Source organism: Xenopus laevis, chromosome 4S (assembly GCF_017654675.1).
Source record: "Xenopus laevis strain J_2021 chromosome 4S, Xenopus_laevis_v10.1, whole genome shotgun sequence".
Classification (NCBI taxonomy): Eukaryota; Metazoa; Chordata; class Amphibia; order Anura; family Pipidae; genus Xenopus; species Xenopus laevis.
Window position 1 is genome coordinate 88,999,456 of NC_054378.1, and position 144,179 is coordinate 89,143,634.

General features: G+C 37.3%; 3 protein-coding genes across 4 annotated transcripts; all 3 read left to right on the plus strand.

The window, feature by feature from the left end:
* Positions 1-19,642: 19,642 nt before the first annotated feature.
* LOC108715693 (pancreatic alpha-amylase) lies at positions 19,643-31,656 on the plus strand. Its single transcript, XM_018261085.2, has 10 exons — positions 19,643-19,888; positions 21,902-22,048; positions 24,173-24,370; positions 25,869-26,099; positions 27,219-27,352; positions 27,434-27,556; positions 28,977-29,076; positions 30,276-30,397; positions 30,477-30,602; positions 31,400-31,656. Exons 1-10 carry the CDS (start codon positions 19,679-19,681, stop codon positions 31,587-31,589), a joined length of 1,581 nt encoding a protein of 526 aa, XP_018116574.1. The 5' UTR covers positions 19,643-19,678; the 3' UTR covers positions 31,590-31,656.
* A 5,569-nt stretch (positions 31,657-37,225) lies between these two features.
* On the plus strand, positions 37,226-54,417 carry amy2b.S (amylase, alpha 2B (pancreatic) S homeolog). 2 transcript variants are annotated; one of them, XM_041591163.1, is made up of 10 exons: positions 37,226-37,408; positions 37,725-37,871; positions 37,992-38,186; positions 38,914-39,144; positions 42,011-42,144; positions 42,317-42,439; positions 43,168-43,267; positions 43,427-43,548; positions 43,887-44,012; positions 54,161-54,417. In XM_041591163.1, the coding sequence occupies exons 1-10, from the start codon at positions 37,241-37,243 to the stop codon at positions 54,348-54,350; spliced, it is 1,536 nt and encodes a 511-aa protein (XP_041447097.1). In that variant the 5' UTR covers positions 37,226-37,240; the 3' UTR covers positions 54,351-54,417.
* Positions 54,418-60,418: 6,001 nt separating this feature from the next.
* On the plus strand, positions 60,419-67,777 carry LOC121393334 (pancreatic alpha-amylase-like). Its single transcript, XM_041561556.1, has 10 exons — positions 60,419-60,601; positions 60,920-61,066; positions 61,187-61,381; positions 62,078-62,308; positions 64,085-64,218; positions 64,394-64,516; positions 65,238-65,337; positions 65,496-65,617; positions 65,933-66,058; positions 67,434-67,777. The coding sequence occupies exons 1-10, from the start codon at positions 60,434-60,436 to the stop codon at positions 67,621-67,623; spliced, it is 1,536 nt and encodes a 511-aa protein (XP_041417490.1). The 5' UTR covers positions 60,419-60,433; the 3' UTR covers positions 67,624-67,777.
* The last annotated feature ends 76,402 nt before the right edge of the window (positions 67,778-144,179 follow it).

A 144,179-nucleotide genomic window follows, 5' to 3' on the forward strand; every position in this document is an offset into this window, starting at 1 on the left:
ATTACCCTTGTGTTCCTTAATACGAGTCTTAACTTCTCTTTTAGTTTGGCCTATATAGCATAAACCGCAGGGACATTTGAGTAAATAGATCACATGACTTGTATTGCAAGTAGCAAAGTGTTTAAGTCTGATTGGTGTTCCCTGTGTCGGATGCCTCAAGGTTTCACCTTTAATGATCGAGGAACAGCAGATACAGTTTAGGCAGGCATAGGTACCCACTTTTTGTTTCCCCAGGAATCTCTGATTATATTGGCCACAGTAAAGAAATCGAACGTATTATTTACAAATATTGGCCTTTATTGCAGCAGGATAAAACACTTAAGAATGTCCTGTTAAATCCACCTGTCTTTAGTTACAAAAAAGGTTCGTCCCTCCGTGATCTATTGTGCCCCTCAGAGGTCAATCCCCCGAAGGCTAAGGGCAATCAGAGATTCCTGGGGAAACAAAAAGTGGGTACCTATGCCTGCCTAAACTGTATCTGCTGTTCCTCGATCATTAAAGGTGAAACCTTGAGGCATCCGACACAGGGAACACCAATCAGACTTAAACACTTTGCTACTTGCAATACAAGTCATGTGATCTATTTACTCAAATGTCCCTGCGGTTTATGCTATATAGGCCAAACTAAAAGAGAAGTTAAGACTCGTATTAAGGAACACAAGGGTAATATTCGGAACTTCAAAAAAGGAGCCTCTTCTGATACAACGGTGTCTAGGCATTTTAATAGTGCAACCCACAACCAGTCACAGCTAAAATGGATGGTCTTGGAAGTAGTCAATCTTCCACAAAGAGGTGGCAACCTCAACCAGAAGCTGTTACAACGAGAAGCTTACTGGATTAAAAAATTGGATACAATGCAGCCAAAAGGCCTAAATGACAGTTGGAGTGTGAAATGTTTTCTCTAATACATATACAATGTTGCTATGTCCACAATTACTGATTCTCTATTTATTTCCTTTCAGATAAAGATTTGAGCCCAAGAATTATATTCTATATACTTACAATTGTACGGCTAATGGTAAAATACAACGGGCTTTCTTTTTCTTCAGCTTTACTTTGGATTATCAAGCTTTTGCTGGTAGGCTCCTATAGTGAGCAGTTCCATATTATGAGTGCTTACATTGGACTATGGTCGATAATAAATGTTCTCTGAACTTTTAATGTGCAACACTTGAATATTTTTCCTTGTACTATGTGATGTTTCATAACAGGAGAATTTATCGTTTCCACAATTGGACTTTATTTATATTGTAATGTTACCACTTATACCCAATTTTGGTTAATGGGTTAATGGGTTAATTGACACCCCTTTTGTGACCTCACATCCTGCCATACCATTTAAAGTTTGTTACCCACTTCTGTATGTTATTACACTTGATAAAGGGCGTACGCCCGAAACATGTCGTGAATAAATCACTTAGCAGTAAACCTGCCTCGAGTGCTTTCTCTCAGTGTCCACATATCTGCTTAAAAGTGTCTGGGTACTACAGATTCCCTAAAGGCAGGTTATAGTTGGGCGTGGGTATATATATATAGTATAGTTTATACCATATAGTTATAAGTATACTATATAGTTTATACTATATAGTTATAGTTATATGTATAGTTTTTTTTGCGACCCACACATCACATGACACACATACACAGACTTGTACAGTAGCAGTAAAGGAGTTAGTATTGGAGTCCTGGCCTTCTTTGAGGGCCTGGCATATTAGGCATATTAGAGGCATATTTATTGTGCTGTGTAAAAAATAAATACAGTGGGAATAATACACAACAAATTGTCAGGCTTCAAAACTGGCTTAAAAACAATCATACATTTTTTACACATCACCGTATGCAATGTAAAATAAGGCGGCAAATCATGGAGTTTGCATGGTGTAATTACACACACCTTCATAAATTGGATATTTATTTTACACAGCTTTTTATACAGTTTTTTCAGCAAATTTTGTTTTACGCAGCACAATAAATATGCCCCTGAATTTTTCCAGCGCATTTGTTATTGAAGTTAGTGGTGGTTTTTGTCTGACAGTATCCCTTTAAATTCCTTTATATTCCTTTATATAATACAAGGTCATTTCAGGCAACAGAGTTTGTTTTTTGATGGAGCTCTTACGTGTAAACAACAGTTATGCAGCTTGGAAAGTCAAGAGAATTATTAGTTATATGCACACCTGCTGGACACACTGAACTTTTAGTTGAGAACAGTCCAGCTGGTGTTTGTATATGTTACATATTCTTTTCACTGATACACTTTGTCCATTATGTATGTATGTATGTACATTCTTTTATCATCACATTTTGAGTCCATTTTTCATTAATGAGAATTTACCAGTAAATGTATGTTTCTGTTGGTTTCCCAAATTCTGCACTTGAGCTTGTGTACTGAAATATATGATGCTCTGCACAGACCCACGTGAAATGCAAATTCAATCAATTATAATCAGATGTAGGCACAGCAAAACCCTTAATCTTACTTTCCTGTAAAAACTATAGGGTACTGATGCCAATAAATTGCTTCAGGGCTAGAAGCAACAACATTACCAGAGTAGTTTTAGCTCACCACAGTTACAGATTCCATTATTTTGAACTAGCCAATAAAAAGTTTCACTGCTAATCAATCAAAATGTTTCTACATGCCTCAGAAAACTATCTTTTCAGTTGATGGAATGCACCATGGGTTGTTCCACACTCACTGCTAGTGCTTTTCAGTGCCATTGAACTTGCAAGGGCTAGTAACAGATGCCAGGTGACCCACTAGGCTTTAGATTTAACTGAATGTAAAGCGGGTAAGATGATGGTAGTAGCATTTAAATTTCTGACAATTTGCAGTGGGAAAAAAAACTGTATGTGTTCCTTGGCATTTAAGTTTGGCCATTTCATGTTTACATATTTATTGTGTATTTTAAGTGCCTTTTTGAGATATGTACTAGCTGGAGCCACGTCTCGTCTCACTGTGTATTTGAATACTGCTGAGATGACAATAAAGTTTACTTTGACTTTACTTTGACTTTTGACTGAAGTTCCTGCTGCATGTACTGAGTGTACTCTTTTTCTGTTTATTTTAGGCTTTTATTTCCAGTAAAGTCCAGTCTGAAGTATTTGTGCCCTCCGCCAACCAGCACTATTCTGGCAAATATTGCCAATGTTTTAGCAGGTGTTTTATGTCCAGGTAATGTGTTTTGTTTTTAATTCATTAAAATATTCATTTCATATATGCTGCTAAAATGACTTGAGGAGATCCTTCAGAAAAAAGGCATGTGCAAGAACCGTGTATATATATATATATATATATATATATGTATATATATGTATGTGTATATATATATATATATATATATATATATATATATATATATATATATATATATATATATATATATATATATATATATATATATATTACACAAAAGCCATGAATATCTTGTAAATTATATCCTTATAAACGGTGAGGTCTTATGTCATCAGTTATAAACGGTGAGTTCTGATGTCATTTCTGTCACATAACTCACTGAAATTTGTGTATTATAATAAATAAAGTACCCCCAGTTGTAAAATATGAGGATATTAGAAGTTACCTCGGAGTTCCACGACCTGTATAAAAACACTCGGCCTTCGGCCTCGTGTTTTTATATGGTCATGAAACTCCTCAGTAACTTATAATATCCTTATATTTTACAAGAGGGGGTACTTTATTCACTATATATATATATATATATATATATATATATAATCCAGCTGAAGTAGGAACGCACAACCAAAAGGGTAATCCAAATGCTGGGTGCCAGGCCGTAAAACTTTTACAAACATCTCCATTGTGGACAGCACTCCATAGTCAAATAAACTGAATAAAGCATTAGATCATTGAAAGGTTTATTGGTGGACCAACGTTTCAATTCCGCACAGGAATCTTCGTCAGGTCACCCTGACGAAGATTCCTGTGCGGAATTGAAACGTTGGTCCACCAATAAACCTTTCAATGATCTAATGCTTTATTCAGTTTATATATATATATATATATATATATATATATATATATATATATATATATATATATATATATATATATCACTTAAAGCATTGCATAAAGAATGGTAAATCATGATCGTTGGCTTTATAGGTGCTGCACTTAATGAATAAAATGAATTTGTCAGCTCCCTTTGGACCACTTACAGTTCAGCCTCTCATAGGGGTCCGTTTACTAAAGTGCGGTAAATCTGACTTTAAGGGGCAGATTCATTAAGGGTCGAATTTCGAAGTTAAAAATACTTCGAAATTCGACCCTCGAATTGAAATCCTTCGACTTCGAATATCGAAGTCGAAGGATTTAGCGCTAATCCTGCGATCGATCGATCAAAGGATTTTTCGTTCGATCGAACGATTAAATCCTTCGAATCGAACGATTCGAATGATTTTAATCCAACGATCGAAGGAAAATCCTTTGATCAAAAAAAGGTTAGCAAACCTATGGGGACCTTCCCCATAGGCTAACATTGACTTCGGTAGGTTTTATCTGCCGAAGTAGGGGGTCGAAGTTTTTTTTAAAGGGAAAGTACTTTGACTATCGAATGGTCGAATAGTCGAACGATTTTTACTTCGATTCGTTCGATTTCGTTCGAATTCGAACGAATTTAACCAATTCGATGGTCGAAGTACCCAAAAAATTCTTCGAAATTCGAATTTTTTTCATTCGAATCCTTCACTCGAAGTTAGTGAATCTGCCCCTAAGTTTCCGCATGTTATCGCTGAGAATATTTTCCCGCCAGAATATTCGCAGCGACTCAGTTTACTAAACAGCGATGCGCTCAGAAGTCATTGCGATCACTTGCGGTAACTACGTTAACGAACCAGCTTAAGTTAGCGGTAATTTTAGCGAGTTGCGAATTTTCTGGGGAAAAATTACGTTTTTGGGAATATTTATGCTATAAATATATATGTTTTATGGTGGTTATTATGCCAATTTTTACTGTGACATTTATGGCCAGAAATGTATCTTCAAAACTCATTAACTTTATTGACTGATGATTATCCCATCCAACAACATTACCAGAGTAACACCAATCAAACATGTATGCATCATATAAACCCTTCTGCCAATAAAATCATATGAACAAGAAATCACACTAGTCAATCTCTTTGCTTCATAGAAATGCACAGTTTAATGTAGCCAATCACAATGAAACCAAAAAAGCGTAGAGGCTGACGAATCCTTGGACTGTGATGCCGCTGCCAATAATACGCCTCTGAGCTGAAACTGCTGCTGTTGCAAAATATAGAAGCAGAAGCCAAAACATCCTACCAGCAATAGCTACAGATCTGTCTCCTGTCAGCAAAGAATGATGGGTAAAAAAAAAACAGTATTATGGGATATTTCCTGCTCCTTGAGAATTTTCTGGCGAAAAAAATACTTTTACGCCACTACATAGGTTAATTTTGTCTTTAGCACATTTCCCTGTTTAGTAAACCGTCCGTTAATGTGTATGTAGCGTTATTTTCAGCGAATGCGATAACCGGCGAACAATTATTCTTGCGCAAGAAAATTCGCAAATTTATATTTACCGCAGATTAGTAAACTGGCGATAACATATTTGGCAAAAATTCTGTCTATTTATTGTGCGAATATTTTTAACGCACTTTAGTAAACAGACCCCATAGTAAGTACACATATTACTATTTATTTTGTTTGGTTCCATGTTTTTACTTTGCTAGTTATATACCATATACTGTAGTTAGCTGCTGCAAGTCACTGCTTAGATACTGGCTAGCAAATAGCTTTAATATATTATTTTAAATGGCTAGTAACAACAGGGATTAAATGTATCCTAAATGAAATTATACCTTATGTTCATTCCATTCCATTCAGTGTCATATTTACAAAACAATACAATTTTCTTTGATGCTTTTTACACAGTTGTTGACATACTGAAGTTAAAAATACTGGTATATTGCCAAAATGTATTCTGGATAGCTGAATACTAATAAAAAATAAATTAAAAATTAAAACTGTTAACCAATTACTCATGCAGCAGATGGGAAATAAAAACAGGGCTGTTCTGGATACAGCTTTTAAGTCCGGGAATGTTAAAGTAACTGGCTTCTGTACTTTTAGGGGCAGATTCACTAAGGGTCGAATTTCGAAGTTAAAAATACTTCGAAATTCGACCCTCGAATTGAAATCCTTCGACTTCGAATATCGAAGTCGAAGGATTTAGCGCTAATCCTGCGATCGATCGATCGAAGGATTTTTCGTTCGATCGAACGATTAAATCGTTCGAATCGAACGATTCGCACGATTTTAATTCAACGATCGAAGGAAAATCCTTCGATCAAAAAAAGATTAGCAAACCTATGGGGACCTTCCCCATAGGCTAACATTGACTTCGGTAGGTTTTACCTGCCGAAGTAGGGGGTCGAAGTTTTTTTTAAAGGGCAAGTACTTCGACTATCGAATGGTCGAATAGTCGAACGATTTTTCGTTCGATTCGTTCGATTTCGTTCGAATTCGAACGAATTTAACCAATTCGATGGTCGAAGTACCAAAAAAATACTTCGAAATTCGAAGTATTTTTCATTCGAATCCTTCACTCGAGCTTAGTGAATCGGCCCCTTAGTGTTTGTACATTAAATCTAGTATATTATAGAAGTCTAATTTGTCTTAAAGCTTTAGTTGCCTTTTAATCTTTCCTAAAGCCTAAAGATCGACATCACTGGGTTCTTATTATAGTCTTTGTTCTTTGGTCATTTTGAATTATTGCCGTTACAGCTTCAGGTTGAAGGAATTTAAGTTCTTTGGGGGTTTTTTTGTACAGTTCCAAAACATTTTAAGATATTTCAGCAAATAAATACATTCTACTTCAAATCTATCATACTGTTATGTAATACAGTCGCCAGCTGGCTTTTCCCAAGGTCATTATATAAATACATGATGTGAAGGTTAGCGTTACGAAATAATTGTTTTGTGTGTAAGACTTCTTTTTAATCAGTTCTGTGCAATGTAGCAACCAATTGTATTTGAATCCTGCCCTTCTCCATTTCATCCCTATCCACTGCATAGTTATGGCCAGAAAATTCTGTTTTTAAATAGACTTTGCTGGGGGAGATAATTGGTGACCCATAAGGTGCCATATAAATTCTTTCTATATAATATAATAGAATGTTGATGCACTGATTTGACATTAGACATGTAAAAGTTGATTTCTGTAAAAATCTTCATATAATTAAAAGACAAAGAAACCCAAATAAAGTATGTCCATCAACAAAGCCACTAGAAATGTGGTCATTACAGCTTCTGGTACGCTATTCTCCTCTCCTGATGCAGAATGTGCTCATGGATCTCATGGATTAGGCTTCGGTAATGATGTCTGGCGCTGCCCACATGACCGACTCATCATTACTGAAGCTGAATTCACCACTGCTACTTGCAACACAGCAATCATCTAAAAAAAGTGAAGGGGTGCCTTATACAGTAAATACTGGACTCCTAAAATAGCAGTTAGGAAAAGGGTAACCCAACATAAAGATAAATAACCATAAAGCTTGACTACTCCTTTAATTGTCTTTATTGAAAAAAGATATACCGTATATACCCGAGTATAAGCCGAGTTTTTCAGCATCCAAAATGTGCTGAAAAAGTCTACCTCGGCTTATACTCGGGTCAGCGGTACCCGACCGGAGTAGCTTAGATTGCAGTCACTTTTAATCATTCCTATACTAACGGTTCACTTGGGGAGAGACTGCAATATCCCACAATGCCCTCTGTTGGTTATATGAAAGAATAACAGTGCGCCCTCTGTTGGTTATATGAAAGAATAACAGTGACTGCAAAATCACACAGCGCCATCTGTTGGTTGTATGAAAGAATAACACTGCGCCCTCTGTTGGTTATATGAAAGATTAACAGTGACTGCAATATCACACAGCGCCCTCTGTTGGTTATATTAAAGAATAACAGTGACTGCAATATCACACAGCACCTTCTGTTGGTTATATGAAAGAATAACAGTGACTGCAATATCACACAGCGCCCTCTGTTGGTTATATGAAAGAATAACAGTGACTGCAATATCACACAGTGCCCTCTGTTGGTTATATGAAAGATTAACAGTGACTGCAATATCACACAGCACCCTCTGCACATGGTGGTGGGACAGTGGGACAATGCACACAGTAATCCGTTTGGCAATTCTCTGTCACCATCAACTTTGCAAAGAAGTCCGGTTGATCGATGGGGGGGTCGCTTTGGCAGAATGTGCGCTGCTGGGAGACAGGGATGTAGTTGTGTCTAGGCTTATATTAGAGTCAATAAGTTTTCCCAGTTTTCATAGGTAAAATTAGGTACCTCGGCTTATACTCGGGTCGGCTTATACTCGAGAATATACAGTAAGATGTTTCCTTTGTTTCTTTTCTTACTTTTTCTTTCATCCATTTTCTCCACTACATTGACACTCCTTCACATGCTTAGTGCTTAGTTTCATTTGCAAGAAGAAAAAACTTGGGGTGGACAAAATGGGTCATTATTGTGTAGCTTTTTGTTTTGCAGTATGCAGACTATGTAGCACTACCTACACCATACCCACTTGTGCCACCAGACCTTTCTGAAAACCCACCTTTGCCAGAGCTTGATGAAGTGTCCAGCAGGAATAAGCCAGAATATGTGTGGGAATGTGTGTCAGCAAAACCTGCTGATTTTCAAATTGACCAATATCCATAGTACATGAATATTAACTGGGACATGTACCAATAAGCATACAAAAGCCTCTGCAATTATTGGTACATGTATGGTTATCTTAAGTGTTATTGGGAGGGCAAAAATATTTAGAAAACTGTGACAACATGTGGTACATCCACACAGGGCTTTATGTGACAATATTCTTGTTTTTGCAGAATGGATTAATAAGCAACTTATTACTTTTAAAGACTGACCTCTTAACAAAGAATTTATTTTTGTATGTGGTTTGATACATGAAAGAAGGCCGGATGAAGGGCCAAGCTTTCATAGGATTTCCCACGGAAAATGTAACAGCACAGGCTTTGTAACATGCACATGGATATCTACTTCATGACAAACCAATGGTGATTCTATCCTTTTATATATCGGCAAACAGAATCTTACTCTGTCATTAATATTTTGGAAAGAAAGTTCAAGAAGTGATTTTACCTAATAATATAACAATGTTAATACAGATACAGATTTGCTAGAGAGCATAATTTATGCAGGTATCCCAATTTCAAAAATTGTATAATTCACTAATACATTCAGGGATTAGGCTGCCAATACTAATACAGTGATGTCATACTAGACATTGCAACACATTTGAAAGCTCTATTAACTTTTAGTGACAAACCTGCACTTGTTCCTGGTCTCTTGTAAAAATCATATTTGTTTCCATAATTTTCTAAACCTAGAACAGATATATGCTTATTACATTAACCCGTGATGCAAATGGAATTGCCATTCCATGCCTTGTTGTAGAGTTTGATCTAAGCATTATAAAATTATTTGTACCTATCACTTTTGCACCTATTGTTTTCCTTAAATCTGCACAAGCAATTTAGTCAGTCTGCTCGTCAAAAACCTTGAAGCCTCTAAACCAGGGGACCCCAAACATTTTCCACCCGTGAGCAACATTCAGATGTAAAAAAGAGTTGGGGAGCAACACAAGCATGAAAAATGTTCCTGGGTGGTGCCAAATAAGGGATGCGATTGACTATTGGTAGCTCCTATGTGGACTGGTAGCCTACAGTTAAGTGCAGCTTACTCTTTCCTTGTGCAGCAGAGACAGACATCTATGGAGATATATGAGTGGTGGTAGGTGAGTATATATACCTTCCACTGAGTTCTAGCATCTTATATGCATATAAGATAGTTTTTGTCGGCAGATAACAGTGTCTGACATAATTTTTTGCCAGTAGTTGTAGCGACATAGGCACATGAATAATAGATGGAGATTATCTGTTTATAATTTCATAAGAGCTGTAATATTCTATTAATGGTATGATGCATCCACTTGGGTTCTATATGGTAAGTCCCACTGTTTATTACAGTACAGTACAAGAAGTGGTCTTCTATGATGCTGCCTTTATGTGACTCCCTTTTTAAACATCAATGTTATAAATTCAGCTATAACGTGTCTTTACTAATGGGACATGGTTTGTAAATGAGACTCAAATACTCCCAGTTAAATATCATTTAGATAAACAGTTACAGTACCTGGCTTTGTTTGCTGCTGTTTTGCAGTCAAAGCCTGATGCTTGCAATGCTGTCACTTTTGAATTAAACATGTCCAGCAAATGGCAGATTCTCTTATTTTAATTATATGCAAAATAACAAAATTAATTATTTATATTTTTATAGGATTTAAAGATTTATGTGAGTGACTTTATACACTAGTGTTTCTTTTCTCCATACTAGTGATTAATGTTTTCCTATTTTACTGCAAACAATAATGTTTTACATATACCTTAATCATTATGCTTGAAACTTAATTTATTCCAGGTTTTATTTGTTTTGTTAAGAGCGTAGGGATTTTACATTGTACTGAGCTACAAAATTGAATTCTGTCATTATGATCCTCTTCATAGAGGCAGCAAACAGATTAATCTCTAGAGGTGGAATTAAAGAAGGCAAACCCTTTAACCACTCTAACCAATTTAGTTGCACATAGTCTCTGCACTCTCTCCAGCTCATTTATATCCCTCTTAAGGACTGGAGTCCAAAACTGCACTGCATACTCCAGATGAGGCCTTACCAGGGACCTATAAAGAGGCATAATTATGTTTTCATCCCTTGAGTTAATGCCCTTTTTTATGCAAGACAAAACTTTATTTGCTTTAGTGGCCACAGAATGACACTGCCCAGAATTATTATCTACAAAATCCCCTAGATCTTTCTCATTTAAGGAAACTCCCAACACACTGCCATTTAGTGTATAACTTGCATTTATATTATTTTTGCAAAAGTGCATAACCTTGCATTTATCAACATTGAACCTGATTTTCCAGTTTACTGCTCAATTTCCCAACTTAAACAGATCACTCTGGAAAGTGGCAGCATCCTGCACGGAACCTATAGTTCTGCACAATTTAGTATCATCTGCAAAAATAGAAACAATACTTTCAATGCCCACCTCCAGGTCATTAATAAACAAGTTGAAAAGCAAGGGACCTAGTACAGAGCCCTGTGGTACTCCACTAACAACACTGGCCCAATTAGAAAATGTTCCATTTACCGCCACTCTTTGTAGTCTATCTTTTAGCCAGTTCTCTATCCATGTACAAATGCTATGTTCCAGGCCAACATTCCTTAAATTAACCAGTAACCTTTTGTGTGGCACTGGATCAAATGCTTTAGCAACGTCTAAGTAAATCACATCCACTGTCATCCCAGAATCGAGGTCCCTGCTTATCTTCTCATAAAAAGAAATTAAGTTAGTCTGGCAAGATCTATTACGCATAAAACCATGCTATAATGCTATTAAAGAGAAATTCTTTATTTTGCATTTGCTTTCCATCAATATAACTGAGAAGGGCATATGGTTTGTTAACAGAACACAGTTTCCCCAGGCCCAGATCATTAAAGGAGAAGGAAATCATGTAGAAAAAAAGGCCCGAAAGATGGATGCTGTGAAGTCTGCTGCCAGAATCTTTCCAAACTCTTTTTTACTGCAAACAATTATGTTTTACATATACTGTTGTGTTTTGGTAGCCGAGGATGAGTATAACAGTGCTTTATTAGCAGGTTCATGCAGCCATTATACATAAACAGTAGCTTCACTCTAACACCCCAATCTGTATAGAAAGTACTGTGCATGCACTGCACAACTCATGTGCACAGTGACAGCTACAGGCCATTTGTATAAACATCCCCCTATATTCCCCCTATAGTAGGAAAGCATTTGGGCAAATGTAATAAACAACAACAATCAGCATTGCTGACCAGCTAGCTATACGCATTCCAGCTTTTCCTAGTCCCTTTGTTGTAAGCAGTGTAGTTAAAGGGCTATGATCAGTGCATAAGGTAAATTCTCTACCCCATAGGTAGGTTCTCCATTTTTCTGTTGCCCAAACACATGCTAGAGTTCTTTTTCAAAAGTTGAATACTTATGATCTGTCTCTGTAAGTGTTCTGGATGCAAATGCAACAGCTTTCTCTGTATAATCAGCATGGATCTATGTGAGAATTGCACCAACACCATAGTCTGAAGCATCTGTAGTAACCATAGTGGGTAGTGCAGGATCAAATAAAGCTTGCGCTGGACTATTCACAATTAACTGTTTCACTATTTTGAAGCTATTTTGAGCAGTCTCTGACCAAACCGGGCTTAAAGTTCCATGTAGTAGTGCTCTAAGTGGCTCCACAACTGAAGCATAGTTGGGAATAAACTTAGAACATAAGACCTAAGAAAGCTTGTAAGGTCTGAAAATCAGATGTAGTACGTGCTTGTGTAACAACGTTTACATGGTCAGAGTCAGGCAGTAATCCATCTTGTGAGATTATATGACCCAGAAATGAAATCTGAATTTGTCTGAAGTGGCATTTAGAAAGGTTCAGTTTCAGTCTTTTTTTAGGTACTTGTCATGAAGATCCATAGTTGGAGCGTAGACAATTATATGATCCAAGTAACATTATACACCAGGTATGCCATGGAGTATAGAAGACATCAGTCTTTGAAAACAACTCGTGCTGAAGCCAGGCCATAAGGTATACGCTTGAACCGAAACAAACCATAATGGATGATAAATGCAGTGAGGTCTCTAGTTTCCTCATGCAGTAATACTTGATGATAAGCACTCTGAAGATCCAGAGTAGAAAATAATTTTGCTCCTCGGAGTTCTGAAAATATTTCGTCTATGTGTGGCAAAGGATGATTATCCATAACAACTGCTTTATTAGGTTCACGAAGATCAACACACAATTGAATACCTCCAGTTTTCTTCATTGTTACAACAATTGGTAAAACCCATTCGGAGGCTTTTGATTTTTCAATCACATCTTGCTCTACCAGTTTCTTTAGTTCCTGTGAGACAGTCTCCCTTATAGAGTAGGGCAATCACCTTAATTTTCTGGCGTACTGGTTTTACAACTTGTCTCAACTTAACTTTGTGTACAAAGTTCTTTGCACAACCCAGTGAAGTGTTGCTTTGTGGTGACATTTTAGACACAGGCTGTGTGGCAGGCACTGGTGCTGTAGTAATACAGGTGCTGTAGTTTAATGCAAAGAGATCCCTTCCAAGTATAGTAGCACCCTTATTCACAATGTAAAAGTCACATTTTGCAGTATTTGATTCAAATTGTACAGTCACTGGCAAGCGACCAAGCAGTAAGTAACTGTCCAGTCTCAGGGCAGGTGCAACAAGTGGATCTTTTGCAAAGTATTTCAAGAAAACATCCTTTGGTATTATTATTATTATTATTAACATGTATTTCTATAGCGCCAACATATTGCGTAGCACTGTAAAGTAAATGTGATTATACAACTAAATCACATGAATTATATACATAGAACATATGGAGTTACATACATCACAATCAATACAGGTACAAAAAGGTGAGGCATACACTCTAAAGGGAGGGGAGTAATACACAAGGTGTGGGAGTGGGTGAGAAATGTGGTACTGTATGTGGTGTTGCGTTTGGTAGTTAAGGAGAGTGAGGGTAGGCTTCTCGGAAGAAGTGCGTGTTAAGAGATTTCTTGAAAGCAGAAAGGTTGGGAGAAAGTCATACAGACTGTCCAGAGGAGGGGTGCAGCCCTTGCAAAGTCTTGAATGCGGCATATGAGGAGGTAATGAGAGAAGAGTTGAGTAGCAGGTCAGTAGAGGAGTGTAGTAAGCGGTTGGGTGAGTGTATAGAGATGAGTTCAGAGATGTAGGGTGGGGCAGAGTTATGAAGTGCTTTGAAAGTCAGTGTCATTAATTTGAATTTGATTCTGAAAGGTAACGGAAGCCAGTGCAGGGATTGACAAATGGCGAGGCAGAGGAGGAGCGGTTGCTGAGGTATATGAGCCTCGCAGCAGTGTTCATTATGGAGGGGAAGGCCAATTAAAAGAGAGTTACAGTAGACTAGACGTGATATGATGAGAGAGTGAATAAGAATTTTGGCAGCATCTTGGGTGTTAAATGATCGTATTTTGGATATGTTCCTTAGGTGGAAGTGACATGATTTAATAAGTGACTGGATATGAGGAGTGAATGACAGGGCAGAATCTAGGATAACCCCAAGGCACCGGGCCTGGGGAGAGTGGAATTGTTAACTATGATGGATACTTCCGGGATGTTACTGGTGTTAGTTGGAGGAAAGAGAACCATTTCAGTTTTAGAGTATAGAAACTATAGTATAGAAACTAAAGTATAGAATTAAGTTTTGGTAATATAGAAACAGCTGAACCTGTATCAAGCATTAGGTTAATGGAGTGTCCCTTGTCAGCAGAAGCAGTACTGACACTGACAGTGCATATAAACTTGTCTGGAATAAATGTATCAGCTTTATGCACACTTAATACTGTAAGATTTGTAGTAGTGACTTCATGAATATCTTTAGCAGAACTACGGCAGATCTTAGCAAAATATCCTACTTTGTGCATTTGCGGCACTGTACAGTTTTTGCAGGACACGTAGCATATTTTGCAGTGTGTTGTGTTGAACCACAGCGAAAGCAGTATTTTTATTTGTATTTGCTGTATGGTTTTGCAGTGAATCCCTTTCCTTAGCACTGTATTTTGCCTGTGACTGTGCATTATTAGGCCACAGTGTTGAATTCACAATCTGTACATTTCCAGCAGTTCCATGACTGAGAGTTTTAGCCTCTGCCACTGCTGTTTCAATTTGGCGAAAAAACTGTAATAGCCTTTGCAAGGGTTAAATCCTGCTCTAGGAGCAGTCTCTCTCTCTCTCTCTAATGCGTGATTAATTGGTTTTTCCACTATTCGGTCTCTTATCTGTTAGATTCCCAACCAGCTCTCTCAAAGCTGCTACAAATTGTTCTGTGGATTCGCCATTACGCCGTCCACGTTGGCGGAATTTATATCTTTCAGCAACCACATTTACTCTTGGCACGAAAAAGTTCTTTATAGCAGTAAGTGCAGATTCATAAGTCTCATCAGGTAATGGTAATATATAGAATATACGCTGTCCCTCTGCTCCCAGGCAGTGAATAAGTAAAGTACGCTTTCTAGCAGCAGAAATATCCCCTTGGTCAGCAGCAATAATGTAATTTTCAAACATACGGATCCAAGCAGTAAAAGGTATGGTAGGCTCACCAGGGTTTGGGATAAAAGGTGCAGGCTGCTGCAGAGGTAGACATCTCGTCACCAATTTGTTGTGTTTTGGTAGTCGAGAATGAGTAGAGTATAACAGTGCTTTATTAGCAGGTTTATGCAGCCATTACACATCACCTTAGCTTCACTCTAACACCCCAAGCTGTATAGAAAGTACTGTGCATGCACAACTCATGTGCACAGTGACACCTACAGGCAATTTGTATAAACACCATATATATATATACCTTAATCATTGTGCTTGAAACTTAATTTATTTCCAGGTTTTATTTGTTTTGTTAAGAGCTTAGGGATTCTAGCAGCTATATAGATTGTTCTGTTCATTGTACTGAGCTACAAAAATTAATTCTGTCATTCTGATCCTCTTCATACAGGCAGCACTTAGGACAATAAATGCATTAATCTCTTGAGGTGGAATTAAAGAAGGCAAACCCTTTAATCACTATTTTTGTTAATTCCCCTTGACCCCAGAAAAAATCGGACTTTAATAAATAACCCCCAAAGTGTATGGACATAGCATACATAGCATGCATCTAGTGAGCCAGTATTTGAATGTATTACTCCCTCGAGTTAACGCTCAGTCATTGAAAACAGATGTTTCTGGACTCAATTAACACACAGTAAACAAACCTTTCCTTGCTATCAGAAAGCAAATATAATGGTGTTGCAACTATTCTGCAGAAAATGTCCACTTTGTGCAAATGTAATATAAGGGATTTACTGCGCCATCAGCTCCTGCAGTAGACAAGGAATGTATGTGATTTCTGGCAAATCAGTATTTTGAAGGAGGCTTATGGTTTTGAAATGTTCATATTGATTATAATTTTGGCTGTTCTAATACCCCAATACAAACAATATGCTAAACCTGAAAAGACTTCTATATCATTGTTGTACCCATCATTTTATATGAGGCTTATCTTGAGATCACATGATTAGAATGATGGTGGTTTGACACAGTACAGGTTGCATACTTGACACTGCCACACACACAGCTTGCAGAGCAATAGTACATTTATATATTTATACTCTTTAACACTTTCATTTCTTTGGCATTACTGTTCCTTTAAATGAATTGCTCAGTATGAAAACTGGGTATTTTTTCTAAATTGTTAGTTCTTCTGCAAAAGTTGCAATGGAATTTAAGGCTTTCTGGATAAAAGTAGATTGACCATGGTTAGGGACATATATACAGTATTTACCAATGTAACCTTAAGATCAGATATTACATCCTTTACACATAGTAATCCCCCTTCTTTGTCTTCAAACCTATCTTTAAATTGGAATGGTAAATCTTTGTGTAGCATTCTCATCACTCCTAAACTTTTTTTGATAGGCTTATTGTTTGTGACTATATTAGGAAACTGTTTAATTTCTAGTTTGGGTGTTTTCCCTTCTTGGAAGTGAGTTTCCTGGTGTAAAATTATCTGAGCCCTGTTTCTCCTGCATTCAGAGAATATCTGGGCTCTCTTCACTGGTTCATTTAACCCGTTAACATTAGAGCACATAACCTTTCAATTAAGCTTCTCCATATTTAGACCAGTATTTGCATTTTTCATAAACAGTAACATAGCTTCATATATTAGGTTTGCATCCGTCCCATGTAAGACAGTGGGGTGAAGGGGGATAAAAATATTGGAGAATATAGCCGAAAAATAAAACATTGGGGGAGGGGGAAGATAATGGTTAGTGTAGAGAGTCGCTACAGACTTATTGGGCCTTAAGCCTTATTGCTGTATGCTTGTAAGCGACTAGTGAAATGGGGGGGGGGCTTAGGTGGTTGTCTAGCTGGATTTTTAGAAGAATACGTGTCTTTACAGCTCCCAAGATATCCCAGGCTTGAATATAACATTTGGGGAAACAATAGCATAAAGCTTTACTCTCGTGAGAGTACAACTTAATATAACCTTAGTTATAATCAAAACATGTAGAATCGACAATAATGTCTTTTATAAAACACTCTCAGTTCACAGGCAGACAGTTTTTCATACGCACTAGATGGAAGCAATTTTCGCAAACCTTTCTCATTGCACTAATTTAAAACAATTGGCTTGTCATCCAAGAAACTGAGTTTCGCTAAAATTTCTGATGACATTTTAAAAACTCAGTTTTGTATATTCTAAAAATCAACTAATCAGTATGGAAGTTCTGTAGTTCATATACAACTTGGAGATACCTGTTGTAGGGATTATCACAATCCCAAATTAGCTAGTGGTATTAAAAAAAGACATAGCGTGGGTGTAAGAAGAATATTAATAAGGTCAGGATTCTGCCATGTTCTGCTCTGCAGAGAAAGTTATATGGCTGTATTTTCTTTTGTCTCGTGGACTTAAGCACTGCGTATCTTGACAGCGCTATATAAATAAATGATGATGATGACTTTGCAACTGAAGTAAGTATAGGTATTTACATTTAATTACATGGGGGTGTTAACTACAGCCATTGTAGTGGGTATGGGATATTTTAGAGCATTTTACCAAAATTACATGTAGCATTTGCTTTGTGAAATTTACTACATAGACTGCGTTGCATAAAAAGGCTGAATATAAATAATAATAATTATTGGCTGTACTTGGGTGTAATTATTGTTTTTCTTACCCCAGCATTAGATATCAGTTACCATGCAATATTTATGGATGGAAGCTCAAAACTGCCCTATTTTGCATAAAACCATGCTGCTTTAAATTATAAATGCACTGTAAACATAATCAGTTACAGGTTAAGTAATGTATAGTACAACCCCCATTTTTCAGGGGACCAATGAGAAAATTATGTAAAAAGTGTAAAAATGTAATATTGTAATATTTGTTACAAGCACAGACGTCAGTTTTATTTTGAAATGCAACATGTACTGCTTTAATAGAAATAATTAAGCCGCATGTGCCTCTCTTAGGTAAAATTGCCATTTAGACAACCAAATACCTTAAAAGGTATTTTCCATTTCCAAGTAAGAGCAAATGCAAACAATAAATATGGTGTATTGCATTAAATCGTATTTAACAAACAAACAAAATGTTTTTATTTATTTATTAATTATAGAAATAGTCTAAGGAGCTGTGCGACTTTAAAGGACAAAATAATCCATCCATCACTGGACATTTCAATGTATATGTGGGTATAAACATTCATATTGCTTCCCCAGGTACTTTTCATTTTATATAATGTACCCCTGTAAAAGGGAACAGTTAAAGCTCAGAGGTATAAAAAGCCTTTAGATATTCAATCCATGCAGGTTTTATATGTGTTCAAATTGTTCTCCAAAGATCAGGGAAGACTTCATCTGAATGTGTCACTGTGGACTGGTCAAGCACTGAGGTGCAGCAAGGTGGAGAGTAGAATAAGCATGCTCAAGAAATCCAGACACTGTTTGTTAAACCAGGGGTCCCCAACTGCCGGGCCCGGACACTCCCGCACTGCACAAAAACGAGGCACGTCCAAATTTGCTGCCGACCCCGCTGACCCCCACCGACCCCTACCCTGCTGACCCCAGCCCCGCCCCTGCCTCCAGCCCTGACCCCCCCCCCCCCCGGTCCTCACAAAGAAAAAAAAAATTGGCACCGGTCCCCCGGTCCAAAAAAGGTTGGGGACCCCTGTGTTAAACTATAACAGCTCATTTCACCCTTGGTCACTTGGTTGTCTAGAGTTTTTGATGTCTTAGGAGCCCATTGTGCCCACGAGGGCAGGGAATGGTGCCAGTTGTATGTTACAAGGAACAAGTAGAGGCTGGAGTTAACAAACCAGATAATGCAGTGCAGTACAAGGTAAGAGAATATTAACAAGCCATTTCAAGGTCCAAAACATAAACCAGAACTGGTTTAGAAATAAGAATAACAGAACACCCTGGCATGGCAAGGTGCAGAACTGCTTGTTTTTATTGCTGAATTATGCAAATAGAAGAACCTAGAACATGAACAAATGGTTGAAGGCATCACTGTAGGAACCCAAAGATCTTGAAAACTTTCTAGACGAGAGCGATATGGAGATTCCATTTCTGTCTTTTCCAGTCATTGAAGCAGAGTTACATTTTTTGTATGTCTAAGGGAGTTATTTATGAAAGTCCGAATTTATCTCAATATTTTCTGCTACAAACACAAATCAAATCCACTCTGGGTTTTCACGCTTATTTATTATTACATTTTCCTGATAATTTGCTTTGCGGGAAAAAAATTAGATTTTCACTAATTTATCCAACTTTTTATCCGATTTTTTTGTAATTTTCACCCAAAAACTCGGGGTACCCGGAACCCAGCGCAAATCAAAAAATCATTGGGACTTCTACCATGAAACAAAAAGGCTGTAATGGTACATAAAAGTAGACTGTGAATGTCTGATTGCACTATCTACTGGTTATGATGTAGATTATAAGAGCAATGATCCAGGTGCCACTGTCTGCTCCTCCTTCAGTCCATGGAATATAAAGTGCAAACTGGGACAGAAAAGTATTGCAAAATGAAGCTGCTGTTTTTTCTGGTGGTTGTCAGACTTTGCTCTGGACAGTATGATCCGAATGTTAAGCCTGGCAAAACTTCTATTGTCCATCTGTTTGAATGGCGCTGGGAGGACATTGCTGAAGAATGTGAAAGATATTTGGGGCCCACTGGAGTTGGTGGTGTCCAGGTAAGGAAATTCTATGTAGATGGGGGGGGGGTGTTATAAAACATATAAAAGAAAATTAAATGGAATTTTTAATTATTAACTGTATGTCAATGTCTTACTGCAAAATGTGAAACCTGTATGTTAGATAAGAGTTACAAATCTGAATATTTAAAATGTGGTATTTATTATGAGTATTTAGACTCGTGGTACTGTAGCTTGTAGTTTGAAGCAATTCTGTATGTAGGTGGCTTTAGTCCTAGTACTATTGTTGAGTGGGAGTTAATGGCAGTAAAGTACAAACCCAAAATAATGTAGCTACAGGAGCCCGCTGATGCTTAAAATGATAAATAAACATTGGAAAGAAACAAAATACATACAATATATATATATATATATATATATAATATATATATATATATATATATATATATATATATATATATATATATATATATATATATATAAATAAATTAAATTTAAGATAATATCAAGCATATCATCCTGATATATGGAAAGCTATATGGTAGAATTCCTGTAAGGTGTTCATATTAAATTAAGAATATCATCTTCAGCAATAAAGATGCTATCATCATTACACCTTTTATTTCAAAAGTGTTTCACTGTTACTTTGTAGCCTGTATACCTTGGCTGACATGCTACAACACATTAACCTGGTACTTAACACCATGGGGCAGATTTATCAAGGGTCAAATTTCGAAGGAATGGGAGTTTTTTTGAACTTCCATAACTTCGAAATTCAAATTAAAAAAGACCAATCGAAACTTATCAAAAAATGTAAGGTTTTTTTTTTTTTGGGTGAATAGGTCCGATTTGAAGTAACTGTGCATTTGATCGAATTAGATTCCAAGTTTTTCCAAAGTCCACCATTTAACTCTAAATAGGTTCTAGGAGGTCCCCCATAGTCTAAAACAGCAATTTGGCAGGTTTTAGATGGCGATTGGTCGAAGTCGATACATTTCGATATTGGAATTCTAGAATTTTTTATCAAATTTGAATTGAATTTGGACTATTCCCTAGTCGAAGTACACAATAATTAGCTCGAAATTCGATTTTTTTCTTTAATTCAAATTTTTACTTCAACCTTCGATAAATCTGCCCCTATAAGTACATGTAGTAGCAGACACAAAATTCATTCATTGAAGGAGTGTTCACCGTTACTTTTAGTATGTTATAGAATGGCTAATTCTAATCAACTTTTCAATTGGTTGTCATTATTCATTTTTTGTAGTTTTTGAAATGCTTTCTAGCTTTCAAATGGGGTCACTGATCCTAGCAACCAGATTGCTGAAACTGCAAACTAGAGAACTACTGAATAAAAAGCGAAATAACTCTAAAACCACAAATAATAGAAAATGAAAAGCAATTGCAAATTGTCTCAGAATATCACTCTCTGCATCATACTAAAGGTTAACTCAAAGGTGGACAACGCCTTTAACGAGAATAGGCTCTCCCATTCTGTGGAATTGCCAGATCTTATAAACGTAATTTTTTACAAATGTTTTTTATCTATATTTTTAATGGAACTATCTAATTAGAGAAGTATGCCACATGCTTTAAGTTAACCTTTAGTATGTTATAGAATGGCCATTTCTAAGCAACTTTTTAATTGGTCTTTATTATTTATTTCTTATAGTTTTTTTTAATGATTTGCCTTTTTCTTTCTCTCCAGCTTTCAAATGGGGGTCACTGAAATCATCTAAGAAAGAAATGCTCTTTACAGCTACAAATGTATTGTTCTTGCAACTTTTTATTACTCATCTTTTTATTCAAGCCTTTCATATTCCAGTCTTTTATTCAAATCAGTGCATGGCTGCTAGGGCAATTTGAGCCCCAACAACTGCTGAAGTTGCTGAAGAGCTGTTGAATAAAAAGCTAAATAACTCAAAAACCACAAATAATAAAAGATGAAAACCATTAGTAAATTGTCTCACAATATAACATCCTACATCATACTAAATGTTAACTCAAAGGTGATCAACCCCTTTAAAAAACTGATTTAATAAATTTTTTTAGATCTCTCCACCAAATGAAAATCTGGTGATTACAAAACCCGGGAGACCATGGTATGAAAGATATCAGCCTATCAGCTATCAGCTTTGCACACGATCTGGCAATGAAGAGCAATTCATAGACATGGTGAACAGGTGCAATAATGTCGGGGTGTGTAAGTTTTGTTTTTAAAGGAGAACTAAACCCTAAAAATTAATAGGGCTAAAAATGCCATATTTTATATACTGAACTTATTGCATTGGCCTAAAGTTTCAGCTTGTCAATAGCAGCAATTATCCAGGACTTTAAACTTGTCACAGGAGGTCACCATCTTGGAAAGTGTCTGCGACACTCACATGCTTAGTGGGCTCTGAGCAGCTGTTAAAGTGGACCTGTCACCCAGACACAAAAATCTGTATAATAAAAGTCCTTTTCAAATTAAACATGAAATCCAATTTCTATTTTTTATTAAAGCATTCTTAGCTGTTGTAAGCTCATTTAAAAATCTCAGCTGTCAATCAAATATTGTCTGCCACTCCTCTATGCCAGTTTCACTTTCCATTCAGCACTTCCTACATGTCACTGCTCTCCACACATTCCCCCGTTCTCTTTACCGTTTAATTGTGTAGCAAGTACATGGGGATGGACATCAGGTCCCACATTCTGGTGCACAAACAAGATTCTGAGATGATACAAGGCTTGCCTTAATAACACTGTCCACAAAATGGCTGCTTTCTGCTTGTTATAATTATGAATCCCCAGACTGAAGGAAACAAGATTCAAATAATTTATATAGTGTAATTTAAGTTCATTTTGCTTGACTAATGTGATAAAATAGGATTTGGATCTTTTTTTTGGGTGACGGGTCCCCTTTAAGAAGCTAAGCCTAGGGGTTGTCTCAAATAATCAAGCAGAAAATGAGGTTTCTCTGTAATATAAGATGATGCTACAGGGCTGATTATTAAATTCTGATGCTAATAGCACTGGTTTCTGTGCTGCCATGTAGTAATTATCTGTATTATTTACTAATCAGCCTTATATTGTGACATTTATATTCTATGTGTACTGTATATTGTGAGTGGGTCCCTAAGCTCAGTAAGTGACAGCAAAAGAGAGGGAGCTACTGGGGCATCTTTGGAGGCACAGATCTTTACTGCTAAAGGGCTGTGGTTGCCTTAGGCTGGTACAGAAGCACAAAACATAATGTGCAACATTTCTAGCTACTAGTGATGGGTGAAACTCGCGAAACGGGCGAAAAATTTGCGTATTTTGCTGCTGGCGACAATTCACTGGCGTCAAAATGGGCGCCGGTGCCCATTAAAGTCAATAGGCGTCCGTTAATCGTCACTGCCGAATTTTCGCTGCAAATTCGGTAATTTATTCGTCGCCAGCGAAAATTTGTGCCTGCCGAATAAATTCACCCATCACTACTAGCTACTTCTTTAGTTTAACTTTCCTTGTCCTTTAATGTACAGTGTAACTATTTTGAGGCAGTCTTTGCCTGTGCTCTTTCCAAATGCACTTTTTAAAATTATTACAGGTAGATTTACAGATTTAATGGATGATACAGCTGTTTACAACAGAACAAAATGTCTTTTAATTCCCCTGATGATCCAGTTTTCAGTTCCTCTTTGGGTATATCAAAAAATACATCTTGAGACCCCTGTCACACATAGGGGCAGATTTATCAAGGATCAAAATGTATTAAAAAATCTGAATTTTTTAAATTCAGGTGAATAGGATCGACCTGCAAACTCGAATCAAATTCTAATTAGGTTCAAGTTTTTTCACCAAAATGTTTTTTTTTTTTTAAATGTTTTTGAAAAATTATGTTTTATTTTTTTTCTTCAAAAGTCCACCAAACGACTCCAAATTGATTGTAGGAGGTCCCCCATAGGCTAAAACACCAATTTGGCTGGTTTTAGATGGCAAATATTCAAATTCAAATTCTTAAAAGGACAGTACATGATAAATTTAGAATTTTTTTTTAAACTCGAATTGAATTTGGACTTTTCCCTAGTCGAATTACATTAAAATAAACTCGAATTTAAAAATTAGAATTTTCAATTCAACCCTTGATAAATATGCCCCATAGTGTTCCTCTGCTAGCAGAAAACATGCCCATTTCACCAGATAATGCTGCATTTGTGCAGTAACTGACTTAAATACAATCCCTTGTCACTGTACACACTGGCTAGATTTCTCCTTTAATAAAGTGATAAGCTACTAATATGGCAGAAACATACAATTCTTTGAAAAGCATATCCAAATATCCTGATCCTGATTTTGTTTTAGGTTCACATTTATGTGGATGCAGTTATAAACCACATGACAGGATATGGGGCTGGGTCTGGAAACAGTTCCACGTGTGGCAGCTACTTCAATTCAGGAGCAAGAGACTTTCCAGCTGTCCCATACTCATTCCTGGATTTTAATGACAACAAATGCAAATCTCACAATGGCAATATAGAAAATTACAATGACCCCTATGAGGTATGATCTCCATTAAAATGCTAAATTAATCATTATTTTTGAATTTTCAGGAATAGATTCCAGTCACTCATTGGCCAATCATTTTATTAAAGGGGAACTATTGTGAAGTTAATAATTGAAAGAAAAAAAAATAGAAAATAGAAATTTGGAAAGAGAGATCCATTGTTCTCAACCGGTGACCGCAAAAAATAACAGATAGGACCTCATAGATATGTTAATCTCTGTTGGCAGTATTCTGCAACGTAAGAATGTGGTATAACTTTGTGGAATCTTTTTAAAAGATTATTGCAGTTAACCAATAAATTCTCAAAAGTTCTATTTACAAACTTAAGAAAGTTAATAGATCTGTGGAGTATCATTTTGGTACATTTTGCATGGATTTTCTCTTCTCCAAATGAGAAATGTGAGTATTCTTTTCAAAAGAATATTAAACGTTAACAAAAAAGTGGAATAACCTTTTATTACTGTCTGCCTCATGAATGTCTTTCTATATCTAGTTAGATGATGGAATAATTGTGGACCTATGCACATTGTAAGCAAGTACTTCCCTACCGCATTGTTTAAAAATAGTGATGGGCAAATCTGACTCATCTCACTTTTTCAAAAATTTGCGAAACTGCAAAAAAAAATAATCGCCAAAAGCATTGACGTCAATGGTAGTTTTCTTCACACAACAATTTTTCAAAACGCAAATTTTTTTTTTATACTATCCATTATAGTCTATGGCCATTTTTTTTCTCCGCGAAACAAGGCAAAATATTTTGCTCATACCTTTTCACAAAGCCACTCAAGCTTCAGAGCAAAAACACAGATAATAATTGACATTGATCCATGTAATCCCAGTTAACCGCAAATTACACAGCTCATGAACTAATACATCAACTTTCACCTTTCCTTTGACTTCAATGCATTTCACCCAAACACCTAGTCAGGAGTCCATGTGTGAGTGCTGTAAGGAGCTGCATAATTATGTCAGCAGTACTGTATAACATATTCAATAGAGCATATAGGCATAAGTTATTGTAGAGAGGTACCAGTAAAATAGTGTGGGAAAACTGTAATTAAAGGACCTTTAACTGAATTAAAATTTTATAGCCACCCAAAGTTAAAGGAGCAAAATATAGTTATAATTACTGTATGTATCAACACAAGTGTTTCTTGGACAAAGTCTAATGCTTTCCAAAAACTAGAAATGGTTAGATCATGATATGATAAATAATAAAATTCATCTGAACCCTGTAATTAAGAACAAGCACACAATCAAGGTGTGGGGACTCAGTTGCCTCTTCCTTTTTTACCTTCCCAGTCGAGAAGTTTTTTAAATGTATAAACAATGTCAATAGATGAACTAGATTTATGGCTCCTGTTTTGCCCGTATTTGCATACAAACTTTTTCAAAAATGTATACAGTGCTGCAGATAACAGAGGACTCAGAATCCAGTAATTTAATACATCTGGGTGGCATAGACACCTCTTATATTTTTGCAATGCTTCCCAGGTCAGAGACTGTCAGCTCCTGGGCCTCCTGGATCTTGCTTTACAAAAGGATTATGTTCGTGGAAAGATCGCTGACTACATGAATTACCTGATCAATATTGGGGTGGCTGGATTTCGTCTTGATGCTTCTAAGCACATGTGGCCCGGAGATATCAAAGACATTCTCAACAGGCTTGACGACCTAAATACAACATGGTTTTCTAATGGCACTCGGCCTTTCATTTATCAAGAGGTGAGAAGCATATTTGGTTTGTTTCAGGATGAAATAACAAAAATACTTCATTTGTATACTTATGTAAGACTTCTGATTTCATAGAACGAAAACACTTGAATAATGTCAAGTTTTAGAGCAATTATCTGCACTGGTTAAGGATCAAAATCGTGACAAGAAACAAAATGATCTTGTGATCTCGAAAGGCAAATTTCTATAAGAGACTCCCAACAGGATGCAGTTGGGCACCCAAATAAAACATTTAAAAGTGTTCTTCTCTGACCATGTTCTACGAGTTATAAACCGTTGGGATAGAATTTAGAGTATTTTGCAATAAAAAATTGTAGATTTTCTAGTATCAATCCTAATCCATTGTAAGTAAATTGTGCCTTCAAATGAGCATCAGAAGCTCAATACATATGAACTACATAAAATTACATATTTACATCTTCTGTTGATTTGGCTTTATTGGTTTTTTTTTTATGAATTTCATTATCTTGAAGATGAAGGAAAGCTACTGAGGATGATTATTGGCAATAGATTAGCCACAATAGTGCAAGCTAGAACACTATATTTATTCTGTAGAATGCTTAAACAGCTCGAGAAGTTCTATCTGGTTGTTTAGGATATCAGCTGCCATATTAGCTTTGTGTGACATCACTTCCTGCCTAAATCTCTTCCTGCTCACTCATAGCTCTGGGTTCAGATTACAGCTGGGAGGGGAGGAGGGAGGGGGGAAAAGAGAGGGGGAGAGAGGAGCAAACTGAGCATGCTCATGCCGTGACCTGGAGGTTTATGCTGAAAACAGGAAGTCTGATACAGAAGCCCATGTGTACACAATAGAAGCAAAGAAATGTGGTGTTTATTTTGACAGAGGACTCAGAGCAGCATTAACTTGAGGCTTTACTGGTGTATTTATATAGACCTTTCTGAAAAAGTTTGCTTGGTTTTAACCTTTCCTTCTCTTTTAACAACAATAATGTGTTCTGGAAGTTAAATGTTAAAAAGTAGTGACTTCCTGTATGAGCTTTTGACAAAATATAAAGTTAGAATATATATCATTATACAGTAATATCTGGAACCATTGGACTATGAATAACTGCTTAACTGTAAATCATTGAATATTTTTCTTGCAATCAGGTGATTGACCTGGGAGGAGAAGGCATTTCAACAAGTGACTATTTTTGGAATGGTCGTGTTACAGAATTCAAATATGGAGTCAAACTTGGGACAGTCATTCGTAGATGGAATGGAGAAAAGATGGCCTACCTCAGGTTAAGTCAGCAAATATTTGGATACAAGATATATTTATGTAATTAAATGAATATACCATCCCAGCTCTTATGTTATTATAGGAACTGGGGAGAAGGTTGGGGGTTTATGCCCAATGACAAAGCCTTGGTATTTGTCGACAATCATGACAATCAGAGAGGACACGGTGCTGGGGGATCATCTATAATTACGTTTTTTGACTCTTGGTAAGTAGACTATACATATATAATACATATAACTTTGCATTCCCAGAACCTACAGTTCTTTGCCAGGACAGGTGCATTGCTGCCTACTTTCTGAATAAAACTAAGCACCAAAGTACCAAAATCTTAGCACCTTTATTACCTGATTTACATAAAGAAGGGTTATGAATATGCCCAGGTCTCCCATGCAGTCCATAGATGTTTCTCACTATCCAAGGAGTTATTGGGGTATTAAAAACATTGAAATCTTCTATAAGCAAAAGTCCTTGTGCTTGTTAGAAAGGAAATAACACTATGGGGCAGATTCAATAAGGGTGAAGTGGAAAACGCTAGTGACTTTTGACCCGCATTGCCACCTGCATAGACATTGCCAATTTACTAACAGGTGAAGGCACCAATTCACTAACGAACGGGACCGTCGCTAGCGTTCATTCAATCTCTATCGCCAGGTGACTTTTCGCTCTGGTGAATGATTGTTACCCTGCAAAGTACGGATTTTACTGAACGTTACCTCTTTCGCCAGAGTTGACTTTGACCAGGCAAAGTTGTAAAAAAAAGCTAGATCTTCCTCAATCTTCTGTCACTTACATCATATCCTGTTTGTCAAAAATGCATTAAAGTTCTAAAGACGCTGACGACTTTTCCTTTTTTTTTTTTTCCGGGATTGACTTTCTTTTTTGGGTAACCACACATTTTACAACATATGGAACATTATTTTACAGTGGGCTCATGTGTAGGGCATTATTTTAACTCTCTTGTCTTTATTAAAGTTCCTTGGACATGTGTAATAAAAAGTGGTAACTTCAAGCATTTTCACCAAAATTTATAATAAAGACCTCTATACAACTTTACAAATGCTAGCACACCTTCGCTATGAAATGCTCGCACAAAGTAAGGCTAGCAAAAAGTCACCAGCTTTCGGCGCCCAGGGCGCAACTTTGCAAATTAGTGAATTAGCGTAGTGGTAGCGAATTTGAACCTGGCTAATGGAGCGATGTGTGCAAAGCAGTTGCTGGCGACAATTCACCCTTTAGTAAATCTGCCCCTATGAAGTTCAGTGAATAGCCGCAAATTACTCCTTGAGAATTTCCCTTCTTAACTATACCAAATACACGTAGAAATGCCGACAGATCGCCCCAATGCATTTTAACTGGCCATAAAGCTATGGGACCCTGAAGTTCATGTAAACTAATATTTTGCTTTTAAGATCTGTCTGCATAGTTAGTTCAGCAAACAAAATACTATGAAGTACAGATATAATAATAAACTGATGGAATTGAGAGGTACATAATGAACTCTCTCTGCAAGTACAGTTTTGTCTGCGAACAGTTCAAGTCTCCCTTCTTACATCAATCCCAATCTCCAATAAAGTCGAATTTTCAGTAGAGTAGTTTGAACTTAAAATGTTTCCTTTTATTTCCAGTCTGTACAAAATGGCAATGGGCTTTATGCTAGCTCATCCTTATGGCTTTCCACGCGTCATGTCAAGTTATCACTGGCCTCGACATTTTGTAGATGGAAAGGTAAGATTAACACTTTGCACACTTTTGCACTTATTTCAGAAGGCCCAGTGGTGCTAAGCTTATAATCTAAAGGAGGTATGTTGACACAATGATGTTTTATTCAAAGAAGCCACCAAAGACTAGCCCATCAGCGGTGTATGGACTGCCTGCTCATCTAATTCATTTACTAGAATAGAACTACAGGGTACAGTGGGCCAAATTCACTAAGATTCGTAGTTGCGCCAGGCACAACTTCGACGCGATTCGCCACACTTCGCCAGGCATAGTTTCGCCAGCGCTCCGCAAATTCACTAAAATCCGAAGTTGCGCACAGGGGTAGCGTAAGGTTGCGAAGTTGTGCTAGCGTTGATTCGCTAAGCGAAGCGAAGTTACGCTAGCGATGGTTAATTTGCATACGGCGCCAAATTCAAATTTCAATGGAGGAATACGTAGAATCACTACAAATGCCTGGGAAACCTTCAAAACATCAAATAAAATGTTTATTTTGCCCTACACATGTGTCCACTGTATAGTTAAGTTGCCATGAGTTAGGAAATGTAGGGGGGAAGGAGGGGAGCCCCAAAAATTTTTTCGATCTTTTTCAGCCTATCACCCATAATATAGAAAAAACGCCAGCGTTTTTTGGGACTTAGAAAAAATTTGAACTTTTTTTGAAGCAATCCCTATCTACTCTATTGCGCTTCGCCTGGTCTGAGGTGGCGACGGAAGTCTAGCGTAAAAGGTAGCGTTCAGTGAATTTGCGTAGTTACGTCCGTAGCGAAAATTTGCCAGGCGTAAGGGTGCGAAGTAACACTAGCGAATTTACGCCAGCGTTCGTTAGTGAATTTGCGAAGTAACGAAAATGCCCAACGCTAGCGAATTGACGCTAGCGTTAGGCGCTTCGGCGCTTAGTGAATTTGCCCCTGTATGTTGAGGTGCTGATACAGCATTGTATAGTGGATGCAGTTTCATTTTGTTTTAGCTGTTGTATTTATGCACATATAGACCAGGGATAATTTCAGTTGGTTGCAAATGGTCAGATTCAATGCTGTCTGTTGTGTCCAAGTGTCAGCATAGTGGTCAGTGTACTGGTCTCTGGGCTTATTTGCAGTACACTACTGATGTGTGGGGCCAGTTTCCTTGCACCACATTACTGGCTATATGTATGCTATTTCTCTTTATATACATACATATAAAGTTTACATTTTTTATCCTTCCAGGATATAAACAATTGGATGGGGCCTCCTAGCAATCCTGATGGATCCACCCAACCTGTCACTATTAAAGTTGATACAACCTGCGGTAACAACTGGGTGTGTGAGCACAGATGGCGCCAGATAAAGTAAGGCCATTTTTTTTTTTTTTGAATGTGAAGCTTTAACATCCAATAAAATGTTACCTTAAAACTATTGACTTTTTAGGAACATGGTTATATTCCGGAATGTGGTTGATGGTCAGGCTTTCATTAACTGGTGGGACAATGGAAATAACCAGATTGCTTTTGGCCGTGGTGATAAAGGGTTTATAGTCTTCAATAACGATGACTGGTAAGTGGCCTATATGCACATGGATACATAAAGGAGATATCTGCCTTAGGTTGTAGTTTATGATTGTATCATAATTGATTTATCTATCAGTCTGGGGGAGATATTAGCAACTAACTAGGGCAGTATTTAAATATAGAACTCGAGGGCCCATGGCTTTTGAAACAGTTTTAGGGGGTAGTCCATTGGCTCATTACCTTTCTCCCACCTTTACAATATGCCTTTACTTCATCCCCATTCCCCATTGTAATGTTGCCACCTTTTCTGAGAAATTTATTGCCTTCCTTTCTATGTTATTTTTCATATTAATAACATTGGCATCCATACAGCCAGTGGACTGGAAAATACAGCCCAGGTGGCACATCTTCCTTATTTTGATGCTAGCTACTCCACCTCCTGACACTCACTAGCATATAATGGAAAATGTCACAGGTGAAAAGGCATGCCAGCAAATATTAAGGCCTCTAATATTTTAGCGTTAAATGGCTTCTTATCACATGAGTTTCAATAAACCTTTAAAACCCAGGTGGGCAAAGTGACTATACTAAAAAAATATGCTGTCTTGGTACATGTAATTTAGCTCAGTTACTGTTCTTTGTTTTCCTTTCTTTGTTTTTATGCTACATTTAGAAATTCAGATAACAGACCATACACTGCAAATCACTGCCCTTTTCAATAATCTGTAAAATAAACGTCAAGGAACTTGTACAGTATGCATTTTACAAACCATTCTGATTATTCTGTTACATGATTAAATCATTTCTATGAAATATATTCACTTACATTTTACCTGTCTATAGGAACATGGATGTCACACTGAATACTGGCCTACCTCCTGGAACCTACTGTGATGTAATTTCAGGGCAGAAAGAAGACACAATTTGCTCTGGCAAGGAGATCACTGTGAACAATGACAGAACTGCTCACTTCCAAATCAGTAACACTGCAGAAGATCCATTTGTTGCAATTCATGTGAATGCCAAGTTATGAGTTGTACATCATTCTAACGAACATTAAATATGCATTTAAATCTTTAAATAAAGTGATTAAACAGAAATGCATAAATGTTGGGTGTTTGGCCACCCCCTGGTGCCAAGGTGGTACATCACATAATTCTTACCGATGCAGGTCCTGAGTCCCCTTTGCTAAGTGAAAGGTACTGGGAAACTCCTCTCTGGCAGTGCCTCCACCTAATGGGATCCCGGAATACACCTGAGGATAGTCCCATTAGGAAACAAATCAATCACACACTTAATTATATAAAAATTTAAAATGTATACAAAGAAGTGCAATTTTAAGGTGAAGTAAACTGTAACATTATACACATAAATGCATGACCCACTACCCTAGGAACCTGTAGCAGTCCAGTCCTGGCAATTCCCTGCCAGGAAAAGTCCCTCACCTCCATTTTGGCAGCCCAAGAGTAAAAAAAAAAAGTCAGAATTTTTCGAAATCCCCGAAATCATCGGCTATCGCTACGGACAGCAGCGCAGGCACTGGGACCTTCCCCATTGACTTATACAGGACCCCGAGAGCTTTGAGGTGCTGGATTTTTGGATTTGAATTTTTCAGACCATTGGACTTTAATATATCCCGAAAAATCCAATTTGTTTGGATTTTGGATTTTTGGAACTTGATTAATAACCCCCTTTATGTACACATAATGTGAACACAGGGTTTAGAAGACCTGTTAGTTTGGGTACGATGTGAGGCAAGGTGTAGGGGTAGTCCATCATTAACGCACAAGTAAGTGGAAGTGGGGGGAAACCTCTTGGAAGGTGACCATTCAAGGAATCTTCCCTGTAAAGAAATTATACAATGGGTGAGGGCTGAAACTTAAAACTATAATGGAAGGTGTGATCTTGACCCTGACAACTTGAATGCAGGCAAGAAGGTGCCTTAAGTTGCTTCTATGCATGTTAGCCCATAGTAGTTGTCTATCTTTGTGATAGAAGACTCCTGCAATGTAAGTATATGAACCACCATGGGGAGGATACTGGAAAGAATGTAAACTCATCAACTTATCCTACAAGTAGTGTGATGTTTACCTGGAGCATTTGTTATTTCTTTCCCTATTTGAAGCACAATTCATCAGGGAATTATATTGACCCTCTAAGGCAGTTGTCCTGAAATTATGGTGGTGGCTAGTGACTGAATTCTTGTTTACAGTCATTCATATCACTGGAACTAAAGGAAAATATGACTATGTTTTCATAGATCTGTTACAAAGGCTTGGGAATGATTTAAAGGATGCCCCCTTTGCCACTTTATGTACTTACAGACCAATTGTTTCTTTTGAATATAGAAATACATGGGGCACATAATCTTGTGACATACTGTATAAGAATGACAGGAATGACTTTCAATGCTCTGAACAAGTATTGCTTGGGTGCATGAGTGGATGGCCCAAAAATGCATGCTATGAAAATGTGATTCCTTTACATATTATAGCAATACCTGTTCCTTAGTTGGATTTTCAACAAATGAAAGTGCAGCAGTCCGTATCTTTTCCACTTTAAACATGACCTCTGGCTTCAATGAATATTTGCTTGGTTAATGATTAAAATCGAATCTACCTGTGCTGTTTTCTGAACAGGAATGCACTACAATTATACAATTCATAATTGGTGTTTTAAATAAAATATTTATGTAGAGTCAACTACTTTCTCTTTGTGTGGTTCTAAAAATACAAATTTCAGCTGAAACATATTTTAGCTTTATATTCAGAGAGCAAAATTGTGGAGCAATAAGATTTATGCCTTTATTTATATTAATGACTATTTTTTTTCTGAAAGTCATACAGACAAACTTGACCCATCCAGCTGAGGACATAGCCAGGAAATATTATTCATCTATCACAGCAACTCAGAGAATATACATATTATGCTATTCTGCATGGCAGGCAATAAGAGAGGCATAAAGGAATTCACAACTGGGTACTTACATACCATTAATACAAATATAATGGAAAAGAAAATGAGAGATATACCACTATGTCTGCTGCCTACATATAGCATGAAGAAAGACATGAATAGAAAACTGGCTACTGGATCATGTGCAAAGGGTGCCTGTCAATAGTACATTGGTGCTTGGAGTAGAATTGAAGTGGGGGGTGCATATATTTGTAGGAAGAGAGGCTTATTCTTCCTCTTTGCAGACAATTGGTAATCTAGAACGTGCCATGCAATTTTGATTTCCTGTGCACAAATGGGATATTATTAGAGAGGGCCCAGAGAAGGGGCGACTAAGCTGGTAAAGCATATGGAAAGTTTGAGCCATGAAGAATGACTGGCCAAGTTGGGGATGTTTACACTGGAGAAGAGGTGCATAATAGTGATGGGCGAATTTATTCGCTGAGAATTCCTATGATTCGCCGCCGGCAAATAAATTAGCGAAACCACCACAAAAATTTGCTGGCGTAAAAAAATGGATGCCCGCGTCCGTTTTTTGGACGCCGGAACAAAAAAACAGATGCCGGCATCAAAAATGGATGCCGGCATCAAAAACAGATGCTGGCATCAGAAATGGAAGCCGGCGACAAAAACGAGACACCGGCGTCGTTTTGCAAATTTTTTGCCTTTTTTTGATTTCGTGGGAAATTCACAAATTTTTCGGCAAAGTGAAACACCCCAAATTCTCCCATCACTATTGCATGAATATTTAAGGGGACCAAAAAATAAACTCTATTGTTTTATTTATTAGTGAGTAAATAATTGGTCACAAGGACATCCATTCTGATTAGAAAGGGGTTCCATTTTAATATTATAAAAAGTTTTTTTTACAGTGAGAGCTGTGAATTTCGAGTCATGGTGGCTTATTAGATAGCTTCAAGAAGATAGCTTCAAGAAAGGATCAGATGGCTCTTTAACAAGTGTGGAAACACAGGGTTATTGAAGATAAATCAAAGTACAAGTTGATCCAGTGACTGGTTCAATTGCCATCTTGGAGTCAGGAAGGAATTTTTCCCCCTCTGGGATAAATTGTAGAGGCTTTGGAAGGGGTTTTCCTTTTCACTGGATCATTTTAAGCTATGATACCATGAACTGTAGAAATATACAAGGACACATATTACATATGTAGTAGACAAAAGTATGAAGAGTGAAATTACAAAAATATGTTATTAAAATAACATTTTTAGCAGCCAGTATATAATCCCTTGTATGCAATATATGTAGGAGTTGATCCAGCTCAAATTCCAAAAAAATTCTCCAGGCAAGGAGGGACTTGTAACATGTCTTCAGTCAGAAATGTATATAAAAAAAAGAAAATAAAACAGGAAAAACAACTGCTGCCTTCACCCATTTATTCATGTTCTATCTAAGTTTTGTTAGAGTTAACCTAACCTGCTCTTCTTTCCTCTACTTTGTGGATTTTTGTATGGATCTCTCCCTTCATTTTATATCTATTAAATGTACCATTTGTCCCTCTTTCTATAGTAGGTAGTTACATTAGTGTTGTACTTGCCAACACTTATTTTACATTATAGAACTTGGCCCAGGTTCTTTCTTAATAAACTCTGTTTGCACAGTTTGTACTAGGCTTTGACTGACAAACTAGTATAGCTTATAAGAAATGGCTTGGTAGTGATTGGTATTTGGTTTCATGTTCAACTTGGTTTTGATTTAATTATTTTACTTGCTCTTTACTTGGAGAATTAAACCCTTAAAAATGAATATAGCTAGAAATGTCACATTTTACATACTAAACTTATTAAAACAACCTAAAGGTTTAGCATCTCTATAAAAGTAATGATTCAGGCCATCAAAGTTGTCACAGGAGTTTCCCATCTTGGATTCTGTTAGAAGTGTCAGTGACACTCACATTCTCAGTGTGCTATGAGCAGATGTTGAAAAGCTAAGTTTAGAGATCACAAATCATCAAGCAGAAAATGAGATTTGCCTGTCATATTAGCTTATGCTACAAGGCTGATTATTAAATTGTGCTGGTTTCTAGGGATGTAGCGAACTGCCGATTTGGTGTTCACGAACGCCGTTCGCGAACACCGGCAAAAAATGCGAACGTTCGCGAACAGTTCGCGAACTTCGAACACCCGCTAAAATCGTTCGAATCGAACAATCGAAGGATTTTAATCGTTCGATCGAACGATTTTCATTCGAATCGAACGATCGAAGCATTCGATCGAATGCTTTTCATTCGATCGAATGCTTACAATTGTTCGAACGAATGGAAATCGTTAGATTTTTAGTGGTCGAAGGAATTCGAATGGTCGAACGATTTGTATTCGAATCGAACGCGAACTCAAAATGCGAACGTCGCGCAACGTTCGCGAACATTCGGCGGACGCGAACGGTCGAAGTTCGCGCGAACAAGTTCGCCGGCGAACAGTTCGCTACATCCCTACTGGTTTCTGAGCTGCTAATAATCTACTGTACATTATTTACTAACCAGCCTTTATATTTTATATATTCAATATATATTGTGCATCAGGTCCTAAGCTCAGTAACTGACAGCAACACAGAACATGTGCAGTGAATCAGCAGAAAAGAAGATGGGAAGCTACTGGGGCACCTTCAGAGGCATAGATCTTCCCCGTTAAAAGGCCGTGGTTCCCTTGGGCTGGTACAGAAGCTCATGACATAATGTAAAATATTTCTGCCCTACTTCTTTAGTTTGGCTTTAGTTCTCAGATCATCTGGTCACATTGTTACATTTCCAGTACTTATGACAGCCAGCCTTGGATCACTGCCATCCTTGTGGTTTAACAGTATTAGAGAGTATTTGTCATCCACTGATTCTTGCCTTACCCTGTGTCTCTTCTTGTGGCTGTTTTGTTATCCAGTGCAGCGGTTGAGTTATTTACCTTACCTCCTCTAATGCCTTTGCCCACACTAATTAATGTTTTGAGGGTTACTGTCATTCAAGACTTTTGTTTATTTGCTTCTACAGTATCTCTCCAACCTGTAGCAGGTAGTATTGTCCCCCACCTAATGCTTAAGATCAATGTTCTTCTGCTTTCTTTGGCTTTAATATACTGCAACATATTGAAAAATTACTGAAAAATTACTGACAAATGACCAATATTTGTACCATTTTTTATCTGCAAGTTTGTTTAAAGAGCAACATCTTCCAATGTCTATTATGTTGATTAAATTGCTTTACTAACTTTGAAATAGCATTTACCTAAAGTTCAAGTGAGGAATAGTGATGGGAGAATTTGTTCCGTTTTTCCCGAAATTCGCAAAACAGGCGAAAAAAATCGCGAAGTGGGATTTTTGACGCTGGCGACAATTGACACACATTAAAGTCAATGGGCATCCATTTAATTGTCAGAACTGTCGCCAATCGTGACGTGAGTCGTGAAACACGCAAACTTGAATCAAATTCATGCCTGCCGAATAAATTCACCCATCACTAGTGAGGAACATACTTATATAATGTTATATAATGAAAACTGAGGTTTACCTTTCTCTGAACCTTGAATATAAAGTACAACTGATAATACTTGAGTTATAAAAAGAAACACAAGTTACCAGTGGGAAATTCAATATTTTCTCCACCTGGTTTGTTTTATTGCAATAAACAAGTGACAGGTGTTAATTACATAACACAATCAGTTTTGCTTATCCATTCTGCAGTATATAAGGAGATAGAAAGCAACACTCTTTGCATCAGTTGGCAGGATGAAGCTCCTTCTACTCTTGGTGACTATTGGGCTCTGCTCAGCCCAGTACAATCCTAACACTCAATCCGGACGAACATCTATTGTGCACCTGTTTGAATGGAAATGGGTTGATATTGCTGCAGAATGTGAGCGCTATTTGGGACCTAATGGCTTTGGAGGTGTCCAGGTCAGTATGTGGATGGAAAACATAATGGAACCACCCTAAAATTAAATAATTTATTAAAAATATTTTAATACCAAACACTCATTGCAACATTTGACAAATAAGAATTTAGAAATAAAAACTGATTGGAATGGGCAAAATGTAAAAATAACATTCAATATTGTTTTTCTTTTGCACCAGTCATCGTACATCTTGAGACATGAATAACTGTATCTTATGCCCATAACTACTTACCATAAGTACAAAATGGTTAATTCTCTCCACATTATTAACATTTTAAAGTAAACACCATTTCATTTTCTTTATAAATCTTCACCAGATTTCACCACCAAATGAAAACATTGTTGTGACAAACCCCTATAGACCCTGGTGGGAGAGGTACCAACCTATAAGTTATAAGCTCTGCACTCGTTCTGGGAATGAACAACAGTTTAGAGACATGGTGACAAGATGTAACAATGTTGGGGTAAGTAAGAACATCTAAACTACCTATTCTTAGCATTTTTCTCAGACATTTTCATGATTTTCTGTAAACTTTCCTATGCATATGGGTATTACTTACCTCCTATTTATCTCTGTCCTTCAGGTATATATTTATGTGGATGCCATAATCAACCATATGTGTGGCTCAGGTGGCGGTGCCGGCACTCATTCAACTTGTGGAAGCTACTTCAATGCAGGATCCAGGGATTTCCCAGTCCCCTATTCCGGCTTGGATTTTAATGATGGAAAGTGCAGGACTGGCAGTGGTGAAATAGAAAATTATGGGGATGCTAACCAGGTTGGTACTTCAGTGACATAACTACTGTACAACTGAGTCACTTTACATGTTGGTGAAATTGTTTTCATTCATTTTGATTCAATCCAATCAAAATTGTTTATTTTATTTACAATAATACATAATGATCCATGATAAATCAGCCTATGTGCCAGGAAGTGTTTTCCCTGGTCTTAAAACTTATTCCAGGTTATGTTATCAGTTTGAAATAACCAGTTGGCAAAAAAATGTAAATATGCTTTTAGCAGCAGTCTTATTAGTATTTTTATATTAATTACATTTTACTTTGATTACATTACCATGTTTATAGTCAACTCTAAATATTTCCCCAACTGTGTGGCAGTAAAACCAGCGATAAATGGGCTCATTTATAATACTAAACATATGGTTAATTCTGTGGTAAAGATCTGGTAATGTAAAGATTTATGATGAAAAATAGCAATTTGTACAAACTCACATCAAAACCCCAGTGAAGTTATGGAATATCTCTAAATTCTTACAGATTCATTTGAAAACTGTTTTAAATATGATTTTATTTCTCATTTTTCCAAATAGTGAAATAACTTTGTATCTCTAAACGTTACTGAAATGACTGCATAAGTATTACTCTTAAAACTTGCTGATATATAATCCATTATTAATTAGTTAAAGTTAAGATGCCTTTCAAGTCATATATTTTAGTAAAGCAGAAACAAATTTTAAGTAAACGCTAATAAATACATTTCCATAGGTCCGAAACTGTCGTCTTGTTGGTCTCTTGGATTTGGCAATGGAGAAAGACTATGTTCGTGGGAAGATTGCCGAATACATGAACAATCTAATTAACATTGGGGTTGCTGGATTCAGACTGGATGCTGCTAAACATATGTGGCCTGGAGACCTAAAGGCTATTTCCGACAGACTCAATAATCTGAACACAAAATGGTTCCCTGCAGGAGCTCGACCTTTCATCTTCCAAGAGGTAACACACTTACATATGGTATCCTCTGTCTTTAAATATGGAAAGATTAATTACAAAGCCAACCTTTACTTATCAAAATCATTTTATTTAGACATTAAAAACTTCCTTTTCACAGCTCAGTGAAAAGCCACTATTGCTTTCATGCATCAATATACTTGTTTTAACCAGATTTCATGCTATTGCACATTGAGAAGGCAAACTCTAACTCTCTAAATTACCCATTCCCATTACTATTGGTTAATCTGTTATAGTATGCTATAAAATATTGTACAAGAACATACACTGCCTACCTATGCAGTATGCATAAAGATATAACTTTATTTATAAAGTGCTACTAATATGTACAATGCTGTACATTTTTCAGTGCATTAATAGTAAAGACAGGGGAACCAAGTAATCAAATGTAAAACGTTAAAATTATTAAGTTATGTTAAGAGAGACAAGAAACCACACAAGATTTTTTCCCATTTTCATCATCTTATCATTTATTTATATTATGTATATAACAAATGGTATGCCATTTTGGATTAAAAGCTGCTTAAGTAACTGGGGTATATTTTGTTACTATTTATAGTGAAGTGGTTGTATGTATTTCTTTGTCTAGCTTGGGGTCGCTTGGTTTGCTTGTAGGCCCCTGCAATGCAGTATGAGGTATTACAGTGACAACTTCTATCATCTGGTCTTTATCCATGTTTTTCTGGTGGACTATATGACATTAATTTCCTGGACTTTAAGCTTGTAGTTTTGTTTCATGGCTTAACTGGGATGTTTGAGTTAACACTATCCCTAATCAATTTGTTGTATTTATTTAGGGTTCTTGAATTTAGTCCTGTCTGTGTTAGGCAGCAATCTATCCAAGAAGGTGGACAGAGGAGGCACATAGGTGTTCCCCTATACATGAAAACGTTTGAGGAATTGCTCAGTGGAAACAGTTGTATCAGCTGTCCCCACCTTGCAGTCCTCCAGTTAACCAGTTCAGGTGCTTACAAAAATGTGTTCAATTTAAAATTCAACTTTTATTTCTCTCATTTAAAAAAACAGACCACGCTGCCACATACACACAACACAACGCTGAAAATCCATTTCAGAGAAGCTGGACCATGTCCATAAAAAACATACACTTTAAAAACATAGGATGAACGAATGGGGATATTACACAATGGTAATTCACCAGCCACACACCATAATGGTATTACAGAAGTAGATTCAATTAACTACAAGCCCAGTTGCTTAAATATTCAAACCAATCTATTCTCAGCCATTCTTGTGGCAAAGTATAAACGAGATCGCCCACACCTCCCTTCCGTTTTTTTCCCAGAGATAACTACCTGTGAAGGCGCATTCAACTCTGCAAGGAAACCGGAACCCTATTTAAACCAGCATTGAACATGCGCAACTCACTTATGCCCCTGAAGAAGCCGGGTAACCGGTGAAACGCGTCGGGAGGCATAGGTGGACGGTAGGGGACCAGCCCCTACACGCTCCCAACGTAGCCAGGTAGTTATCTCTGGGAAAAAAACGGAAGGGAGGTGTGGGCGATCTTGTTTATACTTTGCCACAAGAATGGCTGAGAATAGATTGGTTTGAATATTTAAGCAACTGGGCTTGTAGTTAATTGAATCTACTTCTGTAATACCATTATGGTGTGTGGCTGGTGAATTACCATTGTGTAATATCCCCATTCGTTCATCCTATGTTTTTAAAGTGTATGTTTTTTATGGACATGGTCCAGCTTCTCTGAAATGGATTTTCAGCATTGTGTTGTGTGTATTTGGCAGCGTGGTCTGTTTTTTTAAATGAGAGAAATAAAAGTTGAATTTTAAATTGAACACATTTTTCTAAGCACCTGAACTGGTTAACTGGAGGACTGCAGGGTGGGGACAGCTGATACAACTGTTTCCACTGAGCAATTCCTCAAACGTTTTCAAGTATAGATACAATATTTAACTTGCGAGTGTGTGGATACTTAGTAGCACTTTCTCTGTTACTCTATTTAAGGAACTGTTCCCCTATACATCCCTTAACTTGACATTTGGCATGTCATTTAGATGTGCAAGTTAGGAACTGACAGGAGACGCAGACTGCAATGGGGCTCTGTCCTCCTTACAAACTGCCCTATTGACCATAATAAGGACAGGCCACACCTGTGCCTCCTGACACCAGTGTCGGACTGGGACACTGGGGGCCCACCCAAAAAACGTAGACCAGGGGCCACTCTCAGTGCTATTATATTTCCTCTACTCACTCAACCTCTATTCTCTTAGTCTCTTTTCTTTACATACTATAATCCATTATTCCATCTATGTAACCTCTTTGTTCTCATAGCAATAGGGAATGACCATGAAATAGGCTAAATGTTTAGCAGCATGAGAGCCCACTGACACCTGGGCCCACTGGGAGTGGGCCTTACAAAATACTGCTTAATTATTATTTCAGTTCATCAAATAATATTAATAGCATTTGTGTTTTAGTTACCTTTATTGACAACATGTCGGCTGAGTCTTCCCCATCAGAGCAAGCTACTCTGCTGAAGATAGACAGTAGAATTTATGATTAATAAGCCATAGTTAATACATTAATCAAATCAGTGTAAATGTATAGATAATACAAACAGCAGACAAAGTTTCAGTTCAGCTTGGTACATGCATTGGTCCATGTATAGAACAGCCACACATACAGTATTGCAATATGCATGAATACAGTTGTAAAAGATGTGACTTGCACACTGCATGTTATAAAGGCCTTTGGTATCCACCAGTACCATTTTACATTTATATTTTCTGAGGATATCTTATGGTTTGTTTGATTTGCACTGTTATGACATCTTTAGTCATATTAATACCATTTCATTATTTTTGTTAACAAGGTAATTGATCTTGGGGGTGAAGCAATTTCTGCCAACGAATACTTTGGAGTTGGACGAGTTACTGAATTCAAATATGGTGCCAAGCTTGGGGGAGTCATCCGCAAATGGAATGGAGAAAAGATGGCCTATCTAAGGTAGCTTGATATGCACAATTGGAAAAATACTTCAACATACAACTTTATTTTGGATGTGAACTAAACTATTCCAAACCATTCTTTCATTTTACTGAACTAAACTTTTAAGCTTAAACAAGTTTGAAAAAAATATACTATATATATTAAAATAATGGTTCTTTTCTCCCTCTAGGAACTGGGGAGAAGGCTGGGGATTTATGCCCAATGATAGAGCTTTGGTGTTTGTTGACAATCATGATAATCAAAGAGGACACGGTGCTGGAGGAGCTTCCATTCTCACCTTCTGGGATGCACGGTATTATTGAGTCTTCCTATATTATTTTGGCCCACAGAATTATAAATACTGTCAAAGTATATAAAAGAATATAGAAAAAATATAAATATTGTGAACAAGCTTACAGTAGTTTACTTGATTTAGGAGGAAGACACATAGAGCTACTAGTAGCAGCTACTTGTCACAGCTACAAAATAGATAATAGTGATAATTGGCTTTGCTAAGACATGGGACAAGTGTTTTGGCAGAGGCAATTCTCAGTATTGTCTGCGGCAGGGCATTTTGTAGCCACAAAAAGTAGCTGCTGCTATTAGCTCCATAGTGACTAGTAGCAGCTAATCTTTGTGGCTACAAAATGCCCTGCCATAGACAATACTGACAATTGTCTCTGCTAAAACACACATTTGGGGGAATGTAATATGTTTTGTTAGTACAAAGAATTTGCAAACACCGTTGCAAATGTTAGCTACCATGTTTGCATCCTTTTTGACTGATTACAGACCTCAAAGTGTATGTAAGAAAATTTTTCGACAAAATATTTAACAACACAGAGCAGGTGTTAATGCTAACCTTTGCTTAGCAATAATGCGTAATGTAATATTTACCAGCGAGTAATTTTTCATTGCAAGCAGCGCCGAACAAGTAGCTGCTACTAGTAGCTCTGTGTGTCTTCTTCAGCTTGTTTTATATTAGCTTGTAAGCATCTTACAAGCGGAAATGTACTCATTTTCCATTGTCTTTCCCTGCAGTCTGTACAAAATGGGAGTTGGCTTCATGCTGGCGCATCCTTATGGTTTCACTCGTGTCATGTCTAGCTACAGATGGTCTAGGAACATATCGAATGGAAAGGTAATGTATTTGTTTTAAATTTAAAATTGGAATCCATGCATACCACCCATTCGTGTAATTATCAATCCAGTTAGCCAACTATTACATTTCATTGCTTTTCTTATTTTCATATTAGAAATGCATTACTATCCAAAGTAAAGAACAGCAATTTTTTTGCAGGACCAAAATGACTGGATTGGCCCTCCTACTAATTCTGATGGGTCTATCAAATCAGTTCCTATCAACGCTGATGCAACATGTGGTGACAACTGGGTCTGTGAGCATAGATGGCGCCAGATAAAGTGAGTAAAGAACACAGTGCCCGCAGTAGATAAAGCACAGATGATTCCTCGTTTATGCTCTGTGTTAGTCTCATTAAGGTTTCTAAAATTTTCTATGAAGATCTCAGCTGCCCCCATGGCTACACAGCAGCTTGTTTATATAAACTATTGTAGAGTTTCTAAAGCAAACACGTCAGTTTTAAAAGTGCAGCACAACAGTACATTACATTGTCATTACTTGCATTTTTATTGGTGTTATTGAAGATGCTTATAAAATGGGAAAAGTTGTGTGAGACCTACTGTACAATAATATGTTTCAATAATAATGTCTGGACAATGCTTGTGACTCTACATTTCAGGAACATGGTTATCTTCCGTAATGTGGTAAATGGTCAACCCTTCTCAAACTGGTGGGATAATGGGAGCAATCAAGTTGCATTCGGACGTGGCAATAAAGGATTCATAGTCTTTAATAATGATGACAGGTGAGCCACTCTTCAAATATATAAATATACAGTATGTATTATATAACACAGTGGTAACAGTGGGGAGGTTTTTGTTGAATTCTAGCCTGGGTGCAACTCCAAGCTGAGAGATGCACAAAGTCCCATAGTTGCATGCTAGTGATGTGCGGGTCGAGAATTTCTCGACACGCATCCGACCCTAACCCGCCCGCTCCCTACCCGCATCCGAACCGGGCCCGCTGCTCCTCTTTATTTATAGACCCGGAAGTCTATAAATTCCGGCGCCGGAAGCCGGCAGTACTAGGTCGTGGGCAGGGAGAGCAGGAGAAGAGCTCGACCCGCGACCCTGCGCATTTCGTCCAGGGGTCGGCCCGAAGCCGCCCGATCTGCGGGTCCCGCGGGCCTCGGGTCGGCCCGCACATCACTATTGCATACAATATGCAGCTGTGAAATGACTACACAAAATTAATACAAATTTAAAAAATTAAATATTAAAATATACTATAAGACCATAAAGAATGTGGAATCACTAGCCCCATCAAGGCATATTCTTTGGTAAGTTGTTTCACATGGAGTTATGCTTCTGTCAGCATGTTCTTTCCTGTATGCTATGGGTAAAATGCTTTAAAGGGATGTTATAGAATGGTAAAGAGCAAATTTTCAATTGGTCTTCATTATTTATTTTGTTAGTTAGTCTTTTAATCATTTTTTTTTTACTCTTCCCAGCTTTCAAATGGAGGTCACTGACCCCATTTAAAAACAAATGCTCTCTTAAGCTACACATCTTTTTTTACTGGTACTTTTTATTACTCATCTTTCTATTCAGGACTCTCCTATTCATATTCCAGTCTCTTATTCAAATCAATGCATGGTTGCTAAGGTAATTTGGACCCTAGCAACCAGAATATTAAAACTGCAAACTGAAGAGCTGCTGAATACAAAGCTAAATAACTCAAACAAATAAACCACAAATAATAAAAAATGAAAACCTATTGCAATTGTCTCATAATATCACCCTGTACATCATGTTAAAAGTTATCTCAAAGGTGAACAACCCCTTTAATCTATTATCAGACACACACACATACTGTATATTCATACAAGCACACACAAAAACATTGACCCTTCCTGAACTTCCTCTCACCATTGTGCAGCACTCTCATTGTACCATACTGGGAAACAAAAGAACCCAATTGTGACCTCTCTGTATTGAAATATTGAAAGACTAAGCAATCACTTTGCAACTATGTGAAATCTGTAATATTTCTTATATTCAATTGATTAATTTAGGTACATGGATACTACTCTGAATACTGGCCTTCCAAGTGGAACCTACTGTGATGTGATCTCAGGACAGAAGGAGGGATCTCGCTGCACAGGCAGGCAGATCAATGTGGATGGAAATGGCTATGCTCGTTTCCAGATAAGCAACACTGATGAAGACCCATTTGCTGCTATCCATGTGAATGCCAAACTATAAATTTCCAAAAATATGATCTGACATACTCCTGCATTATGTGCAGTGATCTATACAAATACAGTATATGATGTTTTGAACACTCATGGAAATTAAACCATTTGAATAACTTTGAACATGAACATGATGAATAAATAACTTTTAACTGACATTAAACTACAGTGTCGACATGTAGCCTTTTTTTAACCTTCAGCAAACATAATGACAAAAGACTGTGTGGATCATTTATAAACTTCACGCATAGTTACATAGTTACATAGTTAAATCCGGTTGAAAAAAGACAAGTTCCATCAAGTTCAACCCCTCCAAATGAAACCCAGCATCCATACACACACCCCACCATACCCTCACATAAATTCTATATACCCATATCTATACTAACTATAGAGCTTAGTATCACAATAGCCTTTGATATTATGTCTGTCCAAAAAATCATCCAAGCCATTCTTAAAGGCATTAACTGAATCAGCCATCACAACATCACCCAGCAGTGCATTCCACAACCTCACTGTCCTGACTGTGAAGAACCACCTACGTTGCTTCAAATGAAAGTTCTTTTCTTCTAGTCTAAAGGGGTGGCCTCTGGTACGGTGATCCACTTTATGGGTAAAAAGGTCCCCTGCCATTTGTCTATAATGTCCTCTAATGTACTAAGTGTAATCAAGTCCCCTCACAAACCTTTTTTCCAGAGAGAACAACCCCAACCTTGACAGTCTACCCTCATAATTTAAGTCTTCCATCCCTCTAACCAGTTTAGTTGCACGTCTCTGCACTCTCTCCAGCTCATTTAAATCCTTCTTAAGGACTGGAGTCCAAAACTGCACTGCATACTCCAGATGAGGCCTTACCAGGGACCTATAAAGAGGCATAATTATGTTTTCATCCCTTGAGTTTATGCCCTTTTTTTATGCAAGACAGAACTTTATTTGCTTTAGTAGCCACAGAATGACACTGCCCAGAATTAGACAACTTGTTATCTACAAAACCCCTACATCGTTCTCATTTAAGGAAACTGCCATTTAGTGTATAAATTGCATTTATTGACATTGAACCTTATTTTCCAGTCTTCTGCCCAGGTTTCCAATTCAGTGAAATCACTCTGCAAATTTGCAGCATCCTGTATAGAACTTATAGTTCTGCACAATTTTATATCATCATCAAAAAGTACAGAGCCCTGTGGTACTCCACTAACAACACTGGTCCAATTAGAAAATGTTCCATTGACCACCACTCTTTGTAATCTATATTTTAGCCAGTTCTCTATCCAGGTACAAATACTATGTTCCAAGCCAACATTCCTTAATTTAACCAGTAACCTTCTGTGTGCACCTGTATCAAATGCTTTAGCAAAGTCTAAGTAGATCACATCCACTGCCATCTCAGAATTGAGTTCCCTGCTCACCTTCTCATAAAATGAGATTAGTTTAGTCTGGCAAGATCTATTACGAATAAAAGCATGTTGGCACAAACTCATAGGGGCAGATTAACTAAAGAGCAAAGTGACTAATGCTATCGACTTTTCGCCAGCGTTCCCACCCGCAGGGACATCGCAGATTCACAACTGGTGAGGCGCCAATTCACTAGGAAATGGGACCTATCGGTCATTCGCACTCTATCGCCAGGTGACTTTTCGCTCTGGTGAACGGGTGTTACTCCACAGATTCACTAAAATGCAGATTTTACTGAACGTTACCGCTTTCGCCAGAGTTGCCTTCGCCACCTCAGACTAGGTGAAGTGCTATAAAGCAGCTAGATCTTCCTCAATCTTCTGTCACTTACATCATATCCTGTGTGCCGAAAATGCATTAAAGTTCAAAAAACACTGGCGACTTTTTCTTTTTATAAGCGGGATTAGCTGCAAAAGTCTGAACTTACTTTTTTGGGAAAGTGGTTTTCTCCACACATTTTATTAAATATGGAACATTAATTTTATAGTGGGCTCATGTGTATTGCATTATATTAACTTTCTTGTCTTTATTAAGGTTCCCTGGACATGTATAACAAAAAGTGGTAACTCAAGCATTTGCACCATTTATTATAAAGACCTCTTTAGACCGGTTAACAAAAAAAAGTTTGTCAGTTAAAAAATGTTTAAGTCAAGACTTTGCAGGCAATTTCACTTCAAAAAAGGAAAAGTCATCATAGTTTTTGAGCTTTGATGCATTTTCATCTCACAGGATAAGATGACAGAAGATTGAGAAAGATCTGGCTACTTTATAGAACTTCACCTGGTCTGAGGTGGCGAAGGCAACTCTGGCGAAAGAGGTAAAGTTCAGTAAAATCCACATTTTAGGGAAATTAAACGTCAGTTCGCCAGAGTGAAAAGTCGCCTGGCAATAGAGTGCGAATGACTAATAGCCATGGTGCCATTCGCTAGCGAATTGGCGACATGCACCTGTTACTAAATTGCTGATGTCCCTGCGGGTGGCAACGCTGGGAAAAGTAACTAGCATTAGCCACTTCGCTTTTTAGTAAATCTGCCCCATAGTATTATGATTTGCTATGAAGTCTAGTATTTTATCCTTTATTAATCCTTCAAAAAAAGCTTTCCTACCACTGATGTCAGACTAACTGGTCTATAGTTTTGAGGCTGAGTACGGGATCCCACATTTGCATAGTGAATATATTTGCTCTGCACATGGTTATATTTCTAAAGTTGAATAAGAGTGGTGCAGTGCGAATGTCTGTAAGATGGCAAAAACCGCAAATAAGTGAATATTTATGCACACACTCCACAACTTTGGTGGTGAAGAAAATTTTCACAAAACAGTTTTGCAAATTGTGAATTTAAATTGCTATCAATGCTATTTTCGTGCACAACAGACGTGCACCGTGGCCACTCAAACTCTCGAAATTTGTGCTATTAAAACCAGTGGGTCTGAAAGCATAGTTGGCCACAGGAACATAATATGGAGTAATTTGTCACTGTCAATAATTCCTGAAGTGAAGGTTAAGGTGTCTTTTATCTGTCGTTTATTCTATTTTCAGAAGGCTTTCTATTGCATTTCTTGAATTTGAAAGACCCTTTTTGCCAGTTTTGGTCCTTCTCACCCTAACCATGATGATTATTTTTGTCAATGACAATAATGAGCTTCCTTAATGTGCTGAAACTGCAGCAATCTTAGCTGTAAGTTTAACAACATATTTTTTGCTTCAGGATATGCTGGCACATTTATGCATAGCTGTGATGGGTCCTGGGAGGGAGGTTTCTCTATTTGCCCAGGGAAGTTTTAACTAGTGTCTGTTCATATATAATGAAATAGGTAGAAGTATATGGCTCCTCCTCTTTGAACTCCACCTGCTGTACAGGGTAGATGTACAGAAGGCCCCTTCCAAATCATCCAAACGCACTTTTTAAAATTATTACAGGTAGATTTACAGATTCAATGGACGATACAGCTGTTTACAACAGAACAAAATGTCTTTTAATTCTCCTGATGATCCAGTTTTCAGTTCCTCTTTGGGTATATCAAAAAATACATCTTGAGACCCCTGCCACACATAGGGGCAGATTTATCAAGGGTCGAATTTAGAGTTTATGGGAGTTTATAAAAACTCCCATATACTCCCATAAACTTGAAATTTGAAATAAAAATGACCATGATCAAAATTTATTAAAAAATTGGAATTTTTTAAATTCAGATGAATAGGATCGACCTGCAACCTCAAATCAAATTCAAATTAGATTCAAGTTTTTTCACCAAACTATTTTTTTTGGAAAAAAAAAGTTTTTTTGTTTTTTTTTAAATGTTTTTGAAAAATAATTTTTTATTTTTTTTTCTTCAAAAGTCCACCAAAAGACTCCAAATTGATTGTTGGAGGTCCCCCCATAGGCTAACACACCAATTCGGCAGGTTTTAGATGGCGAATAGTCAAATTCAAATTCTTAAAAGGACAGTACATGATAAATTTAGAATTTTTTTTTTAAACTTGAATCGAATTTGGACTATTCCCTAGTCGAATTACACTAAAATAAACTCGAATTTAAAAATTTGAATTTTCAATTCAACCCTTGATAAATATGCCCCATAGTGTTCCTCTGCTAGCAGAAAACATGCTCATTTCACCAGATAATGCTGCATTTGTGCAATCCCTTGTCACTGTATACACTGGCTAGATTTCTCCTTTAGTGAAGTGATAAGCTACTAATATGGCAGAAACATACAATTCTTTGAAATGCATATCCAAATATCCTGATTGTTGCAAGATTTTCAAAAGAATATTAAGGGGCCCATTTACTTAGCTCGAGTGAAGGAATGAATAAAAAAAACTTCGAATTTCGAATGTGGAAGGTCCCCATAGGCTTTGCTAACTTTTTTTGGTCGAAGAAAAATCGTTCGATCAACGGATTAAAATCCTTCGAATCGAACAATTCGAAGGATTTAATCGTTCGATTGAACGAATTGCGGTAAATCCTTTGACTTCGATATTCAAAGTAGAATAATTTAACTTCGACAGTCGAATATTGAGGGTTAATTAATTATTATAATTAGCCCTTGATATTCGACCATAAGTAAGTTTGACCCTTAAAGGAATTGTACAGTGTGAAAATAAAAACTGGGTAAATAGACAGGCTGTGCAAAATAAAAAATGTTTCTAATATAGTTAGTTAGCCAAAAATGTAATGTATAAAGGCTGGAGTGATTTGATGTATAACATGTCAGTCAGAACACTACTTCCTGCTTTTCAGCTCTCTTGGTTTACACTAACTGGTTCCCCTGGTTACCAGGCAGTAACCAATCAGAGACTTGAGGGGGGGCCACATGGGTCATATCTGTTGCTTTTGAATCTGAGCTGAATGCTGAGGATCAATTACAAACTCACTGAACAGAAATGTACCATGTGGCCCCCCTTCAAGTCGCTGACTAACTCAGAGTTATAGAGCTGAAAAGCAGGAAGTTGGATTCTGGCTGTTTAATAAAACATCTGTTCACTCCAGCCTTTATATATTACATTTTTGGCTAACTAACTATATTAGAAACATTTTTTATTTTGCACAGCCTATCTATTTACACAGTTTTTATTTTCACACTGAACTGTTCATTTAAAGTTAACAAAAAAAGTGGAATAACCTTTTATTGCAGTCTGCCTCATGAATGTCTTTCTATATCTAATTAGATGATGGAATAATTGTGGACCTATGCACATTGTAAGCAAGTACTTCCCTTCCACATTGTTCAAAAATAGTGATGGGCAAATCTGACTCGTCTCACTTTTTCAAAAATTTGCGAGACTGCAAAAACAAAATAATCTCCAAACACATTGACGTCAATGGGAGTTTTTTTCACAAAATTTTACAAACCGCTAAATATTTTTTTTACTATCCATTATAGTCTATGGCCTCCGCGAAACAAGGCAAAATATTTTGCTCATACCTTTTCACAAAACCATTCAAGCTTCACAGCAAAAACACAGATATTAATTGACATTGATCCATGTAATCCCAGTTAACCGCAAATTACACAGCTCATGAACTAATACATCAACTTTCACCTTTCCTTTGACTTCAATGCATTTCACCCAAACAGATTTGCTCATCACTAGTCAGGAGTCCATGTGTGAGTGCTGTAAGGAGCTGCATAATTATGTCAGCAGTACTGTATAACATATTCAATAGAGCATATAGGCATAAGTTATTGTAGAGGGGTACCAGTAAAATAGTGTGGGAAAACTGTAATTAAAGGACCTTTAACTGAATTAAAATGTTATAGCCACCCAAAGTTAAAGGAGCAAAATATAGTTATAATTACTGTATGTATCAACACAAGTGTCTCTTGGACAAAGTCTAATGCTTTCCAAAAACTAGAAATGGTTAGATCATGATATGATAAATAATAAAATTCATCTGAACCCTATAATTAAGAACAAGCACACAATCAATGTGTGGGGACTCTTCCTTTGCCTCTTCCTTTTTTACCTTCCCAGTCGAGAAGTTTTTTAAATGTATAAACATTGTCAATAGATGGACTAGATTGATGGCTTCTGTTTTGCCCGTATTTGCATACAAACATACTTTTTCATAAATGTATACAGTGCTGCAGATAACAGAGGACTCAGAATCCAGTAATTTAATACATCTGGGTGGCATAGACACCTCTTATATTTTTGCAATGCTTCCCAGGTCAGAGACTGTCAGCTCCTGGGCCTCCTGGATCTTGCTTTACAAAAGTATTATGTCCGTGGAAAGATCGCTGACTACATGAATTACCTGATCAATATTGGGGTGGCTGGATTTCGTCTTGATGCTTCTAAGCACATGTGGCCCAGAGATATCAAACAAGGGAAAGTTGTGCTCACCACTAGTTTTTAAAATCATTAGGCGGGGGTGCAATGAGGGTGTGACCACAAAAAACATAGACAAATACAAGATTCCTCTGCACTCAACCCATTATCAATATATTTAAGACAGCGACATTTTGTGCATACTGCTACTGAAAAATGCCTTACCCTTTAAACAAAACAGGGATTGTTTGTCCATATATTGCAATATATTTAAGCTGGCCAACTACGTCAAAGTCATCCCATATCTGGCCAGTCCTATGCTCAATTTTCATCTGATTCATTAAGAATTCTATGGTTTAATTATACATTTTATAAAAGGGACGAATACGTTTTACCTGCAACTTACTAGCTGCTTTCAAAGTAAACCTCCCAAACTTGGCTGCCCTTTTATTAGACACCAGTGGGATCACCTGACTATAGCTGGAGGGGGTGGGAGCTACAACATGGAGCTGGTCACTGCTTCTGTATAACTATAACAAACAAGGGAAAGTTGTGCTCACCACAGAGATATCAAAGAAATTCTCAACAGGCTTGACAACCTAAATACAACATGGTTTTCTAATGACACTCCGCCTTTCGTAAATCAAGAGGTGAGAAGCATATTTGGTTTGTTTCAGGATCAAATAACAAAAAGACTTAATTTTTATACTGATGTAAGACTTATGATTTCATAGAACGAAAACACTTGAATAACGTCAAGTTTTAGAGCAACTATCTGCACTGGTTAAGGATCAAAATCGTGACAAGAAACAAAATGATCTTGTGATCTCGAAAGGCAAATTTGTCTAAGAGACTCCCAACAGGATGCAGCTGGGCACCCAAATGAAACATTTAAAAGTGTTCTTCTCTGGCCATGTTCTACAAGTTATAAACCGTTGGGTTAGAATTTAGAGTATTTTGCAATAAAATAATGGCAAACTGTAGATTTTCTAGTATCAATCCTAATTCATTGTAAGTAAATTGTGCCTTCAAATGAGAATCAGAAGCTCAATACATATTATGAACTACATAAAATTACATATTTGCATTTTCTGTGGATTTGGCTTTATTGTTCTTTTTTATTAATTTCATTATCTTGAAGATGAAGGAAAGCTACTGAGGATGATTATTGGCAATAGATTAGCCACAATAGTGCAAGCTAGAACACTATATTTATTCTGTAGAATGCTTAAACAGCTCGAGAAGTTCTATCTGGTTGTTTAGGATATCAGCTGCCATATTAGCTTTGTGTGACATCACTTCCTGCCTAAATCTCTTCCTGCTCACTCATAGGTCTGGGTTCAGATTACCGATGTGAGTTGAGGAAGGAAGGGGTAAAAGAGAGGGGGAGAGAGGAGCAAACTGAGCACGCTCATGCCGTGCCCTGGAGTTGATACAACCTGCGGTAACAACTGGGTGTGTGAGCACAGATGGCGCCAGATAAAGTAAGGCCGTACTTTTTTTTTTTTAAATGTGAAGCTTTATCATCCTATAAAATGTTACCTTAAAACTATTGACTTTTTAGGAACATGATTATATTCCGGAATGTGGTTGATGGTCAGGCTTTCATTAACTGGTGGGACAATGGAAAAAAACAGATTGCTTTAGGCCGTGGTGATAAAGGGTTTATAGTCTTCAATAACGATGACTGGTAAGTGGCCTATATGCACATGGATACATAAACGAAATCTCTGCCTTAGGTTGTAGTTTATGATTTTATCATAATTGATTTATCTATCAGTCTGGGGGAGATATTAGCTACTAACTAGGGCAGTATTTATATATAGAACTCGAGGGCCCATTGCTTTTGAAACAGTTTTAGGGGGTAGTCCATTGGCTTATTACCTTTCTCCCACCTTTACAATATGCCTTTACTTCATCCCCATTGTAATGTTGCCACCTTTTCTGAGAAATGAATTGCCTTCTTTGCTATGTTATTTCTCATATTAATAACATTTGCATCCATACAGCCAGTGGACTGGAAAATACAGCCCAGGTGGCACATCTGCCTTATTTTGATGCTAGCTACTCCACCTCCTGACACTCACTAGCATATAATGGAAAATGTCACAGGTGAAAAGGCATGCCAGGAAATATAAAGGCCTCTGACATTTTAGCGTTAAATGGCTTCTTATCACATGGGTTTCAATAAACCTTTAAAACCCAGGTGGGCAAAGTGACTATACTAAAAAAATATGCTGTTTTGGTAATTTAGCTCAGTTACTGTTCTTTGTTTTCCTTTCTTTGTTTTAAGCTATATTTAGAAATTCAGATAACAGACCATACACAGCAAATCACTGCCTTTTTCAATAATCTGTAAAATAAATGTCAAGGAACTTGTATGCATCTTACAAACTATTCTGATAATTCAGTTACATGATTAAGTAATTTCTATGAAATATATTCATTGTAACATTTTACCTGTCTATAGGAACGTGGATGTCACACTGAATACTGGCCTACCTCCTGGAACCTACTGTGATGTAATTTCAGGGCAGAAAGAAGACACAATTTGCTCTGGCAAGGAGATCACTGTGAACAATGACAGAACTGCTCACTTCCAAATCAGTAACACTGCAGAAGATCCATTTGTTGCAATTCATGTGAATGCCAAGTTATGAGTTGTACATCATTCTAACGAACATTAAATATGCATTTAAATCTTTAAATAAAGTGATTAAACAGAAATGCATAAATGTTGGGTGTTTGGCCAACCCCCTGGTGCCAAGGTGGTACATCACATAATTCTTACCGAAGCAGGTCCTGAGTCCCCTTTTCTAAGTGAAAGGTACTGGGAAACTCCTCTCTGGCAGTGCCTCCACCTAATGGGATCCCGGAATACACCGGAGGATAGTCCCATTAGGAAACAAATCAATCACAAACTTAATTATATAAAAATATATAATTTATACAAAGAAGTGCAATTTTAAGGGGAAGTAAACTGTAACATTATACACATAAATGCATGACCCACTACCCTAGGAACCTGTAGCAGTCCAGTCCTGGGAATTCCCTGCCAGGAAAAGTCCCTCACCTCCATTTTGGCAGCCCAAGAGTCTCCAACCCTTGTCCCCAAAAGAGTACCGGTCCTAGGTAGCGCTACCTGCCCAAATACCTTTCCCGATGCAAAGTATTTGCTCCCACGTGGCAGGCACACAAAAAGCCTGTTTCTCCAAACAGTAGATCGCTGGATCCTCATCCTTTTCTACCCCTTCCCTCAGGTAACACTCACCCCAAAGGAGTCACACAAACGGGTAGTCTCACACAGAGCTGACAGGCATCCACAGCGATGATCTCTTTATAGGCTCTAGACTCTCCCAGTCGAGCACATAACAAGGCTTAAATACTTCAGGTATTTGCACCCAACACTGTCTATAGCGTGAGCTCTCCCAACATCCATTGCTGAACTGCAGCTCTCAACACTCTTCATAGTGTGAACATACATATCCGCAAATCCAAACTCCAAACCCTCCTTGGTTGATCTTTCAGGCACTGGAGGATCCTGCCCAGCCTTGGCAGGCCTATCAAACGCCCTTTTGCCTATATTTTGCCAGATAGGTTTCACTAGCTCCACAGTAAACAAGGTTCTGCAGCAATCTGTAATCTGTAACTGTAATGGCTGACTGAGCACATGGCATCTCCTTTTATATTGTTGCACAGTGACACCTTGTGGCTGCCTTTGGGATCAGTCATGCTGCACCAATCACAAGGGCTCTGCCCCTTAGGAAACCCTGTATACCACGAGGCTCCGCCTAAAGTGAAATTAACCCTTAGGGGTCCCTACATTTATTTAGAAAGTTTTTTTGGGGGTTATTTATCAAGCTCCGAATTTATCTCAGTATTTCTAAGATAAAAATCCGAGCAACTCCGAATTCCTGAATGGACCTTATTTATCATTAAAAAAGTCAGAAAAAATAGGTTCGGGCACAAATCTGAAACTTCCGGACCTTTACCCAAAAAGCAAGAATTTTTCGGACTTCTACGCAAAAAACAAAAATCTTTATGATTTTTTGATCCAAAATCCCCAAAATCATCGGATATCGCTACGAACAGCAGCGCAGACACTGGGACCTTCCCCATTGACTTATACAGGACCCCGATAGCTTTGAGATGCTGGATTTTTGGATTTGGATTTTTCAGACCATTGGACTTTAATATATCCCGAAAAATCTAATTTGTTTGGATTTCGGATTTTTGAAACTTGATAAATACATAATGTGAACACAGGGTTTAGAAGACCTGTTAGTTTGGGTACGATGTGAGGCAAGGTGTAGGGGTAGTCCCTCATTAACGCACAAGCAAGTGGAAGTGGTGGGAAACCTCTTGGAAGGTGACCATTCAAGGAATCTTCCCCGTAAAGAAATTATACAATGGGTGAGGGCTGAAACTTAAAACTATACTGGAAGGTGTAATCTTGACCCTGACAACTTGAATGCAGGCCAGAAGGTGCCTTAAGTTGCTTCTATGCATGTAAGCCCATAGTAGTTGTCTATCTTTGTGATAGAAGACTCCTGCAATGTAAGTATATGAACCACCATGGAGAGGATACTGGAAAGAATGTAAACTCATCAACTTATCCTTCAAGTAGTGTGATGTTTACCTGGAGAATTTGTTATTCTTCTTCCCTGTATTAAGCACAATTCATCAGGGAATTATAATGACCCTCTAAGGCAGTTGTCCTGAAATTATGGTGGTGGCCGGTGACTGAATGCATGTTTACAGTCTTTCATATCACTGGAACTAAAGGAAAATATGAATATGTTTCCATAGATCTGTTACAAAGGCTTGGGAATGATTTAAAGGATGCCCCTTTGCTACTTTATGTACTTACAGACCAACTGTTTCTTTTGCATATAGAAATACATGGGGCACATAATCTTGCTCTGAACAAGTATTGCTTGGGTGCATGAGTGGATCGCCCAAAAATGCATGCTATGAAAATGTGATTCCTTCACATATTATAGCAATACCTGTTCCTTAGTTGGATTTTCTACAAATGAAAGTGCAGCAGTCCGTATCTTTTCCACTTTAAACATGACCTCTGGCTTCAATGAATATTTGCTTGGTTAATGATTAAAATCGAATCTAGTTGTGTGGTTTTCTGAACAGGAATGCACTACAATTATCCAATTCATAATTGGTGTTTTAAATAAAATATTTATGTAGAGTCAATTACTTTCTCTTTGTGTGGTTCTAAAAATACAAATTTCAGCTGAAACATATTTTAGCTTTTTATTCAGAGAGCAAAATTGTGGAGCAATAAGATTTATACCTTTATTTATATTAATGACTATTTTTTTCTGAAAGTCATACAGACAAACATGACCCATCCAGCTGAGGACATAGCCAGGAAATATTATTCATCAATCACAGCAACTCAGAGAATATACATATTATGCTATTCTGCATGGCAGGCAAAAAGAGAGGCATAAAGGAATTCACAACTGGGTACTTACATACTATTAATACCAATATAATGGAAAGGAAAATGAGAGATAACATTAGAATTAACCACTGTGTCTGCTGTCCACAAATAGCATGAAGAAAGACATTCATACATGAATAGAAAACTGGCTACTGGATCATGTGCAAAGGGTGCCTGTCAATAGTACATTGGTGCTTGGAGTAGAATTGAAGTGGGGGGGGGGCATATATTTGTAGGAAGAGAGGCTTATTCTTCCTCTTTCAGAGAGCTGGTAATGCCCCATCTAGAATGTGCCATGCAATTTTGATTTCCTGTGCACAAATCGGATATTATTAGAGAAGGTCCAGAGAGGGCCCAGAGAAGGGCGACTAAGCTGGTAAAGGATATGGAAAGTTTGAGCTATGAAGAAAGACTGGCCAAGTCGGGGATGTTTACACTGGAGAAGAGGTGCATAATAGTGATGGGCGAATTTATTCGACAGGCGCGAATTCACTGCGAATTCCCACAATTCGAATACATTTGAAAAACCTCAGCGAAAATTTGCCGGCGTAAAAAAAAAGGACCCAGGCATCTGTTTTTTTGGACGCCGGGGTCAAAAACAGATGCTGGCATCAGAAATGGACGCCGGCGTGAAAAACGAGACATGAAAAAAAATTCGGGAAATTCACGAATTTTTCGGCAAAGCGAAACACCCCAAATTCGCCCCTCACTAGTGCATAAATATTTAAGGGGACCATAAAATAAATTCTATTGTTTTATTTACCAGTGGGTAAATAATTGGTCACAACGACATCCATTCTGATTAGAAGGGGGTTCCATTTTAATATTATAAAAGGTTTTTTTTACAGTGAGAGCTATGAATTTCGATCATGGTGGCTTATTAGATAGCTTCAAGAAAGGGTCAGATGACTCTTTCACAAGTGTGGACACACACAGGGTTATTGAAGATAGCTCAAAGTACAAGTTGATCCAGTGACTGGTTCAATTGCCATCTTGGAGTCAGGAAGGAATTTTTCCCCCTCTGGGATAAATTGTAGAGGCTTTTGAAGGGGTTTTCCTTTTCTCTGGATCATTTTAAGCTATGATACCATGAACTGTAGAAATATACAAGGACACATATTACATATGTAGTAGACAAAAGTAGGCTGAATGTTACACAAGTATGAAGAGTGAAATTACAAAAAATTGTTATTAAAATAACATTTTTAGCAGCCAGTGTATAATCCCTTATATGCAATATATGTAGGAGTCATAGATCCAGCTCAAATTCCAAAAAAAATCTCCAGGCAGGGAGGGACTTGCAACATGTCTTCAGTCAGAAATGTATATATAAAAAAAGAAAATAAAAAAGGAAAAACAACTGCTGCCTTCACCCATGTATTCATGTTCTGTCTACGTTTTGTTAGAGTTAACCTGAACTGCTCTACTTTCCTCTACATTATGGGTTTTTGTATGGATCTCTCCCTTCATTTTATGTCTATTAAATGTACCATTTGTCCCTCCTTCTATAGTAGGTAGTTTCATTAGTGTTGTACTTGCCAACACTTATTTTACATTATAGAACTTGGCCCAGGTTATTTCTTAATAAACTCTGTTTGCACAGTTTGTACTAGGCTTTGACTGACAAACCAATATAGCTTATAAGAAATGGCTTGGTAGTGATTGGTATTTGGTTTCATGTTCAGCTTGGTTTAGATTTAATTGTTTTACTTGCTCTTTACTTGGAGAATTAAACCCTTAAAAATGAATATAGCTAGAAATGTCACATTTTACATACTAAACTTATTAAAACAACCTAAAGGTTTAGCATCTCTATAAAAGTAATGATTTAGGCCTTCAAAATTGTCACAGGAGTTTCCCATCTTGGATTCTTAGAAGTGTCAGTGACACTCACATTCTCAGTGTGCTATGAGCAGATGTTGAAAAGCTAAGCTTAGAGATCACAAATCATTAAGCAGAAAATGAGATTTGCCTGTCATATTAGCTTATGCTACAAGGCTGATTATTAAATTGTGCTGGTTTCTGAGCTGCCATGTACTAATAATCTGAATTATTTACTAACCAGCCCTTATATTTTATATATTCAATATATATTGTGCATCAGGTCCTAAGCTCAGTAACTGACAGCAACACAGAACATGTGCAGTGAATCAGCAGAAAAGAAGATGGGAAGCTACTGGGGCATCTTCAGAGGCACAGATCTTCCCCGTTAAAAGGCTGTGGTTCCCTTGGACTGGTACAGAAGCCCAAGACATAGTGTAAAATATTTCTGCCCTACTTCTTTAGTTTGGCTTTAGTTCTCAGATCATCTGGTCACATTGTTACATTTCCAGTACTTATGACAGCCAGCCTTGGATCACTGCCATCCTTGTGGTTTAACAGTATTAGAGAGTGTTTGTCATTCTTGCCCTGTGTCTCTTCTTGTGGCTGTTTTGTTATCCAGTGCAGCGGTTGAGTTATTTACCTTACCTCCTCTAATGCCTGTGCCCACACTAATTAATGTTTTGAGGGTTACTGTCATTCAAGACTTTTGTTTATTTGCTTCTACAGTATCTCTCCAACCTGTAGCAGGTAGCATTGTCCCCCACCTAATGCTTAAGATCAATGTTCTTCTGCTTTCTTTGGCTTTAATATACTGCAACATATTGACAAATTACTGACAAATGACCAATATTTGTACTTGTTTCATTTTTTATCTGCAAGTTTCATTAGAGAGCAACATCTTCCAATGTCTATTATGTTGATTAAATTGCTTTACTAACTTTGAAATAGCATTTACCTAAAGTTCAAGTGAGGAATAGTGATGGGAGAATTTGTTCCGTTTTTCCCGAAATTCGCAAAACAGGCGAAAAAATTCGCGAAGTGGGATTTTTGACGCTGGCGACAATTGACACACATTAAAGTCAATGGGCATCCATTTAATTGTCAGAACTGTCGCCAATCGTGACGTGAGTCGTGAAACACGCAAACTTGAATCAAATTCATGCCTGTCGAATAAATTCACCCATCACTAGTGAGGAACATACTTATATAATGTTATATAATGAAAACTGAGGTTTACCTTTCTCTGAACCTTGAATATAAAGTACAACTGATAATACTTGAGTTATAAAAAGAAACACAAGTTACCAGTGGGAAATTCAATATTTTCTCCACCTGGTTTGTTTTATTGCAATAAACAAGTGACAGGTGTTAATTACATAACACATTCAGTTTTGCTTATCCATTCTGCAGTATATAAGGAGATAGAAAGCAACACTCTTTGCATCAGTTGGCAGGATGAAGCTCCTTCTACTCTTGGTGACTATTGGGCTCTGCTCAGCCCAGTACAATCCTAACACTCAATCCGGACGAACATCTATTGTGCACCTGTTTGAATGGAAATGGGTTGATATTGCTGCAGAATGTGAGCGCTATTTGGGACCTAATGGCTTTGGAGGTGTCCAGGTCAGTATGTGGATGGAAAACATAATGGAACCACCCTAAAATTAAATAATTTATTAAAAATATTTTAATACCAAACACTTATTGCGACATTTGAAAAATAAGAATTTAGAAATAAAGAACTGATTGGAATGGGCAAAATGTAAAAATAACATTCAATCTTGTTTTTCTTTTGCACCAGTCATCATACATCTTGAGACATGAATAACTGTATCTTATGCCCATAACTACTTACCATAAGTACAAAATGGTTAATTCTCTCCACATTATTATGCATACTAAAGTAAACAACATTTCATTTTCTTTAAAAATCTTCACCAGATTTCCCCACCAAATGAAAACATTGTTGTGACAAACCCCTATAGACCCTGGTGGGAGAGGTACCAACCTATAAGTTATAAGCTCTGCACTCGTTCTGGGAATGAACAACAGTTTAGAGACATGGTGACAAGATGTAACAATGTTGGGGTAAGTAAGAACATCTAAACTACCTATTCTTAGCATTTTTCTCAGACATTTTCATGATTTTCTGTAAACTTTCCTATGCATATGGGTATTACTTACCTCCTATTTATCTCTGTCCTTCAGGTATATATTTATGTGGATGCCATAATTAACCATATGTGTGGCTCAGGTGGAGGTGCTGGCACTCATTCAACTTGTGGAAGCTACTTCAATGCGGGATCCAGGGATTTCCCAGTTCCCTATTCCAACTTGGATTTTAATGATGGAAAGTGCAGGACTGGCAGTGGTGAAATAGAAAATTATGGGGATGCTAACCAGGTTGGTACTTCAGTGACATAACTACTGTACAACTGAGTCACTTTACATGTTGGTGAAATTGTTTTCATTGATTTTCATTCAATCTAATCAGAATTGTTTATTTAATTTACAATAATACATAATGATCCATGATAAATCAGCCTATATGCCAGGAAGTGTTTTCCCTGGTCTTATTCCAGGATATGTTATCAGTTTGGAATACCCAGTTGCCAAAAAAAATTGAAATATGCAGTCTTATTAGTATTTTTATATTAATTACATTTTAATTTGATGACATTACCATGTTTATAATCAACTCCAAATATTTCCCTAACTGTGTGGCAGTAAAACCAGCGATAAATGGGCTCATTTATAATACTAAACATATGGTAATGTAAAGATAATGACATTTGTGATGAAATATACCAATTTGTACAAACTCACATCAAAACCCCAGTGAAGTTATGGAATATCTCTAAATCCTTACAGATTAATTTGAAAACTGTTTTAAATATGATTTTATTTCTCATTTTTCCAAATAGTGAAATAACTTTGTATCTCTAAACGTTACTGGAATGACTGCATAAGTATTACTCTTAAAACTTGCTGATATATAATCCATTATTAATTGGTTAAAGTTAAGATGCCTTTCAAGTCATATATGTTAGTAAAGCAGAAACAAATTTTAAGTAAACGCTAATAAATACATTTCCATAGGTCCGAAACTGTCGTCTTGTTGGTCTCTTGGATTTGGCAATGGAGAAAGACTATGTTCGTGGGAAGATTGCCGAATACATGAACAATCTAATTAACATTGGGGTTGCTGGATTCAGACTGGATGCTGCTAAACATATGTGGCCTGGAGACCTAAAGGCTATTTCCGACAGACTCAATAATCTGAACACAAAATGGTTCCCTGCAGGAGCTCGACCTTTCATCTTCCAAGAGGTAACACACTTACATATGGTATCCTCTGTCTTTAAATATGGAAAGATTAATTACAAAGCCAACCTTTACATATCAAAATCATTTTATTTAGACATTAAAAACTTCCCTTTCACAGCTCAGTGAAAAGCCACTATTGCTTTCATGCATCAATATACTTGTTTTAACCAGATTTCATGCTATTGCACATTGAGAAGGCAAACTCTAACTCTCTAAATTACCCATTCCCATTACTATTGGTTAATCTGTTATAGTATGCTATAAAATATTGTACAAGAACATACACTGCCTACCTATGCAGTATGCATAAAGATATAACTTTATTTATAAAGTGCTACTAATATGTACAATGCTGTACATTTTTCAGTGCATTAATAGTAAAGACAGGGGAACCAAGTAATCAAATGTATAACGTAAAAATTATTAAGTTATGTTAAGAGAGACAAGAAACCACACGAGATTTTTTCCCATTTTCATCATCTTATCATTTATTTATATTATGTATATAACAAATGGTATGCCATTTTGGATTAAAAGCTGCTTAAGTAACTGGGGTATATTTTGTTACTATTTATAGTGAAGTGGTTGTATGTATTTCTTTGTCTAGCTTGGGGTCGCTTGGTTTGCCTGTAGGCCCCTGCAATGCAGGATGAGGTATTACAGTGACAACTTCTATCATCTGGTCTTTATCCATGTTTTTCTGGTGAACTATATGGCATTAATTTCCTGGACTTTCAGCTTGTAGTTTTGTTTCATGGCTTAACTGGGATGTTAGATTTAACACTATCCCTAAACAATTTGTTGTATTTATTTAGGGTTCTTGAATTTAGTCCTGTCTGTGTTAGGCAGCAATCTATCCAAGGAGGTGGACAGGGGAGGCACAAAGGTGTTCCCCTATACATCCCTTAACTTGACATTTGGCATGTCATTTAGATGTGCAAGTTAGGAACTGACAGGAGACGCAGACTGCAATGGGGCTCTGTCCTCCTTACAAACTGTCCTATTGACCATAATAAAGACAGGCCACACCTGTGCCTCCTGACACCAGTGTCGGACTGGGACACTGGGGGCCCACCCAAAAACCTTAGACCAGGGGGCCACCCAAAAACCTTAGACCAGGGGCCACTCTCAGTGCTATTATACTTCCTCTACTCACTCAACCTCTATTCTCTTAGTCTCTTTTCTTTACATACTATAATCCATTATTCCATCTATGTAACCTATTTGTATAGAAATAGAAATAGGGAATGACCATGAAATAGGCTAAATATTTAGCAGCATGAGGGCCCATTGACACCTGGGCCCACTGGGAGTGGGCCTAACAAAATACTGCTTAATTATTATTTCATTTCATCAAATAATATTAATAGCATTTGTGTTTTAGTTACCTTTATTGACCACATGTCGGCTGAGTCTTCCCCATCAGAGCAAGCTACTCTGCTGAAGATAGACAGTAGAATTTATGATTAATAAGCCATAGTTAATACATTAATTAAATCAGTGTTAATGAATAGATAATACAAACAGCAGACAAAGTTTCAGTTCAGCTTGGTACATGCATTGGTCCATGCATAGAACAGCCACACATACAGTATTGCAATATGCATGAATACAGTTGTAAAAGATGTGACTTGCACACTGCATGTTATAAAGGCCTTTGGTATCCACCAGTACCATTTTACATTTATATTTTCTGAGGATATCTTATGGTTTGTTTGATTTGCACTGTTATGACATCTTTAGTCATATTAATACCATTTCATTCTTTTTTTTAACAAGGTAATTGATCTTGGGGGTGAAGCAATTTCTGTCAACGAATACTTTGGAGTTGGACGAGTTACTGAATTCAAATATGGTGCCAAGCTTGGGGGAGTCATCCGCAAATGGAATGGAGAAAAGATGGCCTATCTAAGGTAGCTTGATATGCACAATTGGAAAAATACTTCAACATACAACTTTATTTTGGATGTGAACTAAACTATTCCACACCATTCTTTCATTTTACTGAACTAAACTTTAAGCTTAAACAAGTTTGAAAAAAAAAAAAATACTATATATATTAAAATAATGGTTCTTTTCTCCCTCTAGGAACTGGGGAGAAGGCTGGGGATTTATGCCCAATGATAGAGCTTTGGTGTTTGTTGACAATCATGATAATCAAAGAGGACACGGTGCTGGAGGAGCTTCCATTCTCACCTTCTGGGATGCACGGTATTATGGAGTCTTCCTCTATTATTTTGGCCATAAGAATTATAAATACTGTCAAAGAATATAAAAGAAAAAATATAAATATTGTGAATAAGCTTACAGTAGTTTACTTGATTTAGGATGAAGACACATAGAGCTACTAGTAGCAGCTACTTTTCACAGCTAAAAATTAGACAATAGTGATAATTGGCTTTGCTAAGACATGGGACAAGTGTTTTGGCAGAGGCAATTCTCAGTATTGTCTGCGGCAGGGCATTTTGTAGCCACAAAAAGTAGCTGCTGCTATTAGCTCCATAGTGACTAGTAACAGCTAATCTTTGTGGCTACAAAATGCCCTGCCATAGACAATACTGACAATTGTCTCTGCTAAAACACATATTTGGGGGAATGTAATATGTTTTGTTAGCACAAAGAATTTGCAAACACCGTTGCAAATGTTAGCTACCATGTTTGCATCCTTTTTGACTGATTACAGACCTCAAAGTGTATGTAAGAAAATTTTTCGACAAAATATTTAACGACACAGAGCAGGTGTTAATGCTAACCTTTGCTTAGCAATAATGCATAATGTAATATTTACCAGCGAATGATTTTTCATTGCAAGCAGCACCGAACAAGTAGCTGCTACTAGTAGCTCTGTGTGTCTTCTTCAGCTTGTTTTATATTAGCTTGTAAGCATCTTACAAGCGGAAATGTACTAATTTTCCATTGTCTTTCCCTGCAGTCTGTACAAAATGGGAGTTGGCTTCATGCTGGCACATCCTTATGGTTTCACTCGTGTCATGTCTAGCTACAGATGGTCTAGGAACATATCGAATGGAAAGGTAATGTATTTGTTTTAAATTTAAAATTGGAATCCATGCATACCACCCATTCGTGTAATTATCAATCCAGTTAGCCAACTATTACATTTCATTGCTTTTCTTATTTTCATATTAGAAATGCATTACTATCCAAAGTAAAGAACAGCAATTTTTTGCAGGACCAAAATGACTGGATTGGCCCTCCTACTAATTCTGATGGGTCTATCAAATCAGTTCCTATCAACGCTGATGCAACATGTGGTGACAACTGGGTCTGTGAGCATAGATGGCGCCAGATAAAGTGAGTAAAGAACACAGTGCCCGCAGTAGATAAAGCACAGATGATTCCTCGTTTATGCTCTGTGTTAGTCTCATTAAGGTTTCTAAAGTTTTCTATGAAGATCTCAGCTGCCCCCATGGCTACACAGCAGCTTGTTTATATGAACTATTGTAGAGTTTCTAAAGCAAACACGTCAGTTTTAAAAGTGCAGCACAACAGTAACATTCAATTTTCATTACTTTCATTTTTTTGGTGTTATTGAACATGCTTATAAAATGGGAAAAGTTGTGTGTGACGTTCAATAATAATGTCTGGAAAATGCTTGTGACATTTCAGGAACATGGTTATCTTCCGTAATGTGGCAAATGGTCAACCCTTCTCAAACTGGTGGGATAATGGGAGCAATCAAGTTGCATTCGGACGTGGCAATAAAGGATTCATAGTCTTTAATAATGATGACAGGTGAGCCACTCTTCAAATATATAAATATACAGTATGTATTATATAACACAGTGGTAACAGTGGTGATGTTTTTGTTGAATTCTAGCCTGGGTGCAACTCCAAGCTGAGAGATGCACAAAGTCCCATAGTTGCATACTAGTGATGTGCGGGTCGAGAATTTCTCGACCCACATCCGACCCTAACCCGCCCGCTCCCTTCCCGCATCCGACCCGGGCCCGCTGCTCCCCTTTATTTATAGACCCGCACCCTCCTCGCCCTGCAGTGACGTCATAAAAGGGGCCAGGCGGGCTAGGCGGAAGTCTATAAATTTCAGCGCCAGAAGCCGGCAGTACTAGGTCGCGGGCGGGGAGAGCAGGAGATGAGCTCGACCCGCGACCCTGCGCATTTCGTCCAGGGGTCGGCCCGAACCCGCCCGACCCGCGGGTCTCGGGTCGGCCCGCACATTACTATTGCATACAATATGCAGCTGTGAAATGACTGCACAAAATTAATACAAATTTAAAAAATTAAATATTAAAATATACTATAAGACCATAAAGAATGTGGAATAAGTAGCCCCATCAAGGCATATTCTTTGGTAAGTTGTTTCACATGGAGTTATGCTTCTGTCAGCATGCGCTTTCCTGTAAGCTATGGATAAAGTGCTTTAAAGGGATGGTTCACCTTTACGTTAACTTAGTATGTTATAGAATGGTAATTTCTAAGCAAATTTTCAATTGGTCTTATTTTGTTATAGTTTTTAATCATTTTCCTTTTTCTTCTGACTCTTTCCAGCTTTGAAATGCTGGTCACTGACCCCATCTAAAAACAAATGCTCTCTAAAGCTACACATTTTTTGTTATTTTTACTTTTTATTACTCATCTTTCTATTCAGGACTCTCTTATTCATATTAAAGTCTCTTATTCAAATCAATGCTGGTTGCTAAGGTAATTTGGACCCTAGCAACCAGAATATTAAAACTGCAAACTGAAGAGCTGCTGAATACAAAGCTAAATAACTCAAACAAATAAACCACAAATAATAAAAAATGAAAACCTATTGCAATTGTCTCATAATATCAACCTGTACATCATGTTAAAAGTTATCTCAAAGGTGAACAACCCCTTTAATCTATTATCAGACACACTCATACTGTATATTCATACAAGCACACACAAAAACATTGACCCTTCCTGAACTTCCTCTCACCATTGTGCAGCACCCTCTTTGTACCATACTGGGAAACAAAAGAACCCAATTGTGACCTCTTTGGACATTGCTTGCTTTCATTGTCAATGAGGCCTAATCTCTGTATTGAAATATTGAAAGACTAGGCAATCAATTTGCAAGTATGTGAAACCTGTAATATTTCTTATATTTATTTGATTTATTTAGGTACATGGATACTACTCTGAATACTGGCCTTCCAAGTGGAACCTACTGTGATGTGATCTCAGGACAGAAGGAGGGATCTCGCTGCACAGGCAGGCAGATCAATGTGGATGGAAATGGCTTTGCTCGTTTCCAGATAAGCAACACTGATGAAGACCCATTTGCTGCTATCCATGTGAATGCCAAACTATAAATTTCCAAAAATATGATCTAACATACTCCTGCATTATGTGAAGTGATCTATACAAATACAGTATATGATGTTTTGAACACTCATGGAAATTAAACCATTTGAATAACTTTGAACATGAACATGATGAATAAATAACGTTTTATCTGACATTAAACTACAGTGTCGACATGTAGCCTTTTTTTAACCTTCAGCAAACATAATGACAAAAGACTGTGTGGCTCATTTATAAACTTCATGCACAGTTACATAGTTACATAGTTACATAGTTAAATCTGGTTGAAAAAAGACAAGGTCCATCAAGTTCAACTCCTCCAAATGAAACCCAGCATCGATACACACACCAGACCATACCCTCACTTAAATTATATATACCCATACCTATACTAACTATAGAGCTTAGTATCACAATAGCCTTTGATATTATGTCTGTCCAAAAAATCATCCAAGCCATTCTTAAAGGCATTAACTGAATCAGCCATCACATCATCACCCGGCAGTGCATTCCACAACCTCACTGTCCTGACTGTGAAGAACCTCCTACATTGCTTCAAATGAAAGTTATTTTCTTCTAGTCTAAAGGGGTGTCCTCTGGTACGGTGATCCTCTTTATGGGTAAAAAGGTCCCCTGCTATTTGTCTATAATGTCCTCTAATGTACTAAGTGTAATCATGTCCCCTCACAAACCTTTTTTCCAGAGAGAACAACCCCAACCTTGACAGTCTACCATCATAATTTAAATCTTCTATCCCTCTAACCAGTTTAGTTGCACATCTCTGCACTCTCTCCAGCTCATTTATATCCCTCTTAAGGACTGGAGTCCAAAACTGCACGACATACTCCAGATGAGGCCTTACCAGGGACCTATAAAGAGGCATAATTATATTTTCATCCCTTGAGTTAATGCCCTTTTTTATGCAAGACATTACTTAATTTGCTTTAGTGGCCACTGCCCAGAATTAGACAACTTGTTATCTACAAAACCCCTACATCTTTCTCATTTAAGGAAACTGCCATTTAGTGTATAAATTGCATTTATATTAGTTTTGCCAAAGTGCATAACCTTGCATTTATTGCAGCATCCTGTATAGAACTCATAGTTCTGCACAATTTTGTTTCATCAGCAAAAAGTACAGAGCCCTACGGTACTCCACTAACAACACTGGTCCAATTAGAAAATGTTCCATTTACCGCCACTCTTTGTAATCTATATTTTAGCCAGCTCTCTATCCAGGTACAAATACTATGTTCCAAGCCAACATTCCTTAATTTAACCAGTAACCTTCTGTGTGGCACTGTATCAAATGCTTTAGCAAAGTCTAAGTAGATCACATCCACTGCCATCTCAGAATCGAGTTCCCTGCTCACCTTCTCATAAAATGAGATTAGGTTAGTCTGGCAAGATCTATTACGAATAAAACCATGCTGGCACAAACTCATAGGGGCAGATTAACTAAAGAGCGAAGTGACTAATGCTATCGACTTTTCGCCAGCGTTGCCACCCGTAGGGACATCGCAGATTCACAACAGGTGAGGCGCCAATTCGCTAGGAAATGGGACCTATCTGTCATTCGCACTCTATCGCCAGGTGACTTTTCGCTCTGGTGAACGGGTGTTACTCCACAAATTCACTAAAATGCAGATTTTACTGAACGTTACCTATTTCGTCAGAGTTGCCTTCGCCACCTCAGACTAGGTGAAATGCTATAAAGCAGCTAGATCTTCCTCAATCTTCTGTCACTTACATCATATCCTGTGTGCCGAAAATGCATTAAAGTTCAAAAAACACTGGCGACTTTTTCTTTTTATAAGCGGGATTAGCTGGAAAAGTCCTAACTTACTTTTTTGGAAAAGCAGTTTTCTCCACACAATTTATTACATATGGAACATTAATTTTATAGTGGGCTCATGTGTATTGCATTATATTAACTCTCTTGTCTTTATTAAGGTTCCCTGGACATGTATAACAAAAAGTGGTAACTCAAGCATTTGCACCATTTATTATAAAGACCTCTTTAGACCGGTTAACAAAAAAAAGTTTGTCAATTAAAAAATGTTTAAGTCAGGACTTTGCAGGCAATTTCACTTCAAAAAAGGAAAAGTCATCATAGTTTTTGAGTTTTGATGCATTTTCGGCTCACAGGATAAGATGACAGAAGATTGACAAAGATCTAGCTACTTTATAGAACTTCACCTAGTCTGAGGTGGCGAAGGCAACTCTGGCGAAAGAGGTAAAGTTCAGTAAAATCCATATTTTAGTGAATTTGCAGAGTAACGTCAGTTCACCAGAGCGAAAAGTCGCCTGGCAATAGAGTGTGAATGACCGATAGCCATGGTGCCATTCGCTAGCGAATTGGCGACATGCGCCTGTTACTAAATTGCCGATGTCCCTGTGGGTGGCAACGCTGGGAAAAGTAACTAGCATTAGTCACTTCACTCTTAAGTAAATCTGCCCCATAGTATTATGATTTGCTATGAAATCCAGTATTTTATCCTTTATTAGCCCTTCAAAAAAGCTTTCCTACCACTGATGTCAGACTAACTGGTCTATAGTTTTGAGGCTGAGAACGGGATCCCACGCAGTGCAGAATTATTTACATAGTGAATATATTTGCTCTGCACATGGTTATATTTCTAAAGCTGAATAAGAGTGGTGTATTTAATGTGCAAACAGAATTACAATTTTTTTTTCCTGCACTGCGAATGTCTGTAAGATGGCAAAAACCGCAAATAAGTGAATATTTATGCACACACACCACAACTTTGGTGGTGGAGAAAATTTTCGCAAAACAGTTTTGCAAATTGTGAATTTAAATTGCTGTCAATGCTATTTTCGCGCACAACAGACGTGCACCGTGGCCACACCTACTGAAACACTCTAAATTTGTGCGATTAAACCAGTGGGTCTGGATGCATAGTTGGCCACAGGAACATAATATGGAGTAATTTGTCACTGTCAATAATTCCTGAAGTGAAGGTTAAGGTGTCTTTTATCTGTCTTTTATTCTATTTTCAGAAGGCTTTCTATTGCATTTCTTGGATTTGAAAGACCCTTTTCGCCAGTTTTGGTCCTTCTCACCCTAACCTTGATGATTGTTTTGGTCAATGACAATAATGAGCTTCCTTGATGTGCTAAAAAATGCAGCAATTTTAGCTGTAAGCTTAACAACATTTGTTTTGCTTCAGGATATGCTGGCACATTTATGCATAGTTGTGTTGGGTCCTGGGAGGGAGGTTTCTCTATTTGCCCAGGGAAGTTTTAACTAGTGTCTGTTCATATATAATGAAATAGTTAGAAGTATATGGCTCCTCCTCTTTGAACTCCACCTGCTGTACAGGGTGGATGCTGCTGAAAAGCCTGGAGCACAAGGCTCCAGTACAGAAATGTAAAGGGAATCAAGCTCTTAGTGGAAGGATCCAGGGAACATGGTATTTAGACAGACATGACACCTGTAAGAGGTGTAGAGGTATAAGAGCACCACTTGGCTCCAACTAGGATTTATAGAGCAATAATCTGCTTGAAAGATGGGAACACCCAGCTGGAAAGGCTAGTATCTACCCAGTGGAGGGGTCTGGACCTCTAAAGGTATTTCCATAAGTTAAACTTAAACCATCCAGTTCCATCTCCACTGGGGTACCAGTATATTTGTTCTGCTCTTGGGTGTCACTAAACCTAATCTATCTCATTTGAGACCTTGTACTACATGACTACTATTCAGTTTGTTAAATAAAACCAATGGCATCTAAATTTCCTGATTTTGCTGCATTTTTGGTGTAGAGCTTTGCCACCATTCCCAGGGCCAAAGTAACATCCTGGGCACCACTAGGCCCATTGCCATTTGTCGCCCCGTGCCCTCCCCCTTCATTCGTGCACATGTGTAAATGTTCATCATTGGGTCCAAGCACTGGGGACTGGCACTTGGGAATTTTAAAAACTATTGTATCTCCTGTGCATCCCCAGTGCCTGACCATTCCATTCCTCTCCACAACACCATGAGATCCCAATTGAGAGAAGATCATGGTGAAGTACAGTTTAAGGCCAAGAAAGTGTCATAGTAGTAATCAATGTGTTTATATCTTTATATAAAACTTGGGAAATGTGCAGACTCTTGTTCCCAACATTTGTCCCAACAGCAACTGCTTTGGAGCTCCTGGCAGCACTGCAAATGTAGACCCCAGCTAACTACAGCACTTGTTCTAAAGTAAAGAAAAGCTGCAGTGTTTTAAATAAGAATGACAGTATCCCTCCAATCACTGATTTATTTATAGCTAGTTTCCTGCCAAAGTACAAGTAGTTAGATTTAGCTCTGCAAGCCCTTATTTACTCTTATAACATGTACCACTGTGTTCAAAATCCTTCTTCTGTAAGAAAGTAGTACAGAAATACAATTTAAAAGCCCTCACAATGGTAAACACATTTGACACATATAAGCTAAAGGAACACCTATAATGTACTTAAAGAATAATGGATATATAACCGATGTATGAATTAACTTGTTCTAAAGCAGAAACCTGATTGCCCTTTGAAAGGGTTAACTTTCAAACTTGGGCATAATGGGTAAGTTTTAAACATAGACCTGGAGTATCATTTTTAATGTTGCTCCATCCTGATTAGGAGGAGACCGGTTTTCATTATAAACTCTGGGGAAACACAATATTCTGTTGTAGAGAAGTTTTGATGGGAAAGACAACATTTTGCACCTATGAGTCCTTGGGTCTATCTCACTGTGCTATTTGTAGTCAATAAAACACAAGGAAACTGAGTACACTGTACACAGGCTTATGTTTATTTTGCACCTAAAAACAAAGTTGTGTTAATTTGTTTGTTTAAACAATTCAGAATGTTGGTTGCTTCACCTTGACTATAAATAAGTGTTTTTTTATTTTTAATGGGTTTTGTTCATAGTTGTTAGTCAAGCACGGCAACTGGCTGGATAGATCTGGATAAATTATTTAAAAGATAATACATTAACTGACAAAGTAAAAATGCTCAGGCACTCACAAATGTATGGGGATAGTTCTCAGGATTATGGAAAAGCATTTGATTGCAATAGATCAGATTGCAGTGGATGAATTCCCAACATACTATACATGTGTTACACATCTTATGCCATCCTATTATTCTCTTTGTAGACCTACTCCCTTGGCCAGCTAATTAAATCATATGATTTTAAATGCCACCTTTACGCTGATAATGCACACATGCACCTCTTCTCTCCTACTCTCCTAATCTCAATCCAGATCTTTAGGGTCTCTACTTGCTTGTTACTTGGATGCTCAACGTTACCTTAAATTAACAAAATATAGAAATAGTCCTACTTTCCCCCTTTAACACCCATACCATTTTCAGAAATCTCTATTACCATTAAAGACTCAAATTTCACCCCCTATCCTCACCCTTTATGCCTTGGGGTTGTATAACTAAATCAAGTCACTTTCACATAAAGACATTTCTAAAATACATTTATCACATAAGGGGCCATCAAAACTCAAATTTTAAACTCTCTCATCATGTCACTTATTGACTAGTGATTAGCGAATCAGTCCCAGAAAACTTGAGAAACTGCAACAAAACTTGCGAAACTGGTTGAAGACAATATTTCACAGCACTGGAGACTGTCTTTCATGGCCCTGTAGTGCCTCTCTATCTGTCACTTAAAGTCTGTTGACACCCAGAACTCCTCAAACTTTAAAAGGCACCTGTTGGCCAAAAATATTATCCCTAACCAAAGGTGTGTAATAATGAAGCCCACACTCTGGTTGGGGGTCACAGTAGTTTATTTTTTTTAAATTTGGCCCTTTCAATGCTAGGACACCATGTTGTGCAGAGCCCATGCGCATTATGATAACTATTGATGAGTGAAATTCTTCACCAGGTTTAGCCATGAAAAAGAAACCCATAGTAGTATGGGTGAAAAAAAAATTGTTGTGCTTCCAAAAAAATTTGTGCATTTCTGTTTTTACTTTTCCTTTGTATTTATCATAATCATGTTACATTTTAATTGGTTGCTATTACTTAATGCCTTATCTGTGAATTTCCTGATGATTCCAGCATGAGGTTGCCTTTATCAAGAACAATTGTTTTGCATCGAATGTTCCATTTATACATTACATTTTTTTAGGAAGGCATATTAAATGCATAATAATAAAAATACTTCTCACCTCGGGATGCTAACAGTGGAATCAAATGGCATTATAATTCTTTTCCTCCTCCCTGAGAAATCATCATTTTCATTGGACAGAGTGAGATGTGATGAAGTGATACTTATTTCATGACAGCTTTAAGACAGAGGTCCTCTGTTTTGCTTGGGATTCCTAATGTGCAATTGTCTTTTACCTCATTCTACACCAGTTCTTAACCCATGAGCCCATTGTATCAATTAATCTCTGTTTTTGTGGCAGGTCTCTAGCGGTGTATGATTTGTGCTTCTGCAGCCTAGAAATTGAAATAGATAACCAGACTCCTGAGACTCCATTTGTATGCTCAGCTGCTTGTCAGTGGAGTAGTAGCTTTTCTTGGTTTATAACAAAAAGATTTGCAGTTCTGCAGAGAATAAATTTAATTATACTAAATAACCTTTTAAATTAGCCATTTGCTTCCCTAGAGCACTTAGTCCTTGTAGAAATAAAGTGTAAGGTATTATAGAATGCCATGTGCACGTTATTGCGTTATTGCCTGAGGTTGACTTTGCCAGCTGTACCCAAAGGAAATCCACCTCTACATTGAAAGTCAACCAGACTGTGAAGAGACTTTATGTCACACCAGGGCCTACTTATCTATTGCCCTCTGAATCTAAGCAATGGTCTTGTAGGAAGGACCAGTTTATAGTATCTATCTCTTCTCATTCCTACAGGTAATTCTGCTATATCCACATACTGCCATATCCATATACTGCAACTGTTTATTCTGGTAATTCTGCTATATCCACATACTGCCATATCCATATACTGCAACTGTTTATTCTGGTAATTCTGCTATATCCACATACTGCCATATCCATATACTGCAACTGTTTATTCTGGTAATTCTGCTATATCCACATACTGCCATATCCATATACTGCAACTGTTTATTCTGGTAATTCTGCTATATCCACATACTGCCATATCCATATACTGCAACTGTTTATTCTGGTAATTCTGCTATATCCACATACTGCCATATCCATATACTGCAACTGTTTATTCTGGTAATTCTGCTATATCCACATACTGCCATATCCATATACTGCAACTGTTTATTCTGGTAATTCTGCTATATCCACATACTGCCATATCCATATACTGCAACTGTTTATTCTGGTAATTCTGCTATATCCACATACTGCCATATCCATATACTGCAACTGTTTATTCTGGTAATTCTGCTATATCCACATACTGCCATATCCATATACTGCAACTGTTTATTCTGGTAATTCTGCTATATCCCTACTTGTATTTGTTAACCCCAATAACTTTTGTCTGTCAGGCCTATTCTACTTTAGTTCTTTGATAAATATCTAAAGCACACATCTGTGTCCCCTCCTCAGTGAACAAGAGATATTTTTATAGCCCCAAACCTGGTTCTGGTGTCTGTAAAACTCTGCCCTTTGCTAGCTATTTAATTGATTAATTGATTAATTAGGCTCTGGTTTTCCCAATCAGCTACATATAAATTCAGACCCAGTATTGGGGATGGCACTCGTGTCTGGGGCATGGCACGAGTGCTAACCTTTCCTAAGTGCTAAAATTTCTCAAGTGCTTAGAAATGACAGTTAAACAAGACAGTTGGACAAGGCATTGACAAGGCAAAAGGAACCGGACTCCCCTGCAATCATCAGTGAACCATCTGGGATAAGAAGAAAACAGATTTGTTTGTACCTGCTAGTTTGTTACTTCTTATTCCAAACATGCTTTATCCTGCATTTCTCCTCCTTTCACTCTCATGCTTCATAAAACATTTTTCACTACCTCCTCCGGCAAGTCCCACTTCTATAAAAATCTCAGCCTCTCTTCTCTCCTCTCCTTCCCTCTCCACACATGAAGTTTATAAAGTACTCGGTTTAGCTATTCCACAAAACTCCTCCTTTTCATACAAACGAAGGACTTATAAATCCCACTCACACTTAGTCTTTCTCTCCTTTCTATTGCTGGCAGCTGGGGACATTTCCCCAAACCCTGGCCCTTACCCCATCCCAGTTATATCACGACCACGAGCTCCTTCTCTCCGGGGGAAATTCCAACAGTACAGAACACTTACTCCTATACCCAAAAACCCAGTTAATCTTTCCTGTGCTCTCTGGAATGCCAGATCTGTCTGCAACAAACTCACCGCTATACACGACCATTTCATTGCAAATTCCTTTAACCTACTCGCACTTACTGAAACCTGGCTTTCTCCTACTGACACCGCCTCACCTGCTGCCCTGTCCTATGGGGGCCTACACCTTACTCATACTCCCAGACCTGGTAACAGACCTGGAGGTGGGGTAGGTTTGCTTCTCTCTCCCCGCTGTACTTTTAAAGTTCTTCCACCTGTTCCCTCTTTATCATTCTCCTCATTTGAGGCTCACTGCATTAGGCTCTTTTCTCCGGTTTCACTGTGCATTGCTGTTATATATCGACCACCAGGACCAACTGCACAATTTCTGGACAACTTTGCTGCCTGGCTTCCTTACTTTCTTTCATCTAACATACCATCCATCATATTAGGTGACTTTAATATACCCGTTAACAACATTAACAACTCTTCTGTCTCTAAACTTCTTTCACTAACCTCCTCCCTAGGCTTATCTTTGTGCTCAGACTCCCCCTCTCACTCCAATGGTAATGCTCTGGATCTCATATTTACCAGACTCTGTTCAACCACCAATTTTACTAACTCACCATTTCCCCTCTCTGATCACAATATGCTCACATTTCAACTCTCACTAACTCCCTCCTCACCCCCTGCTATTCCCCAAACACGTACCTACCGTGACTTGCAAGCTATAGACGTGTCACATCTCTCTTCTTCCTTTGACTCTCTTCACTCTAATATCTCAGCCATCTCATGTCCTAATGTGGCTACCTCTGTCTACTATAGTACTCTCACCACTGCCCTAAATGAGCTTGCTCCTTTAAAAACTAAACGTTCTAGACCCAAACCACTTCAACCTTGGCATACTGCTCATACAAAAGCGCTCCAAAGACACTCACGTGCACTTGAGCGTCGCTGGCGCAAATCCCGTTCAGAATCAGACTTTTGGAGCTACAAATCTGCCCTGCGCTCCTTTAACACCAGCCTCTTCCAAGCCAAACAAACATACTTTACTTCACTCATTAACTCCCTTTCTAAAAAACCAGCACAACTTTTCTCCACCTTTAACACTCTCCTTTCCCCTTCTCCACCCCCTCCATGCACATCTGTCTCTGCTCAAGATATTGCTGAGCACTTCAAAAACAAAATTGACACTATCAGAAGGGACATTACACTACTCAACCCCCCTAGACTTCCACCACCCTCCCTCCACACTCACCAGTCCCTCCTGTGCTCCTTCACCCCTGTCACTGATGAGGAAGTCTCAAAGCTTCTGGCCTCTTCTCACCTTACCACCTGCCCGCTTGATCCAATTCCCTCAAAACTTCTCCGCAATACCAATCCGTGTCTAATCAAAGCCTTAACTCACCTATTTAATCTTTCCCTCTCAACTGGACTGTTTCCTTCTCAACTAAAACATGCTCTTGTCACCCCCATCCTGAAAAAACCCTCTCTTGATCCCTCCAATCTTGACAACCTCCGACCTATCTCTCTGCTACCTTTCATCTCTAAACTACTTGAGCGCCTAGTCTACAACCGACTTACCTCATTCCTCTCTGACAATAACCTGCTGGACCCCCTACAATCTGGTTTTAAGCCACAACACTCCACGGAAACTGCCCTGACTCGACTGACTAATGACCTTTTAACCGCTAAAGCCAACAATCACTTCTCACTACTAATACTGCTTGACCTCTCAGCCGCATTTGACACTGTAGATCACCCTCTCCTCCTCCAGTCCCTCCAGTCACTTGGCCTTCGTGACACAGCCCTGTCTTGGTTCTCTTCTTACATCACCAATCGTTCCTTCAGTGTCTCCTACAATGGAGTAGCATCTTCTCCCCTACCTCTTTCTGTTGGAGTTCCCCAAGGCTCTGTCCTGGGACCATTACTATTCTCCCTCTATACTTCCTCCCTTGGCAAATTAATAAATTCTTATGGTTTCCACTACCACCTCTATGCTGACGATACTCAGATCTATCTCTCATCTCCTGATCTCAACCCAGAACTCCTAACTCGCGTCTCCTCCTGCCTGTCCGCTATCTCTACCTGGATGTCACAACGCTACCTTAAATTAAACCTCTCTAAAACTGAAATGGTTCTCTTTCCTCCAACTAACACCAGTAGCATCCCCGAAGTATCCATCATAGTTAACAATTCCACTATCACCCCCTCTCCCCAGGCCCGGTGCCTTGGGGTTATCCTAGATTCTGCCCTGTCATTCACTCCTCATATCCAGTCACTTATTAAATCTTGTCACTTCCACCTAAGGAACATATCCAAAATACGATCATTTATCACCCAAGACGCTGCCAAAATTCTTATTCACTCTCTCATCATATCGCGTCTAGACTACTGTAACTCTCTTTTAATTGGCCTCCCCCTCCAGAGACTGTCACCTCTCCAGTCCATAATGAACACTGCTGCGAGGCTCATACACCTCAGCAACCGCTCCTCCTCTGCCTCGCCATTCTGTCAATCCCTGCACTGGCTTCCGTTACCTTTCAGAATCAAATTCAAATTAATGACACTGACTTTCAAAGCACTTCATAACTCTGCCCCACCCTACATCTCTAAACTCATCTCTATATACTCACCCACTCGCTTACTACGCTCCTCTACTGACCTGCTACTCAACTCTTCTCTCATTACCTCCTCACATGCTCGCATTCAAGACTTTGCAAGGGCTGCACCCCTCCTCTGGAACGCTCTCCCACGGTCTGTCCGACTTTCTCCCAACCTTTCTACTTTCAAGAAATCTCTGAAAACGCACTTCTTTCGAGAAGCCTACCCTCACTCTGCTTAACTACCAAACGCAATACCACATTTCTCACCCACTTAATTCGATCTTGCCCACTCCCACACCTTGTGTATTACTCCCTTCCCTTTAGACTGTATGCCTATGCATAGGGCCTTCCTCACCTTTTTGTACCTGTATTGATTGTGATGTTTGTTACTCCATATATTCTATGTATGTAATTCATGTGATGTAGTTGTATAATCACATTTACTTTACAGTGCTACGCAATATGTTGGCGCTATATAAATACATGTTAATAATAGTAACATATAGTAGTAAGTTAGGTTGAAAGACTTCTATCAAGTTCAACCTTTTAAGTCTATACAGGTATGGGACCTAATATCCAGAATGCTCGGAACCTGGGGTTTTCCGGATAATGGATCTTTCCATAATTTGGACCTTCATTACATAGTTAGTTAAATCGGACTGAAAAAAGACCATCACATTCAACCCTTCCAAATGAAAACCCAGCATCCATACACACACCCCTCCATACTTTCACATATATACCCATATGTATAATAACTATAGAGTTTAGTATCACAATAGCCTTTGATATTATGTCTGTCCAAGAAATCATCCAAGCCACTTGTAGGGGCCCATAGGGGTTAATCTGCCCCTATGGCTTTAAGGCCCCACCCTTTTCTCAGTTACCAGGCAAAATCCTGTGTAGTTCAGTATTATTGGCCAAGAGGTGTAATGACAACTTCCTGCCACACTGCATATAGTGTGTTTAAGGAGTGGTCTCTTCCTCTTTGTCCTCTGGATGGTGATCCGCTAGGCCATGTGCTTTGGAGAAGAAGTCGGGGACCAGGCAACCCCGTGAATGAGGTTTACCTATAGTAGGGCAGACTTGTAATGGTCTCTCTAGGAGAGAAAGGCAGATAGGTAAGAGAGAAAGAGCAGCTGAAGCTCCAACAAGGATTTGCAGTAAGGGAGTAGCTTCCCAGAGGCTCTGTGTGTTGCCTCCAGTCAGGGACCTCAGTGGGGAGGGACTGTAGGGTATATGCTGTTTCCTGACAACTCCCTGGAGGGAATGTGTGTGAATTCTGCAAATGCCTAATGGAGTTCTGCTTCAGCTGAATTCCTATTACCTGAAGTTCTGAGTGAGTTATATGTGTCTCTCCATATGCTGTTTCTATCTATAAGCTCTTTATGAGTCTATCAGTTTCTGAGTGAGCTGTACAGTATTTGTCATGTGCTAAAACCTCATCTCCTGCGGGAGTAAACCTCTGGTCATTGTCTCTGATTACTAAACCGTTTGTTTGTTTGCACCAAAGAACCTCCTGGCACCCAAGTTTCTCTTTTTTTGTACAGTAGTCTGGTGGGTTGTAGTTCCACTACACTGTAAAGGGAGAGCTTCCACTTAGCGAAGGCCCTGACCCTGTGTGTCGAAGTGTGGCCCATGCTTATACCGTTAGCTGGACACTTTGGGGCAAATTCACTATGATGCCAGGCGCAACTTCGCCGAGCTTCGCCGCACTTCGCCAGGCGTAGTTTCGCCAGCGCTCCGCAAATTCAAAATCCGAAAGTTGCGCTCAGGGGTAGCGTAAGGTTGCGAAGTTGCGCTAGCGTTGATTCGCTATATAAAGCGAAGTTACGCTAGCGAAGGCTAATTTGCATACGGCGCGAAATTAAAATTTCAATGGAGGAATACGTATCTGCACTACAAATGCCTAGAAAACCTTCAAATCAGCAAATAAAAATTTTATTTTGCCCTACACATGTGCCCACTGTCTAGGTAAGTTGCCATGAGTCAGGAAATGTAGGGGGGAGGAAGGAGAGCCCCAAAAAATTTTCGATCTTTTTCAGCCATCATGTAGAAAACACGCCAGCGTTTTTTGGGACTTAGAAAAAAAATTTACTTTTTTTTAAACAATCCCTATCTACTCTATTGCGCTTCGCCAGGTCTGAGGTGTCAAAGGAAGTCTAGCGTAAAAGGTAGCGTTCAGTACACTGCGCAAGTTAGTGAATTTGCGTAGTTTCGTCGCTAGCGAAAATTCACCTGGCGTAAGGTTGCGAAGTAACACTAGCGAAACTATGCCAGCGTTCGTTAGTGAATTTGCGCAGTAGCGAAAATACCAAACACTAGCGAATTAACGCTAGCGTTCGGCGCTTCGCGGCTTAGTGAATTTGCCCCTTTGAGTAATTGTGGTCAAGATTGCCCAAATAGGTGCTACACACTCTTAAAGGCATTAACAGAATCAGCCATCACAACATCACCAGTTGTGCATTCCACAACATTACTGTCTTCACTGTGAAGAATCACCTTCGTTGCTTCAAATACAAGCTCTTTTCTACTAGTCTGAATGGGTGGCCTCTGGTACGGTGATCCACTTTATGGGTAAAAATGTCCCCTGCAATTTGTCTGTCATGTCCTCTAATGTACTTGTTCATACCTTAAGTATACTAGAAAATCATGTAAATATTAAATAAACCAAAAAGTTGGTTTTGCTTCTAATAAGGATTAATTAAATCATAGTTTGGATCAAGTAAAAGGTACTGTTTTATTATTACAGAGAAAAAGGAAATCTTATTTTAAAATTTTGGATTATTTTATTATTATGGAGTTTATAGGAGACAGGCATTCTGTAATTCAGAGCTTTCTGGATAACAAGATTCTGGACAATGGATCCCATACCTGTATAACCTTCCTAGCTGCTAGTTGATGCAGAGGAAGGCAAAAAACCCAATTTGAAGCCTTTCCAATTTAACTCAGAGGTGGAAAAAAAAATCATTCCTGACTCCAAGATGGCAATCGGACTAGTCCCCGGATCAACTTGTACTATGAGCTATGTTCCAGAGCAGAGAAGGCTTGTGTTTTAGGCCTTTATTATCAGAGGTGTTCAGACATTTGTAGCTACTGTAAATAAACCTTCCAGGTTTAAAAGAAGAGATTTAATTGGTTTCTATATGGGTTACTAGACATAGGTCAAAGTTTAAAACTTCTATTACATAACCCTAATACATTACAAATGAAAGCTAGCTCCAAACTAAAGTATGATAAAACAAAACTAATTAGGGCTTATTTTACAACTGCAACCACAATTACAGTCTTGCAAATATGAATGCAGCAGCTGTGTGAATTGACACTTTTTCTTAAAGGTACTTCAATGCAAAGACGCTCCTTGTGCCCCACTGTTGTATCTGTCCTGCCTGCTGTTCTAAATAACACACACGTGTACCTATTGATGGAAACCCAGAGCTACACCAGCTTCCATGTAGTGGTGATTCAAGGCTTCATTTTGTCACTGAACGACAGAAATGATACAATCCCCCAAAAAATCGCATTTAGACACATTGGGTGAAAGCAAAATTCTCCGTTCAATATGTCAGTTTGCCCATCAGCCATTGAACCACAATTTATTATGCATATCATGTACTGATGCAGCTCTTTGAAAAACTTTGTTCTTCATCTATTTTGTTTGTTTTGCTTGTGTGTAACCAAATATCCCTTGCAACAAATGAGTTTGCAGCTTAAACCTATTTGCACTTCTGCCTACAAACAAATATGTTGCAATATGTGTTGTTTTACTCTGCAAAGTCCCAAAGGGCAGTATCCTAAGGACAAAAGAGCACAGTTCAGATTGGCATGATTGCACTGATGACACAATATGATTATACATCAGATACAACATGTATTTCAAATGTTACCCAAGCACATCAATTGTACCTGCTTAATTTTATCTACACGGAGACAATTTAATTTCTCTATCTTACTCCAGAATAAGTTATATTGCTGATATGTGTTCTCTGTCTGCAACTGAGCTGGAGTATATGGATCTGCATTGTACTTTTCTATTTGCCTTTTGCCATGGTGATGACTCAGGTCTTCAAGCAATGGATATATGTAGTGTTTAGTAGAAAGCATTTATCCATCAGGTAAGTAACTCAAAAAAATAGATTAATATACAATTGTTCAGGATGCTGAGTAACATTGCAAATTACATAATTGTATTAACATTTTTTTTAGTGTTCACAATTAGCAGTTATTGCACTATGACTGCAATGAATAGGGAACAACAGTGCCACCACCTGACTGAAACTTAAGTTAATGGGAATTCTTGTGCTGTTGAACTGCTCAGAAAATTAAGTTAGTGAGCAGAGAAGAGTTGTATGATGTTATTCTGTCCAGTTCTAAGCAGCACAATACTTTCCCTTTTCCTCAGTTTTATACAAATTCTATTCAGTTGGTAAAATAAGCAGTGTGTGCAGAATTGCTAATGTTTTAAAAACAAGAAAAAATATTAATGCAATGAGCCATTTTACATTCATTTGATTTGAGGGTTAAGATTTCCTTGAACGCTTTATCTTTGGGAAATGTCCCCTGAAAGAAGCCATGAATCCAGAATAAAGGGTAGCGGAAGAATAGTTTTAGAAGAAGAGTAGAAGAGTTTTTATTGTACCCATTTTATCTATTACTTCTTTCAGAAATGTTGATGTTGTATCTAAAGTCCACATGATCCTCTTGAAAAGTTCCTTCCTGTGTTGGCACACCTAGCATGACTAGCTTGACTAGTAAAATACCTATCCACTTCACCCTACTTAGTCCAGCCCTGTTTCCACCATTATAATCATCATGAAGAGCTTTCTCGAGTTTTCTCAATAACATGAAAGCAAGAACCATAGAAGCCTTCCAAAGAAGTAAATGTTGTGCAGGTAAAGAGACTGACCTGTTTACCTGTTATAGAGTTGATAGCGGACTCTAACTCTCTTTGAAGGCTGACAAATTACAGTATAACTCGCAATATTTTGCATTATATATTCTCTATTTTTCTTTATTGTAGCACAGCCGGCAATTCCTTATGTTGGCATTTGTAATGAATGTAATCTGTCAGATACATGATTTCCCTCATTGAACAGCTCTGTGTGATATATTGGTGATTATAAATAAAGGAGTATTTTCAGCATTATGAAAAGAGCCTGGGCATGGTCAAAGGCAAGAATCCAGAGGCTGCTGTCAGGAAAGGGATGAACAAACTAGCATAGAGAGATCCGTGTACCTAACGGCTAAGGGAGCAGCTAAGGTTCTTATCAGACAGTACTGAACTACTCATCCATGAAGGCGGTTTGCTGAGACCCAGCTATTGCAAGAGCCAATGTCTTATCAGCATATTGCTGTGCAGAAACACAGTCCCTCACTTATCCAAAGTCACAGCTGTACAAGCTAAATCTAATCATGCACATAATAATAACAGCAGAGTGCGGTCTAGTTAAATATGTATGTAGGGACACGGAACAAGAAATCAGGGCAGACACGCAAGGACGTACTGTAAATCCTACTGTTACAGAATGTAAACATGGTCTGTGTGTCCTCAGCTACCCCTTCTGACAATGCTAGGTCTACATTTAACCCTGCCCAATACTCGGCTATAAAATGAAGAATTAGAGATGGAGGATGCACACCACTGCGCATAAGATAATATTAATGTGTTTTACATAAATTCTCAAGCAGTCTGGCACAACGCTAGCAATAGTTTGCTGTATCAGCAAATGCATTGGCATAACTTTCTCTATGACTAGAATGAAACCCAGGGGAAATCTTTACACAATGTTAGATTTAATGTCACACTCATTAAATACTTGCACACATTTCCAGTGAAGGCAAACTTTTCATTAACACAGTCTGCAATTAGATGTTTATCAAGATTAATTCACTTTATTTTCAGGCATTGCCAGTTATGCCCCTCACATAAATTTCAGATTTTTAAAAACATTATTTCCTCCCCAAAATTCCCAAAGTTGCTGTTTGTATCAGCTAATAAGACCACACAAATGTTCTAACTTCTTACGATTGAATAAAACATGTTCAGCCTTTCCACTTTGTTTAAAATATCTGTTTAAAATGGCATAGCTTTATAGATGTAGTACTAATATATTTGAAAACTGATTTACTGGGTGTTTAAATTAATTTTGAACATTATGTTTTTGGGTTCTGTGGCAGGCCAAGGCAACCACAGCCCTTTAGTAGTGAAGCCTCTAAAAATATAAAGTTACAAAAAAAAAAAAAAGAAATCAGTGTCCTTAGCATCAGAATTCATTGACCAGCCATGGGGCATTGCCTTCTATGACAGGTGAACCTCAATTTCTGCTTGATAATCTGCTTGATCCCTCAGTTTAGAATTTAAACAGCTGACCAAGGCCCACTGAGCATGGGCACAAAATTCAAGATGTTGAGCTCCTGTGCACAACTTTGAAGGCCTTGATCATTAATGTTACAAAGATGCTAAAACATTAGGTTGGTGCAGTATATTCAGTATATAAAATATGGCATTTCTAGTCAAATTAATTTTTAGAGTTTAATTTTTTATATACATATATATATATCTAGATATAAAAACAAGGAAAAGTTGTGCTCACCAATAATTTTTAAAACCATTATATATATATATATATATATGCACACACACTTTGGGGCATATTTATAAAAACTCCCATAAACTCAAAATTCTAAAAAAAAAAGGACCAATCAAAATTTATTAAAAAAAATCAAATTCAAATAGAGTTTTTTTTTAACAAAAATTGATTGTTGGAGGCGTCCCATAGGCTAAAACACCAATTCGAATGATTTTAGATAGTCGAATAGTGGAATTTAAATTCTTAAAGTGACAGTACATGATAAATGTAAAATTTCGAATCAAAACGAATTTGGACTTTTCCCTAGTCTAATTACTCTAAAATAAACTTGGAATTCAAATTTAAAAATTTGAATTTTCAATTCTACCCTTGATAAATCTGCCCCTTTCTGTTGCTGACTGTGCAGCATTTGTGGGGTATTCTTTTTAAAACCAGTAGGTTTCACACTATTACCCACAGACAAGAAAAGGGAATTTTTAACACATGTGACAATACAGCTTGTGAATTTGCTGTAGTATTATTTTACTATAGTTGCTGTAGTAGTAAATTATATGTAAGGAATCTGACAAGTCTTTCCCCTGTTTCTCTGTCTGTGACATCATCCAGCCTGGTTACAGGCAGGAGAGCAATCATATTGGCTGGAAGTCCTAGTGTACCTCTGGAGAGGAAGAGGACCCAGGGGAGTGCCTTGCTTTGGAGCCAAGTGCACAGGGTTACAGAGGCAGCTAAAAAGGCCCCCCCTCCCCTGCTGCAGCAGCCAGCCAGATCTGTGGAGTGTGAACTGTTATTTTAGTTTATATAACGTTAAATTGGTTTACTGCAAACTGTGTGTTTTATTTTCCTAGTGTAAATCCCCTGAGTTGTGCTTCTTGGTGTCCACTAGGTGGGGGCACTGTGCTGTAAATCCCAGTTTGCAGTATTTTTTATAAGCAAAGAGCACTCAGGGCCCTGGATTTCAAATCGCTGTTTAAGAGAGAGAGAGAGAGTACTGTACCAAAACAAGGTTATATATATATATATATATATATATATATATATATATATATATATATATATATATATATATATATATATATATATATATATATATATATATATATAAATATATTTTGGTTCACAGCAGAATCACACTAAAAATTACAAGTTCTGTAGCCCCAAATTATCAGTATATGTGGAAGATTCTGAAAAACCTGTAGTAGATAGCTACACACATTCTTCTCATTCTTTCAGAAACACAGGTGATAGTGATCTAATTTTTGTTCAGCACCAAATCAAATGTATATATGGGGAAGCAGTTTTACTAATTTTCCAATTCAAGTTTTTGAACACTGATTGTGAAAAAAATTCCCTGATTTTATACTTGATCAAGTTTTTTTTGCAATTATGATTTTGTTTGTGATTGTTAGCATGTATGCAATATACTCATATCAGAAAAAAATAAATGTCTTAAGTCACAGAGCAAAAATTGGATCAAGATGACAATTGAATCACAATTGATTGATCTTGAAAAATAGAGTTGGAAAAACAAAATTTTTTTTGCAATTTTTTCAAATAGTAGAAAACACTCTGACTCTCACCTCTAATTATTAATTATATACTGTGTGAAGGTTACAAGAGTGGTGGTAAATGGTGTTAGAAAAGTACAGCAGGAGTCTGTACTTGGACCTTTGCTTTTGAACTTAAAATTGGCATTGAAAGTAATGTTTCTATTTTTGCTAATGGCACACAATTGTGCAAAACTATAAGTTAAATAAAATTCTGGAGAACTGAGAAACAATTTGGCAAATGAGGTTCAGTGTTGATAAATGTAAGGTTATACACTGTGGAAGAAATAACATAGATGCTAGTGTGTGTGATGGAGACCCATTCAGCTGGCTGTAGCAGTAGTCCCCTTCTTTCATATTAGGCAGGTTCAAGTGTTCAAGAATGTTTCTGCATTTGCTCACATCAAGATTATTTCCCCCAAAAGAAAGAATAGTTTAGTCTACAAAAACAGATATTCATTACACTCTTTAAATTTGGGGGCCCTGAGCCCCCCATTAAAAGAATAATTCTGGGCCGCCTGGGAAAAATTTTGTGCCACACGCAACCCCCCCTTGTCTGTTTTTCTGCCCCCCCCCATGTACATGGGGTCTGCTTCCATGGTAGTTACACAAATGATCTGCAATGTCTTTTAGCTTTTTTAAAAGCATTATATAATCCCCAGATTGTTAAACATCACCAACCACATAGTATTACACTATCCTTATATATTTATTGTACTTCATCTATTCCATTTCCTATATTTCTTTAACCCTTTTCTCGCCCGCTTCTTTGTCTCAAATTAATACCGATGTAGGGTGCAATTGCACAAATGGGAGTGCTTTCACCCTGGTGGATGGTTAGAAACACGTCTCAAGAAGCACTTCTATAGGGTGGTAAATAGGATAAGTAACCGGCTCTACATCAAGCTTTCTGTTTTTAACCAGTGGTTTGACAATCCATTATAGGAAGGAGCAGAAATGACGCAGTAATGATCTTCACAATAGGAAACCTGTTCACCTCTGTTACAAGTGTGTAAGGTTAGTTAGCAGTAATGATTGTGACACACTTGCATTATAATTAAATTATAATTAAATATGTTATTCACAAAGCATCAAAGTTAGTAAAGATTTCTATCATTCTTCTGAATTAAGTAAATAATGTATTGCACTATTAAGGCACTATTAAGGCCAGCTCGAAACAAACTGGAGTGAAAGCGAAGTGAAGCTACTTAAACACAGTGTCAAATAATAGAAAAAGTACTAAAAACATCTACAAATAAAATTGTAATACACGGAACTGAGTACTAGGTGGCAGTATTGGTTAAGTTATTTTATGTGCTTAAACTGTCAACTCCTGTGTTTATTGTTTTCAGTGCAAATACTGAAGAGGTACTCTAAAAGAGTTAGTCAAGTTAAAATACTGAGAAAGTAAAGAGTTAAATTGTAAGATAATCATTTTACTTTTGCAAATTTTTTCCCCCAGTTTCCAAGCTTTTGATTCAGACTCACTGCCAAAACGTTTGTTACAACAGGTATGAATTGCTCAAACAGTTGTGAAATTGTGTCTATTTCTGTTTGCTGGTGAAAATAGACATTTAGCTTGTTTTTTGCAGTAAGTCTGGAAGGATATGGGCTTACCAAAAACGGGAGCAATATTTAGGGCAGATCAGGTGTGCCAAAGGGTGATGTGGTCCGATCTTGGATGTGTAGCATGATGCTACTGTATATATATAGTCCGTTCGTTTAGTGCACGCCATGAAATGTAAAATTGCCTGGGTGCCAGTTTAAATATAAACAATAAAGTAAATCCAGAAGTGGCGGCACTCACAGGAAAAATTGCAACAGTCCAATAAAGTGAAAACATGAAGGTTTATTGTAATCCTACGTTTCGGTTCCTTTTTGGAACCTTCGTCAGGGTAAGAAAACAGTCCACTTTATTCGACTGTTGCAATTTTTCCTGTGAGTGCCGTCACTTCTGGATTTACTATATATATATATATATATATATATATATATATATATATATATATATATATATATATATATATATATATATATATATATATATATATATATATATATATATATATATATATATATATATATATATATATATATATACAGTGGTGTGAAAAACTATTTGCCCCCTTCCTGATTTCTTATTCTTTTGCATGTTTGTCACACAAAATCATCAAACACATTTAACTATTAGTCAAAGATAACACAAGTAAACACAAAATGCAGTTTTTAAATGAGGGTTTTTATTATTTAGGGAGAAAAGAAATCCAAACCTGTGTGAAAAAGTAATTGCCCCCTGAACCTAATAACTGGTTGGGCCACCCTTAGCAGCAATAACTGCAATCAAGCGTTTGGGATAACTTGCAACGAGTCTTTTACAGCGCTCTGGAGGAATTTTGGCCCACTCATCTTTGCAGAATTGTTGTAATTCAGCTTTATTTGAGGGTTTTCTAGCATGAACCGCCTTTTTAAGGTCATGCCACAACATCTCAATAGGATTCAGGTCAGGACTTTGACTAGGCCACTCCAAAGTCTTCATTTTGTTTTTCTTCAGCCATTCAGAGGTGGATTTGCTGGTGTGTTTTGGGTCATTGTCCTGCTGCAGCACCCAAGATCGCTTCAGCTTGAGTTGACGAACAGATGGCCGGACATTCTCCTTCAGGATTTTTGGTAGACAGTAGAATTCATGGTTCCATCTATCACAGCAAGTCTTCCAGGTCCTGAAGCAGCAAAACAACCCCAGACCATCACACTACCACCACCATATTTTACTGTTGGTATGATGTTCTTTTTCTGAAATGCTGTGTTACTTTTACGCCAGATGTAACGGGACGCGCACCTTCCAAAAAGTTCAACTTTTGTCTCGTCGGTCCACAAGGTATTTTCCCAAAAGTCTTGGCAATCATTGAGATGTTTTTTAGCAAAATTGAGACGAGCCTTAATGTTCTTTTTGCTTAAAAGTGGTTTGCGCCTTGAAAATCTGCCATGCAGGCCGTTTTTGCCCAGTCTCTTTCTTATGGTGGAGTCGTGAACACTGACCTTAATTGAGGCAAGTGAGGCCTGCAGTTCTTTAGATGTTGTCCTGGGGTCTTTTGTGGCCTCTCGGATGAATTGTCTCTGCGCTCTTGGGGTAATTTTGGTCGGCCACTCCTGGGAAGGTTCACCACTGTTCCATGTTTTTGCCATTTGTGGATAATGGCTCTCACTTTGGTTCGCTGGAGTCCCAAAGCTTTAGAAATGGCTTTATAACCTTTGAAATTGAACTCAGGTGTGATAAACCACAGTTAAGTTATTTTTTAACAAGGGGGGCAATCACTTTTTTACACAGGCCCATGTAGATTTGGAGTTTTTTTTCTCCCTTAATAACGTAAACCTTCATTTAAAAACTGCATTTTGTGTTCAATTATGTTATCTTTGACTAATAGTTAACGGTTTTTGATGAGCAGAAACATTTAAGTGTGACAAACATGCAAAAGAATAAGAAATCAGGAAGGGGGCAAATAGTTTTTCACACCACTATATATATATATATATATATATATATATATATATATATATATATATATATATATATATATATATATATATATATATATATATATATATATATATATATATATATATATATGTGTATATATATATATGTGTATATATATATATATATATATATATATATATATATATATATATATATATATATATATATATATATATATATATATTAGGGATGCACCGAATCCAGGATTCGGTTCGGAATTCGGCCAGGATTTGGCGGGGAGGGAAATCACATGATTTTTTGTCACAAAACAAGGAAGTAAAAAAATGTTTTCCCCTTCCCACCCCTAATTTACATATGCAAATTAGGTTTCGGATTCGGTTCAGTATTCGGACGGAGCCTTCGCCAGGGATTCGGGGGTTGGGCCGAATCCAAAATAGTGGATTCGGTGCATCCCTAATATATATTGAATGCACCAAAAAAAGGCTTATTACTCAACTTTTCAGATCTTCACCTGGAGTGAAAAACAAAAAAAACCTCATGATCAAGCCTGTTGCAAAGAAGCATTATTATAGAGGCAATTTGGGGATATACTACACACATTACTAATTGATGAGCGGTAGGTAGGTAACCCTAATGTTGTATTCATAAGAGAAGCGTAAAGGAAAGGGTGAGGAAGTAAGAAATAGATTAATAATTATCACTATTGTCATGGTCATATTTAATTTTTAATAAAGGTTTAATCTGTGTGTATTTACCGTAACTCTGTACTCAACTACATTCCAATAATAGTCTCCAGGCATTATAAACCATCCTAGTAGCTGCCAGGATTAGTAAACCAAATCCATATGTGGTACTGCCAATTCTACCTGTGTTGCTAAAGAGATCCAGAAATATTTTTACCATTTGTTATATTTCTCATCTAACTGCAGTAGCATTGTTATCATAGCTGTCCAAGCCAGGTTTCTCTAAAGTGGTGCAAAGATCCCACTGGAGGCCCTATAACTCTCAAAAAGCAAGTTTATATGCTGTAAGCCCTAATCATTTTGGGGTCAACAACAGGTTAATAGAACAGGTTAATAGAAAAAAAATGTAATTTGATAAAGATGACAGCTATTTATGCCAAAATAAATTATTGTTAACATATTTGTAAATATTTTTGTTATGAGACTTTTAAATAAGGCATTTCAAAGCACTTCCTAGGTATTCTGCACCCCATGTTATTTCAGCATCATGCCTGTGAGCAAAATTAAATGAATCATGTAATAGGTCCCTGACAACACTCTATCTTGGCCATCCCTTGCTAACTTCTTCATTTCTTTTTGGTATGTGGGTTCAAAGAACACATTTTGATCTATATCTCAGGATTTATGTGACGAATGAGAATAAACTTGACATGTGACAATTTCTAGGACTGCCGGAGAACATGATGTGGAATTGTTAGTGTGTTTCAATTGGTGGAATCCCTTCTACAATGCACTGCCATCTGTCCTTTAGAATAACGATAGGACGATAACCTAGAGCAGTGATCCCCAATCAGTAGTTCGTGAGCAACATGTTGCTTACCAACCCCTGGATGTTGCTCCCAGTGACCTCAAAGCAGGTGCTTATTTTTGAATTCCAGTCTTGGAAGCAAGTTTTGGTTGCATAAAAACCAAGGGGCAGATTTACTAAGCTCGAGTGAAGAATTCAAATGAAAAAAAATTCGAATTTCAAAGTATTTTTTTGGGTACTTCGACCATCGAATGGGTCAAATTCGATCGAATCAAATTATTTGAACGATTCGAAGTAAAAATTGTTTGACTATTTGACCATTCGATAGTCGAAGTACTGTCTCTTTAAAAAATACTTCGACTTCATACTTCACCACTTTAAACCTACCGAGCTGCAATGTGAGCCTATGCACTTTTCTAAGTTTTTATCGAATAAAAATCCTTTGATCGATCGCTTAAAATCATTCGAAACGTTCTGGCCATCAATGCATATTATTCTGCATTCCACCTTTAATAGGTAGACTTATATAACAAAAATGCAATGTGTATAGATTATATATGCCAACAACCATGGTTTAAAAATTGCAACATATTTGGCCTACTTTATCTACCCCTTTCCTGGCAAAGAGCCCTGTGCCCCAAAGACCAGAACAGTTGACAATTATGCTGAAATCACAGTTACATATTCTTCTAGAAAGCTGCCTTAAAAGGGAGCCTTAAAATGTGGGCTTTCAGAGAACTCAGCACTGCCCTGCAATACATTTCTAGTAGCATATCTATTTAAAATGAAATATATGGGCACCAGAGGTTCCGGCAGAGCAGTGCATTATTTATTTTTCATATCTTAAAATAGAATAGAAGACAGAACTGATAGAATGTTCAGATATGTGTGTTGATCTTGGCCATAATCTGTACATAAAGCTCTAATCTAGAAGCAGTAAACTACCGGTTTCCTGCCTGAATTTTGCACTAAACTGTAATGTGGGTTAAAAACAGTATAATATAGCCTTACCCAGGGATCTTCCTTGCTTTGTCAGGTATTAGTTAAAGACATACTTTAATTCATATTTTTGGGATTCTTCAGACATCAGTATCCAGTAAAAGAAAGAGCCGGTGTCACACTGCGCTGTGCCTCAGCGTGATCCTCTGTAATGACCTGCCAGGAAAGCAAGCCAGCCATCTCTCACTCTGAAATGTCCTGGGGGAACCTCCTTCTGAATTCTCAAACAAGACCTCTGGCAAACCGTCTTGCTCAATTTAAATATCTTTCAAGCCCTGAAAGATTCTGCTACTGACGAATCATCATTTGCAGTTTTGTTTTTGACCCCTCACCTCAAAATAACTAGGTGTTTTGTTTCAGAAAGAAAAAAACTCCCATTGGATGACAGAATGAGACAGACACAGTATAGAAGAGGCATTATAAGATCTTGAAGCAAAACACATGTAATAAAAATAAATAAATTGGAGGACTTTGGAATCAGGTTGCTTATAGAGGTTCTTGAATATATTATAGAAGTATAAAATAAGTTAAATATTAAATATCCTGTATGCAGTACATTTACCACACATGTTCTGTATCTCCAGGTACTTAGTCCTCATTTCTGATTGGCGCCCACAATGAAAAATTAGATCAATTAACTTCCGCCTTGCTGTGCAGTGGGCTTCTTTAACAAAACTACTACTTGTGGCAAATGCTTGTAACACCATAGCATTCACCAGCAACAGCCACAAAGCTAAAATCATAGGAACACAGTTCAGCAAAATGCTAAATACATTTGTTTAGGGAGAACGTGGAAAGAATTGAATTGAAGTTTACTCAGCTCAAAGATATTTGTGACAGAAAGCAAGATTTTATAGTACAGGCATGGGCGATCCCGATGCCGCCCCCTCTCCCTCTCCACTCTTAAAAGTTTAGCATCGGAGCGGGTCAAAGGGGGCTGCATCGCTAGCGCAGCGAGCGCGTACTGCGCTTTCTGCACTAGCAGAGCTAATTTCCGGTTTAAAAAATGGAAATTTGGCTCTTAAAGTTACAGGAGGCGGCTTTTTGCTGCCCCTTGTAACTGGCAGTTCACTGCCGCCTGAGGCAAGGTGTTCACCTTGCCTGATGGCAGGAACGGCCCTGAGTACAGGATTCATTCTTTCCACAAAATGAAAGCTCAGTTTCACAAAACAGATAATATATCCATTCTGTAATGCAATACTATCAGTCACATTCCTGAGCCAATAAGAACAAAGCTTATTGCCATATAACAAACAAGATGAAAAGTTGCCAGCTCTGCTCCACGTGGCTGCATCATCCCTTAAAAGGGCTGCTGTTAAACACTACAGGTTCATAATTGGAAGTTCTTACAAATGGCTGAGAAATTTAATGCTGCACTTATAATGATTGTAGAAAAAGAAAAGTATGCAAAACATAAATATAATACTTTTAGGTGATATAGCTATTCTTGTAGTAGTAATCTGCTTTTTGGTTAAGGGCATTCCTGCTGTTTTGCCATTGTCTTATGATTCATTCCTGTTCCTGTTTCCCTCTTCCTGTCTAAGCTGAGAGCAATAATGGGACAGGCCACACCTACCTGCCATGTTGTAATAAATGTACCAGACATTACTGTGCTTTTCTGACTGTTTTGCCTAAACTAATAACACAGCAGAATCATTCAATCCACTACCAGCCAGTTTATCACACTTATCTTCGAGACTAACCGATCACAGGACTAATATCCCTTCAATAACATCTGACAAACTCTCAGAGTCAGTAATAAGCTTTGTATATGATTGTTTTAATTCAACGTCTCCTCCTAGCTGTAATCTTGCACCAATTAGCTTTAAGCAGTCTCTTTATAATGCTTAGCTATAGTTCAACTACTACATGATAGGTTTAGCCAGAGACATGGGACTGAACTAGGGTTGCCACCTGTCCAGATTTCACCGGACATCCAGGTTTTTGGAAGGGCTGCCTGAGTGAAAAGTCTGGATTTCCAAATTAGGAAATCCAAACAGGACATTGAAGTAAATGACAATTGCTGATTGCTAAATAATTAGCCCCTCCCCGATCTCACCTGCACTGCCCCCTATATCCCTAGCCTGACCCTGTCCATTTTTGCTGAAAAAAAAGGTGGCAACCCTAGACTGGTCATATGCACACATATTCTGTATAGTATAAGGAGTGGGTCGTATGAGACGTCTCATCGTTATCTGTAGTTCAACTCCTACATAATAGTTTTAGACTCAGATGTGGGACTGATCATGTGCACACATATTCTGTATTCTATGATGTGTAGGTCTTATAAGCAGCCACTCATAAGACATATATAGTATTTTCCTTAGTGTGAGTTCAGACTGTGCTGCTGAACTCCATCTGCCAGTGGGTCACTCAGCTGCTTCACTGAGCTACATATACCAGATTAATCCATATGGGAAACATTCACACATGGATAGTCTCTGACATTGCTTAAAAAATATTTTAAGGTGGGTAAGGGAAAAGAAAAGAAGGATAAGACGGGAGATTCGGTAAAGGAAAGGGGTCAGTTGGTGCTGCCAGTAGGAATAGCGGATAAACAAAGCATGTGCTTTGACAGAGACAGCAGCACATTTACTTAGGAAACTGAGGAAAGCAATTGAAAATGGGAAGTTTGTGGATATATATGATTTAACAAGGGAAACAGTACAGGCCAAAGAAGATGGGGTTAAGATTGAAGGGGAAGGAAGGAGGAACAAGTCGATTTTAGATTGGTTAAAAGGGTTTTTGGTTTTTGCTAGCGTGTACCTTGAAAGGAAACCGGAGCAGTGTCTGAATATTATTAAGTACATAGATACGATAGTGGACACATACCTTTTTTACAAGGGCACTTCATGGTCTGAGTATGACAGGGCATTTAGGAAAAAGATGGTTAATAGCAAGATGTTGTCATTTGGGCAAAAAGACATAGATCTATGGACTAGATGGGTATCAAAGGAGCAAGGGGGTTATAGCAATGCAAGTAGAGGGTTGATGGCGAATAAACAAAAGAATGTTTGTTTTGCTCACAATGAAAAGAGATGTAGTAGGGGCTATGCTTGTAAATTTAGACATGCATGTTCGGCTTGTGGATTGTCCCATGCGGTAAGTGAATGTAACAAAAAGAAGGAGGGGAATAGGCTGTCCTTTCGAGCAGCTCAGCAGAAGAGAGGAAACGCCAATACAGGTGGGCAAGCTAAGTGAGGAATTGCAGGGTTACCCAGATCGGGATATGGCAGAATTTTTGGCAAAGGGTTTTTTAGAGGGTTTCCGAATTCCATATCTATTTTGTCATTCAAATCTAGCTTGGCATGCACTAGTTAGTTACACTATTATATATTATGTCCAAGTTTTTTTTACATAATACAGTGTGTAAGTAACTTTGTACATAAGTGCATCTGTTACAACAGTTACATGGAGGTTATACATTTGTGAGACAGATTGATTGTTAAAATGTACAGAATGGAGTTCGTAATATATTGACATTCTTTTGTGCACTAACCAGATTTTGTTCTCATTCTTTAATAGAAATAAGTCTTTTGTATATTTTTTTTTATCTGTGTATGGTCACAAATGCTTATACTGTATACCATGAGAGACATAAATTCTGTGTATTAGGAATAGTTTTGTATACAAAATGTATTTGGGACACCCCATAGTAGTGTGCAGACAAACATACAAAACTTTTATTGTATAAAATGTGCTGCTGTTTTAAAAACGTAAATACCTAAAACAATTATATTGTAAATGCACCATAAAAATATCTTATTAAGGATCCAATGTGTTCAAAGGGTTGATATTGGAATAACGTGGTCTATTCTGTGTCTATAATGTGTCTATTCTGTATGTGTGTCCATTAATATTAATTATTTGGAACAGAGTACATGGGTAGTTGTCAGGTACTTACTGGGGTAACAGACATGGCTCTTCGGCGCGATGCGTTCCAGTGACGTCACAGCGCGGGCGCCGTGACGCTGGCGCAGGGGAATTGCTGGGCGAAGCGTATTGAAGCAGGCGACGGTATTTCTTTCAGTGCAGAGGTTCTCCCAGTGCTCGGACATCGTTGTTCCTAGCTGCTTGTGAGTAAGTTTCTCTGTTTACTATTGAACTTTGGTTTTGACCCTGATTTGCCTGTTTGACTACGCTCCTGCTTAACCCTTGGAACCCTGCCTGTTATATTTGAACTCCTGTTGCCGAACCTGCTTGTCTTGACTATGCTTCTGTGTTAACCCCTTGAACTCTGCTTGATATCTTGAACTCTTGTTGCCGACACCTGCCTTCTGACTACGCTGCCGCATTAACCCTTGGAACCTTGCCTGTACCTGTTATCTGTTGCTGAACTTTTGCCTGTTACCGTTTATGCTTTTGCCTTGACCCTTGTCTATCATCGGAACAAGTATCACCCCTGCCGACCCAGTTTATCCTGCTCGACTACGCTCAGTATTCATCTTGGGAACCTTTTCCTGTGATATTTTACCCACGTGCGCTATCTGCTCAACCTACGAGTTCAGTGAAGCGGTTATTGTGTCTGCTGTGCTGATCATCTTCCTGCCGACTACTCGTCCATTGAAACCTGCAGTTGACGCGAAGGTGATTGCCGCTCCAGTACCTGTGACGTCCTCTCTATTCTTAACTGCTCAGCAACTAAACCTGCACCTTCCCATATCTTCACAGACACCAGATTACTTCTTCACTGACCAGCGCTCCCTGCCAGGAATCCCAGGCTCCTTCACTGATCTCCCTCTGTTCCCATTAGAGGGTGTTTCAGTAGAGGAGCTGTAAGGGTAGTCTTCCTCCCATCCGTGGTTCCTTCCAGTTCGGTAAGTCTGACAGTAGTACACAATGTCAGTTGTGAATCTAAAACTAGAATGCGTTGTCATTATCCACCCTTGTTCTAAATCAATTTGTTATTGATGGATATCAGCATTGCTTTTAGTAGAAGACAATAGAACTGAGTAGTTTAACCAAATGGTAGGCTCTGTTATTTAAACAATGAAAAATGCTAAACTAATAGCTATACCTCCCAAATTTCCAAGAGCTTTTTATCTCAAGTGAATATGTTATTAATAAAATCAGCTAGCTTGTGTTAATGTGTCCAGTGGTGCTACCAGCATATAGCTTCATTTATCCAATATGATTTCTACAGGCCACTTGTTGCCCACCAGAAAGAGCTAGAAAAATGCACAAAAATGTGTTTTTATCTATGACAAGCAGTGACATATGGATTTCAATCTATCAACTGGATTTTGCAAGATACACATTAAAACCTCAATTAAGAGATTTATTTTATTGACTTTCTGTGTTCTGGTTTTATTTAGTTCTTACTCAGTGCCTATTGGTCAGATATACTCAGTAACAACTGCTTTCTACTGTCCTTACGCTTAACCTCAGAAAAATAATTATATGTTTGATTTCCAATAAAGCTTTAACCACATAGACTCTAAGTGTTATATAGATGATTAATCTGTCCCTTCAGTCCCATCAGAGCCCAGAACTGCATTAGTGGATAGGCAGAGTGTTATTTCAACTGTTTATTTGAAGGGGTCGGACTTGAAAGCTTTCAGAAATATACTTTCATGAAATGCTTTGTCCCGCTTAAAAGAGAGATCAGAAAAGCAGAGAGACATGTGATGGGGCCATTAGAGAGAAAGACCAAGAGAGGATGAATGCCAGATTGTGAAGTGCTGTGTTATAGGAAACCCTGGAGACCAACTGCCAGGAAATCAGACATCTGTATGTGCCTCTCATCCACTACGTTTGGTCTGAGGACAGCAATCTGTACCAAACAAGACAGCAAAGGTGAAAACAGCAGGACAACTCACTCTGTCTCTATGGCAACCCCCAGCCCTGATAGAAAAACATATTATGGGAAGAAAGGACACGTAAATCAGAAAGGAGCATAGGAATCGGTTCTTTGCTCTGGGAATCGAAAGTAAATGGTCAGGATACTGACATCTGGACTACTTTTTGACTAGGAAAAAAAGGGGACCACTGTGCAGAGGGCTTTTTCCCAGGATGGGACATATTGTAACTGCTGAATTATGCATGGCATTCAGTGCTTGAAGTCTAGATTCTAAGTAAAAGCTGTAGCCACAGATTAAGATCGCAGTGTCAGAATAAAGGGTCAGGAAGAATGCAATTGCCTTTTTGCTTGATGCCTTTTGACAAGACTTGCACCCAAGGGGTGCTTCTAGGTAATGGAATTTGTAGGGATGAAGCTGAGGGATGGTGTAGAGCAGGTCTGTAGCAGAGGCACCAAACCCAGATTTTGTTTTTTTTTAAAAGAAGTCTCATTTTGAAGTAGATTATTTTCTTTGTTTTCAGTTTCCAGTGACTAATAATAATCACAAGCAAAGGTTATTTGACAAAAATATATGCATATGATGTAGGAACCCATAGGGGTAATAGTCCCTATGGCTTTAAATCCCTACAGGTTCAGATCCCTTAGCTGCTGGGCAGAAGGGAATGTATCTATGCTATCGGCTAGTGCAGTGTATTTGGAGTAATATAGAGGGCGCTGTGCTGCACCTGCAGCAGTTTCTCTCCAGTGCCTGTTATGCTATGTCTCTTTCTCTCTCACTCTCTCTTGTATGGCAGGGCTGTTCCTTGATGTTTGGAGTGTTAAGTTATATGTTCCTTGCTGAATAAATAAAGGGATCCTGTCATCGGAAAACATGTTTTTTTCAAAACGCATCAGTTAATAGTGCTGCTCCAGCAGAATTCTGCACTGAAATCCATTTCTCAAAAGAGCAAACAGATTTTTTTTGCACTATTAACTGATTCATTTTGAAAAAATGTTTTTTCCCATGACAGTATCCCTTTAAGCTGCATAGCAATGGATCATTTCAAACCACCACAGCCCATGTGTAATCTGTCTGAAAACTGGCACATATGGGCCTAGAAATTGACACTATATTTTACAGCAGCAGGGCTGGAGCAAAAGCCCAAGCCCACAAAGATTGCTCTGTCATTGCACAGTATTGGGGATGAGGCACTGGAGGCATATCACACTATGGGGATTGCACAGACACGAGCTGCAGATAGAACCCTTGACTCTGTGATGCAAGCATTTCAATCTTATTTTCAGCCCAAAAGAAATGTTGTATTTGAAAGACACCAGTTTTGGACCCACATTTTTGTAGAAAATCAAGGCATAGACAAATTTAAAACTAAAAGCAGCTAACTGTGAATTCAAAGATCAGGAGGAGTGCTTGAGAGACAAAATAGACTTCAGTATTAGAAATCCTCGTTTAAAGGAGAAGTTGCTTAAATGCAGAGAGTTAACTATTTATAATTGAAATGTAAAAGTAAAGAAATCATATCAGCTCAAACAACTGCAATTGCAAGTGGCACTATAGACATCATTGTTCATGCTATACAAATCACACCCGGAGAGACACACAAAGCCCCTAAATCAGGGGTGCCCAAACTTTTTGCAACGAGGGCCAGATTTGGTGAGGTGAAAATGTGTGGGGGCCAACCATTCAGCCCAACATTCTTTGAACCATTACCATTAAATTATAGGAATCGAGTAATCGTAGCAGTAATATTTGGGCACATTAGTGAAATGATCTGCCACTTGGTCTATACTGCTGCCTGTGTGCTGAAGGTGTTAGCAATAGACACGTACTGGAACGTAGTGACGCCATACTTCTTTAGTTTACTGTACTGGCATGTCAGTACGTCTATTGACACCTTCAGCCCTAAAGAAGTATGTGAAAACAGTGCATCTCTGCTTGCCAGATCATTTCACTAATGTGCCTTAATATTACTGCTATGGGATTCCTGATCGCACTGTGCTGGGGGGCCTCATTATTTTTAATTTCATGATGGAGGCTGAGGGCTGGAGTAAATTTGAAAATGGGCTGCAATTGACCCCTGGGCGCACTTTGGACATGCCTGCCCTAAGTACAGTAAAGGTACTTCCTCTGCAATTCCACAGCCTGAATCAAGTACTCGGACAAAGCAATGCAGCAGATGTGACAGAAAGCACCCTCCCCAGCAATGTCATGCAAATGGAGAAGAATGCAATAAATGCAAAAAGATAATTTTGCGAAAATGTGCAAAACCAGAACTCCTCATACAAACCCAAAAAACCCTTTAAAGATGTGAACACTTTATTTATTGCTGCTGTAAAAAAAAAAACACAGAGTAGCCAGCGACAGCTCATGGTATGCAACGCTTACTGTACATGGCACAGACATTTAATTTAAGATGGACACTGGGGCCAAAGCAAATACCATGCCAGCTGCAGTCATTTCCCAAATGTCAAGTGTTATAGTAAAGCCTACAGACACACTGCTTATTGCATATGGTGGAGAACATATTAAACCAGAAGGGTTGAAGCCATAAAGCACAAAGTTCAACTTCCCAACTACTACAACGCCCTTGATAGGACTTACCTAATGCTGCACAGGCTTCAATTAAAACACCCAAGAAATGTAGCAGACAGCACCATCCAAGGATACGTTGTATCTGTCCAGAATATGAAGTTAAAAAGTAACTAATAAAGGCTATTAGTTACTTTTTGGCTTCATAATCAGGACCAAGCCAAACAATGGCCCTTTATCAAGCTATTAATTGTATCCTTGGATGGTGCTGTTTGCTACATTTCTTGGATATTTAAAGTCGGTTGGAGTGGACACCTGATTAATTCACAAAGGATTGAAAAACTTGGTGAGTGCTGGCTAATTGTCTTTCAATTAAAACACTGCAGTGCCAGATCAGTGCCTTTAATGTAAACACCCCCACCAACTTTCACCTGGCCCGGCACTGCCCACATATATCCAGCTTCTGGGCTCAAATAATGGGCATTATAAGTCAAAGGGGCTACAGTACAAAGCCCTATTCCTGTAACCTATAATAGCACAGAGAAGCACTGTCTGCCCCCCCTTCTTTGGACTCCTCCATACACACCTAATGCTGGTTAGTTTCTTTTGTGCTCCCCCCCCCCTTTACCCCAAGTGCCATGCCACAATCACATGTATAGAAGAATCTGGGTAGGTGTACTAGTTATTTGATTTACAGTTAATGAGGTTGACAGCTGCACATGTTTACTATTCAATTTATGATGCGTATTTCTATTTGCAATCTGATACTGGGGTTTTATAATCCAGATAATGCTGTCCTATGGCAACATGTCTGATTTCTGTTTAGTTTTAGAAGTGGTAATAGAGGTTGGTCTACCTTGCAAAGACATGGACAAAGGCTATTTACCTTTTAGATTCTAAGCTCTTGAGCAGGGCCCTCTGAACCTATTTTTATACTGTAACCCCTGTTTGTAAAAAATGTTTGTTATAAAGCTCTGTGTAACTTGCTGGTGCTATATAAAGAATCAAATGATGATGATGATGATGAAAGCATCACTTTTTGTAAACTGTGTTGTAAGGAAATTGCATTATAAAGGACCATGTAATCTCCCTCTTCTGTTCATCCTTTTTAAAAATATAAACATTTACCTCAAAAGATCAATTTTGCTTATGTCTTCTACAGTAAATACTGGTAGTTGATCACTGAAAAATCAGAAAACACAAATGAAAATGTCTGTAATTTAAATGCAATCAATTTGCAATCAATGCAGCCCCATACATTGCATTTTTTGTGTACTCTTTGTGTACTTCAATCATCAGATGCCCAAATAAACCTATAATAAACAAGAATGCCCTTTAATTTTGAAGATTGGTGTGCACGAGCATTTGTTTTTGAAACATGAGCAGTCATCTTAATTTATTATAGTTTTTACTATTTTCACCATTACCTTTTTCCCTATAATTGATCCTATTTTTGAAATGATTGGCATTCCAGCAACAGAGAGACATATTTAGTAATTGCATGCAAAGTGTGATTCACCATATTTTTTTTTTCAATAAAATTCTGGTATTATTGCATCTGCCAAATTATTGTTCATATTACATGGTGCAAGCAGTGCACTAATATATGTCTAATTTATTTTTGTTATCTTGGGGATCATGTTTTCAAGACATTGTCATTCTCTTACAGGTAATTGAGTGGCAATATGAAAAAAGAATGAATTTTAACACCTGATCAGTTTTCTTACGCCTATAACACTGAGCACTAATAGGCACAAAACCAGTACTGATGCTAGACTTTTAACACGGTGAAAATATGGTGGCCATAGACGCACCGATATTATCATACAAAAGTACTTTTTTAATCGGTGTGTGTGTGGTGGGAGACAAGTTGACTGATATCGATAAAAAGCCTGGAATATCAGCTGTCTCATTGATCGGGCAGGACTGAAATTTTTGATCTTTCGTATGGCCAATGGTCGTGGGAAGTCCATATTGTAGCATGTATGGCCACCTTAAAGAGATACTGGCACCAGAAATTAAATTATTTTTTTGCATCTATCATAATATTGCCAAAATTATAACTTTGCCATAAAGTATTTGCAGGATGCAATTACATTACCTGTTCCTGTACGAGGGGGCTGCCATATTTGTGCAGCAGGAGTCCATTAGCATTAGAAACTCTAACTGACAGGCTGAGATGGGACAGTCAGGTTTACAAACTTCAGCTAACAATGACTTACAAAAACAAACTTCTCAGTAAAAATCAGCATGACCTATAGGTAACTTTTAATGTACATTCATATTTTAAAAAGTAGTTTTTAGTGTCAGTAGATTCGCCCATCCCTAGCACCAACATATAGACATTGTTCCTCCTGCTACAGGGAAAATGGGATTTGCCTGTGTCTGCGCTGGACAAGTAATTTAGGTGATATTTTTTTTAAGCAGAAGGTGATGGTCTTTATAAATAGGAGTGACATGAGATAGCTGATACAACCTGTGGCAGAGTTGTAATGAAGTTAAATATATCAACTGAAATGTATTTGATAAAAATGGGTGCTTTAAAAAAAATGCCCCTATGCCCTTCTTACACAGAAAGTTTTTACTCATGCTATTGATGAATTATATACCTAGTAGACCACCACTAAACTATTTGTACATTAGTATAAGCATATGTACTAGGCCAGGAATCCCCAACCTTTTGAACCCCTGAGAACATTCAGAAGTAAAAGAAGTTGGGGAGCAACACTAACATGAAAAATGTTCATGGGGTGACAAATGAGTGCTGTGATTGACCATTTTGCAGCTACCATGTGGATTGTCAACCTATATCGAGGCTTTGTTTGGCAGTGCACCTGGATTTTGTGCAACCAAAACTTGCCTCCAAGCCAGGAATTTAAAAAATAAGCACCTGCTTTGAGGCCACTTGGAGATCCAAGAGGTTGGAGAGCAACATGTTGCTCACGAGCTACTGGTTGGGGACCATTGTACTAGGCAATCAACTATCTCAGTCTAAGGTAGGTTATACCAACTAGCCAGATTTATGAGTCTCCCAGGGACCTGGGACTCTAGCAGACTCAATCAACCACAGTTCCAGCCTCCCAAACCTCTATCAAACTTCTATTAATTTTAAAGGTGGAATTCAGGGGAACCTTCTTCCCTTAAAACCTTGCTAAACCAGACATGCTTCTATCTTTTATGATATAAACAGTTAACAAATCAATTCAATTATACTTATGTTCCCTCAACAGTGTCAGTGTGTATTTTAAATATAAGTTTTTATCTCCCATACATTTTTAAAATGTTGGCAAAAAAGGGTGGCCAAGGCTGGTATGCAGGCTGCAGAAGTGTATTGAAATCCATCCCTGATCATCATTTCAATTTCTTATTCCTCTTTATATGCACTCATACACATATACATATAAACAATGGCAGATAGGCTATAGCAACATATTTCTTTTGGTAACATAAGCAGACAGGTTTATCTCCAGTAAGGCTTGAAAAGAAAGACAAGCTAGCAAGGGAGTAACAGACTATGAAAAGAGAGCTAAGAGGCACACATTACAGATTAGAGGATTACTAGTCTTGCACAAAGATTGTAGAAAGACCTCACTGACTGCTCTTATCAGGTGCTGTGTTAACTGCCTGTTATGGGTTCCATCTCTTTGTTATCCAGTGCTGGATAAAGTGGTTATCTGAATCATGGTGTCTCTGTGGATTATAACTAATAAACTTGCTAGGATAAGATTTAAGGTAATTCCTGTAGACAGCAAAGCGAAGAGTACGAGACATATTGATTCCATTCATATCTACATTCATATCTACAGATTTAAGTCTGAAGAAATAATACACTGCCCAGTGGAAGCAACCACCCATTCTCAAACTATGGCTGGAGCAATCTTGAGTAGAGACAAGTATTGTCTTCTTTTCATTCAGCTATATAGTGTCCATGAATATGTTATTAACTCAGATTGACATTTTGCCTAAGCTGCAATTGTGTTAGGCTGGTAGGCCTCAACCTTCTTTAAAAAGTCAAATTCTAGATTTTATAATATTTTTACTATTAACTAATCGCAGGTGAACTCAAGAGGTGCAACTGACAGTACCAACATGGCTTTAAATGGAATATATAGACAAGCAACAATTCACTATGCAAGCATTAGTGTTTCATTTACAATCTTGTTGGGTAACTGAGCCTCATAAATTATGATTACATAAAGAAAATAACATGTTATCATACAACACAATCAGCAGTGCAATTTAGACTTTGTTGACAAATCAAGAATTGGAAAAAAACATGGAAAAAGAGGAAACCTAGTATCAACGACTTTCCTATTACAGCAAATGATCCCATCATACCTCATGTGCTCAGGAGCTGGTATAGCAAGACTAGATGATATTCTGAGGTAAAGGTAACCTCATGTCTTTTGAGCAAAAAAGAAAGAACCTGGTATCCCCAAATAAGAGTTATTTCTTTATTTATAACGGAGTTTGTCATTCAACCAATAATGAGAAGCCCAGTTTTTCCTAACCCCTCTTTAAGAACTTTCTTAATAACCCACACCAAGAGTAGTTTCACTCTGTTGCCAGTTAATACATGATAATGCAGATGTCAGGAAAGCAAGTATGATGTTTAACTGGAAAATAGATCCAAAAATGCAAGATGGGCAAGAGCACTAAAGAATCCCTGCTTTTCTAGCTTTTCTCAACCTGGTTATAGATATACTTTATGTCCCCATAACCCTGAGAAGTCCTTGTCTATATTCTTACTTTAGCCTGTTTACAATCGCCAGAAATTGGAAATCACCATCTATATCTCAGCTCATGCTCAAGTAATTGAAATAATTCACTCCCAGGTATTCAATGAGGGGTTATATAATAAAACATGTAGAAACCTCATAACTACTAAACTAATTGGAATTGTTTGCTAAATTGTCATGATTAATCATTGCTAGGGATGGATGACATTTATGACAATTTTTCCATTTACTACGCAAAAATTAGTAAAAATATAAAAACCTTTTCGTACAGTGCAACTGCGTTCACACGATTGCTCTAGCAATGGTTTAGTTTGCGCTGCCCTCCCAAACTAACCAGAGATTTGCAGAGATCTTGATATAACTTTTTAAAGCACTAAGCTTTAAGAACAGAGGAAATCCCTTGTTAAGGTCTCATAAAAGTGTACCGTTATCAAAAAAGCTCACTTTATTTATACTTCATTAAAAACATGTAATTACTTAAAAAACATTACAAAAAGATCAGTGACACACAGGACCGCCATCAGAAATCGCAGGGCCCCATACGACAAAATTTCCTGGGCCCCCTGGGCTGCACCTACCGCAAGCCCCACCTACATGTCCGCCCTCCCCACCCCACAGGTCCGCCCCCCACCACACAGTAAAAAAACAAAAAAAATATTGGTGGCTAGGGTTCCCACATGTTAATAAAAAATAAAAAGATATTGGTGGTCAGGGCCCCCCATTAAAAAATATTGGTGTATAGGAAAAAGAAAAGAAAAATTGGTGGCCAGGGCCCCCCCCACATTATGAGAAAAATGGTGGCCAGGGCCCCTTAAACGTCCAGCTCTCAGAAAGATGGGGGGCCCGGCTAATCATGTAAGTGTGGCATGGCCAGGCCCCCCTTACCCTCAGGGCCCCCTATAACTCTCCCCCCTGTCCACCCCTGATGGCTGCCCTGGTGACACATGAGTCCTTAACCCTTTCAACGGGTACCCGGGTACTGAGGAATCATAGCTTACCCCTCACACACTGATAATCCAGCATGTCCACTGCCTTATATAATAAATATTCATTAGTAATAGACCTCTTTTTATAGTTCTAAACCCCAAATGTACTTAATATGACACAAGTAACACAATGATTAAACAACATTAAATACAAAATGAGGGGATCTCAAGACACCAGGAGGCACAATTATATATGACCATATCTCACTTACCACCACATAAATCCATTTGAAATTGGCACCAAAAACGTATCTAATCGAATGGTTTGTAGTTACATCATCAAAACGTCACTTGCAAAAATCCAGTAAAAGTGAGTTCATCATTAAGGCCTAGAGGGGATTTACTTTGTAGTTTAAAAATCAACCTACTTTTAATAAATTATCTCTTGCATGATGTTGTAAGAAAAAATGTTCCACAACCTGAGATAAATGTCTCCTGTCACCTTTGTTTTTATTGTAGGGGTCATTATGAGGTATTTCTTATATTATATGGTTTATTACTTATAGTTGTTAATCCTTTTACCCGGAGAAGCTCCCACTGAATTTACAGTGTTATCAAGTTACTGAGTAACATAATTAGTGCACCCTTGGGTGATAATAGGTATATATATTTGCTCCTGATATAATTTACCATTGCTTATGGTGAAGTATAATGTTCTGGGCTGCATAACTTGGCTAAAACTTGGTCTAATGCTTAAATAGAAGGAAGAATGAATGGTACAAACTACTGGGAAATACTGCTTCCCAGTAAAATAAAGCTTGGTCAAAGCTCATCATTCAACAAAGGACAAAGTAACATTGTTTTGACCCAACAACCTAACAAAAGTGGAAATGCCTTTCAAGGGTTCAGTCATAGTCCTTATTTCAGTCTAATAGTCAAAAGCTGAGTGGTGCAAAGCCATTTAACCAAAATGTAGGGTTTTGCACAAATCTTATCCAACTGTCTGCAAACTACACCATCAGTCTGAAACTTTTCTCTTGAAGGTCACTAAAGCAATGTGAGAGACTTATCATTAAAAGCTTCCCTTTTCCATCCCCAGATCAAGTGTTTGTTCCTTAATAAGAAGGGATGGAAGCAAGGGCCAGAGTGGCAATGAGGGAAAGCGTAAGTGAAGTAAATAATGGAACTACAAGTCTGTCCGTTTATTGTAAATAAAATAAAAACAACACTGCCCATGTTCCAGTAAACAACCATGCGAGTCAGCATATGTTTCTCTAAGGCATTAGACAAGAGACAGAGGAGATGCATTTAGGTTCATCAGTAAAATCAATATAAAAAAAGTATGAAAAATCAGAAGAAACATACATTCCTGCTTGGGTTAAAGGTAGACCAAACTTAGCATATAAGCGGATCTGATAAGAAATAATGCATAGTAATGTTTAGAAACATTTTTCAAAAGAATCTATTCAAAGCTTAAATATAGTCCTTGCAAAGAAAATCTATCATTAACTGTGAGAGATGGTGCCACATATTTAATAAGTTCTGGTAGGAAAAAGGTCCTTCTTTCTGGACTTAAGCAATGTTGTCTTTCTCTCCCGACTGCAGTTTAAGCCCTTCCACTTAAATATAATAACATGCTCCATTCTTTACTATTAACCAGTCACCCACCTTGCATTGCTCTTTTTATTTTCTCCATTTGTTTTACTTTTCCCTTCCATGAAAAAATCATGAAAAATCATGAAATTCGACCGTTTTCACAATAAAATCATGAAATTCGAACAATTTTACAAAAAAAATCGTGAAATATGAACATTTTCACAAAAAAATCATGAAAATCAAACATTTTTACGAAAAAATCACGAGAATCGAAAATTGACGGCGGCGAATTTTCACCGGCGGATTTTGCGGGAGATTTGCAAATTTATTCATAAGATAAACCCTGTACAGATTAAATTTTTATTTTCATGATAGTTCCCCTGAAAAGAAAATGTACAGAAATCACTGTATATATAATAATAATAATAATAATAATAATAATAATAATAATATAACGATATACAATCAGGTATAGTGAGTAGCACAGATGTATAGATACAGTAGTAGAGCACAATACCATCCCTCTTTCTTTCTTCCATCCCTTCATTTATCTTTACCCTTTTCAATTACATGAGCTGGGTAATATGTTATTAACAAACTACTGACATTTACTGCAGCCACAAACAAACAAAAAAAATGGTGCAGAGCGTAAAAGCCAACATTCTGTTCGTCTTATACAGCCCCTATGGAGTTATACTTTCCAATTAAGAAGCAAGAAAGTTTCTTGGAAGCACAGGGCAGTTGGCTCAGACGTGTTTCATAAACCAGAGGTGGATAAAGTCAGACTGCCGCAATCTTCTTCCGACTTTCTAGGATTTGTTGGTTCAGTGGGCAAGGAAACAGTACAGCATGCTTATAACTTCTCTAAAGCCCTGAATAGAAGATTTTTGACCCTTTTGTTGTATTTACTAATTCACAAGCAAAACAGTTTTCCCATACTCCTTATTGATTAACAACCTATTGATTTTACTACCTAAACTGTAAATACAATGATCTTGTTGCCCCTCCTTCCTCTAATGTTCTCTGTGGCAAAATTTACAAACAGAGACAATTTATTTATGGCCTAGGTATCTAGTGATCAATTCCTGTTTATATAAGAAGACAGAGCACATGGTTCTTTGGTTTCTTTCTTGTACCAGGTGTAGATGTGCTGGACCCTAAGGAGACCAGCAATGTTAGACAAGTCAGGGAGCATGGAGCATATGAATGATGTAAAATTAATGGATAATAATCTCTGTCATAGAACACTCATAGGAGTTGTATGTTAGTAAAGACAGCATCTGCCTTCAACATGGAGAAGTAGTGTGTCGTTTGAACTCCCAGATGACATCCACCCAAAAGCACGAATCACAGACTGGAAAGGAAATCAGGCTATTTTTATCCCCAGGGGTTTCCACTGAAGAAAATCCATTTCATTAAGGCAATTTATCTACTGGAGAGAATATATATTTACAATTTCTGTCTCCTCCAAGTAATGGTGCATTATCTTCTGTGCTTACTTAGCCTTTGCTACTACTCTCATATGGCTTCATTATTTGTTGTACTTGTTCTACTTAATAGTTAAGTACAACTAGTGCCTAACTCTTTCTATATAAGGTATATCTTGAGTAACACTTCAGCTACTTCCTAAACCTTTTCTCCACCACCTTACAAGAACCCAGCTGAGAAAGAGGGTCACACCAAAACAGTGTTGAGAAAAAAGAAAATCATTTATCCTGCTTTCTACCAATTGCACTAGTATTCTGAACCTTGTAACTTTAGAGCACAGGTCCACAAGCTATTTTACCCATGTGCAACATAAAATAGTCGGGGAGTAACACAATCATGAAGAATGTTCATGGGTTGTGCGAAATAAGTGCTGTGATTGGCAAATTGGTATCCTCTGTGTGGACTGGCAGCCTACAGGAGTAAACAAAACTTTATGTAACCAAAACTTGCCTCCAAATCAGGAATTTAAAATAAGGAACTGTTTGAAGTCACTGAGGGCAACATTAAAGGAGTTGGTGAACAACATGTTACGAAACACTGGCTGGTGATTGCTGCTTTAGAGGAACAACCCTTCTTGTATGCAGGGAAAACCATTAGTGGCATTGCCTATGATAAATAATCCTAGAGAATTTCTAGAATGTCTAAAAGTTGACACGGCTGCCCTAAAGCTTAGCTTCAGCTCTACAAATGTTTAGTGAAGGATAAGCATGTGATTCTGTTTTCAGACTGTAACCAGTTTGTCTCTGACAATTAATGCTTCAGTAGATGTTAATTTCATCATTCATTCATCACCATAATTGGACATGCATTAATCAATTCAATCAAGTGTGTGTAAGCGACAAGCTTTAATTACACTATATCTGTTCAATAAATGACATGCTTTGCTAAATATTTACAAAACTGTACAGCTTGCAAATCACAGTCCTGCAGCATACAGATGAAGCCACTTGGATTTGTGAGTTAAATGCGTCATGACTCAGAGTTAATTGAAGAAACTGTGTTATCTAAAGTCATCTTAACTCATTTAATGCATTTAACCTTTTCATTAGCATACCAAAGCACCATTGTTCACAATGGTGAATGCTTTAATTAGATGGGATGTTGTGTCACAGTTTTCTGTGTTAAATGAGATAAATGGGATATCTGTGTTTAGTTATTCTGTGTCAAACAGACAAACCAAAGTGGCTGCATCTGTATCTATCCTTTGGGTCCTTTCCTGGAAGCAATTAGAATACAAAGAATAGAGAGTGCCAATAGTCCTAATATGTTTGTGGGCATCTCCTCGGTGAGCAAATAATTGCAAGTTCTTAGTGCGGAATCTGCTATTCAAATATATAGTTACAGACTGAGCAGGAGCCTATTGGACGGGAGTCACTTTCCAGTTCTAATTACAGTACTTGAAACATTGCCTACACTTGTAGAGCTTAAAGGAAAATATCCTGTTGGCACATTTGTGTTTATTTATATATGTAGGAGGGAATTAGTTAAAGAAAGTCATGCATTACTTATGTTATAAACATCTCTAGGTAGACAAATGGCATCTGCTACCACTGCTACAATGGCCCTCTGTCTGCCATTCTCACCATTCCTACCTCATTGTGTCAATTTTCAAATACTTCCTGCGGCATCTCCGATACGAACAAACTGTTGCTCGTCTTAACATCTCTGCAGGCAATATGGTAAGGGCAAGAGTTGATCAACCTTCATATTCCTTCCATGATGACAGAATGCACTTTAGCTAGCCTTATGTTGATGTTTATTGGTTTTCATGCCAGCTATTCAGAGCTCAATGGCAACAGAACATTGCACAAGAGACTTTGTGATTCTTCCAGGCATCTTGGGTTTACTAACTTTGCTTGCTGTTTTCATATTTACCAGGGATTTTGAGTTTATAAGTGACACCATGTTGACAGCATTGGAATTTGCAACAAACGTCTTCAGATATAAATAAAGTTATTGACTTCTTCAGGACACCCATGGCAAAACAACTGGGTAAATGTAATGAAAGTTGCAAAGAGAAAAACAATTTGCATAGCAATGCAATATTCTTCCTTATATTGTTATAGTATTGCACATTTTAAGTACGCATTGCAAATTTTAATTGCATACTTTTAAGACGTGCTTAAAGGTGCCCAAATCGTCTGGAGCAAAATAACTTTTTCAGTAAGAACTTTTATTACATTCACTGCGCATTGACACAAACTATAAAATTCACAAACATTCTTCCACTGTTGGAATGGGTGGTCACTAAAGAGTTTCTGGGTTTGCAAAAGCTATATTAAATGTGTGTAAAGAAAAACTTTTTCTCACAAAGGCATAACTTTTGACATTGCAAATATTTGCTGTGTTACCAACTTTTATTACATTCCCCCAGTAGACTCTTCATCGGACTGAGACTGTCTTTGCACAGAGGTTTTTCTTTAATACATTTGTCCAGCATAAACAGCATAAAGCATAAAAACCTTTATATAAAAATAATCATGAACATATATATATATATATATATATATATATATATATATATATATATATATATATATATATATATATATATATATATATATATATGTGTCTGTGTGACTTATTTGCCATGTGACTTTGAAACCAATAGATTTTATACCCCATCATCACAACTTGCTGTAAATCTAATATGAGAGTCCATTCTCTCGAATAGGAGAGTTAAATCCTTTACGAATCTGTCAAATTCACTAAAGCTGCCTTTCCAGATCAAAAAAAGATTGTCTATGAAGCGATAATAAACAGAAATTTTAGATTTTTAGATTTCCCTGATTCTGTTTTAATAGTGGTCGGAGTTAATGTTTCTTTTACGATATTGGGACCTTTTAGGGCACCATAAGTACACTTATTTGATAAGGTGTCTCTCGGAGGGTGATGCTAAATATCCATTGATAAATTCATACTGCATGATATTGTACTGTATGTTATGGAATATATAGTTTTACCAAGTGATATGTAATTTTAATATAATATCACTTTAGCACTGAGTGGTGATCAGAGGTGTACTGGGATTTTAATGTAGAGGGATGATAATGTAATTGTTTGGAGAATGGTTGAGATTCCAACTGTAAATAGAAAATATTTTTGAATTGGAAAAGTTCAGTATGTATCTATCACCCTTTTCTCTCTCTCTCTCTCTCTCTCTCTCTCTCTCTCTCTCTCTCTCTCTCTCTCTCTCTCTCTCTCTCTCATTCTTGAAATGTTATTGTCAGTCTAAAAAAGATCATTACTGCATAGGAATCCATTTACATTGCAAATAAATGCCCAAGAGGGGACTTTATCAACACGTACAAATACATGCAAGGTCAATATAAAGATTTTACTAATTAATGTTCCATTACTAGGACAGGACAAGTGTGAGGAAAACATTAATTGATAATGGAGGAATGAACATTTTCTCTGTCATGAGATTAAAGTGGTAGCTACATCGCTGTAATAAGCACAGTGAATGATTAAAGGCTAAACTTTAAGAATTCTGCAATGAGCAAATATATATATATATATATATATATATATATATATATATATATATATATATATATATATATATATATATATATATATATATATATACACATAGCACAACTGTTGGAATGTCTTGATCCACTTTCTTTGTTACGATGAGAAGTTGGCTTTCTATTGTAAAAAGAAAACAGACTAATATAAGTAGTGTGCAATGGGTGCAGAAGTGTCAGCCATGTCTATCAGAGAAATTAGTCATGAACATATTCAGCAGATGTATCCCTGCAGATGCAAAGAGAGAATAAGGAATAGTCTTGGTGACATGGACAAGAAAATGCATATATATTTTTTATTTTTAAGAATAATTTTCCATCTTCAGAATCTACTTTTATCCACAAAGTATGTTTATCTGCTTATCTGAATATGGAAATATCCTTTTGGGATCAGATGAAACTTCTTGCATATGAGCAGGAGATTTTTTATATATACAAAAACGGTGCTGTCCATCATCAAGATTATGAGCAGGAGATGAATCATTTTGAATATAGAAGCAAATACCCTCTCACTGATGTACAGATATATTTCCAAGCAAACTTGCAATTGAAAATGCTTGCTGACCTACAGATGAAAATGTCAGTTTTTTCCACTATAGTCACAAAATGCTTTAGTATCAGCTTCTGACCCAAATAAGACTCTATTTCTAGAAGACAGAAAGGAGCTTATCTCTAAATATTCAAAGGACAAGATTTAATGTTCGGAAGGTAAGGGCAAGCAGATTGGAAGATCAGAACCAGTCTGAGAAGGAGATCACTTAAATTGTCAATGTACCTGTACTAGCTGTTAAGATAAAGCCTGACCCCATGACAAGCTAAGCTGAGACTTTTTCTGCTGACCCATATTTTTTACAAAACTTTTATAAGCCCACATTCCATCAGGTAACATCTGGAATAAATTAAAACTGATGTGAAAGTTCCGCAACAGATATTTCCTGTAACAAACACTCCTGGAGCTTCAGATCCTTAAGACAATGACACTTCAACATTTAACCATAACATGTAACTCCTTATTGGAAATAGCCATAAAATTGTATTAAGAACAAGTGGTTGATTAACTACTTTTTCTTATAATAAGCTTGAATGCAAGATGTAAAATGGGAATGAGCCACCAAAATATCCAGCTGCTCAAAATTGTAATTATTAATCCATTCACAGTGGAACACTTCCTAAGTTTTTGTTATATAAATACAGTACATAAATGGGAATGGGCGTATGCAATGTATTCATGTCCTTAATATACTGTACATATTTACATTCCTTTCATTAAAAAGACAGATGGAGACCACAAATGTAATACTAAATCTTAAACATCTTGTGAAAGGGAATTTATCAGTACATGGTTTCTATGCAACCATAGCTCTCCATACTGCACATATACTGTAGTAAGCACAAAGGTGTAGGTGCTTGGTGCTACAATATTTTTTCTTCATGCTCCAATGGCATAATGCAAGTGCTCCCAAAAATGAATAATTTTAATGCAGACACAACACTGGGTATATTTGCACCTGCGCAATTAATAATATCAACCAATTATATTTGTTTGTTGTTCTACCTGAAAGTGCTTACACATGCTAGTCACAAGTTGGTTGTCATGGTTTACTACCTAGGAGCAATTTGTTTAGTGTTGCCAAATGAGCAACAGTCTAAGTCTAAATATATTTGTCTCCACACTGTCCCTACATTGGAGGTGGACACTTCAGAAAACAACAAAGAGACGGTCCACACAGTTCTTGGTACTGGACTCAATAGCACTTTCATTCATAGACTGATTTTTATATATTTTCATCACTCTATAAAATTGCTCACACAGCCTCAGTCATATTTTTAAGGACAGTATAATGTGTCATACAATTCTTCCCTATAGCTCACCTTTCTGGTACTCCACATCCTGGCCTAACAGGTATCTAGCCTAAGTTGGCACACACAATAGGTCCTGCCAACTGCAGTATATATATATATATATATATATATATATATATATATATATATATATATATATATATATATATATACCATGTTAGCCCTGGCCATCACTGTGGTGTATCTGTCATCGGTGGAGCCTAAGCTGCTTAGCAAGCTGGTCTACTCCTAACTCTCACCAGAGGTAAGCTCCACTGAACTACCCTCACTCTACTGGTTTAATTAATAAGACGGCATAGAAGCTGACTATCCCCTCTGTATAATGCAGGGGATCAAAAACCTTAATTAAGCCCCATATTTAAAAACTGAAAAAGCAAACTCTGCTTTAACAAGAACGTTTCAAGAAGTCACAATGGGATGGAAAGCATTGTATGAAAGTGTAAACTGATGGGAAAAGTTTGTTTCCTGGGTATTTATCCTGAGTTGACCATGGATTCATTTACAAATGAAGGTGCAATGTGCAATTTCAGATGCAAATGATAATTGTTTTACCCATAACTCCAGTTTAATTGAGGCCACACTCCAAGTTGCATCTGCTGCATGTACAGTATGCTTGAAACATAATCGATTGTGCTTACATTTTCATGCAAGTTGCACAAGCATTTTCAGAGTGAGGAAGGCATCACTACAGGAGAGTATTTTCAAGAGGGCGTTGGCATCCAATTTACTGGGTACAAATATTGTGGTGACAGCTCTAGGGATCCACAGCATAAATAGGTGCAGCAGTTATTAGAAGAAGCATGGTGGACTCTTGGCAGCCATGTTGAAGTGCATGTTTAAATGCAAGTACCTTGATAAATTGTATGTTTTGGCCATCCTGTTTATTTTTTAACACCCAATCTTGTGGGATTGTTTGTAAAGGATCCCTTAAAAGTAAGGCATACTGTTATATAGACAGGTATGGGATCTGTTATACGGAAACCTGTTATCCAAAAAGCTCCGAATTACAGATAGACCATCTATCATAGACTCCATTTCATCCAAATAATCCATATTTTTAAGAATGATTTCCTTTTTCTCTGTAATAATAAACAGTAGCTTGTACTTGATCCCAATTAAGATATAATTAATCCTTACTGGAAGCAAAACAGCCTATTCGGTTTATTTATGGTTTACATGCTATTATAGTAGACAAGGTATGAAGAGCCAAATTACGGAAAGATCTATTATCTGGCAAACCACCAGGTTTTGGATAACAGGTCCCATACCTGTACTTGATCCCAATTAAGATATTAATCCTGATTGGAAGCAGAAACAGCCTATTGGGTTTATTTAATGTTTACGTGAATTTCTAATAGACTTGTGGTATGAAGATCCAAATTACGGAAAGATCCATTATCTGGAAAGCCCCAGGTCCCGAGCATTCTGGATAACATGTCCCACACCTGTACCATGCTCTTTTACCCCTCTGCTCCAGTGGGGGAAATACATTTCTTATGGTAGATGCCCTTTAAAAATTGTAACAAAATGGCACATTTTTCTGAGCTTCATTTAAAGGACCAGTGATATCAAAAAATGAAATTGTTTTAAAGTAATAAAGATATAATGCAGTGTTGCCCTGCACTTGTAAAACTGCAGTGTTTGCTTCAGAAAGACTACTATTGTTTATATAAATACGCTGCTGTGTAGTAATGGGGGCAGCCATTCAAAGGAGCAAACGCTCAAGTTACACAGCAGATAACAGATAAGCTCTGTAGAACATAATGTTATCTGTTGTCCATTACTTATCCTGTGCCATTTAGCCTTTTTTCAATTTCCGCCATTGCTACAAAGCAGCTTGTTTATATGAACTATAGTAGTGTTTCTGAAGCAAACAGATCAGTTTTACCAGTGCAGGGCACCAGTACATGATATTTTCTTTACTTTAAAACTTTCATTTTTTGTTGTTACTGGTCCTTTAATAAGACAACTGGCATCAAATGCAATTGCCAAGCTATGCCAGTTACTGGACAGTTTCTTAGTTTGAAAACAGCATATTGATACATCTATACTATTTCTGCACTTGCAAGATTAGATGCTCAGTGTTGCTTTATCAAACTGCACATTCATTATAAAGGGATAGAAGTGTACAAATAAGCTAATTATCATCAAACAGCAGCACAATCTTTTTTATAGTGAGAAATTTCCCCACCTCAGCAGGAAACAGTGATTGAAATGCACTGCCTAGCCACATAGATATATAGACAGATATAAATGGCATACATTTCCCATTTTCTCTTCCATTGTACCCTTAGGATAATGTATTCTGAAAGTGATTATATTGTGATGATGAGCTAATTAGCAGCCTCTGTTATGGGTTTCCATGGCTTTTTGTAAAGTATTATCGTGGAGTGATTTAATAAAGTACTAAGATCAACACAATAGAAAAGTAAGATATAAACAGAGCATAAAGCACAAAATATAGTGTTGCATATTCATGGGTTTTATAGATTTTTTTTCTCTTCAAACTGTAAATTATGCCAAAGCACTAAAATGTTCAGTCTGATCAGAAACACAAGTGCAAACCATAATGAATTTGTACAGTATAAAGACATTTTGCTTACTTAATGTTGTCTAGTGTTGATTGCAATTACCCACCTTAGGAAGGATATGAGATGGACAGCTGGAGGACTAGACCCACGCAGAAGGTAAGAATCAAGAACCTATTAATGGGAAAAGGGCAGCAAGTCATGATAGAGTTAGAAAGCTAAGTGTGAAAACTGACTTTTTTGTGTTTTTTCAATATAGCATTTATCTCCATTCAATATAACCTGTATACAGAGCTAGACTAAAGTTCTGAATTATTGTAAGTAGAAGGTTAGTCTATTCTTATAGAAGGACATCTTCCAGTTCTCAGTTCTTGAGATCGGTGTGGTGATTTTCTTCTGGGTCCCAATTCTTCCTTAATGGGTTAGTTAGAATTAAATTGTACAGTAGTTGTCATAGCATTAGCCAAATAACTTTTTAATTGTTTAAAAGTAGCACTTATAGTTGAGTTGTAGAGGTGTAACTTGAAATATTGCATCTCTTGCAGAAAACAATGGGATGTATCTGGTCACTTGAAAAGTCAAGTCAGTGCCTAATCCTACTGTGTTTGATAATAATGGGAACATCGAAATAGTAAAAAACTATAAAATATAGTGCTATATTTACTTCCATGTTCAGGTGCTCCTAGATTATGGCTTTTTTTTTATGGATTCTCAAACAATAAACCCCTTATGCTGGAAGGGATAACCAGCAGTGCATTTACATCCACACATGAGAGGCAACTTTCTGCTTACCTATTCTAGCCTGCCGCTACTCCACACCAACAGATCCTCTTCTCCTTCTCCAATACTTTACTAGCTGTTGCCTCCCATCAAAAATATTGGGGTATATTTATCAAAAATTGAAAGTTAGAGATCGCCATAGTCCTCTAGAGTAAAATTCCAACACTCTCCATTCATTTCTATGGGATTTTGAAAGGCGTATTTATCAATGGATGAACTTTCACTTTCACCCATTGATAAATTTTCTTTTAAAAATCCCATAGAAATAAATGGAGAGTGCTGGAATTTCACTGTGGTGATCTCTCACTTTACTCTTTGATAAATATATGTGCTATAACTATGGATGGACTAAACTGACCTGTATTGGCGAAAATTCACGAATAGAAAAAAATGTTGCTTAAAAAAAGTCAATACAGTGTTTGTCAGGCAACATTTTTTCAAACCAAATGACATTTTTTCAAACTGAGCAACAATTTTTTACTTTACATTGGAGTCTATTGGCATTTTTTTGCTCACTCTAGCTACAACTAACTTGCTATATTAACTATACCTGTTGGCTACATGAGGAAATAACAATTTATATAAATAACGTATTTCTACTGCCACCTATTGGAGAACTTAAGAAAACCAATCAAAATGTGTTACACATACATTTCTCGTACACCCCCCTTACACACACAGTTTGGGGGAAGGTAAAGGATGTCATCTTAGCATATTATATATAACCATTTATAATGAGTGGCTTAGCACTAATTGTATGGATTTGTAATGATTCCCTTTTGAAATGGTATCCCCTCCTAACACAACATACACAGATACATAAAGAATATGATTTATTTAATATTAGTCACAAACAGACTCAAATCAGGTAACGTCACTGTTGACGTCACTGGAAGGCGCCCAGCATCGCACACGAGGAAAGGACGCTGTAAGCTGACCTAATACCTTCCCAAGTAACTCTGACCCTTGGGACTTTTTTGTGCGGACGTTCTACACAGGGGGAGCTTCCAGGAGGACGATGCATAGATATGCTTTTTAAATAACCATTGCCATGTGAGTGAATTTTAATCTTTTATTTTAAAAAAATAAAGAGGTAATTTTACACTATTTGCTGCTGCATGTCATTCTACAGCATATACCAGGAGAAGTACTTCATGATCCTTTACAAGTCTTTCTAAGGAAAGTTTTTTAACCTTTTGGTGGTGGTTAATACCAAATGAGGGTAACACTTATAAGGTGGAGATAATTGTTTTTATTGCACACAAGAGGTGGCAACATTGTAAAACAATATAACACTATATTTTGTTTTGTCTGTCTCCTGTGCCTTTAGCGCTGGCTTTTATTTTTAGTGATTTTTTTCGGACTTGAAGGGATACAAGTAGGAGCCGGCTGGGATTTGTGGACACAATTGGACCTTGGGACTTTTTTTCTAGGATACTTTTTTCAGCTGATGAGATGTCTGATTAGTTGTTATGGGTAATGGACTTGGGAGCCTTCTGTGTCCTCTTAACCTCTACTGCTATTTATCTTTGCATAATTCAAGTTTTCAATTGAAATTGATGAGACAAAGAAGCAAAGAAGGCAGTAGCAACATAGCAGAGTTGCTACCTTACAGTGCTTGGATTTCAGATTCATGTCTAACCATTTTTTTTTTTTGTAACAGAAAATGACTTACATTATCCCATTTAACACAGAACATTGCATCACAGCATCCCATCTAATTAAAGTGTTCACCACTGAGAACTATGGAGCTTTGGTATGCTAATGAAAAGGTTAAATGCATTAAATGAGTTAAGATGACTTTAGATAACACAGTTTCTTCAGTTAAACCGGAGTCATGATGCATTTAACACACAAATCCAAGTGGGTTCATCTGTAACTGATGTCCTATCAACTGGATATCACGTGGCAACTCTAACCCAGCTGTATCTGCTGCAATGCATACCAAAAGCAAACTAAAGTTCCATAGCCTTTTGCAGTCTTTCTGCAAAACTCCCAGAAATTCATGGTCCTCAACAAGATGTTTAGGGAAACCCTTTTTAAGACCTTCTTTCATTTCTAGTTTTAAAAACTATTCAGGAAGAGGCATATGTCTCCTTAAAGGACCAGTAACATCAAAAAAAATTTTTTAGAAAAATTCGTTACTACACAAGGAAAAAAAAAACACCTACACAAATTATAGTTTAAAAAAGCAAAGTCTTTATTAAGAAATAACTTGCAGAAACTCTGCTTCCTGTCTTCTACAGAAAAGGCGAAAGGATGACCATCCATTGAGCGGTGCTCGATTTCTCCTCCCTGGCTCTCTGCTGCTGGATCCTTTAGCTGCCACATTCTATGCTTTCTGTAGTGCAGCGGCGCTTCCAGCATGAACTTTCTGCGGATCTGTGGTGCCGTGTTCCTATGGGGCCATGATCTCTCTCTCTCACTGCTGTACAGGCTCAGGCCTCTGCCCGGGGAGGTAAGTCTGGGTCAGTTCCCTGTAGGGCGGCTGTGTGGCCAAGGGAGAAGGAAGACTTGGAAAGGGGGCGCCGATGTATTTAGGGGGGACCGGGGGTATTTGGGGGTTCCCTTACACAGTTTGCTGGGACAACTGGTAGCGCGTCCTAGAGCCATCACAGCTGCGCGCACTCGCTGCAACTCTATTTCTCTCATGGGCTAGGCAGCTACCGACAAAACTACAAGTCCCACCATGCATCCGTCCCTTCTGCTGGGCAGCTTCTCCCAAACCGCTACCGGCAGTGGGACGCTGGGACTCGTAGTCTTGTAACAGCTGGATGCAAGTCCTGCTGCTCAGCAGTGCCTGAGCCTGTACAGCAGTGAGAGAGAGATCATGGCCCCATAGGAACAATGGCACCGCAGATCCGCAGAAATGTTCATGCTGGAAGCGCCGCTGCACTACAGAAAGCACAGAATGTGGCAGCTAAAGGATCCAGCAGCAGAGAGCCAGGGAGGAGAAATCAAGCACCACTCAATGGATGGTGGCCCTTTCGCCTTTTCTGTAGAAGACAGGAAGCAGAGTTTCTGTGAGTTATTTCTTAATAAAGACTTTGCTTTTTTGTATAATTTGTGTAGGTGTTTTTTTTTTGTGTACTAATGAATTTTTTAAACAATTTTTGATGTTACTGGTCCTTTAATTGGTATTCGTAATCAGTGTTGGGTCAACGTGATGGACCAGAAGGAGGAAAGGATGTGTATCATACAGTAGAAACTGTTACTGCTGTATAGAACTAGCTGAGGGAATGTTTACTTGTTGTAAGGCACACATCCATTGGTTTACTATGCAGATTTCTATTAAAGGACCAGTAACATCAAAAAAAAATTTGTAAACATTTGTTTGTATATAACGAAAAAAACCACCAAGACATTTTTAACTTTAAAATCGCAAAGTCTTTATTAAGAAATAAGTTACTAAAACTCTGATGTGCTCCTCGTCAGAAAAGGCCACAGGGTGCCAATCCATTGTGCGTCGCTCAATTTCTTCTCCCTGCCTTCTATAGGAGATAGCCAAGGAGGAGAAAATGTTTTTGACGTTACTGGTCCTTTAATGCATGCTATTGCTGTGATGGGTTTATTTGCATTTCTTTGCCCTTGCACATCTATTTGCATTGTACAGGTAGAGGGTAAGATTCCTCCTTTTTTAGAACTCCTTTAAAGCTTGTTCCTAATATACTTTAAAGCCTTGTTCCTAATGTACTCCCTAGTATATGTTCTATTGTAACTGCTGTAGCCCCTTAATTAATTAGACATAAACTTCTTATTACCTTATACTCTGCAGTCTGCTCATTACACACAATTGCATGCAATGTACCCAAGCCTGCTGTACTGGTTCCGATATTCATAAATATGTCCTGAAGTATATGTTATTGTAATCATATTAATTAATAATATTATTATATGAAAAACAGATGTTACAGAAACAAGCCAATTATAAATTCAATCAATGTGATGACAATGTAATATTAACAGCCACTCATAAAATTGGGCTAATGTACAATTAGATTTATTCCCCTAATACAAAATGAAAAATAGTTCCCTGGAACTCATAAAAGTCTCAATATCCAGGCAGAATATTCAATGCTAGCATGTATAATGAGGAGCTGGAACAATCCTGTGCAGGTGACATCTGCCATCTAATATAAAAGAAATTAAAAATGCATAACCTACAGCACAAGGAGAAGCTTTACTCATCTTTGATCCTAAAAATGTATTACCAGGAGCTAAACAGGGATTATATGTGACAAAAAAATGATCGAATGTTATAGCAGTTATTTCCTGAACTTGATAAACCTATTTCAGGCGAGTGGGAACAACACACAAACTGCACACAAAAATAAGCCACTTGATTTTCTACATTCATAAGTTAATGTTAGTAATATCAGGCAGGGCTCAAATTGGGGTAGACAGATGCACACGCACTATAGAAGACATAGTCATGAACTGCAAAGGGAGAGACCAGAGATTGTCAGGCCCAAGCAAGAGGACCTGGAGGGTGATGGTGTCATGGGGGCAGATCAGCAAGTGGTAGGGATAACATATGGATGGATGAACAAGTGATGAGCCAAGTAGTATTGCCTTGGGCACCAATATAACTTAGCCAGGCTCTGATTTCAGGTCGTCACAAGTGATTAGCAAAATTTTTTGTAAAGGTTCATTGCAAAAATGACGGCCTTAGACTCCGATGGGTGGAAAAAAAATTGTTAAGCGACAAGAAAAATTTGACGCGCCACATTGCACAAAAAAAAAAAATTGACACCCATAGACTTCAATCTGTATAGATTAGATGAAACTGCGCTCAGCCAATTCCAATCAGTAAATGAGTGCTTCTATCCTCTAGAAGTAGATGCACCGACCATCTGTTATATCTGTAATAAATTGTAGAAGAGGAGAGCACTACAGACGCAGATTAACTGCTAGTGGCTGATGTTTATTTTAAAGCTGCTGTACACGACATGTTTCGGGCTAACAATTGCCCTTTCTCAAGTGAAAGGGCTTGAGAAAGGGCAATTGTTAGCCCGAAACATGTCGTGTACAGCAGCTTTAAAATAAACATCAGCCACTAGCAGTTAATCTGCGTCTGTAGTGCTCTCCTCTTCTACAATTTATTACCCATAGACTTCAATGCATTTTGGTGCATTTAAGCCATTTCACAAATTTGGCAAAACAAAACAGGTCAGATTTGCCCATAACTAGTGGTCACATAAATCAGACATCTACTTGACAGGTTGACTGGTACACATGCTAGTTTGCACTATGTTATGGCATAGATAGTATTCATGGCATTGAAAAATCATATTTTCTTTCTGTGTTTTGTGCTTAAAAGAATAGGAACCATATTGCTGTTTTGCACCTCAATAGAATTACCACCAAGTGGTAAAAATGTATTTTCCAAGCAAGGTCAGCTTGAAGCAACTTCAGTGTTTATATTTGCTATTATGTGTCAAGAGAATTTGTATACACAATCCCCCCAGATAAAGCTCAGCAGATATCAAAGTGGCTCGCTGCTACACCCCCTCTTAAGATGTGAATTAATGAGTGTGCTCTCATACAGATGTCAGAAAAAATCAAGTAAGAAGGTGCACACCCTTAAAATAAGATATGAGGTGCTAATCCAAAGGAGGCTCTCCATGAGGGTCTCCAAAACTTACATACAAGAAACCAAGAACAGATTGCACACTCAGCTTGCAAAAAAATAATTAAACAATGTTTATTACATCAAAAAAAGGGGGGTTACAAAAATTACAAAAATCATTGGTGAGCCCAACACATTTCCACCATAGTATACCAATATTAAATAATTAAAAAGAAAAAGGCAGAACGAGTCTTACTGTCCAAGTAGGTTTTATACCCATAGATGTTTCGTTTTCTCAATGGCGAGTCTTGGGCGTCTGATGTCATTTCTGCTTCCTCCTATATCAAAGCCACTGAAGGATGCCTTCTGGGTAATCATTTGGAACGCAGATGTGTTCCAATATATCTGCGATCCATATGTTGAAGCAATTGTTACCAATATAAGTCTACAAACGTGACAGATACATCGGGAATAACACATAAATGAACAATCCACTTGGGTGGCAATGCCACATTCTGTTGTGTTTCTGTAAAGAAAAATTTACATTGTGCTCCTGCATCCTGAACGTTATGGGGGGCTGAGGTTTGAAGCACATTTGTGTTCCACCGTCATCCCTGTGCGGTCATCTGTATAATGAATTGTATTGGAAATATGTTTATATATAGTACATCCCTTCAAATTAACAGCAAAGGTATATACGGTGAAAGACAAAGACATGAAGTAACAAACTCGTAAAAACTAAATTTTAGTAATCAGGGCATAAATAAATCCCAGTACAGTCTTAGCTAGTCATACCTAGCCTTCTATATGTTTCTTTTTATACAGGTATACTGTAAGATCGCTTATCCAGAAACCCATTATCCAAAAATAGCCAAGGAGGCCATCTCCCAAAGAGTCCATTTTAAGAAAATGATGCTAATTTTTAAAAATGATTTCCCTTTTCTCACTAATAATAAAACAGTAGCTTGTATTTGATGATCACCATAATGGTCGCAAAACAATCCTATTGGTTTTATTTAATGTTTAATTGATTTTTAGGAGTGTTAAGGTATGGAAATCCAGATAACAAAAAGATTCCTTGTCTATAAAACTCCAGATCCCAAGCATTCCAGATAACAGATCCAGTACTGCAAATCCTACACACCTGCTTTGTTGCTACAGTAAATGTACTGTGTGTGTGTTTATTAATAAATACATATTGGTGGCAATAGCTGCTTTCTGCTATAGCTGCAACAGTGTTAATTCTTCTGATCATTCCTTTTAATTAAGGAATTTATTTAAACATAGGACACAATTAATATTTTCCAACTTTTGAGGCTCTTGGCCCCTTACTAAAGATTTTTGTTCCAGAGTAATTATGCCTTGCAATACATTTGGGTCATGGCTGATCAGCAAGGTCAGTTTAGCAGATTACTGGACGTCAGAATCATTTCGCAAAACCCTTGGACTTCCACCCTTGACACAGATTGGAAGAAATGTGCTGGGATTTGGTGCTTAATGCAGAATTTTAAGAGGAAGTCTTTGGTTTTTTTTCTTTTCTCTCAAGATGTAAATGATATAGGAATTGCTAAGATTTAAAAAGCTTCTGATTTAGTCTTCTACCTGTTTTATGCACCTGTGTGCTGTGATGTCAGCATTTTCACTCTTGCGCATACAGCTGACATTCCAAAGTTTGTTTTGGTCCAAGTCAAAGAAAAAATGACACAGATGATTTTAATGATAGATGAAAAGTGCTTGTCCCACTAAGCTTACCTCTGTGTTAACACACACTGTAATTTTATTGAGACAATGGAACATTTATAAGATCAGTTTGTGTAGAGTCTGTGTAATATTAGAATAAACTCTAATATAAAAAAGATTCAAATGCTTGCCTATTGATTAAAAATCCAAATACAAAAATTTTGGAAAAAAATGCAGGGATTTTCTTTATAAAAAATTGAATAGCTTGAGTTCTTACTCTATTTATAATTTTCAATGCTTTAAAAATTTTTTAAAAAAAACACAAAAAAATAAAAACCACCTTAAAATTGCCATAGATGGCTCCCATTGCCTACTACATGAACTAGGCAGCTTTTTCATTAGAGCTTTCCAAATTGTGTGCACTTAATAAATATCATACATATGAGCTTTTCAGAGCATAATTTGATATCAAGAGTTTTACCACAAAAACGTTGATTTGTTGAAAAAATTTAATTTGAATGTTAATAAACTACCCCCTCTGGGGCCTATTTATTAAACTGTGTAAAATGATTAAGGCTGAAAAACAATTTAAAAAGCTGTGTAAAATAAATGGTGAATTTTACTAAGGTGTGTGTTTTTTACGCTGCCGGAACATCGCATTTGACACCATTATAATACAGGTATGGGACCTGTTATCCAGAATGCTCGGGACCTGGGATTTTCCGCATAATGAATCTTTCTGTAATTTGTAATCTTCATACTTCAAGTCTACTAGAAAATTATGTAAACATTAAATAAACCAAACATGCTGGTTAATTATATCTTAGTTTGGATCAAGTACATGGCAATGTTTTATTATTACAGAAAAAAAGGAAATCAGATTTTAAAATAATTGGATTTTTTGGATGAAATAGAGTCTATGGGGGACAGCCTTTCAGTTATTCAAAGTTTTCTGGATAATGGGTTTCCAGATAACAGATCCCATACCTGTATACACCACTTGAGACCTTGAGTAAATTTTTCAATGGGAAAAATTCAAGCTTCAAGCTAAAATTGTTCTGGGAAAAAAAACGTTAAAACCTCAGTGGATGGGAGCATTAGCTTCCAGATTTTTAAGCAGTCACTGAAAATCACTACCCATTTTTTACATGGTGATGCCTGGTGATGTATGGTGAATTTGCACATTATGCCGAAAAGGCAGCTAAATCTACTTATTATCCAAAGGGCAAAAGTTATAATATTTAACAATAGTATAATCACTCTTCATCCTCCATGAAGACTGTAGTAACAGATAGAAGACAAAATCAAAGGGAAAAGACCAACTTATGATGCTTAGAAAATAACCCCAATGTATAATAAAAAGCACTTACAGTAGATGCCCAGGTACATATAACATATAGACGTAGCAACCAATAAGATGTGACCAGAAAATACTGCCTAGATGCATTAAAAATAGTTTATAAAATGAAAGGGAGAAATCATAGAAAACCTATAGTTGGCTCCAAGTATAGAATGTCCTGGTCCTGGAGGCAAGGGGAAACAACTGGGATAACCCCCCTCCATTGAAATGGGTCCTCCAAGTTTAGTCAGAAGAGCTGACTATTTATCAATGGTTTTATGAATTTTTTATGACATCTTGTCAGTAGGGACTGGACCAACAATAGACAAACCGAGTGCGTAAGCTAGTCATACTGTATTTGGGCTTGTTTGAAAGCTAATTGCATTGAATCCATAACCAGATTTATGGTATTGGTACAACAGGCATGGACTCTATAATGATAAATGTGTCTGAGACCTCCACATCATCTATACTGTACTTTGTTAACTGCATTTCTTTATGGCAATGACATAAAAGACAGTATAATCATCACTTAGATTGTCACAAGGAGAAAAAAAGTGTTTCTAAAAGTGTTTCTAACTTACACTGTGTACATTACAAATAATTCACTCTACTGTATAAAATCGTATTCCTGAAAGAACAAATGTATTTTTTGTTGTTGTAATATTGGTATGTAGGCAACCATCTCTGGTCATTGTGCCTGAGCCTGTGCTTCCAGAACGAGTGAGCACCAGAAGTGCTTTCAGATAAGCTCAATGTAACTGGAGGAGTTGAAGTATAACTTGGATTTTAACTATTGAGTGCTATTCTCATATCTACCAGGGGGCTGTTATCATGTGTCAGGGAACTGCTAACTTGTTACATTTCCTTTATTCTGCTAATAGGCCGCTGGGGGAAAAGGGGGATATATCACTCCAACTCGCAATGCAGCAGTAAAGAGTGACTGAAGTTTAATTGAGCACACGTCACATGACTGAGGGCACATGGAAAACTAACACATGCCTAGCCCTTACATCAGATTCAAAATTAAATCTTAAAAAATCTATTCGCTCTTTTGAGAAAACAATTTCAAAGCAGAATTCTGCTGGAGCACCACTGTTAACTGATGTGTTTTTAAAAAATGTTTTCCCATGACAGAATCTTTTTAAAGCTAACAAAAGTCACCTCTCACTTTAGTGAATGGGAAATGTGATATGCCTGTGGCACACCATATCAAGTACTAAAAAATGCACAATTTGTAAGTCTTGGGCAAACATATTTAACATTCACCTGAGAAGTGAGGTCATTCACAAGTCATTGAATGTAAGGTTTTTACTACATTCACTAAAAAAAAAATCAGCTTTATACTTATTTGTACACATAAAAATATAACTTACGGTGTATATGTAATGAATGTAGAATTGTGAATGTAAGCATACTGTGTTGTTGCCTATTGAAAAAATACTTCCATCTTATTTTAGATTAATACTGTTGAGGCTGTTCATAATTTCTATTTCCCAGTTTATAGAGAGATTCCAAAACTATTGATGGTGACTGCAATGACTATCTCCCTTAATAGTAAAACAGATGTCCGTACTGTACCTGGGATATATAACAATTAAGATGAATAAACGGGATCAGCTATGTTTGTGTATTCTAGCAGAGATCTTGCAAATTACCCATGCAAACCCAACAATATTGGTAGTGAAGATATAGCACAGCTCATTCTAAAGAATATGTTTCTTTTTCATGCCTCATTAACCCTAAGAACATCGATCAGGAAATAAAAATGGTCTATAAAGACAAATAAATTCACATTCTGATGGTTATCAACATTAAAATGTTATCGTGGCTATAATCAATCTTAAATCAATTACTGGGTAATTGCTGAGTCAATGGGAGAGAGAGTTAAATATTGATAAGTGTCTGGAGGGTCCATCAGCATTATTGACGAGAGACAGAGAGATGGATAGTGGCTCCTGAGTGCAGAGCAGTGATGGAAACCAAACAAGTGTAGGTTAACGTTCTATTACTGCAGGAGCACAAGGCTATCAATACCAAATAGCACTGCCTTGCCAGCATTGGAACACTGCCAGATGAGGTCTGTAGCACTCTATTTAAAAATATATATAAAAAAAAAAGATAAAAAAAACACCAAAAAGTATGATTCTTGAAGAAAAAAATCTTTAAAAAATTCATCACAAGTAATGAAAATGTTTAACTAGTGCAGAAAGTCAACAAAAGACAAATATTTTATGTATTGGGGGAACCAGGTATGTAGTTTAGTTTTCTGGTCTTACAGAGAATGGCATACCCTGCAGGGAGGGAGGGTCTGTGTTGTGCTAATAAAGGTTTGTTTTATTCATCAGCATAAAAGCTACTATTTTTGAACCCATATTTTTGTTTGCTAAAAAAACTAATTAAAGCCAGGGTCAAAGAAAGTTTCTCAAATCGCTTATGTTTTACCTGCCCAAAGTGTCCAGCAGAATATGTTATTCTCTGCACAAAGACAGCACTAGAGAAAATGCTTACACAGAGATGATCATGGCTATTTCTGATTAAAACACAATGGGGCTAGCTGGTAGTTAGCTGTATGTTCCCATTCTCCCTGTACAAGGTGGGGGTCCCTGGATATACACAGGTTATCTTTATGAACCCCCCCCCACCCCATGCATAGTGACAAAGGAGAAAATAGAGAGTGGTTAAGGGTAGCATATGCTTGGGGCATGGAGCACAGTAATGGGTGATTACCCCTTACCCCCCCCCAGTAGAGAGAACCCCAATCCCCAATGAAAGCCCCATAAAAAACATAAATAAACAAATTTCTTCATTTACCTGGATTGCAGTTTTGCAGTAGTATGGTAACTCATATCATATATGTGGAAAGTAGCAAGAATAATTAAAGCAAGTAAAGTGTTGGTTAAGGTGCCAGTAATTCCAACTATATTTCAAAAGAAGTGTTGTATAAATTGGGAATCTTAAAAGGACCCATTATCGAACAACTCTATATTTTAACTACCTGCCGTCTCCTGAGTTTCCATATTATCTGTATTAATTCTGGTTCTGCACCACTCATTCATTCTGCTGTATGTTAAATGTCCATTGGGGGAATGTAATATTGGTCACTAACACAAACATCATTTGCAATTTGTTTGCAATGCAAATAAATGTTTGCAAAGTGAACAATTTTGCCTTTGCAAATACTTTGGGGCCGATTCACTAACTTCGAGTGAAGGATTCGAAGGTAAAAAACTTCGAATTTCGAAGTTTTTTTTGGGCTACTTCGACCATCGAATGGGCTACTTCGACCTTCGACTACGACTACAACTTCGAATCGAAGGATTCGAAGTAAAAATCGTTCGACTATTCGACCATGCGATAGTCGAAGTACTGTCTCTTTAAAAAAAAACTTCGACCCCCTAGTTCGCCATCTAAAAGCTACTGAACTCAATGTTAGCCTATGGGGAAGGTCCCCATAGGCTTGCCTAACTTTTTTTGATAGTAAAAAAAAGATATTCCTTCGATCGTTGGATTTAAATGCTTCGAATCGTTCGATTCGAAGGATTTTATCGTTCGATCGAAGGAATAATCGTTCGATCGTACGATCGTACTATCTGCGCTAAATACTTCGATATTCGAAGTCAAAGGATTTCAATACCCAGTCGAATATTGAGGGTTAATTAACCCTCGATATTCGACCCTTAGTGAATCAGCCCCTTTGCCTCTCACGCTACAGTTGGATAGCGATTTCGGATTTTATAATTTGCAAATGTTATAGTGCACAGTGCTGTAATAAAAGCTCTTAATAAAAACATTGTTACGTTTGCTCCAAAAGTTTACGCCACCTTCAAGCAGGTGTTAAAGGTTCACAACATGCAGTAAAGCAATAAATCCAGCAGGACTCCGAGATGTGATTCAATTGTTTATTCGTGCCAGGGTTCAAGAGGTTCACAATGTGCAATGTGCAATTATGATTTGCAATGCAATAAAAGACCAATAAAGAATATTACATTGCAACATGCTAATTTTTTTATGCAAATGTGTTCTCTTTCTTTTACTACATTTACCCCCATGACTTTTGGGGGCAGATTTCCATATGGTCAAGTATTGAGGGTTAATTAACCCTCGATATTCGACTGCCGAATGTAAATCCTTGACTTTGAATATCGAAGTCGAAGGATTTAGAGCAAATAGTTCAATCAAACGAAAAATCGTTTGATCGAACTATTAAATCCTTCGAATCGTTCGATTCAAAGAATTTTAATCCATCGATCAAACGATTTTTCTTCGACCAAAAAATTGCTAGGAAGCCTATGGGGACCTTCCCCATAGGCTAACATTGCACCTCAGTAGGTTTTAGGTGGCGAAGTAGGGGGTCAAAGTTTTTTTAAAGAGACAGTACTTCGACTATCTAATGGTCGAATAGTCGAACGATTTTTAGTTCAAATCTTTCTATTCGAAGTCGTAGTCGAAGGTCAAAGTAGCCAATTCGATGGTCGAAGTAGCCAAAAAAAACATTCGAAATTCGAAGTTTTTTTTATTCTATCCCTTCACTCGAGCAAAGTAAATGGGCCCCTTAGTGATGGGTGAATCTGTCCCGATTCACTTTGCCCAAAAACTTGCAAAACAATAAAAATTTGAGTAAGGCAGCTGTCACTTTTTCCAAACCTCTTGACTTTTCTTAAAAATAAATTGGAATCTATGGCCATATTTTCATGCCAAAACCTGGTGGAAAATTTTGCCAATTGCTGAGTGATCTAAAGTGTTAGCCATTTGGTTAGTCTACCTACCCAGGCCATTTTATCTGAAAACTAAAGGAATGCCCGGTGGGGGGAGGGATGTTGGAAAATAGATGTCAGTAGTGGATGAATAATTAACGGGCAATCTGGAAAAGAAAACAACTGTAAGGTCACTATTCACACAAATGATTTGTTGATATTGTATAGTGATGAGTACATAACAAAAATTGTATAGTAATGAGTAAATAACATAAATTGTATAGTAATGAGTACATAACATAAATTGTATAGTAATGAGTACATAACATAAATTGTATAGTAATGAGTACATAACATAAATTGTATAGTAATGAGTACATAACATAAATTGTATAGTAATGAGTACATAATAGAAATTGTATAGTAATGAGTACATAACAGAAATTGTATAGTAATGAGTACATAACAGAAATTGTATAGTAATGAGTACATAACAGAAATTGTATAGTAATGAGTACATAACAGAAATTGTATAGTAATGAGTACATAACAGAAATTGTATAGTAATGAGTACATAACAGAAATTGTATAGTAATGAGTACATAACAGAACAGTTAAAGCTCAGAGGCAAACATGTCATGTGTTCTACATTCACATATAGTCCATCAGTCACTTATTGCATCAGTGCTATGGAGAACAAAGCCATACTGCAGGCTCTATATTCCAGCAACCCCTCCATGGCATCAGTACACAGCAATATTTAAAAAACTAAAGAGAAGTCAGGGTATGTATAATATATATCAACCACACCAGCTGCAGATAAAATACAATTCCACCCATTTATCGTAGATTATCAACTTTTACTTGTAGCCCTTTAAATGCCTTGGGACCTATCATGACATTAAGTTTGTTGACTTTGTTAAAAAGATGTACATTTTCCTTTGCCTAAAGCTTAAAATGGCAGTTCCCCTATGCTGTGGTGAGTCTTTGCCTACAATACATCTTGCACCTGTGGCCATAACACTGGACTTCAAAGTAATTGGTATTGACATTGCTTCTTGACAATGACTAAGAGGGGTAGGAAAAATTACCTGTTGGAAAAATGTATCCAAAGGCAATTAAAGCAAAAATCAAAGGGCTGAATACAGAGAATGCTTCCCATGCCTTGGCGGCTTTCAGTCTGGGGTTTGCAGGCATGATTTTTTACATGATTTTCTACTAGACTTATGGTATTAAGATCCAATTATGGAAAGATCCATTATCAAAAAACCCCAGGTTCCAAGCATTCTGGATAACGGGTTCCTTACCTGTATTATATAAATGTATATTATATTTTTTTTTATTTTGGTTAACTCATCCAGCAAAGCTCATACTGACTGGTTTAGCAGGAACACCGCTCAAGGAGAATAAACTCACCAAGAAGTATTAGCATGATCAGACATATTTGTTTTGTTAAGTTATTAAACTGTCACATAATCATCATAGCACTGCCTAGTAAATATGTCTAATTTATATATGCAGACAGTTTAAGTATTTAGGTGTTAAGCCAGATGAATCTGTAATTGCGCAAGGTGATTGAAGACTAAGCTCTCTTGTTTTAAAGTAGAATTGCATATTGTGATTGCACTGGTACTGTATGTAATTTGTTACATTTTTGCATTATAGTTGATAGCTGTTATTACCTCTGATTGTAATGTTGTTATGGATTTTTCCAGTATAATGCTGTGAGTGCCTTCCTTACCATGAGAAAATGAACCATTAGGAGCCTATGGGACGTTGTAAGATTGCTCAGTTTTAAATTTAATAGGCCATTACTATGGTCAAAGGCAACATTTATTTCTAGTAATGTTTCTCAGCATGGGGGAAGCTAGATTCCATTATGGTTGTAGAAATGAACATGCCCCCCCTATATTTATGAGGCTATTTCTTTGTACCCTCTCCAAGCAAAAACCAGTACAGCATTTTGAGTCATATTTCTGGAGACTGTATTAAAGGAGTATAGGTCATGTTGCTGGAATAAAGTGAATTTATTTATTGTATCTCTATATATTCTATATATTCTCTATTATGATCTCATTGTTGGTATATTTGTTATTGAACTGCACAAAGCATTAAAATCTGGGGCTAAGAAGCATAAATGTCTGACTTGGGAAAATAAGTAGATCATCTCCTTAATATGGTTCTTAAAGTAAAAGACACCTTGATATAAAAATGTGAGTTTATGATTACATGACACATGGCTGCTTTTTTAACATGTCGCAAAGTATATTAGATAAAAAAGAATCCCATCAAGTCCAACCCTTCCAAAACTCTCTTAAAATTCACACAATGCGAAGGCTAAATATCCCCCCAATGAGTCACTCATAAACTCCTTTGGAAGAGGAATCTTAATGCCCCCAATACTGTAAGCTAACTCAGACAGGTCCCTCGGATCTCTATTTAAATTTGTCCCATTGTGAATATGCTGTGTCTATGGGGCACATTTATCAAGGGTCGAATATAGAGAGTTAATTAACCCTCGAATTCAACCCTCGAAGTTAAATCCTTCGAATTTGAATATCGAATTTGAAGGATTTATCGCAAATGATCGAATGATTGATGATTGCTCGAAGTAAAAATCGTTTGATCCAACGATTCGAAGGATTTTTCTTCGATCAAAAAAAGCTTAGGAAAGTGATGGGGAAGGTCCCCATAGGCTAAAATTGTATTTCGGTAGGTTTAAACTACCAAAGTATGTAGTCAAAGTTTTTATTTAAAGAGATAGTACTTGGTCGAATAGTATAACGATTTTTTATTTGAATCGTTCGAATCGAAGTCGAAGGTCGTAGTAGCCTATTTGATGGTCGAAGTACCCAAAAAAATACTTAGCAATTCGAAGTTTTTTATATTCGAATCCTTCACTCGAGCTTAGTAAATGTGCTCCTATGTGTTTTGTATCTGTGTTGGTCCCAGTACATTGTACAATTCTGCAGAATATGCTGGTGCTTCTTTATATATGCTTGGACCAGCATTTTCTTTAAAGAGAAAGGGCTTTTAAATGGGTAGGATGTAGGCTGATTTTCTTCCATAACCTCCCTATTGACAATAATTGTGCAAGATCCCTATCTAATCTTATTAAAAGTAATTTGCCATTTTAATCAGGAGGGTTATTGCATTTAGTTTCTGTATTAAATCTAGCCTATATACTACAGGTACAAGTTATGCTGATTTAAAGCTCATTAATTTTAAATAGACTTCCTGGCCTGCTTTTAAAGTAGCATTAAACTTTCAGCAACCTCTAAAAATGGAATAGACTGAGGAAAACACAGAAGCCCAGCCATGCAGTGATCACTTCCACTACATTGAGTATGATAATGCTTCTCTAAAAGAACAAAATAAATATATCTTTCAGGCACATACAGAGTTATTGCTCTGTACAGCAGACCTTTACTTCACTAATGATTGAAAATCAATAAAACTAAAAGTTACAAAAAAGTTTTGTAACTGTATAATATACATTATGCCCATGGTCAAGTAAGAAGAGAACACAAAACAGTAGTTAAGAGCATATATGTCCAGATATTTTTAAATATTGGTGTATAGTGATGAGCGATTTTTTTTCGGCAGGCATGGATTCATGGTGAAATTCGACACTTTGCCATCTGCAATTTTTTTGGCGAAACTGCAGCAAAAATCCACGGGGAAAAATTAAATTGCATTTATTAGTACAGGTATGGGATCCCTTATCGAAAAACCCATCATCCAGAAAGCTCTGAATTATGGCATGTTCATCTCCTTAAGGGTCTATTTTAAGCAAATAATTCAAATTTTTAAAAATGATTTCCTTTTTCTGCAATAATAAAACAGTAGCTTGTACTTGATCCTAATTAAGCTGCATGAATCTGTATTGGTGGCAAAATAATTCTATTCTGTTTATTTAATGTTTAAATTATGTTTAGCAGATTTAAGGTATGGTAATCCAAATTAAGGAAAGATGCCATATCCAGAAAGCCCCAGTATGACTTGTACCACTAAAACAATGTAGGGGTAGACTGCTCTCCTCCAGTCAGGACAAGAATTGCCATGCATGCCTTTTTGGTTTTTAAAAAACCATTGAAGAAGTATCACGGAAGTATGCAAGATGATGGGAATTGCATATTCTTACAAATTAATGTAAAATACAAAAAAAAAACACTGATTGTTTTAAATTAAACTATTGTGTAAAGTTACATAATATATTTTCTTATATTTTCAATTAAATAAATTATATTCTACTAGTAATTCATTATATTATTATTATAGTTATATTTGCTGTTTATAAGAATTTTTATTAATCAAATTTAAACAGCGTATTTATAAATAAGGATTTTGAAATTATTGTAGACAAAGGTACATTATGCATTATCACTATGGGGCCCATTTACTTAGCTTGAATGAAGGAATAGAGGAAAAATAGTTTGAATTTCGAATGTTTTTTTTGGCTACTTCGACCATCGAATGGGCTACTTCGACTACAACCTTCGACTTCGAATCGTTCGATTCGAACTAAAAATCGTTCGACTATTCGACCATTCGTTATTCGAAGTACTGTCTCTTTAAAAAATTATTCAACCCCCTAGTTCGCTACCTAAAACCTACCGAGGTCCCCATAGGCTTCCTAACAATTTTCTGATCGAAGGAATATCATTCGATTGATGGATTAAAATCCTTCGAATCGTTTGATTCGAAGGATTTAATCGTTTGATCAAACGATTATTCCTTCGATCGTAGGAATATCGCTAAATCCTTCAACTTCAATATTCGAAGTCGAAGGATTTCAATTCGGCAGTCGAATATTGAGGGTTAATTAACCCTTGCTATTCGACCCTAGGTAAATGTGCCCCTATGTGTCTGCAATAACTATTAATACATTACCATGGATAAGAAATAGAACAGACTGAAGATACAAAAGTATAATATTGTTCAATCTATATAAAATAGCAATGTTAAACTGATAGAAAACATTTACAGTATAGAATATAGTAATACAGGAATAGGACCTGTTATCGAGAATGCTTGAGACCTGGGGTATTCCGGATAACGGATCTTTCCGTAATTTGAATCTTCATACCTTAAATCTACAATAAAATCATGTAAACATTAAATAAACCAAATAGGCTGGTTTTGCTTCCAATAAGGATTAATTATATCTTAGTTAGGATCAAGTACAAGCTACTGTTTTATTATTACAGAAAAAGGAATTAATTTTAAAAATTTTGGATAATTTGATTATAGTGAAGTCCATGGGGCAATTTACTAAAGGACTAATGCTAGTGAAAATTCGCCAGCGTGACGTCATTTTGTTAATTCGCCGATTTACTAACAGGTGCTGGCGTAAATTCGCTAGTGAATTGGACCTACTCTAGCGCTACTTCGTACCCTTACGCCAGGCGAAGTTGCGCTATGGCGAAGGGACATAACTATGCTAATTCACTAACTTGCGGATTTTACTGAATGTTACCTCTTGCGCCAGACTTGCCTTCACCACCTCAGATCAGGCGAAGTGCAATAGAGTAGATAGGGCTTGCTTCAAAAAAAGTTGAAATTTTTTCTAAGTTCCAAAAAACGCTGGTGTCTTTTACTTTTTTAAGGGTGATAGGCTGCAAAAGATCGTATTTTTTTGGGTGGGGGGTACCCTCCTTCCCCCTACATTTCCTAACATATGGCACCTAAACTATACAGTGGGCACATGTATAGGTCAAAATAACAACTGTATTTTATTTTATGAAGCTTTCCCAGGCTTGTGTAGTGTAATGTATATGCTGCTACATATACCTCCATTGTACTTTAACTTGGGGCCGTATGCAAATTACTTTGCTACTTTTCGCTTTCCTGAACGCAACTTCGAATTTTAGTGGATTTGCGGCACCCTGTCGAAACTTCGCCTGGTGAAGTGCGGCGATGGCGTCGCTAGCGCATTTTCGGAGCTTAGTGAATTTGCCCCTATAGAAGATGGCCTTTTTCGTAATTCCAAGCTTTCTGGATAACGGGTTTTGGGATACCGGAACCCGTAACTGTACCCCAAAATTAGGTGTATAAAACAAAATGGGTTTCAAAATTTTTTAAATAAATATGAAATGTTTTTATTTTAAAATTAGAGGGTATTTCAGGTATAATGGAATAATGGAATATATTTGTCAAAACTTGGCCAACTTTACTTCCTTAATTAACTGTTTAGTAGAAGTCTATTAAATTATATTATTCATAATATTATACATTATATATATTCACCTTTAAATGATTTGGTACATCTCATGAGAAGAATATGGAACAGCTGTGACAGTGGCCAATGAGATCTGTTATCTGGAAACCCATTGTCCAGATAGTTCTGAATGCTGTTGTCTACATAATCCAAATTTTTTAAACTGATTTCCTGATATCTCTGTAATAATAAAAGAGTATCTTGTACTTGATCCAACTAAGATATCATTAATCCTTACTGGAAACAAAACCAGCCTATTGGGTTTATTTAATGTTTACATGATTTTCAAGTAGACTTAAAGGAACAGTAACACCAAAAACTGAAAGTGTTTTAAAGTAATGAAAATATCATGTGGTGTTGCCCTGCACTGGTAAAACTGATCTGTTTGCTTCAGAAACACTACTATAGTTCATATAAACAAGCTGCTCAGTAGCAATGGCGGAAATTGAAAAACGGCTGTATGGCACAGGTTAAATAGTGGATAACAGAAAGCATTATGTTCTACAGAGCTTATCTGCTATCTGCTGTGTAACTTGAGCCTTTTCTCCTTTGAATAGCTTCCCCCATGGCTACACAGCAGCTTATTTATATAAACAAAAGTAATGTTTCTGAAGCAAATACTGCAGTTTTACTAGTGCAGGGCAACACTGCATTATATTTTTATTACTTTAAAACAATTTTATTTTTTGATGTTACTGGTCCTTTAAGGTATGAAGATCCAAATTACGGAAAGATCCTTTATCCGGAAATCCCAAGCATTCCTCATAATAAGTTCCTGTAAAAGTTTTAGGTGCCAAAGTTTTTGTTAGTTTCAAAAGCCTGTTTTTGTAAAATGACAAAAAAAATTCAAGGTTTTGCCAAGTTTTTTCCAGCATGAAACTCACATGGGAATTCCAACTGCCCCCTAATATTCCTTCCCACAACATGTATGCACAGACTCATGAAATAAGATGTCCCAGTTTATATATGAGTAATTTTGAATTTGGAGAATAATAGTAATCATTCAGTAGTCCGGAAAAATGTAAAACCTTCATTTTCATTTCCTACAAAATACAAAAGAAGACCTAGGACAGGAAAAAATAAAGCTTTGATTTTTTTGCATAAGGATTCTCAGTTGATTTTTCAAGTTTAGTAATCTGCAGTTGTACAGACGTTTCATAAAAATTCAATCTAACAATTCTCATTTAACTCTGCCTAAAGCAACAAACTCTCCAGAAAAGTCATTGCTAAACTGATGATTAATGAAGAGAAACTCAACCTGTATGTGGATAACAGTTACAAAATGGTTATTGGTTATATGGTGCAAGTTTTCATATTATAAGAATACATGATTTGGAAGAAGAATTCATATTAGTGAAGAAGAATCTATGTTATAATACATATATGTAAAGGTATAGGATCTCTTGTCTGGAATGTTTGGGATTGGATTAGGGATCTCTCCTTAATTTGGATCGCCATTCCATAAATCTATTAAAAATTACGTCAACATTATGTAAACATTAAATTGCATGTAAAGTTGTTGTACCATGTTAGCCAGTAAAAATGTTACAGGGCAACCCCTATAAAATAAAAAATAACAACGTGGTATAAAGGTGATACCTTTATTAGCTAATTAAAGCTCCCCATAGACGCGACGATTCTTGCCGAACGACTGAATTTAGGGAAGTCCGACCACTCCTTCGAAATTATCATGCGGTTAGTGGGATTCGAACGATCGTACATCTTACGATTTTTCGGCCGACATCTGTCAGGAAATTGATCGGCCAGGTCAAAAAATCTTTGTCGGTCCCAGTGCAATCTATCTATGTTTGCAGGGCCAAGCAGGCAGCTCCCCTTTGTTTTCCTGGCAAATTGGTCTTTTTAGTTGATGGTAAATTCGTACGATCGTACGATCGTTCCGAGAAGATCGTGGTCTCACGATGAGGATCTGATCTTTTAAAAATCTCAACATCTATGGCCATCTTAAGATAATCATAGTAAGTTTTCAGAACATTTATATAACAGTGTAACAAACTGTAACCTGCACCTTAATACCCCTCTGAATTGTGTCTGTATGTTACCCTCGCATTTAGACTGTAAGCCTTACGGGATAGGGTCCTCTAGCCTTTTGTTTCCTTGAAACTGAGCACTTAATCTGTATTGTAATTATATTTTATATTTATGTGAATTGTATTTCTAATAATGCACTAATTGTTACTTTTTATTTCAATGACCCCTTGTTTGTTACTACTAATTTATTGTTTTGCTGTACAGTGCTTTGCCCTCAAGGAGCGCTATACAAATAAAAATATACATACATACTATACATAAATTTTAGTTCAGCTTGAAAAATGAACTAAAATATTCTGAAAACTTGATATGATTATTTTAGGTATCACTTTTATACCACTTTGTTATTTTTTATTTCAAAAGGTTTGCCCTGTAAACATTAAATAAACCCAATTCACAAAACGAATTTGAGTCCCAAATCAGTGTAAAGCTTCTCGTGTTTTAGCTCATCTATTACATATTTTAGATTTACACAAAGCTATGAAATAACAAGATTACTTGTGTCATAAAAGACATTTAAAAACCGGTGTCAAACCGAAGATTTGTCTCCTGAGTCATGTTCATTAATCCTTAAAAAGCAGCTTTTTGAAACTAAAATGCCAGCAGACTTAACCTTTAGTTAGTTTAAAAGGAGTAGTTTGATTAATTTAATATCTGATTAACCAAATGTCTCCAGAATGTCTGTCTATTACAGAGCCAGTACAAATGTTATCATTGCAGGAAGAAAAATAAGACATGGAACTGTACATTGATTCTCAGCATAATTTATTGTTCCCCTGTGCTTATAATACACAATTCCTGTTGGCACATAGAAATGTTATTTTTGAGTATATGAAATGGCAATCACTGATAACAGGATTTGCATAAGTGGAAGGGAAAAGGGGTTTCAGTGGTGTAACAACAGCACTACTTGAGGAGAAGTAGGGGGATTTTGCATCAGGTACAAGCGGATCCTGAAGAAAAGCAGTTTATTTCTTCCCACTTTTGTCAAGGGTAGGGATGGGTGAATTTTTTCGCCTTGTTTCGCCGCAGAAATTATGCCCATAGACTTGTATGGAGTTGTGCGACAATTTTTTTTTGATGCCCATAGACTTTAATGGGTGTCAGCCACATTTCGCCGGCGGTGAATTTTTGGCGAAATGGAACTGGTCAAATTCGTCCATCCCTAGTCAAGGGGTATAACTTGGAAGTACATTGAACATGTGTTCACCAAAGACTTTTCAACATGAACCATAAGCCAATCACTAGTCAATAAAAGTGAAAGTGAAAAGTTCAGAAGTTTTACCCCAGTGGAAAACAATGGTTCTACTTAAAGGGATACTGTCATGGGAAACACACACAGATCTCTGGTTTTTGCTAAGGCCTATGGTGCTTAAAGGGATCCTATCATCGGAAAACATGTTTTTTTCAAAACACATCAGTTAATAGTGCTACTCCAGCAGAATTCTCCACTGAAATCCATTTCTCAAAAGAGCAAACAGATTTTTTTATATTCAATTTTGAAATCTGACATGGGGCTAGACATATTGTCAATTTCCCAGCTACCCCAAGTCATGTGACTTGTGCTCTGATAAACTTCAGTCACTCTTTACTGCTGTACTGCAAGTTGGAGTGATATCATCCCCCCCCCAGCAGCCTAACAACAGAACAATGGGAAGGTAACCAGATAACAGCTCCCTAACACAAGATCTAAGAACAACACTCAATAGTAAAAACCCATGTCCCACTGAGACACATTCAGTTACATTGAGAAGGAAAAACAGCAGCCTGCCAGAAAGCATTTCTCTCCTAAAGTTCAGGCACAAGTCACATGACCAGGGGCAGCTGGGAAATTGACAAAATGTCTAGCCCCATGTCAGATTTCAAAATTGAATATAAAAAAATCTGTTTTCTCTTTTGAGAAATGGATTTCAGTGGAGAATTCTGCTGGAGTAGCACTATTAACTGATGTGTTTTGAAAAAAACATGTTTTCCGATGCTAGGATCCCTTTAAGCACCATAGGCCTTAGCAAAAACCAGAGATCTGTGTGTGTGTGTGGGGGGGAGTGGCTTTATAGCACAGTGATTATGATACCTGCCTCATAGCAGTGTGGTGAGGATTTTAAGAAAATGGTCTGTTGTGAATTTCAGTACAGTATCCCTGGCATGCCAAACTATGTTTCTTTACTCTTAGGGGATTATTTATCAAAGGTCAAATTGTCAAGTAATGTGAATTTTTTTTTAACTGTAATAAATTAGAATGTACTCACAACTTGAATGGTAGGTTATTTATGAAAACTCAATTGAATAGGAATGACCCTGAAAATTGAATGAATTCTAATTTCCAAGAAAAACCTTGAATGTCAGGAAGGTTATTAACATCTTCAAATGGTTCAACGGACCTCTGCCATTGACTTGTACATGAACTCCGCAGGTTTTGGATGGTGAAGTATCAAATTAGAACTGTTTCCAGGGTCAAGGTGTAATTAATCTCACATTCAAATTGGTGGTTTTAAATTCGAAATTGTGAATTTTGACCAAAAAAAAAGTGAAAATTCGAATTTACCATTCAGACCTTAGTAAATCTGCCCCTTAAAGAAAAAAGCTCCATTAAAAAAATATAATCAGACATATCCAGCATATACTTGCTAGTTGCATAGAAATTTTAAAAAAACATCAGTTATCAGCAAATTAAGTTTTATGGGATCTCTTATTTAGAAGACCTTTATCCAGAAAGCTCTGAATTATTGAAAGACCACCTCCCATAGACTCTATTTTAATCATAAAATTCTATTTTTAAAAAAATATTTTCTGTTTTCCCTGTAATAAGAATTCTTATTCGAGGCAAAGCATTCCACTTTTCCACATTTAATGAATGTTTAAATGATTCTTTGGCAACCTTATGGTATTCAGATCCAAATTACAGAAACCCCAGGTCTTGAGCATTCTGAATAATAGGTGCCATACCTGTACTTGATTTATTTAATTACTAAAATAGGCTACACATTTGATCATTCCATAAGAGAGATTTGGAATCAGGAAAGAAATCCTGATTCCTCTTCAGCACAACAATCCGTTACATTCAACTTTATAAAGCTACAATTTATATAAATTGTAGCTTTATAAAGTTGAATGTAATGGATTGTTGTCTTTGTTCAACATCAGTTACAGTGCAAATGATGATTGATTGGCCAGGTTGATTAATAATATCCTTTTGACTTTTAGAGACTGACTTGAAGTCCTTTAGGTATAAAGATAGTAGTACAGGTATGAGACCTGTTATCCAGAATGCTCGGAACCTGGGGTTTTCCGGATAAGGGATCTTTCCGCAATTTGGATCTTCATACCTTAAGTCTACTAGAAAATCATGTAAATATTAAATAAATCCAATCGGCTGGTATTGCTTCCAATAAGGATTAATTATATATTAGTTGGGATCAAGTACAAGCTAATGTAAAATTTGGATTATTTCATTATAATGGAGTCTATGGGAGATGGCCATTCTGTAATTTGGAGCTTTCTAGATAACAGGTTTCCAGATAACAGATCCCATACCTGTACTATACAGTAGTAACATAGTAAATTTGATTGAAAAAAGGCACATGCCAATCAAGTTAAAAATTTTTAGGTCTATATACTGTATATAACCTGCCTAACTACTAGTTGATTTAGAGGAAGGCAAAATAAACCTTTTGAAGTCTCTTTAATTTGCCTCAGAGGAGACAATGCCTTCCTGACTCCAAGACGGCAATCGGACCAGTCACTGGATCAACTTGTGTGAACAACCCAAACTTGGTCAGTCTTTCCTCATAGCTATGATTTTCCATAACTTTTACTATGTTAGTCTCTGGACCCTCTCTAATTCAATAATGTCTGGTTTGAGCACTGGAGACCAGCACTCTGTACAGTGGAAGAAGGTCCCCCTCCTCAAGTCATTGTTTGCCCTTGATGCTGCTGACTGGCATTGCTTGCTACAGACAAGTTTATTATCTACAAGAACTCCAGGTTCCTTTTCCATTATGGATTTGCCTAGTGCAGTCCCATTAAAGTGGCTTGGATATTTTTATATCCCAGGTGCATGACTTTACATTTATCAACATTGAATCTCATCTGCCATTTAGCTGCCCAAAATTAGTCTGATATGACCTATCCTTTATCATGCCATGAACTTGATTACTGGTCATAATGGCATTCTCCAGGACACAATTTTGAATGTGATCCCTTGAAGGAACAGTAACATCAAAAAATCAAAGTGTTGAAATACATAATGTAGTGTTG

Bases quoted from the DNA above. Each gene is read 5' to 3' on its own strand.
- LOC121393334 (XM_041561556.1), top strand. From the start codon at position 60,434: ATGAAGCTCCTTCTACTCTTGGTGACTATTGGGCTCTGCTCAGCCCAG. The intron at 60,602-60,919 runs GTCAGTATGTGG...AATCTTCACCAG, and splicing joins ATGGCTTTGGAGGTGTCCAG to ATTTCCCCACCAAATGAAAA. The intron at 64,219-64,393 runs GTAGCTTGATAT...TTCTCCCTCTAG, and splicing joins GAAAAGATGGCCTATCTAAG to GAACTGGGGAGAAGGCTGGG.
- LOC108715693 (XM_018261085.2), top strand. From the start codon at position 19,679: ATGGAATATAAAGTGCAAACTGGGACAGAAAAGTATTGCAAAATGAAG. The intron at 27,557-28,976 runs GTAAGTAGACTA...TTTTATTTCCAG, and splicing joins ATTACGTTTTTTGACTCTTG to TCTGTACAAAATGGCAATGG. The intron at 30,603-31,399 runs GTAAGTGGCCTA...ACCTGTCTATAG, and splicing joins GTCTTCAATAACGATGACTG to GAACATGGATGTCACACTGA.
- amy2b.S (XM_041591163.1), top strand. From the start codon at position 37,241: ATGAAGCTCCTTCTACTCTTGGTGACTATTGGGCTCTGCTCAGCCCAG. The intron at 42,440-43,167 runs GTATTATTGAGT...CTTTCCCTGCAG, and splicing joins CTCACCTTCTGGGATGCACG to TCTGTACAAAATGGGAGTTG. The intron at 43,268-43,426 runs GTAATGTATTTG...ATTTTTTTGCAG, and splicing joins GGAACATATCGAATGGAAAG to GACCAAAATGACTGGATTGG.